This window comes from Bubalus bubalis, chromosome 6 (genome assembly GCF_019923935.1).
Source record: "Bubalus bubalis isolate 160015118507 breed Murrah chromosome 6, NDDB_SH_1, whole genome shotgun sequence".
Taxonomy (NCBI): Eukaryota; Metazoa; Chordata; class Mammalia; order Artiodactyla; family Bovidae; genus Bubalus; species Bubalus bubalis.
In genome coordinates, this window is record NC_059162.1 from 9,769,479 (window position 1) to 9,894,402 (window position 124,924).

General features: G+C 48.2%; 3 protein-coding genes and 1 long non-coding RNA gene across 14 annotated transcripts; 3 read left to right on the top strand and 1 right to left on the bottom strand.

The window, feature by feature from the left end:
* Positions 1 to 23,109: 23,109 nt before the first annotated feature.
* Positions 23,110 to 84,370, top strand: SLAMF9 (SLAM family member 9). Of its 11 annotated transcripts, XM_044944148.1 has the most exons (9): positions 23,110 to 23,710; positions 64,069 to 64,186; positions 65,288 to 65,365; positions 65,565 to 65,668; positions 65,929 to 66,055; positions 77,319 to 77,472; positions 80,187 to 80,528; positions 81,525 to 81,800; positions 82,175 to 82,546. In XM_044944148.1, exons 6-9 carry the CDS (start codon positions 77,460 to 77,462, stop codon positions 82,378 to 82,380), a joined length of 837 nt encoding a protein of 278 aa, XP_044800083.1. In that variant the 5' UTR covers positions 23,110 to 23,710; positions 64,069 to 64,186; positions 65,288 to 65,365; positions 65,565 to 65,668; positions 65,929 to 66,055; positions 77,319 to 77,459; the 3' UTR covers positions 82,381 to 82,546. The 11 variants fall into 11 exon arrangements, with proteins under 11 accessions (XP_044800083.1, XP_044800080.1, XP_044800082.1 ...); XM_044944145.1 differs by lacking the exon at positions 65,288 to 65,365; XM_044944144.1 differs by lacking the exons at positions 23,110 to 23,710; positions 65,288 to 65,365 and adding an exon at positions 52,635 to 53,553.
* A 4,515-nt stretch (positions 84,371 to 88,885) lies between these two features.
* On the top strand, positions 88,886 to 108,480 carry IGSF9 (immunoglobulin superfamily member 9). Its single transcript, XM_006061026.4, has 21 exons — positions 88,886 to 89,024; positions 90,940 to 91,189; positions 91,432 to 91,620; positions 97,564 to 97,716; positions 98,434 to 98,588; positions 98,803 to 98,920; positions 100,342 to 100,483; positions 100,616 to 100,761; positions 100,853 to 100,995; positions 102,901 to 103,041; positions 103,512 to 103,628; positions 103,823 to 103,973; positions 104,170 to 104,293; positions 104,546 to 104,721; positions 105,142 to 105,392; positions 105,609 to 105,693; positions 105,790 to 105,966; positions 106,180 to 106,222; positions 106,534 to 107,394; positions 107,668 to 107,795; positions 108,008 to 108,480. The coding sequence occupies exons 2-21, from the start codon at positions 91,132 to 91,134 to the stop codon at positions 108,187 to 108,189; spliced, it is 3,540 nt and encodes a 1,179-aa protein (XP_006061088.3). The 5' UTR covers positions 88,886 to 89,024; positions 90,940 to 91,131; the 3' UTR covers positions 108,190 to 108,480.
* LOC102412171 lies at positions 101,264 to 110,799 on the bottom strand. The gene is made up of 3 exons (XR_003109889.2): positions 110,670 to 110,799; positions 106,172 to 106,283; positions 101,264 to 101,786 (listed from the first exon to the last, which is right to left on the bottom strand). It is a non-coding gene; the product is annotated as an uncharacterized LOC102412171 (long non-coding RNA).
* TAGLN2 (transgelin 2) lies at positions 109,863 to 117,802 on the top strand. The gene is made up of 5 exons (XM_006061028.4): positions 109,863 to 110,017; positions 115,525 to 115,735; positions 116,129 to 116,303; positions 116,615 to 116,717; positions 117,010 to 117,802. Exons 2-5 carry the CDS (start codon positions 115,556 to 115,558, stop codon positions 117,149 to 117,151), a joined length of 600 nt encoding a protein of 199 aa, XP_006061090.1. The 5' UTR covers positions 109,863 to 110,017; positions 115,525 to 115,555; the 3' UTR covers positions 117,152 to 117,802.
* Positions 117,803 to 124,924: the final 7,122 nt, after the last annotated feature.

Consider the following 124,924-nt stretch of genomic DNA (forward strand, 5'->3'; position numbering starts at 1 on the left):
TAATATAAGCTTTATTTCTTCTCATTTTGATCTGGTTCTCTGAGAAGATAGTAGTTGTATGTGAGAATGTATGCGCAGGTTTTTTAGATTTCTGGTTCTGACCTGACAGTTTTGTGTGTGTGCATTCGTGTCATACCTTGGCTGACAGTACACATTGGAGATTTGGCTCTAGCCCCTAAGTTACACAGCACTTCTTTTCTCCATTGTGTTGAGGGGTCATTCAAGGGTTGGCGTTATGTTGATGGAAGCACGTGTCCTCTGTCTAGCTGAGAATCATCAGAATAATAGCGCAAGCATTTATTCAGTGCTGATCCAGGAGAACCATTCATTTAGTCAAAACAAGCATTCATATTCATTACCCTGAACAAAACCCAGACAAAATGGGAATATTTCTAGCTGCTCAGACACTTTGCTAATTGTTATGTCTGCTATATAAGATGAAATGACATAGTGACTATTTAAAGATAATTTGTAGTGTGAGTATTTGAAGCTCAGTGATTTCACAAAGGGAGTTTTTAACCTTTGCTCTCCATCCTTTTGGTGATTATTTATAGATCCAGGCCTATACCAAGTCTAATAATAGATGAGCAAGACAGGGTCCATACTCTTGAAGAGTTAACAGTAAAGACAGAAACATTAATATAATGAATTCTATATGAGACCTCATTAAGTTCCACAACAATTTGGTGATTTGTAAAATGAGGCAGTAGAAGGTATTCTACTATTTCCATTTTACAGATAAGAAAATAGAGGCTAAGAAGCATGTGGCTTTCCAAGACCGAATGGCTTGTTAGTGAAAAGAGTAGGTCTTCTGATCCTAATTCTGTATTTTGCAAGTCCTTCTTAATTCCGTATGATGACAGGTGATTACAGTGAGAAACTTCACTTATTTACCAAATGCTGTTCATATAACAAAAGGCCCCAAGTATCTTTTATGTGCCAGACATTGTTCTAAGCAATGTAGATGCATCTCTGAGTGAGTGAGGCAAAGACTGTCTTCACGGAGCTTACAATTTCATGGGAGGCAAAGAATAAGCAAATACACGACTGTGGCGACTGTCACAAAGAAAAATTAAGCAAGCTAAGAAAGTAAAGAGTGACGGCAGTAAGGAGAAGTAGGGGTGCTATTTTAGATAAAGTGGTTGCAGATGGCATCTTGAGGTGGCATTTGAGCAGAGACCTGAAGGAAGCGAAGATCCAGCACTCATGAAGCTCTCTGAGGAGTGTACCTTGCTGCGTGGAGGCCACTGAGATAGGAAAGAGCTTGGCAGGTTTAAAGAACACCAGGAAGGACAGTATAATGGATGGGAGTGTGCGAGGGTGAACCAGAATTGAATGCACAGTATCCAGCAGAAGATGAATGCTAGTTGAGAAATACAATTAACATTAGTATTTTTATTGGCCTGTAATAGAATAACTTGTAGATCTGTTTTTCCTGACTTTTGATCACATGTTAATTTGTAAGGAAGATAAAATATATATATAAAAAAACTAAGCAGTGTTACAAAGTACTTTCACATGTTATTTTGACACATGAGTATTTTCTTGAATCTCTTGTCACAGATGAGAACCCTAAGGCTCAGAATATATGCCCAAGGTCAGAGTTAGTACACAAGATAGAACCAGAACCCACATCTTCCAGAGCTGAAGTTACCGCTCCTCTCTCTGTGCTACTCTTATCATTTAGATGTGGACTCTAGAAGGTAGAAGTTTGGGGAAAAGTTGTCCAATAGAGCATTCACTCATTTAGTAAATTTTTCCTGAATTTGTTTTGTTCCATGCTTTGGTCATGTTCCATGCACTCAGCTAGGCTGGGGGTGTGAGGATGGTTATGACCACGTTCCCCGCTTCAGGGAGCTCACAGTGTCTCACAGAGGACACAGATGGAAAGGTGATTATAATTCAGTGTGACAATGGCAAGAGCAAACACATATAAAGTAATTGGGAGCGCTTCACTAAACCATCCATTGGACAAAGCCAGCACAGAACATGGTGCGTATTAGTGTTAAGTTAGTTAAACAAGGAGACCATTTACTAAGGTTAACTAAAACCTTAGCAGCCTGCATGAGCAAGCTAAAACCTAAGCCTGTAAAGGTTAAGAAGGCCTTAACCTCTCAAACCGAAACCTAAGGAAAGCTAGTTACGGACAGCTAAGTAGGTTTTTCCCAAATAACGCAACACCTGGAGCTATAGCCAGTCACATAACTTCCTTGCTCTGCTTCTGCTTCTTCCCTGTAAAAGTCTTTCCCCTAGTTCCTGTAGGTAGATTGCTCTTAACCACTTCCAGTTTGATCTGCCCAATTTAAATCAATTTTTGCTCATATAAGCTTAAAAAAATTAATTGCGCTGGTTTATCTTTTAGCACTAGGTACTGAGATGTTTATTACTTACCTGTTTTCCTTCAATACTGAGTAAATATTGGGGGCTGTCTTTGAAACTCCCTTGCTTAGGTCACCCAGTGATTAAATATACTTTAGATTCTCCTTAGCTTAGCTCACAAGACTTTTTATGATGTGGCCCTGGCCTATGACTCCAACTTCCTCTTGGACCTCAACCCACCCTGCAGTCATACCAAACCACACCACCTCTTCACGCCTCTTCATCTGCCATTTCTTTGGCCAAAACGTTCTTCTCATCCCCTTGTCTCTCTCACCAGCTCCTGTTCGGTTTAACAACGACCTTCATGAAACGTTCTCTGATTCAGTGCCCCTATTATATAGCGCAGATAGCATTGTGCAGTAACTTCCCACTTGTGTGTCTGAGCCACCTAGACTGAGTTCCCCAGGGACAGTGATTATTTCTTAGTTACTGATGTTATTTTCCTTGGGTGTTCCCAGGACCAAGAAAAGCCAAACAGAAGTAACACATGTCATCGAGCTGTTGTGTGTGCCACATACTCTCCTGGGTTTGTTGAATTGAGTTGTACATGAATCTGTCAAGTGGGAACCAGGGATAGTGAGCTTCTTTGCCCAGTGTCAATGGTGGCAGCTGAGAAAAGAAAGGAGCAGTTTCTGGGTGCCTGTCATTTCTAAATGCCGTCTATCCACTTAATTTTCTAAGCTAGAATCTTATAATCACCTCCTATTCCTTCTTCGCTTGCTGCCTGCCTTCCCATCTAATCAGTCACTGAATCCTGTCAGCTCTACCTTTTAATGTCCCTGGAGCCTGCTGGCATCTCGCCATTGTCACTGCCGATTCTACAGTTCAGGTCCTCATTATCTCTCATCTGGAAACGATGGCTCCTGACTGGTCCTCGCAGATCCCATCTCTCCCACCCTCCACTGCGCCTCTCATTTATCCTCCCGACTGCTGCCAGAGCACGCTTTCCAAAGCAGACTGATCCTGTCACCATCCTGATAAAAGCATCCTAGAGGACTCCGTGCGTGACCGGCAAGAGAAAGTCTAAATTGTGTAGCATCCTCCATCTTGGGCCAATTTCTTCTGCTCAGCCTCTCTCTACCTGCTGAATGATGCAGGGTTTTCTGAAATCACCACACTGTTAAGCCTTTGCCCTTGCTCTTTCTCTTTCTCTGCCACATGTGCTTCTCCTGTTCTTCAGATGAACTGTCACGCATTTTTTAAGACCCAATTCACAGGCCCCTTTGTCTACCAAGAGGCATGCAAGGTGAGTTTATACAGAGACATTAATTGGTAAGAAAAGAAAGAAAAATAGGACAAGAGTTGTAAGATTTGGTAAACATTATTATTGCACTTGGCCTAGTATAGTATTATACTATTATAATATATGTCCACATGCCCTTTCATGTACATGTAGAAACCTGCAGTATTATCTCCTTTCAGAGTGGGTTACCTCCTGGAGGACAGGAATTGTTCTGTGCTTGTATACTTATCATACAGCATACGTTCTCAATAAATATGTGTTAAATAAATGAAGCTGAAATGGGGAGGGAACAAATGCTTACTAAACACCTGTTGGGAGCTCAATAATAATGATAATATATGCTTTTCACACATTTCATTTCATTCTCAAAACAGTTTTTTGAGATAAGCATTTGCTGACCTGAAAACAGGCTCAGGGACTTCCCTGGTGGACCAATGGCTAAGGCTCTGTGCTCCCAATGCAGGGGGCCCTAGTTCAATCCCTAGTCAGAGAACGAGACCCCACATATCACCTCTAAAGACCCCGCATGCTGCAACTAAGACCCAGTGCAGACAAATAAGTAAGTAAATTTTTTAAAAAGAAAGAAAATAGGCTCAAGTAAATATTATTTTGTTTGTTTGTTTTTTAAGGATGTAAAGGATGGAGCTAGAATTGGAACCTAAATCTGAGTCTGCAACTTTCCTCTGTTGAGTGATTCTCAGCCAGGGGTGATTTTGCTCCCCACTCTGGGGACATTTTTAGTGCCCACAACTAGGACTTGTTACTGGCATCTAGAGGGTACAGATCAGGAAAGCAGCTTAACCTCCCACAATGCACAGGACAGCCCTGACAACAAAGACTTTCTGGCCCCAGATGTCAGCAGAGCAGAGGTTGAGAAACCCCACTCTAACGAGTAATCGTACAAAGTAAACGCATCTACCAGGAGGCTAACTGGGTGAAGAGACACCTTAGGGGCTTGAGGCCAATCAGGAGCCACTGGCTGTTATAAGAAAAAAAAAAGACTCATCTGATCAGCCTCTGATTTTTCCGTTCTTTCTCTAATGCATTCATCCAGTCTTTCCTCTTTCCACTTTCTCCTCTCCACTTTTTCTTGTCCTTAAAGTGAAAGTGAAGTCACTCAGTCGTGTCCGACTCTTTGCGACCCTGTGGACTCCCTGTGCCCACCAGACTCCTCTGTCCATGGGATTCTCTAGGCAAGAATACTGGAGTGGGTTGCCATTTCCTTCTCCAGGGGATCTTCCGGACCCAGGGATCGGACCCAGGTCTCCTGCATTGTGGGAAGATGTTTTAACCTCTGAGCCACCAGGGCAGACCCCTAGCAGACTCTAATTTAGATTGTAGAAGGCAACCCAGAAAACACCAGTGTTTTCTAAGCTCTAATTAGAAGGCAGAGTCAGTATATAGGAAGCTGCAGGTTCCAAACTGACAACCTCTCTAGAATCTGGGAACAGGGCCAAAAATGTCACCTTCTGAAACTGACAATGAAAAATGGATGAGATTAAATACTGCGATAATCTACCCAGGAAATAACCCATCTAAGAAACTCCTGATAAGTGTGCTACTGATAAAACTTGTCTGTTTCCTAATCTCAGTCAGAGTCCAAGAGTGCTTCCCCATGAAGGAAAGCATTTAAAATGTAATTTGTGTGAGATGAACTGTAATCTAGGAAATTTTTAAATGTTTGTCCTGGAGAAGTGTTCTAATGGGGGAAGCTTCTGATGACTCATAAATTTATCTGCCTATAATTGTTAAGGATGCTTTGGGTGGTTTTTTTTTTTTTTTTTCACCAGCAGAATAAACCCTAGAAGGGAGGAACCACATTTAATTTATCAGTATCTTTGACAGCAGAAGTGTGGATGAGTCATTGGTAGAGAAAGGGGGGAATTAGTGGTATGTATGTGTGTGTGTGTATGGGATTGTAGAAGGTCACAGAAGTACTGTTCCTAGTGAAGTGATTCTCAATCAAGAATCCAAGAGCTCTTTGTTGCATGCAAGATTGTGTGTGCTTGTGGGGAGTGTGCATTTATTTGTGAAAAAGTAGGTAGCCTTCATCAATAGTCCTTAAATTCCAAAAAGTGAAGCTCGCTGTCTTGGTGATGAAAATGTAACTACTGGGGAAAATGAAATAGAAAGAAGATTAACTCAGGAAAGGCAAGGGAAGTAAGTTCCTCCTAGGAGAGATTTCCTTCTTAGAGTTTGGATTTATTGCTGTGTTTGCATGAGGCCCTTTCATGTACATGTACAAACGTGCAGTGCAGAGAGGAGATGAGCTGTGAGCAAACATCAAAGCAGAACATAATTCATCCTCAAGGATGCTGGAGAAAGAGGACCTAGAGAGACTTCAGGAGTGTGTGTGTGTATATCAGTCAGAGGGGACAAAATGACTATTAAATTGCCCAAGTATGCCAACATCGGGCTTCCCTTATGGCTCAGCTGGTAAAGAATCCACCCGCAATTCGGGAGACCTGGGTTCGATCCCTGGGTTGGGAAGATCCCCTGGAGAAGGGAAAGGCTACCCACTCCAGTATTCTGGCCTGGAGAATTCCATGGACTGTTTAGTCCATGCAGTCACAAATAGTTGGACACAACTGAGCGACTTTCACTTATCACTTATGCCAACATCAATGCTGATTTTTGGTTCCAAGGATGACCTGGGTTAGCCAACCATCTATCCATCCATGCTCAGTTTCTCAGTTGTGTCCAATTCTTTGTGACCCCATGGACTGCAGTCCGCCAGATTCCTTTATCCATGGGATTTTCCAGGCAAGAATACTGGAAAGTTGCCATTTCCTACTCCAGGGGATCCTCCTGATCCAGGGATTGAACCCATATCTCTTATGTCTCCTGTATTGGCAGGCAGGCTCTTTACCACTAGCGCCAGAGTGGAAGCCCTGGGTTAGCCAGTAGTCATGTGTAAAAGAAGGATTCTGTGAAGCTGAGTTCTAGGACGCAGTCCAGGCAATTAAGATGGAGTCCTTCATTATTTTAGTCAAAGTTCATTTCAGTTGTACGTTACGGAAACAAAGGTTAGCCAAGGGACTTATTTGAAGAGTACCGAGTAGCTCATAAACTCCAAGGAGAGACCCGAACAAGAGAATGTGGGAACACAAGAAATGGGGTAGTCTGGGGACTTCCACAGGAGGGGACCAGCTCCATCGAGACCTCCAGGCTCTAGATCTCTGTGTCCAGGTTTTAAATTGCCAGGAGAGAAGCTAGCTGTTGGGACCCGTCCTACAGAAGGGGAAGCTGTGAGTCAAAGCATCTCCTCGGGGGTTGCTGGCTGCTGGGATCTCTACTGGTTTGCAGCAGGTGTCGTACCTTGAAAACAATGGGAGACAAGCACCCAGGTCTTCGGTTTTCCAGTGACACATTGTGACCGCAGTGCTTATTCTTTCTTTCTTTATCGAAGGGTAATTGCTTTACAGAATTTTGTTGCTTTCTGTCCGTGCGTATTCTTAATTTCTTACTGTTTTAAAAATGAATGAATGGGAATGGGGTGGGAATTGGGTGGGAGAACTTTGAGCCAGAGGAGACAACAAGTGCAACGGCCCTTGGGTAGGATGAACTTGGAGTCCCAGAAATAGAAAGAAGGCTCTTGTAGCTAAAGAAGAATTTGCAAGGAATGGGGAGTAGAGGAAAGGCATTCACCGAAGTTGTAGGCAGTGGTGGGAAGTTAGGGTTTTTTCTTCCTGGGTGAAATAGAAAGTCACTGGAGGGATTTAAGTGCGTATAAATTACATTTAAAAATTCAGTTTGGCGATGGAGAATGAATTCTAGAAAGTTCAACTTGGAGGTGATTGCGGTAATCTAGCTGAGAGGCAATGGTGGCTGTAATCAAGGGGGTAGTACTGGAGAGGGTGAGAAGGGGATATATTCAGCATGTATTTTTGTGTTTTGGAGAGGGAATTGACAGGACGTGCTGACGAAATTGATCCAAATGTTTCTTAAGCTTTTGGCTTGAGCAGCTAAGAGGCCAGTAATGCCCTTTGCGTGTGTGTGAGATAAGTTGATTCAGTCGTGTCCGACTCTTTGGGACCCTATGGGCTATAGCCCGTCACGCTTGTCTATCCATGGATTATCCAGGCAAGAATACTGGAGTGGGTTGCCATGCCCTCCTCCAGGGGATCTTCCCAACCCAGGGATCGAACCTGTGTCTCTTATGTCTCCTGCATTGGCAGGAAGGTTCTTTACTATTAGCTCCATCTGGGAAGCCCAGTAATACCCTTCACTGAGCTGCAAAGACTGAGAGAAGGAGCAGTTTTAGGGAGGAAGATGGAGTTGGGAATTGAATGATATCGTGTCAAGTTTGAGGGGTCAGATGTCTGAGTGGGGAAGCATGTGGGCAGCTGGATGTATGTCTGGGAGCTACCAGATCACAGACTTTACCTAAAACAAGAGGCGGGATGAGGTCACGTGGGAGGCACCTAAGACCGAGCCCTGGGCACTGTCAGAGTCGAAAGTCTAGCTGGGCAGCAATGGGCAACAGAGACAGGGAGTGGTTGGTGAGATCAGAGAAATGCCATTTTGGTTTTAAAGTGCAGGTCTTTAGTTTGCAGGTTAACATGTACCACTCAGTTTATTTTGGATACTCGCATTGTTTATGAATACACTCCAGATTCATCTAGTAAATGTCAGACCCTTCACAGCTCCACGCTTTTCCTTGCCTAAATCACTGGCAAAATCTTTCTAGCTTCTTTATGTGTGTTTGAAGGGTTGGCAGGAATTCACTGCTAGGCCTGGCAGGAAGGCCAAGTCTGCCAATAAACCTCTCTCTGGGCCTGTAAATATTTGTATAGCGCCCATTAAGTTACTGTGGCTAAACCAGGTACTTATAAGCAACTCTAATAAACCACGTGTAGAAAATCCATTTTGTGGAGTATTTGCAATAAAATTTTAATTTTTCAGGTTAAATTAAATCCTGCCTAAGCTCTCTTATTGCATTTCGCATATTTCTGGGGTGGCTCTCTTTACCAGCGTTTAGCAAATGACTTTATTTTAAAAGCAGTCAAAGCAAAACGTGAGTAGAAAGGTGAGCCTGATTATATCCAGTATACATGTTTATGCACACATGCAGAGCAAACCAGACTATCTGAACTCTATCTAGTTCCTTCTAATACTTATAGCTGAGTAACTGTAATAATCAATTAGTCCACCTGGTATCCCCAGCTTTCCTTATTTTTTATTTAAAAATAAAGTTTCCCTCCTTGTTATCAAAACAAAATGTTCATTATAGAAAAACAAAAACAAAATGTTAAAAAAGGAGATTTGGAACACAATAATCATATCTCCACAATCCAGAGATGACCACTGTAAGAACTTCTGTTGGTATCTTGGGATATATTCTTTCTGATCTTTGTATATACAACTGTGTAGTTTGGAGTCACACTAATTTAAAAATACACTTAATTTTATTTGTTTTAAATGTAATTAAAAATAAAATTTAAAAATCCTCAGCAATGTATTGTGAATGTCTTTCAATAATAATAAATATTTTTCAAGACTTCTTCAGACTTTCAACTGACTGCCAAGAATTTCCCACTATGAATGTACTCATTTAGGTATTTCTCAATTAGTGTTTGCATTGTTCTCTTTTTTTGTTTGTTTTTGGGTTCTGCTATTACATCAACCTGGGTAGAGGAGCCTGTCAGACTACAGTCCATGGGATCACAAAGAGTTGGACACAACTGAGCACACACATATTATATCAGTAATAACATTCTTGCAACTAAATCCTTGTATATATTCTTATTTCCTTAGGCTAAACTTCCAGCAATGGACTTGCTGAGTTAAAGCATTCTGACCTATACTGTCAAATTGTTCTATAAGCTGTATTCAAAGATCCTTCTACCAATGATAAATGTCTTTGTCAACACTGGACCTCAAAAACAATTAAAAAAAAAAACATCTTTGTCAGGGACTTCCCTGGTAATCCAGTGGCCAAGACTCTGCACTCCCAATGCAAGTGGCCCGGGGGCTCAATCCCTGGTCAGGGAACTATATCCCACATGCCGCAGCTAAGATCTGGTGCAGTCAAATACATTAAAAAATTAAAATATATATAAAAAAATCTTTTTCAAGTTGATAGGGGAAAATGGCATTGAGTCACTGGCGTTATTTGTATTTCTTTGATTAGTGACCTGGGATGTTACAATATATTCATTGGCTGTTGGCATTCTTTATTTTGCAAATTACTCTTCCACAGCCTATGCTTGATATTTTCTGAAGGTGCTTGTTATTGATTTGTACAATCCGTCTTTCTATGTAAGGGCTATTGATCTTTTTTGTTTTAAGTATTTTTCCTAGTCTGCCACAGCCTTTTATTTTTTGAGAACTGAAATGTTTAAAAACTGTATGGTCAGTTTTTTCCTTTTATAATATCTATATTGTTGTTATTTTTAGAAAGACTTCCCCACCCCAAGATTATATAAATATTCAGTTATATATTTTTCCAGTACTTGTCTAGCTTCATATTTTACATTTAAATCTTTACCCTCTAGCCTTTATTTGATGTGATGTAAGAAGAAATTTAGTTTTATTTCAAAAGGTGAGCTATTGAAAAATTAATCAATTTTTGTCCCATTTCACATTTCCCTTCATTCTATTTGCAGAGTAGTTATAATAGCAAAATACTGATCAAAAATTGCACACTGGAGCCTCCTGGTTATATCTAGCCTATGGATATGTTTTAGTTTATGTAATTTTTGAATTAGTTATCCACATATAAAATCAGAAAATTTTCATACAAAAACATAATTTTATGAAACTTCTTAAAAAATCCGAATATCTAGCAACTATGTGGTCACTTTTTCTCTTGATGAAAATGTATGGGTGCTGAGAAGCTGTTGCCTTCTATAGTCCCAGAAGATCCCCACCAGTCTGCATCATTCATTTTTGCTGTCTGCCTGAAGGCCTTTGAGGTTGTGATCATTGCTATTAAGTTTTGTTTATTTATTTTGCAATTAGACACAACACAAGAACTCTCTCATTTGTACTAATCATTTTTTAAGTTAATTTTCTTGATGTTTTCAAATAATTATATCATCATGCAAAACATTGTAATTGTCTTTTCTTTTCCAACATGTATGCTTCTTTATTCTTTTTACTTACTTGCCTAAAACTTCCTAATAATGTAACAGTCATGATAACAGGCATCTTTATATTATACTGAATTTTAATAAGAATGCCCCTAGTGTTTGACTTCAAAGATGTATACTTTTATAGTTCTCTGGCACTTCAATTTTTTATTAATATTTAATTTTAAATTAATTTTTGTTGAATTTAATTGAATGACTTTTTGGCATCTACTGATATTATCCTGAGACTTTTCTCTGAATTTAATATGAGATGTTCCAGTGTCAAACTGTGTGCATATTTTTATTATGAAGTCTAATAATACCTAACAGTACCTGATAAGCCTTAATAATATACCTCTTAGTCTAATATCCTATTTTTAAAAAGACCTATTGGGAATTTTGCCTCTGTTTTTCACAAATGAGATTCATCCATTGTAATCTTGCTCTCTTTCTCTTTTTGGTGAGTTTTTTTCTTAAAATATACTTTATATGATATTCCTATTTCTGCCCATGTTTAATTTTTAAAAATTGCATTAACTGGTACATTATTTAAATCTTAAAAAAGTTAATTTTTCCTTTATGCATTTCATTTTCTATTTGAGATGTCTCTGTCCTAATTTTTATTTGAAACATTATATAGATGTGCGTGTGTGCTCAGTCATGTCTGACTCTTTCCAATTCCATGTAGCCTACCAGGCTCTTCTGTCCATGGAATTTTCCAGGCAAAAGTACTGGAGTGGGTTGCCATTTCCTCCTCCAGGGGATCTTTCCCACCCAGGGATTGAACCTGTGTCTCTGTTGTCTCCTGCATCGTCAGACAGATTCTTTACTGCTGAGCCTCCTGGGAAGCCCACTGAATAGTGTATCACATGCATTTGCACAATTTAACGGATAATAAGAAAGCAAATGCCAGTGCAGCCACCACTGGCCTGAGAAACAGGACTTCACCAACACCTGGAAGTTTCCATTAGCATCTCTCTACTTCTTCGCCAAATGAACTCCTGAGTTTTGAGTTAGTGTAATCCCAACTTTTTGTTTATAGTTTAACCTCTTAGATGTGCATCCTTAATAATACAATGTTTAGACTGACTACTTTTAACCTTTACATATATGGAATCATACTGTTTTTCTGTGAAGTGGCACAGTAAAGAATCCACCTGCCCATGCAGGAGACACAAGAGACTAGGTGTCTATAGCTGAGTCTGGAAGATCCCCTGGAGAAGGAAATGGCAACCCACTCCAGTATTCTTGCCTGGGAAATCCCATGGACAGAGGAGCCTGGTGGGCTACAGTCCATGGTGTCTCACAGAGTTGGACATGACTGAGCACCCCACCACCAAAAACAGCACTGTATTTTTCTGACACCTTTTTGCCCTGTTTTATGAGTGCGATTCCTTGGTGCTGAGGGCATAGCTGAAGCACACTGTATTCTCTCTGTTGTATCATCTTCCATTATACAAATGAATTATCTGTTCTGCTACTGAATGACATTTTTGCATTTAAGCTTCCAAAGCAGAAATCTTCTACTTTTCAGTATAAATAGCCTGTTGGTTTTGCTTTCTACCTGGATGGCTACAGACCCCTTTTCTCTATCTTTGAGATTCAGTCTTTGCTGGAATGTATCCATATAAACCTTCTTTTGTTAAACTTGCCTGGCACTCCTCATACGGGCCCTTTTATTTCTACATCTGGTAATTTCCCCCTGTGTTCCCATCCTCACAGAGGAAGTTCGGTGCTTGTCCAGAAAAGGAGATGATAGATGTTCTGTTCGAGGTTATGTGTCCCTATTGAAGTCTTTCAGTCTCAGCAAAGGAAACAAATTTTTATTTCCTTGATCTTATCACCTTAGGAATTCCATGGTGGGTGACGGTAAGAAGTGGCCAAGGGCAGCCAGTCTCACCTCTGACTCAAGGGCTCCCTCTGCGGACACCGAGGCTGATGGGACAGCCAAAACTCCCTCCAAGTGACATGGGGGCCCCAGACATCATCAGCATCTCTGCTCCGTTTCTCATGCTTTCTGTGTCTCGAGCAAGCCTTGGGCGTACCTTCGGCTACCTGCCCCTCCTTGGGGACTCCAGTGCGCTGCCCTTTTCTGAGGCGGCGGTGGGGTTCAAATTTGGCACCACCCTCCACAAAATGCTAGTCTTACAAGCATTTGTTCCTCTTTGTTCAAAATGCTAGACTCACTCATCTCTGGTCCGTGTCACTCTGAGACGTAGAGGGTTTGTCGTCTTCTGCCCCGGCAGTCACTTCATCTGGGAATTATGAAGGGACAGTGTTAAGTGTATTGACTTGGACTGTCAATTTTGGACTGGAAACACAACTTATGTCACCTGCATTGACTCTCAGATTGAAAGGTGGGCCTGCTGTGCATCTGTGAGGTCTCTCAGAGCCCAGCTGGGAGGGCAGAGAGGGATAGGCAGCTTCTGTTTTCTGACCCACACTTTGTGAAAATCATAGCCCATTCAGCAGGTTACTGCCCTGAAGGCTGCCTGCAATTTACAGCCTCCCAGGAGATAAGCATTTGTCTCTAACATTGAATTAGATGGTCTTTTCCTCTTAGCTTCTGGACAACAAAACGGGGACTGGCCACCTGCCAAGGCTATTGTGGATGGGAGACATACAGTGGATGGAGGGTGAACAATGTCCTCAATACTCTTCATTTCCAGAAATTCTGTGCCTGGTGTTTTCTTTTGCTGTTAAGGGGAATCCATCTTGCTAATCCTGAAATCCTGAGATACGTGCCTCTTTATTCAATGTTACCTAATGCTTTTTAGTCAGTGTGTGAAGGATGAGGCTGTCTTGTCATTGCACAGATACTTTTTTATTGTCTTAAGGACCTCCCTTCCCTCTGGGGAGATCTCTGGTTAAATTCCCCTTTATTGGCCTGAAGTCCCCCTAATACTCATCATACAGTTAAGATTTTCCCCTTTCTCCTGAGAAACGAATGGGAGTAGTGAACGGTGACTTTGTTTATTATTCTTTAGGAAGTTGCATTAAAATTTATACGTACTTTTCCCAAAGAAGATAAATTATACATATTACAAGAAAGGATGAAAACACACAGCGATGCTGACATTCCCGTGAGAAGAGTCTCTTTGTTCTTTGCTTGCTGCATAATATATCTATCAGAGCAGACCTGTCTATTCAGCTGGTCTTCGGACATGACTGAAGTGACTCAGAAGCAGCAGCAGCAGCAGCAAGATGTCAGTGAGTTATGACTGGGAGTTTCCAGCTGATCATTCCTGCTCTTGGGAAGATAATTAAAAGGCGAGAACACTTTCCTTTAAGAGTTATCCTTTTGTGCCCACAGGACTTGCCTACAGTCTGGAGGTCTTTCTTGCAAGACCAGGGGTAGGGTAGAATGGGGAAGGCGGTCTTATAGAGGTCTAAGATACGTGAAAAGAGAACTTCATCTTCAACCGAAATCTGATAACTGCACATGTTATAGTCAAGTACTTCTTGGATTTTCTTGGCTAGAGGAAAAAGGGGAAAGTAAAAGAATTCTTTGATTTTTAAAAAATGCCTGTTGGAATCTTGAAACTCTCATCTTTTTGCCTTTAATATCAATCTGGGGGGCCTGTTTCTGATTTAAAGGAAGATTAGATTTGATCAATCTAATCTTATCAAATATAGATTTATACAGGGTGCTTAGAGACACAGACAGGCCAGAAGAACTTGACTTTCTCTTTTTAAATGTCCTTTTCCTTACTGAATACAATGCCAAACAATATTCGGGCACTGTCTGTGCCACTGCTGATCTGGGAAAGGAAAGAAGAGGGGGTTCTTCATCTGTCCACATAATACTGGAAGCCAGAGCAGCGTGCAGGAGAGGGTCTGCAACAAGGTCTTGAGAGTAGCCCATCAACTGGGGGGTGGAGGGAACTGGTCTGACTCCCTTTCATAACTTCCTCAAGGGCAGAAAGTCTGGATCAATGGTGTCAATGATAACTGCCTTGTTATTTAATGTCTCTGAGGCTCAGTTTCTCCCTCTGTAAAATGGTAAGAATAAAAATGTACTTTTTAGGGATGTTGGGATAATAAAAGGAGTTAATGCTCTTAGAACAACTCCTGGACCAATATACTTAATCAATACTAATAATTCACGATAGCAGCATTACTTTCTTTGGATCATTGAGGAATATACTGCTCCCTTTCCCATAACTGTTGTTGTTGTTTAGTTGCTAAATCGTGCCAGGCTGTTTTGCAACCCCATGGACTGTAGCCTGCTACTCTCCTTTGTCCATGGGATTTCCCAAGCGAGAATACTGGAATGGGTTGCATTTCCTTCTCTAGGGGATCTTCCTGACCCAGGGATCAACTCTGTGTCTCCTGCATTGGAAGGCCACCAGGGAAGCCATTGAGCTACCAGGGAAGTCCATTCCTTAATAGAAATGTTTAAAAAATCAAGCCACTTGATTACTAAATGAAGACGAATGGAAAATTGGAGGATATCTGTATGTCTTCCTTTGTTGCAGATATACAGCCTGTTGTCTGGGCTGGGACCCTCAGCGCCTTATGTACTTTGCTTATAGCAGATTATACCTGTAAAGTCTCGTATTCTGACGCACTTCCCATGAGAAGGAACACTGTTACATAAAGTGATGACAGAGGGTCTCAACTCCATCACAGTTTCTTCCCCAGAGACTCCCGAAACACTGGTTTTATAGCAAAGATGCCTTCCAGCAAGACTGACTATAAAAAGAATTCTCTCTCTCGTTGACTAGTGTTACAAAATCAGAAATATGATCACATGGAAAAAAATATCCCAATTGGTTTGACAAAAATGCTTAGTTAAGGAAGGAGCAGATGATGTGCTTGTTTTATTCCTCAATCGTATTGTAAGTTCTTCAGGAGAAGGGGGGGGTCTCCTATGTTGTACTCGGAAAGAATTATGCAAGACCTTAAATTATGGTGAAGAAGTGAAGTGAAGTGAAGTCACTCAGTCATGTCCGACTCTTTGCGACCCCATTGGACTGTAGCCCACCAGGCTCCTCCGTCCATGGGATTCTCCAGGCAAGAATACTGGAGTGGGTTGCCATTTCCTTCTCCAGGGGATCTTCCCGACCCAGGGATTGAACCTGGGTCTCCCGCATTGGAGGCAGACGCTTTAAGCTCTGAGCCACCAGGGAAGCCCAGTAAATTATGGTAGGCCCAGTAAATGCTGACATAGGTCGGCCAGGTCTTTATAGTAGAAAGAGAATTTTGAGAAACTTTTGAAAAGAGCTGTGAAATTCTTTTTGAGGATAGAATATTATTTCTAAAATTAGCATATGAAGAGGTAAAAAGAGAAGTGCCTGCATCATAGAGGAGGAGATAAGCCACACTCTCTAGGCTCTGCCTCTCTGGCACTGTCCTTCCGGTGTCCTTAGTGCTTTGAGGGCAAAATGGTAAAGCCCACATGATCCAAGGCGAGTTCTTGTCCAAGGCACCAAGGGACGTAACCAAGTCTATACAGCTATTGATGGCAAATCCAGGCCCGTAACTTGGGATTTTAACCACTGGGAAATTCTACTGTCTCCCCCTTGCTCTCTGTATAGCAGGAATTTCTCCTATTTCAATATATACCTGCAACAGGGTAAAATTTAGCCACTGGCTTCTTTTATGTCAAGAGGAAGTTGAATGCAATACCACTATGTGCCAGTAGATGGCACTATATTCCATATTATTGTGTATATGGGATTTCCCCCTTGAATCTTATGTCTCAAAGAGTCGGACCCGACTGAGCAACTGAACTGAACTGAATTTTATCAATACTTGGATTTCTTTGCTGTTGTTCAGTCGCTAAGTTGTGTCTTTGAGACCCCCATGGACTGCAGCACTCCAGGCTTGCCTATTCTTCACTACCTCCTGGAGTTTGCTCAAACTCTTGTTCATTGAGTCAGGGACGTTATCTAACCATCTCATCCTAGGCTGCCACCTTCTCCTCTAGCTCTCAATCTTTCCCAGCATCAGGGTCTTTTCGAATGAGTCAGCTCTTCACATCAGATGGCCCAAAGTATTGAAGCTTCAGCTTCAGCATCAGTCCTTCCAATGAATATTCAAGGTTGATTTCCTTTAGGAATGACTGGTTGGATCTCCTTGCTGTCAAAGGGGCTCTCAAGCTTCTTCTCCAGCACCACAATTCGAAAGCATTGATCGATTCTTAGTGCTCAGCCTTCTTCATGGTCCAACTCTCACTTGAAGGATAATTGCTTTACCATATTGTGTTGGTTTCTGCCGTACATCAGTATGAATCAGCCATAGGTATACATATGTCCCTTTCCTCTTGAACCTCTCTCCCACCTCCCACCCCATCCCACCCCTTAGGTTAATACTTGAATTTATTAATTGTGGATCTACAGACTCCTGGGAATCCCTGAGTCTATTGAAGAAGGCAGACTGAGACCAGATGACCAAAGAGAATTATGAGAATTTTAAAATGTTTTATCAAAAAAATTTAAATGATTTGACAAGATATAAAGGCTAAACTTTTAGCTGAAATTCTTTTTTTTTTTTTTTTAAAGGAAAAAACCAGATATTTCCTAAACTGAACTCCTAGGATGAGAAGTAGAGTTAGGGAGGCTCTGGGGAGCCCCACCCCCTTCCTTTCAATCAGCAGAATCCGCTTCTTTACTTCACAGAGAGGGCTTCAAATGATTAAAGCACATGAGGTCTGAAGCTGACAGAACTGGGTTTGAATTCTGGCTCTGTGGTTAGCTCTGTGATCTTGAGCATGTTGCTTAACCTCTTCTGGCCTCGGTATCTTCAGCTTCTATGTAAGGACACTGATCACACAGTGTTGTGAGGATGCAATGTGAAACCACAAAGATTATCTGTCTTATTAGCTATGATTATTTCACTTGATAAAAGTGTTTTCATAGCTAAAATCATTTGAAAACTACAGACTAGTCCGAGCTTTCATTTTAAAAAATGTGGGAACAAGGACTTAAGAGACTAAGTAGTCTTCTGATTAAGTTCCACAATTTCATAACACAATACAATTATTTATGTAAAACAAGACACGCTGGTCCTAATCTTTTACAGGTGTATCCCTCCCTACTTGGGGAAACTCGATATGTCACCATGTGAATTTATAAAGCTGATGAAATACAAAACAATTCTTCACCTAATAATTTAACATGCCAGGTAGTTCAGTTTATTTTAAAATTTAATTTTTATCTTATTTGTTCGGTTTACAAAAGTAATTCGAACAAGTTTGTAAAATTTAAACAAATGATGTGCTTAATTAATGATTCTGTTAATGCAGTTAAAATGCCATTTAATAAATAAATATAAGTGGTTTCATAACTTTTCAGCCACAGATTTAATGCCTTGATTTAATTGATTTGGCAATATTTTGGTTGGGAACTTTCACATTCACTAAAAGTTGTGTAGGCTGCCAAGTGGAGGTTTTAATGAAATGAGAATTCACAGATCTGTGACCTTATGATATTGGTTGCTCTGATAACTATTAGTTGAAAGAATAATTTAAAAAGTGTTCTGCATCTAACTTCACATGTAAAGTAAATTTCGTTATATCTTTCTATGTAAACCCACCTTACACTGACACTTAACTTCTGTTTCTCAGAATTCTTAAGTTTTCAAATAGTTATTTTTAAGGAAATGAGATTTTATAATGACAGAATCCCATTGCAACACCACATGCCCCATAGTCCAGATTCAGAGAAACCTCAACAGTTCAAGGACTGGTTTGATTAGAAGCATGATCTTCTGGCTACTTTGAAGGTTGCCGTGGTGTTCAGGGAGAAGCAAAGAGGCCACTAGAATCACTGTCTGCTAAGTCGCTTCAGTGGTGTCCGACTCTGTGCGACCCCATAGACGGCAGCCCACCAGGCTCCCCTGGCCTTGGGATTCTCCAGGCAAGAACACTGGAGTGGGTTGCCATTTCCTTCTCCAATGCATGAAAGTGAAAAGTGAAAGGGAAGTTGCTCAGTCGTGTCCGACTCTTAGCGACCCCATGGACTGCGGCCTACCAGGCTCCTCCATCCGTGGGATTTTCCAGGCAAGAGTACTGGAGTGGGGTGCCATTGCCTTCTCCGAGAATCACTGTCACTATCCCCTTAAAAGAAAACTCCTAGGCTTCCCTGAGGTCCGCTGGGGCTGCTGCAGTTGCCGATGCTGACCAAGGGCACAAGCGTGGGCACCTCGGGGGATAGGCCAGTTTGCGCACCTGTGCAGTGGGGGCTTCAGTTCTGCAGGGCATGATTTGCCCACGAGGCATGGGAATCACGTGGCTAGGGGCCACAATATAGAGTGGGTCGGGCTCATGAAGACTATTTAAATTTAATTTCTTTTGAAATCAAAATAAATGTAATTCTAATAATGAATAATTAATCCAATGTATATTACTTATATTTGTTTTTATACTGACAATCTTGAAATATAATTTTTTAAAAAATTATTTTTAATTGAGCAAGAGGCCGACAAAGGCCAAAATGCCTATGGCCCACGAAAGTCATAATGTATCCCTGAGTTATATTCCAAATTCCAAGAGTCCTAAATTTACTGTTGGGGGAGAGGGAGATGAGGGGAAAAGTTGGAAGAAGAAGATTCCTGTCCAGAAGGCAGACACTGGTCTGGGACCCAAGATGGACTTTGGGTGAAGTCTTGGTCCATCTGGGCTCCGGCGAACTATAAAGGAGGTGGCATGGGCATCTATGAATTATTTTAAATGACAAAACTGGCCTGGCCATACAAAGACCTTGACCTCATAGCCACTAGCTTCTAGCCTCTGACCTGCCTCCCAAATCTTCATAAATGGATCATTTTACTCCCCTTGCTGTGGTCTCCAAAACAGCTTGTGATCTGTGCAACATCACAGATCTGGACTGGTGGACTCAGGGTGGGGAGCTGGGTGTTTCCTCTCATACAGATTGGGGGTGGGGGCGTGGGGCATTTCAGGAAAACCAGTTGCTTGAATCAACTTTTCCCTCCTTGGGCAGTAACCTTTGAAGCAGTTCTTTGATTTCCAGGCAGGTGTCTTTACCTGGACCTCCAGGATACAGGAGATCACCCCCTGGGTGAATTGCAGGCCTTGGTGGTTAATGTAGAGAACATTTTGCTGTGGGCAAGAGAAGAAGGTTGTTTCCAGCTTTCTCTCCCCAGACAGTGACACTGTGGTCTGACACCCTACGCCCTATGGCTTGACCTTCTGGGGGTGACCCCAGTACCCTCTGGGCTGGCAATCCACAGCTGGGGTCTTCAAGGACTCCACCAGGAAGGGTGGGGAGTTGGGGGGCGGGGAGGAGGATGGAGGAGGGTTGCTGTGTTCCTCGGTGGGGAGTGCAGTGGAGATTCTGTTCACCAGGTGGCGCTAGGCCAGCTCCAGCAGCCCCTCCCATCTGAGGAAACACTGAGCCTGAAGGTGAAACAGCGTCCATCCATCATGTCAGGGTCCCAGGATTAAGTGGTGGTTATTCGACCACTGGGGTCACCAAGGCAGCGCTCACCCTCTGGCCTCTCCTTGATCCCTTCATTGGGCTGGCTCTGGTGGTACGTAAGCGGAGGTGTTACTACTGCATTCATTTCTATGTTCATTTATGGTTTCATCTTTCAGCCTTTATGGAGCCAGGCCTGGGTACACAGATGAGTAATATATGGTCCCTGCCTTTAAGAGGCTCAAAGGTAGGGGAAAAAGCAAATAGACCATTGGCACACAGTGGCAAATGCTGGGCCAGAAGTCTGCCCAGAGGGCTGGCGGGAGCTGTGAGGCACGTGCCAGACAGAGCAGGGCAGGCCTCGCTGGGAAGGTGAATCTCAAAGGGTGAGAGGGGCCAGCCAGCTGAGAAGGCAGGGAAGGACCTGTGAGGCCCTGTGCCATGGAACACGGAGTGCTGGGGCCGGCCAGCTCCAGGTAAGGCCAGGCTTAGGGTCCCAGGTGGGGACTGAGAATCCCCATCTCTCGTGGAGAGATGCAGGGCTTCAGGTTGGTGCCTGAGAGACAGGGTTCCCCTGCTAGCAGGCAGGAAATTATTGCAAGATTTCCTCAAGGGAGAGACACAGTCAGATTTCAATTATACAAAGATTGAGTCTGGGAGAGGTGAGGAGATGGGAGCTGGAGGCAGGGGAGCTGTTAGAAGGCGATTTCAAGTAGGAAATGATAAGTTAAGCCACCGCTCAATCACCTCAGAGCCCTCCTGCACAACTCACCCTTGTTTCGCTTTTCTGATGCCTATTATATTCAGTCTGGTTCACAAGCGCTGGGACCCTAAGTGTTAGTCGCTCAGTCGTGTCCGACTCTTTCCAATCCCATGGACTGTAGCCCACCAGGCTCCTCTGTCCGTGGAATTCCCCAGGCAAGAATACTGGAGTAGGTTGCCATTCCCTTCTCCAGGGGATCTTCCTGGCCCAGGGATCAAACCCAGGTCTCCTGCATGGCAGGCAGATTCTTTACCATTGGAAGCACCAGAGAGCCTCAAATTGTTTCCATTTCTCCCCCAGTTTTCACTGGGGGAGTTTACAAACAGCTGGCCTCCCAGGTGAGGCCGGGCGGGTGAGAGGGTCGGTGGGGCCGGTGGTCAGGGAACCATTAGCAGCGCAGCCCCCTGTGGAGTCCTGGTGCCCACGGTCCAGCCACTGAGGAAGGGAGGGGCAGGGGCCTGGGAGGTGCAGTGTCAGCCCGATTTGGGGACGAGCAGAAGAGAACAGCAGACCCCAAAGTGATCAGAATCAGGAGTACAAGCTCCCAGGAAGGGCAAGGACACCTTTGTCACGGAGGCCGCAGAGACTCAGAGGCTGGGGTGTGTGACCAAGGAGGGTCGAGCAGCCAGGCACCGCCTTGCCCTAGTCCTTTGTTCTGTGTGGCATGTGATCTGGTTAATTACCTGAATCGCCACCCAGTGCCTGCTTTTCCCTTTTCCCAACAAGGTCTGGCCCCCTGGTGTCTGTTTCACTGGCCCCCCCCAGCAAGGCCCCAGAGGATGGTAGTGAATCTCAGCCCTGGGTCCCAGTTCTCCCTACGCCAGACTCACAGGGAGGTAGGTGGTGGTGGTGGTGGGGTGTCTTGTACAAGCAGGCCTGAGAGCTCAGGGCCCAGAACAGTTGACTGAGGGGAGGAAGGGATTGAAAGGTTGTTGCTGAACCACGAAAGACACTGGGATTCTTGGTCTCTGGAGGAGAAGAATTCAATCCAGGGCCAGAGATGAGGCTTGATCACTCAGAGCTTTAGTGCAATAAAGTCTTATTAAGTATAAAAGAGATAGAGAAAGCTTCTGACATAGACATCAGAAGGGGGCAGAAAGAGTGCCCAGACATCAGAAGGGGGAAGAAAGAGTGCCCCCCTGCTAGTCTTCAGCTGGATGTTACATAGCTACTAGCAGTCTGCTAATTTGGAGAAGGCAATGGCACCCCACTGCAGTACTCTTGCCTGGAAAACCCCATGGGTGGAGGAGCCTGGTGGGCTGCAGTCCATGGGGTCGCTAAGAGTCGGACATGACTGAGCAACTTCACTTTCACTTTTCACTTTCATGCATTGGAGAAGGAAATGGCAACCCACTCCAGTGTTCTTGCCTGGAGAATCCCAGGAATGGGGGAGCCTGGTGGGCTGCTGTCTATGGGGTCACACAGAGTTGGACATGACTGAAGTGACTTAGCAGTCTGCTAATTAAAGAAAGGAAATGTCTCAAAACTCGGAGAATGGCACCAGGCCCCTCACCCACAAGATGCATTTTGAGATGACCTCGGCACCAGGTGAGCCATCCCGGGCCATAAAGCGATTGACGTGAATCTTGAAGAAAGGCAGATTTCTGTACAAATATATAGTTTCATTAACATAGTTTAGGAGAATAATATATAACATACTGGTTTGTCAAGTGGGTTCTGAGTCTTTAGGGAACCACTTGAAGACAAAGTCTGGGGTAAATACAGAGCACATTAACATAGCTTAAGACAAACATTTCCATAAGAAAAATGCATTGGTTAGCTCAGGGTTTGAGAAAAGTTAAGTTCAGGTGGAACCAGGTGTCATTATGGCAACACAGAATTTTCAGAGAAGACTCTTTTTAAATTTGTATAGAAAAGGGGAAAAAATATATCACTAGTTTGTTTCCTCCTGCCGCTTAAGAGTGAGAGAAAATGTCTAACACTTGAAGCCTATTTCCTCCGTTTGGAGACCCCTGGCCTTCCTGCCTGTTACCCTCTCAGGATCCAAGTTTCTTAGGGACTAGAACTCTGGACTCTGAAGGGCTGGGCCTCATCCTGCCTGTGTTCTCAGCAGAGTGGCCTTGGACAAGTCTATTCAGTTCGCTGCTGCTGCTAAGTCACTTCAGTCGTGTCCGACACTGTGCGACCCCCACAGACGGCAGCCCACCAGGCTCCGCCGTCCCTGGGATTCTCCAGGCAAGAACACTGGAGTGGGTTGCCATTTCCTTCTCCAATGCATGAAAGTGAAAAGTGAAAGTAAAGTCATTCAGTTGTGTCCGACCCTCAGCGACCCCATGGACTGCAGCCTTCCAGGCTCCTCTGTCCATGGGATTTTTCCAGGCACGAGTACTGGAGTGGGGTGCCATTGCCTTCTCCGATTCAGTTCGCTAAGGAATTGCTTTTCTCCTCTTCACAGTGAAGGAGTTGGACAAGAAATGGAACCCTTAAGGCCCCTTCAAACACCTCCTCTGTGAAAGAGGTGCAGTTTTCTGCAGCAGGGGCAGCTCATCATCCCTGCGGGCCCTGCTTTGGCTCCTGGGGCTTCTGGGCCGGCAGCTCGTTTCCGGGAGGGGCGTGTCCCGCAGGGCTCCTGCTCCTCCTCCTTTCTGCTCCCGGCTCAGAGGACGCTTTCAGTCTCCGCCCCCCGCCCCGCCCCCATCCTGGCACTGCTGGGGACTCTGGGGGCCAGAGTCACTGCTGGTTTGCATTTCACCTCCAGAGGCTGTTAAGAAGATTAAAGACTCCTACTTTGTCCACAGCTCTAAAAGCCCAGGAGTCGATTCCTAGTCCCCGCTCAACCCCAGGACAAATATCCCCCGTTCCATCACTGCAGCTTTTCTTCAGAGACCTTTTTCCTGTTTTCCAGTACAGGGTAAGATTCCGGTCCTGTGTGGTCCGTGTAAGCCCCACCTCTGTGCCGAGTTCCGTGTCTTCCGAGGAATATTGCTGCTGGCCTTCATCCAGGCTTGGGCGTGAAGATGGAAGTCAGAGTGCAGCAAGGCGGAGCTGGAGCAGAGGTCCTGGGCAGCAGGGAATGTGGGTGTGGCTCAGTCTTGGAGAGAGGCCCTTTGGGGCAGACAGGAAAGGAGAGACTGGGGGTCACCCCACATGGTCCTGTGTTTTCCCCAAGAGTGAACCTCAGGCCATTTCTCCTGCAGAATTGGCAATGTGGGGTTCTTCTGTCTGGGCGGGCAGCCTTGGGTGGGGCTCTCTCCTGGGAGACTCTCTCTAGACTCTCTGTTCTAGTCCTGGCTCTGCTACTTCCCAGCTGTGTGGCCTTGGGGAAGGAATCTGACCTTTCCGGGTTTCCTCCTGTGAAATGGGGATATGACCTCTGTATGGTTGAGAGATCAAAGTGAGACCTTGCTTCCAAACCACACCCTCAACTCCTAGATGGCCAGTTATAAATGTAACTGAGATAATCAACAGAAAGAACCCAATAAGGGAGCTGGGATATGGCAACTGCTCAACAAATGTTAATTCCTTCCCATGTGGCTCAAATTTCAAACACAGCTTGTTCCCAACTCCCCTCAAGTCGCTCCTCCACCTCCACCCACGACCTCACACTTGCACCATCTGCACTTCCTTTATCAGGGTGTGGTACCAAGGGCTGCCCAGCCCAGAGATTGGAGTCATCTTCTCTTTTTGCCTTATGTCCCCCTGGGTTCCCAAGTCCCATCTACTCTGTCTCCAGCTCGTATCAGTCTTTCTCAGCAGTAGCGCTAACACCATCTCAACCATGGTGGAGGCAAAGACTTAAAGACTTCTAACTGAGCTCCATGACTCCATTCCCTTTCTGGCTGCAATCTGTCTTCCATGCACCTGATTAAAGTACAAAGCTAGGGAATTTCCTGGTGGCCCACTGGCTAAGACCCTGTGCTCCCAATGCAGGGGGCCGGGGGGTTCGATCCCTGGTCAGGGAACTAGATTCCACTGCAACTAAGAGTTTGCATGTCTCTATTAAAGAACTCATGTGCCACACCATCTTTTCCTACTAGACTGAAAGCTACCTAAATGCAGGGTCTGTTCTTATTCATTAGATATTAAATACATATTTACCAAAGCCTACCTGGTACGCCAGAAACAGAGTTAGGCCCTTGAGATGCCAGGGTGAGGGGCAAACGAGCCCCAGCAGCGCAGTCATGGATCTTAGTGTTGAAAGTTTTAGTTGCTCAGTCATGTCCGACTCTAAACGACCCCATGGACTGTAGCCTGCAAGACTCCTCTATCCATGGGATTCTCCAGGCAAGAAGACTAGAATGGGTTGCCATGCCCTCCTCCAGGGGATCTTTCCTGGCCCGGGGCTTGAACCTGGGCCTCCCACATTGCAGGCAGACTCTTTACCATCTGAGCCTCCAGAGAGTTTGTGTTAATTGAAGAATCGCACCATGATGGAGAGGAGCACTGCTCTACGAGAGCTCCTAGGGGGTATCTGTATTAGTTGGGGTTCTCCAAAGAAGCAGAACCAGTAGGGTGGCTAGACAGATGGATGATAGATAGATAATAGAGATGAGTGATATGGTTTTTTTATTTTCTTTTTTTAACTGAAGTATAGTTGACTTATAATATTGTGTTAGTTTCTAGTATACAGCAAAGTGATCCAGTCATATATGCACATTATATAATACATATATTACAGATTATTTTTATCATAGGTTATTACAAGATATTGAACATAATTCCCTGTGCTACATAGTAGGACCTTGTTGTTATCTATTTTATATATAGCAATGTGTATCTGTTAATCCCAAGCTCCTAATTTATCCCCCTGCCCCTTGATATCATGATTTATAATAAGGAATAGATATTTGGTCTCCATTCCTGGCACAGAGCTCCTAAAATCCTTGGAATTTCCTGTGGTAAGAGACATAAAAGTGTTTTTTGTTAATGAAACAAAGCCCCTAGGTAACCTAAGGATGGGGCTTGATTACCTTCTAGTCCCATTCACTGACCTTCAGGGAGGCAAGAAAGGAGGAAGACTGAGTTTAAAATCAGTGGCCAGTGATTTAATCAATCATGCCTGTGTAATGAATCCTCCATAATTCTCTGAAAGTATTGGGTCTGAGAACTTGTAACTTGGTGAACACGTGGAGATTTGGGGAGAGGGGTGCTGCAGAGGGCATGGATACTCCGTGCCCCTTTTCCTGTACTTTGCCCTACACATCTCATCCATTGGCTGTTCCTGCATTAGATGCTTTGCAATAAACTGTAATTGAGTGAGGAAACTGAGTTCTGCAAACCACACTAACAAATTAATTGAACCTGAAGAAGGTTCAACTGTGGGAACCTAGAATCTGTAGCTGGTTGGTCAGAAGCACAGGTGACAATCTGGACTTGCAATTGGTGTCTGAAGTCTGCTTGTTGAGGGGGGTGAGCAGTCTTATGGGACTGAGGACTTGACCTGTGGGACCTGTCTCTGAGTAGATAATGTCAGAATTAATTGATTGGAGGTATGGAGAAAACCACATATGTTGGAATTATTAGAATTAAAGTATAAATATGGACGTTTAAAGATACATGTAGAAAGAGATTTATTATAAGGAATTGGCTCTTGAGATTATGGAGACTGGCAAGTCCAAAACTCCAGGAGGTAGTGAAGAACAGGGCATCCTAGTGTGTTGCAGTCCATGGGGTGGCAAAGAGTCAGACGCGACTGAGCGACTGAACAACAAATAGAGCCATATTGGAACCTGGAAACCAAAGGAAAAATGGATAATATTGATCATGTCTTCAAATTTTGATATTTTGTTCACAAAGAATTATGGCGGGGCACTGGTTTAAGATTTTAAAAATATTGCATCAAAATATTATTGATCTTGATTGCTGAGTTTTGGGGCAGTTCCTAAATTTGTACGTAAGGTGAGGTCTCACTCACCATACCTAGTCCCAGAGAGTCCCAGAGCCAGAGATATCTACAGCCAGCATGCCTGATAGGGAGCCATGGCACTCTTCCTATTAAATCGAGGTTCCCCAGAAAGACTGGAGGGCCGTTGGGAAGGCGAGGGTGTCTGTAATAGCACTGTTTCTTTACAGAAAGGGAATGAATTCACATTCAAAGCCAGGAGAGAGATAATACACTATACGCCCCACCCTATCTCTGTCTCACAGACTCAGAGACCCAGACTGTAATAGGAGCACACCTGAAGTAGAGTTACTCCATCAAAAGCTGGAATAAACAGAGTAATAGTACTATCATTTTAAACTGCTGCACTCCATTTTTTCTTTTTAGCAGATCGATCCTTTTTTCCCAGGAGATCTTTTTTCCTAACCTCTTGCATTATATTTTTCTTTAGTTATTAATTAAATCATTTTGGGTTTCTTGAACACAGGTATAATTTCACAAATTTCTGCTGGGATGATAGGGACAAATCTGCTTAGAATGAAAAGAAAAAAACAAAACTATTCATGATCCATAAAGGGAATAATCCACATTTTCAATTGCAATTAACTGAGATTTGGTTGGAAACATCTTAATCACGTAACTTCTCTGAATCTAGGAACCTGGGGTAAATCTCTCTCAGGCCGGGTGCTACCAACATCGGGCACCCAGTCCACCTGGTCCTGTGGCTACTGGCTCTGCCTGCAATGAAGATGAGAAGGTTTTGCATTATCATCATCTATGAATTGAATACTTTCCATGCAGAATGTATTAAATATAAAAACAGCATCTGACCCTGAGTTATTCACAGTCTTTTCTGCAGAGACGGGCAAGGCAGATGGTGATATTGGTGTGTCAGATTCTTGCAGCCTTGGGTTAGTATTTCAAATAGGTGTGTACCATTCTAATCACATTCTAGCTGGACCCTAAAGCTGGGGAGCTTCTGCTTAGACTGTTCCAGTATCCACACAGCTCTCTCATCAGCGACACACCTTTCAGACTTGTTGAACTTTCTCTTCTCTGATGGGAGTTGGTAATCTTCAGTTGCCCATCCATCTTGATCCCTGGGGCCCCAGCCCTTCTCATCCAGCCAGCCAGGGCTGCCAAGGCTGTGCAGTTGTACCCTCTTGCTCTCTTCTTTAAAGGAATATCATATTGTTTGGGACTAAATGGCACCCAATCTGAAGCCCAAGTGCTCATTCCTCCAACTCAATGATATCCACATCCCCTCTCCTCTTTAAGGGTGAGAGCACCCCAATGAGAACCTCCTGCATCTATGGACCTTGGTGTAATCTCTCCTACTAATTAACTACACTTTTTGTCTTACACGCATTCTCTTTTAAATTCACAACCAATGGAGGAGTTAATTATATCTGCGCAGTTTTAGGACACACTTTGAGGTTCCAGGTTGATATGAATTTGGAGGATACTATTCAACTTATGGAGCTTGGCCAGGTGGAGTTAGTGGTAAAGAACTCACCTGCAAATGCAGGAGACTTAAGAGATATGGGTTCGATCCCTGTGTTGGGAAGATCCCCAGGAGGAGGGCATGGCAACCCACTCCAGTATTCTTGCCTGAAGAATCCTAGGGACACAGGAGCTTGGAGGGCTCCAGTCCATATGGTTGCAAAAAGTCAGACACAGCTGAAGCGATTTAGTACTTCCGCACTCACCTTACTGTGCCCTCCCCCAGATATGATATTATTACATATTTGATTCAGCCTAACAGTCGATTGTTCCTTATGTACTTTACATAGACAAATGGCTGACACAAATATATTTATAAACCTAAAGATCAAGACTGATAGATTTTACCAAATTTTATCTCTGATTAAAACTCATGGGCCATCTGGCTAAATGCCTGCAAGTCTGATTGAACACTGCTGTGAGGCAACCCGTGGTATAAATCCAGGAAATACTTGGTGTAAATCCAGCCCAGTCTTCATCCACATTTTGAACCTAAGGATCAATGTTATAAATCAGTTCATGGTTGCTTTTTATTTCATCTTTTCCTGTTCACGTCTTTGGGATACATATTTTAACTGTAACAATGGAAAGTGAAGTTGCTTAGTCGTGTCCGACTCTGCGACCCCATGGACTGTAGCCTACCAGGTTCCTCTGTCCATGGGATTTTCCAGGCAATAGTACTGGAGTGGATTGCCATTTCCTTCTTCAGCGGATCTTCCCGACCCAAGGATGGAACCCAGGTCTCCCGCATTGTAGACAGACACTTTACCATCTGAGCTACCAGGGAAGTCCATCTATAAACCCATTTTCCCCTTAAATGTACTGGTGAGCATTGAGGTTAAAGGAAGCTAAGATAATGTGGAAGGTATTTACATTTGAAAAGTAAAATTTTGTAACAAAAGAGTATTTTTGTTGCTACAGATGATTACTTAAAAACACAAGGTTCATAAATATAAAATGATTTTATACACACATTGCAGAAGACTTAGAAAAATACATCAGCATGAAACTACTGAAGCCCATGTGCCTAGAGCTCATGCTCAGCAGCAAAAGAAGCCACCACAATGAGAAGCTTGCTCACTGCAACTGGAGAGCAGCACCCACGCTCGCCACAGCTAGAGAAAGCCCGTGAACAGCAATGACGACACGGCAGCCAAAACTTAAAAATAAAAAGCAGATGCTCTTGTAGTTCCAACAATCAGAATGAACTCTTGTTAACGTTTTGGAGTATACTTTTTCAGTCTTTCTTTCTAACCATGCTGCTGCTGCTGCTAAGTCACTTCAGTCGTGTCCGACTCTGTGCGACCCCATAGACAGCAGCCCACCAGGCTCCTCCGTCCCTGGGATTTTCCCGGCAAGAGTACTGGAGTGGGGTGCCATTGCCTTCTCCGCTTTCTAACCATATGCATATGTAAATAGGATGTGTCTAGGAAAGGAGACATGCATTTATATATATACATTCACAGGACTGCAGCTGCTTCTGCCTTTAGAAGGATGATAGAATTCATCTCAAGTAAGATTTTTTTTTTCCCAAACTTAAAAGTTTTAATTTTGTATTAGGGTATAGCCGATTATCAACGATGTGGTAGCTTCAGGTGAGCAGTGTAGGGACTCAGCCATATATATACATGTATCCATTCTCCCCCAAACCCTTCTCCCATCCCGGCTGGCACATAATATTGAGTAGAGTTCCCTGTGCTATACAATAGGTCCTTGTTGGTTATCTATTTTGAATATAGTCATGTGTACGTGACCCTTCCAGACTCCCTAACTATCCCTTTCCTGTGGCAACCATAAATTCATTTTCTAAGTCTGTGAGTCTCTTTCTATTTTGCAAGTAAGTTCATTTGCATCATTTCTTTTTAGATTCCACGTATAAGGGATATCATACAATATTTCTCCTTCTCTGCTTGACTTATTTCATTCAGTATGACACTTTCTAGGTCCATCCATGATGCTGCAAATGGTATTATTTCATTCAAGGAAGATTTATTTTAACTTAGAAGCATTTCTAATGGTCTGTATAAAGTGTGAATGGTGGACACCTCTAAACCCTACTCCTTTCCAGGGCAAGACAAATAAATTACTCCCAACAGGAGGAAAGCTTAAGCTAGCAGCTCAAGAGACTGGGGGTGAGCATGCAGAATGTGAGGAGGGCAACTGGGGAGGAACAGTGGAAGCATAGAAAGGGTAGATTCTGTGAAGGAACACTAGTGAGGAATTCCCTGTGGCAGATAGTGTCTGATATTAAATGTGAAGCGATTTCCTGCTTGCCTTGTGCTCTAATTGTACTCCATGACTCAACCCTCCAGTAACAGTATGCTATTAACAACACCCTGGGGTTTGGTTGCTTTGGTTGAAATGAAGCATGGAGGAAAGTGGGGTGGCGAGGGAGCAAAGGAGCTGGGGGTGGAGGCTGGAAGCAGACATTAGGGAGAACCAGGATATACTGAGCTTGAAGAATTTTGCAGTCAGCTTTTTTCGTTGAGCAAAAAACTTCAACAGCATGCTCACATATCATTACTCTTTCACATCACCAGGTATTCAACCTCATATTTATAGCACCCTTTAGAATTAGCTGCACGGTTGAAAGAAAGACAAGACTCAAGACAACATTTAATAAATCCACAATAATTATGGTACAATTGGGAATGCAGTGAAATAGCGCGTACAGTTTATTCCCCCAGGGTCTAGGTAGACACCCTGCTCCTAAGTTATATACATAACCTGTAATAAACATCCTTGTACCCACAGCATTACCCACATCTCTAATTATTTCCCTTTATATCCCAGAAGTGGATTTTACAAGGGCCAGAGAAGTATTTCAGAACATTTGACTGGGATTACTACTTCCCCCAAAGAGGTAGTGATGTTACTTTATTCTTTTTCTTAATATATATTTTTTCTTGATGTATAGTTGACTTACAGTGTTTCAAGTGCACAGCAAGGTGATTCAGTTGTAAATATACACATATTATTTTTGATATTATTTTTCATTATAGATTATTATAAAATATTGACTATAGTTCCCTGTGCTATACAGTAAATCTTTGTTGCTTGTTGCATATCTATTTTTTAATTAGAAAATCTAGCTTTCTATTCATGCTAAGTCAAACAACTGGAATCAAAATGTCATAAATTTTTTAGTTAAGCAAATTCTTATTTTCTGAAATATATATATTATACATTTATATATGTGTGTATACAGAGGCTTTATACTACACTTGATAAAGGCTTGAGAAATAACATAAAAAAAGAAGAGGTGGAGAAATTGGAAAATATAAACTAAATGAAATGGGAGCACTGAATATAGTAGTAGAAAAAGTGAGACAAACTAGATAAAAGTAAAAGATCCTCATATAATCCAGTTGTTTTTAAATGGGACTTCTCATTAGAAACATATCTGGAGCTCTGGAGGAAAAAAAAAAAGCAATACCTGGTCATTTGTATTTTTCAAAAAATTTCAAGATAATTTTGATATACATATGGATTTTAAAGTGATTGCAGTTTTTTCTGTTAAATGACAGTTTTGGTGATACAGATTTCTATTATTTTTCTGTTGACCAATCATGATACAATTGTTCTGAGTAATAGTTACATAATCACAATAGTAAAAGATGTTTATCAGTTTTCACAATCAATAGTCAGACACAAAATAAAAGATAATTATAATTGCAAACCATAATGGGAAAATGATTAAGTTAACAATATAAAATAATTACATACAGTTTGGGGGGTCAAGCAGAGTGATGTGGTCGTGCACACACGCACACATTTTCATCCTCCCAACCTGTCTATGCCTTTTGATTCTTGCATTTAATCCATTTACATTTAAGGTAATGATTGATATGTATGATCCTATTACAGTTTTCTTAATTGTTTTGGGTCTATTTTCTGTAGGTCTTTTGCTTCTCTAGTGTTTTCTGCCTAGAGAAGTTCCTTTAGCATTTGTGGTGCTGAATTCTCTTAACTTTTGTTTGTCTTGAAAGCTTTTGATTTCTCCATCAAATCCAAATGAGAGTCTTGCTGGGTAGAGTATTCTTGGTTGTAGGTTCTTCCCTTTCTTCACTTTACATATATCATGCCATTCCCTTCTGGTTTGTAGAGTTTCTGTTGAGACATCAGCAGACAACACCTGATGGGAGTTCCCTTGTATGTTATTTGTTGTTTTTCCCCTGTTGCTTTTAATATTTTATCTTTACCTTTATTTTTTGTCAGTTTGATTGCCGTCTGTCTCAGTGTGTTCCTCCTTGGGTTTATCCTGTCTGGGACTCTCTGTGCTTCCTGGACTTCTTTGACTATTTCCTTTCCCATGCTGGGAAGTTTTCAGCTATTATCTCTTCAAATATTTTCTCAGGTCCTTTCTCTCTCTCTTCTCCTACTGAGGCCCCTATAATGTGACTGTTGGTGTGTTTAATGTTGTCCCAGAGGTCTCTTAGGCTGTCTTCATTTTTTTTCATTCTTTTTTTCTATATTCTGTTCTGCAGCAGTGATTTCCACCATTCTGTCCTCCAGCTTATTTATCTGTTCTTCTGCCTCAGTTATTCTGTTACTGATTCCTTCCACTGTGTTGTTCATCTCTGTTTGTTTGCTCTTCAGTTCCTAGAGGTCTTCGGTAAACATTTCTTGTATCTTCTCCATTGTTTTCCTGAGACCCTGGATCATCTTTACTATCATTTTTCTGAATTCTTTTTCTGGAAGGTTGCCTATCTCCACTTCATTCAGTTATTTTTCTGGGGTTTTATCTGGTCCGTTCATCTGGGACACAGCTTTCTGCTTTTTCATCATGATTACCTTTCTGTAATACGGTTTTTATTTTAGCCACGGTGAGGTTGTGCTGCTTCTTGCTTCTTCTGTCTGCCCTCTGATGGATGAGGCTAAGAGGCTTGTGTACGCTTCCTGGTGGGAGGCACTGGAGACGGGACAAACTGGGTCTTGCTCTGGTGGGCAGGCCTTGCTCAGTAAAGCTCTAACCCGATCATCTGCTGATTGGTGGGGTGGCACTCCTTCCCTGGTAGTTGTCTGGTCTGAAGTGACCCAGCTCTGGGGTCTGTGAGCTCTATGGCAGGGCTAAAGTCAAACTCCAAGAGGGTTTATACCAAGGGGGACCGTCCCAGCCTGCTGCCGCCAGCGCTCCCATCCCTGCCATGAGCCTCTTCCTGTCCAACACCAGCAGGTAGTTTGGGTTCAGTCTCCTGTGGAGTCACTGTGCCTTTCCTCTGGGTCTTGGTACATGCAAGATTTTGTTTGTGACTTCCAAGTTTGGAGTCTCTGTTTCTCCCAGTCCTCTGACCTTTCAGGGCAGGTTCCCTGGGGATTCCCAGTCCCTTTGTCAGATCCCCAGGCTGAGGAAGCCTGACACGGGGTTCAAAACCTTCACAACAGTGGGAGAACTTCTTTGGAATTATTGTTTTCCAGTTTGTGGGTCACCCACCCAGTGGGTATTGGATTTGATTTTATCGTGATTGTGTCCCTCCTACTCTCTTGCTGCAACCTCTTCTTTGTCTTTGAATGTGGGGTACCTTTTTTTGGTGGGTCCAGTGTCCTCCTGTCGATGGTTGTTCAACAGCTAGTTGCAGTTTTGGTGCTCTCGCAGGAGGAGATGAGTGGACGTCCGATAGCGATGTTACTTTAAAAAACCAACTATCTTTCCTCAATCTGAGTATCAACATTATTTCCTATTTTTTCACAGTTTATAGTTTACAAAAAGAGCACACAACCATTATTATTTTCACTTTTGATCACTACTGGTGAGGTTCTACACTTTTCTGCCCATCTGCTTTTTTCCTTTATGAATTGTCTGTTTCTATCCTTTGCCTATTAAAGGGTTCATCTTTTTCTTATTGATTTTTGTGATCCCATAAAATAAGAATATTAACTCTTTGTTGGTTAATATATTGCAGGCATTTTGTCCTAATTAGTCACTTGCTTTTACTTTTGGCTAAAACACTTTTAGTGTTTTGGCACCAAGAGATATTTTAAATTTTCATGCAGTCAAATCTGTCTACTCCTTTACGGATTCTACATTTGATGTTATAGTTCTTTTAAACTTTTTCAAAACCCATGATTATAGGTTTTTGTCTAGTCTTTTTGTGATTTCATTTTTTAAAATGTTCAATTCTTTATTCCTTTTGGAATTTAAGGAATGAGGTGAAACTTTAGCTTAACCTTTCTCCTAAAGGCTATCCAAAGATGTCAGCACCCTTTATCAAATAATCCATCTTTTTCTACTGATGTAAATGCCACCTCTACATTATGCTGTGCGGTGCCAGGCTTAGTCCTCAGTCGTGTCTGACTCTTTGTGACCCCCTGGACTGTAGCCCGCCAGGCTCCTCTGTCCATGGGGATTCTTCAGGAGTGGGTTGCCATACCCTCCTCCAGGGATTATGTTAAATATTCATGTGTACGTCGATCTGGGTTTCACTACAAGAGACATCCCAATATCCCTTCTCCCCTTCATCTTTTGTAATAAAACTTTCTAATTTAGCTGGATACCTGATTCTCCTAAATCAAAACTGTGTTTCCCAGCCTCCTTTGCTGATGGGTGTGGTCATGTGGCTTATTCTGCTCACTGATATAGAAGGAGAATGTTATTTGTAAATTTCAAGACATATCCTGAATGAGAAGGGCCATGCTCTTCTTAGGTCTTTTCCTCATTTCTGACAACTGTAATGTAACTGTGATGACAAGCACTGGGGCAGCTATTTTGGACCATAAGTAGACGCTACATGTTGAGCATTATTGCAAAATAGAAAAAGTCTTGGTGTCTGAGGAGATCTTGATGACTTTCTAACAGCTGAGGATTGCTTACCTTTACTGCTGCTGCTGCTAAGTCACTTCAGTCGTGTCTGACTCTGTGTGACCCCATAGACGGCAGCCCACCAGGCTTCCCTGTCCCTGGGATTCTCCAGGCAAGAACACCCTAAGAAAGGAGAGAAAAATAAATTTCTATTGTGTATACATCATTGTTATATTGTTTTTATTGGTCATTGCAGGTGAACCTAATTCTAACTGATGAGTCTTTCCATCAGGCTCCACTGGTGTCTGCGTATTCATGTAACAAGGCTATGAAATTAGATTTTAACATTGTGACATAGTTTAATATGTGACAAGGCAGATACTTCTCTTAAAATATTTTGCTAATTATTCTTGTCTGTTATTCTTCTTGCTACATTTTATGATAAGGAAATCAGTTTGAAATGAAAAATGTCCTTTGGAATTTTGATTAAAATTGCATTAAATTTATAAGTTAGTATAAAATTACTGTTATTTTTTATGATTTTACCACCCAGGAATACAGTACATCTCTCTCAAAGTTTTTATTATATTCCTCAATATAATTTTTCCTTGTATCAGTTCATACACTTTTTAAAATTAATTAATTTGGTTTTGGCTCTGATGGGTCTTTGCTGATGTGCACAGGCTTTCTCTAGTTGCAGTGAGGGGGCTTCTCAATGCAGTGACTTCTCTTGTTGTGCGTTACACTCTCTAGAGCTTGGGCTCAGTAGTTGTGGCTCATGAGCTGAGTTGCCATGTACTTCTTATATTTATTACTGATTTTTATTTTTACTGTTTATATTGCAAATGGAATTTACCCCATGAATTATTATTCTAAAATGTAGTTGATTTTTGCAAATTTATATTGTGTAGAGAGTAGGAAAAAAACAGACTAAAAAAATTCAACTCAGCTACTTCTGCTTCCTAGGGGAATATCATAACTCATCTTTGGGGTTCATGGTTGTCTGTCTTAAGAAAATCCCTCCATGGGCATTTCTGGTTGAAAAAGTCAATTGTAGCAAACAAAAAAATTTGGGTTTTGTTGTTCAGTCACTGAGTCATGTCTGACTCTTTGTGACCCCATGGGCTACAGCACGTCAGGCTTCCCTCTCCTTCACTATCTCCTGGAGTTTGCTCAAACTTATGTCTATTGAGTCAGTGATGCCATCCAATCATTTGGGTTGGCTAGACTCGAAGAGGCCTGAATGCATTCTTATAAAGTGGGAAGAATTTCAAGTGTCTGCAGGGAGGCTGGAAGAAGGGTTGTGGGGCGAAGAACAGAAAGGTAAGAGGACTGTGAGGAATGCCTAGAGACAGATGGGAGTAGGACTGGAGAGAAAGCAGTGGAGATACGAGCATACTTGGTGCCTAAGGAAGAATAGGGCTAGCAGGAACATCTCCACGCTGAGGACTGGAAATGCATTTTTAGGACAATGGAGACTTGCCTTTGATATTTTCACTTATACTGTTCTGCAATAAAAAATCTATTTTCTCAGTTGCTTTGATGAAAAATCTGTTGTATATAACAGGCTTGGATTACAGTGTTTTGATGAATGAAGGAATAGGGGCAAAATCCAGTGTGGAACTAAGAGATGATGAGAAAATGAAATTGTTATGAGAGACAAGTTAAGAGCAAAGACTAAGAACCTGGTTTAGTCTAGGAATTATAGCAAGACATAACCAGGAGAAATACAATATTGTTTAATTGGAAGGATGCTGGATTTTCCACATGGGATGGAGAATCAAACTGTTTTGTTTGAATTGTAGAGAAACATAACCAAGAAGCCTGATGACTTCAAGAGACTCTAGTTGCAGAAATCTAGATTACATCTATACTTCGTTACCTGATTTTGTGGTTAGTTTTCATTTATTTTTTTGGTTGATATTAAGAAACAGGGCTTCCCAGGTGGTAAAGCATCCACATGCTAATGCAGAAGATGCAGGAGATGTGAGTTTGACCCTTGAGTTGGGAAGACCCCATGGAGGAAGAAATGGCCACCCACTCCAGTATTCTTGCCTGGGAAATCCCACGGACAGAGGAGCCTGGCGGGCTACCATAGAGTTGCAAAGAGTCGGACGTGCCTGAGCAACTGAGCACATTAAGAGACTAAATATACAAATGGAAATGGTCAGACCATATATGATCACATCACTACGACCCAAAATCTTTGTAGCAAGCAACCTGGGAAGTCAAACCAGACTCTCTGCAACAATCAGACCAGAACAGTCAGGACTTGATCAGTGGTGATCAGTTCCTCCAATTTTTGCTCCTGATTCTGAACTGAGCAGGACCCTGTGGGGCTCCTGGATGCAAAAGCCTTTCTGTGTTCCTGTTTCTTGTTTGTGGGAAATAGGCTTCATTCAGCCTCCATGACCTTCCGTGAGTTCCAAAGGGCACGTTCATACAGTTGCTACTCAGGGAAGGAGGGGATGCAGAGACATGGGAGAAGCAGCCAAGAAACAATAGTACGGGATTTCCCTGGTGGTTCAGTGGTTAAGAATCCACCTTCCAATGCTGGGGATGACGGTTTGGTCCTTGGGCTTCCCAGGTGGCTCAGTGGTAAAGTAGGAGACCCAGGTTCTAAGCCCTGGGTCGGAAAGATTCCCTGGAGGAGGAAATGGCAACCCACTCCAGCATTCCTGCCTGGGAAATCCCATGAACAGAGGAGCCTGGCAAGCTACAATCCATGGGATTGCAAAGAGTCGAACTCGACTTAGTGACTAAACTACCACCTGCCATCATGGGAAACTAACACCCACATTCGTTGGGGCAAATAAGTCCACACTCAGCAACTAGAAAAGTTCCCACGCACCTGCAATGAAGACCCTGCACAGCCCCACCCCACCCCCCAAAAAAAGGAAAGAAAAGAAAAGAAACAATAGTGCAACTATGAGCCAGGGTCCTGGTTCCCCCTCAAGAGATACTCACAGCAGTGTCTTTGAGCTGTTTTGCAGATACTGAACTTAAATGTATGTGACCCACAAGCACACAGACCCTGGACTGGTTGGAACAAGAAGGTTGAAGATGCTGACTCACACTTACCTCATCACCAACCAATCAGAAGAATGTTCATGAGATGAGCATGCCCTCCTCTTGGAACCATTACTACCTCCTCTAGGCCAGGACATACATACAGTTTTGAGGGCATAGTCCACTGTGTCCCCCTTTGCCTGGAAAAGCAATAAAGCTATTCTTTTCTACTTCATTCAAAACTCTGTCTCTGAAATTTAATTTGGTACCAGTGTACAGAGGCCAAATTTCTGCTACAATTCCAGCTCAAGACCAACCAGAGATAGACCAACCAACAAATATGCTCCCCCAAACAATCACATAGGATGTAGCTAGTTAGCCAACATCCCTGTGCCAACAATCTCCTATCAAGGCATATCTGAAACCTTCCCAAAGCTTTTTGACTATAAACCTTTTCTGCTTGCATTTGAGTTTCACCAAATCGAGTGACTGTGATTGATTTCCCTCCTACAGCAAGTTCTGAGTAAATAGCCTCCTAATCGTTTTCACTTGGGTAGCCTTTGTTTGTTTCCACAAGGGTAGCCTTTGTTCGTTTCCACAATATTCTTGGGTTTTACAGGCAGACAACTATGTGAACTGCAATGAATATTTCTCTTTTTTCAATACTTATACATTTATGCACTTTTTTCTGTCTTGTTGCATAGAGTTGAAACTACCACAACAATGTCTTGTAACAATGGCAATAACAACTATCATTATCTTACTCCTTACTTTATTGGGAAAGTCTAAAGTTTTGCCTTTAAATACAATATTGGCTAATGGTTTGAAACGGATATTCCTTTTTCTATTAAATAAGTCTATTTTCATCTCAGGTTTATTTAGGTTTTTCTCTACTAATATCAGAAAATGATGTTTTTAGTGTCTATTGAGTTGATCTTTTTATTTTTCTCCCTATGGGTAACAACATATTAATAGATTTTCTAATTTTAGTCCTTGTAGTCTTATAAAAATAAACCTACTTGATCACAGTGCATTATTCTTTTAACACACTGCTGCGTTTAATTGGCTAATATTTTATTCAGAATTTTTGCATCTATATTCATAAGTCAAGCTAGTCTGTAATTTTCTCTTTTGGGTGCTATTTTAGTCAGATTTTTGACTTGAAATCTATTTCATCTACTGTTAATATTGTAGATTTTTTTGGTTAGCATTAACAACTGGCTGTTGGTTTGAAATATATGGTTTTTGTCATGCTGGGGATTACAACTAGACCTACTATATTTGGAGGACGGATTCTTTGGCAATGATTCCCAATTTATTCCCTGTTTGTTAGTCTTTTCAGACCTTCTACATTCTCTTAAGTCAGTTTTGATACTTTTTATTTTCCAATAAATTTACCATTTTGTTTAGATTTGCAAATAAGTTGACATGAGGTTTTACATAGATTAAAAAAATTAAGCTCTATGTGTTAATCGTGGATTTTTAGTTTTAATCTGTGGCTTTAAAATCCCATTTTCAATTTGGTGTAATTTTTTTCCCTTCATGAAAGGAGAGGTATGAGAGGAGGCATGGGTCAGTGGTGGCCTGCTGCAGGGTTGGGGGCAGTGAGTGAGGCATGCATGCATGGGACATTTTGAAGTTCAGTTCAGTTCAGTTCAGTTGCTCAGTTGTGTCCGACTCTTTGCGACCCCATGAATTGCAGCACGCCAGGCCTTCCTGTCCATCACCAACTCCCGGAGTTCATGCAGACTCATGTCCATCGAGTCAGTGATGCCATCCAGCCATCTCATCCTCTGTCGTCCCCTTCTCCTCCTGCCCCCAGTCCCTCCCAGCATCAGAGTCTTTTCCAATGAGTCAACTCTTCGCATGAGGTGGCCAAAGTATTAGAGTTTCAGCTTCAGCATCAGTCCTTCCAAAGGACTTCTAAAGGACTGATTTTCTTTAGAACGGACCGGTTGGATCTTCTTGCAGTCCAAGACTCTCAAGAGTCTTCTCCAACAGCACAGTTCAAAAGCATCAATTCTTCTGTGCTTAGCTTTCTTCACAGTCCAACTCTCACATCCATACATGACCACTGGGAAAACCATAGCCTTGACTAGATGGACCTTTGTTGGCAAAGTAATGTCTCTGCTTTTTAACATGCTATCTAGGTTGGTCATAACTTTCCTTCCAAAGAGTAAGCGTCTTTTAATTTCATGCCTGCAATCACCATCTGCAGTGATTTTGGAGCCCCAAGAAAATAAAGCCTCACTGTTTCCATTGTTTCCCCTTCTATCTGCCATGAAGTGATGGGACTGGATGCCATGATCTTAGTTTTCTGAATGTTGAGCTTTAAGCCAACTTTTTCACTCTCCTCTTTCACTTTCATCAAGAGGCTCTTTAGTCTTCATAGAACCATTCAACTTCAGCTTCTTCAGCCTTACTGGTTGGGGCATAGACTTGGATTACTGTGATATTGAATGGTTTGCCTTGGAAACGAACAGAGATCATTCTGTCGTTTTTGAGATTGCATCCAAGTACTGCATTTCAGACTCTTTTGTTGACCATGATGGCTACTCCATTTCTTCTAAGGGATTCCTGCCCGCAGTAGTAGATATAATGGTCATCTGAGTTAAATTCACCCATTCCAGTTCATTTTAGTTTGCTGATTCCTAGAATGTCGACGTTCACTCTTGCCATCTCCTGTTTGACCACTTCCAATTTGCCTTGATTCATGGACCCAACATTCCAGGTTCCTATGCAATATTGCTCTTTACAGCATCAGACCTTGCTTCTATCACCAGTCACATCCACAACCGGGTATTATTTTTGCTTTGGCTCCATCCCTTCATTCTTTCTGGAGTTATTTCTCCACTGATCTCCAGTAGCATATTGGGTACCTACCGACCTGGGGAGTTCCTCTTTCAGTATCCTATCAGTTTGCCTTTTCATACTGTTCATGGGGTTCTCAAGGCAAGAATACTGAAGTGGTTTGCCATTCCCTTCTCCAGTGGACCACATTCTGTCAGTCCTCTCCACCGTGACCCGCCCATCTTGGGTGGCCCCACGGGCATGGCTTAGTTTCATTGAGTTGGACAAGGCTGTGGTCCATGTGATCAGATTGGCTAATTTTCTGTGAGTATGGTTTCAGTGTGTCTGCCCTCTTATGCCCTCTCGCAACACCTACCGTCTTACTTGGGTTTCTCTTACCTTGGATGTGGGGTATCTCTTCACGGCTGCACCAGTAAAGTGCAGCCGCTGTTCCTTATCTTGGATGAGGTCGCCCCTCCTGACCCTTAACGTGGAGCAGCTCCTCTCCGCCCTCCTGCACCTGTGGAGCTGGTGCTTCTTGGACGTGGGGTAGCTCCTTTCAGCCGCCGCCCCGACCTCGGATGTGGGATAGCTCCTCTCCGCTGCTCCTGCGCTGTCACAGCCTGGCGCTCTCAGTCGCTGCCCCTGACCTTGGGTGTGTGGTAGCTCCTCTAGGCCCCGTGGTCCATTGCAGCCACCGTGCTTCTGGGGACGTTTTGAAAGAAGTTGCCATTATGTTCATCACCTCCACCATAGTTTGGCCTCAGATCAAACAACAAGGAGGGAACACAGCCCCACCCATCAACAGAAAATTGGATTAAAGATTTATTGAGCATGGCCTCGCCCATCAGAACAAGACTCAGTTTCCCCCTCAGTCAGTCTGTCCCATCAGAAAGCTTCCATAAGCCTCTTATCCTTATCCATCAGAGGGCAGACAGAATGAAGACCACAATCACAGAAAACTAATCAAACTGATCACATGGACCACAGCCTTGTTTAACTCAATGAAACTATGAGCCATGCCATGTAGGGCCACTTAAGACAGACGGGTCATGGTGAAAAGTTCTGACAAAATGTGGTCCACTGGAGAAGGGAATGGCAAACCACTCACCTAGAGCCAGACATCCTGGAATTTGAAGTCAAGCGAGCCTTAGGAAGCATCACTACAAGCAAAGCTAGTGGAGGTGATGGAATTCCAGTTGAGCTATTGCAAATCCTAAAAGATGATGCTGTGAAAGTGCTGTACTCAGTATGCCAGCAAACTTGGAAAACTCAGCAGTGGCCAGAGGACTGGAAAATGTCAGTTTTCATTCCAATCCCAAACAAAGGCAATGCCAAAGAATGTTCAAATTTCTGCACAATTGCACTCATCTCACATGCTAGCAAAGTAATGCTCAAAATTCTGCAAGCCAGGCTTCAACAGTATGTGAACCGTGAACTTCCAGGTGTTCAAGCTGGATTTAGAAAAGGCAGAGGTACAAGAGATCAAATTGCCAAATCTGTTGGATCATCGAAAAAGCAAGAGAATTCCTGAAAAACATCTACTTCTGCTTTATTGATTATGCCAAAGCCTTTGACTGTGTGGATCAGAAGAAACTGTGGAAAATTCTTCAAGAGATGGAAATACCAGACCACCTTACCTGCCTCCTGAGAAATCTGTATGCTGGTCAAGAAGCAACAGTTAGAACTGGACATGGAACAACAGACTGGTTCCAAATTGGGAAAGGAGTACGTCAAGGCTGTATATTGTCTCCCTGCTTATTTAACTTTTATGCAGAGTACATCATGCAAAATGTCAGGCTGGAAGAAGCACAAGCTGGAATCAAGATTGCCAGGAGAAATATCAATAACTTCAGATATGCAGATGGCACCACCCTCACGGCAGAAAGCGAAGAAGAACTAAAGAGCCTCTTGATGAAAGTGAAAGAGGAGAGTGAAATAGTTGGCTTAAAGCTCAACATTCCGAAAACTAAGATCATGGCATCCAGTCCCATCACTTCATGGCAGATAGAAGGGGAAACAATGGAAACAGTGAGACTTTATTTTCTTGGGGCTCCAAAATCACTGCAGATGGTGATTGCAGGCATGAAATTAAATGATGCTTGCTCCTTGGAAGAAAAGCTATGACCAACCTAGACAGCATATTAAGAAGCAGAGACATTACTTTGCCAACAAAGGTCCGTCTAGCCAAAGCTATGGTTTTTCCAGTAGTCATGTATGGATGTGAGAGTTGGACTATAAAGAAAGCTGAGCACCAAGGAATTGATGCTTTTGAACTGTGGTGTTGGAGAAGACTCTTGAGAGTCCCTTGGACTGCAAGGAGATCAAACCAGTCGGTCCTAAAGGAAATCAGTCCTGAATATTCATTGGAAGGACTGATGCTGAAGCTGAAACTCCAATACTCTGGCCACCTCATGTGAACTGACCCATTGGAAAAGACCCTGATGTTGGGAAAGATTGAAGGCAGGAGGAGAAGGGGACGACAGAGGATGAGATGCTTGGATGGCATCACTGACTCGATGGAGATGAGTTTGAGCAGGCTCCGGGAGTTGGTGATGGAGAGGCAAAACTGGCATGCTGCTGAAGGACAGGGCTATGTTCCCTCGCTGTTGTTTGACCTAAGGCCAAACTATTATGGAGGTAATGAAGATAATGGCCACCTCCTTCAAAAGGTTCCATGTAAACACTGCCTCACTCAGTGCCCCCAACCCTGCGGCAGGCCATCGCCAACCCATGCCTCTGCCTGATACTCCTGGACCCTCACGGGCATGTCTGGGTCAGTCTCTTTTGGGGTCACTGCTCTTTTCTCCTGGGTCCTGGTGCACACAAGGTTCTGTTTGTGCCCTCTAAGAATCTGTTTCCCCAGTCCTGTGTAAGTTCTGGCGGCTCTATGGTGGGTTAATGGTGACCTCCTCCAAGAGGGCTTATGCCATACCCATATCTACTGCACCCAGAGCCCCTGCAGTCCACTGCTGACCCATACCTCCTTAGGAGACACCCAAACACGGTTCTGTCTCAGTGTCTGTGGGATCTCTGGGTCCTGGTGCGCACAAGGTTTGTTTGAGCCCTCTGAGTATCTCTGGCGGGTATGTGGTTTGATTCTACTATCTTGCTGGGGCTTTTCCTTTGCCCTTTGAAGTGGGGTTATCTTTTTTTTTGGTGAGATCCAACATTCTCCTGTCGACGGTTGTTCAGCAGCGAGTTGTAATTTTGGAGTTCTCACAGGAGAAGATGAGCTCATGATACAGAGATATAGCTATGTAATTTATTTATTTTTTATAAAATGTTTTAATTTTTTAAAAATTTCAGTATTTATTATGGTTGTGCTGGGTTTTAGTTACGGCATGTGGGCTTCTCTAGCTGTGGCACATGGGCTTAATTGTCACATGTGGGATCTAGTTCCCTGACCAGGGGTCAAACCCAATCTCTTTGCATTGGGAATGTGGAGTCTTATCCACTGGACCACCAGGAAAACCTCAAGATCAGTTCAGTTCAGTTAGGTTGCTCAGTTGTGTCCAACTCTTTGCGACCCCATGGACTGCAGCACGCCTGGCCTCCCTGTCCATCACCAACTCCTGGAGTTAACCCAAACCCATGTCCATTGAGTCAGTGATGCCATCCAACCATCTCATCCTCTGTCATCCCCTTCTCCTCCGCCTTCAATCTTTCCCAGCATCAGGATCTTTTCAAACGAGTCAATTCTTTGCATCAAAGTATTGGAGTTTCAGCTTTAGCATCAGTCCTTCCAGTGAATATTCAGGACTGATTTCCTTTAGGATGGGCTGTTTGGATCTCCAAGATATGCAATTAAATAAAGAAATATTAGGGTAAGATTACTGGATTAGTTCTAGATACAAAACGTTTTAAACTGTAATCTTGGGGTCATCTGTTCCATTATACAGTCAATTATTCACATAATTTTTAGTGGACCAAAAGCTACAAGTTAACTTCATAAGTACTGTAAAATAACCTCATCAATAGAAAGCACGCTCAGCACTGCACTAAAAGAGCACACGAAAAATCTCTTTTGCCTAGTTCCCAGATACAGATTGTTTTTGTAACAGAGGTGCTGTTTTTCACTTTTTACTGGCATTATTTCTGGACTCAGTAGAGGTAGAGGACATTCTCAGTCCTTTTGTGGCCACCTTACACAGAGGACCCAAAGAAATATCTCCTGTTCTACTGCAGCTGCATCTTGAGAGGTTTTTACTTCTCTTAATAATGGGTTATTGGCAGACTCAATAGACTCTTGGCTAAATGAGGGATCTTAAATTATAAAGGAAGCTTCTCCAAAATTTGACACAAATGTCTTATTAAGTTAAAAATGCAAACACAGAAGCTCAAGTAAAGGAAAATTACATTATATACTTGTTGAACTTAAGTTCAACAATAAACTGAGCCAGAAAACACTTTACATAGTAAGGCAATTTCCACCTGCTCTTTTACTTAATGAATATGTAGCACTGAATGAGGCTGAGAGGGAGACACAAACTGGCTTTATTTTCATAAGTCTCAGTTTCCTTGTGCGAGTATCTTAGTATGCTGAGTGTGATTCTCATGTTTAAAAGCATATGTATTTTGGAAGCACATGGTCCCTAAATGAAAGCCACCTACTTCAACTGGTACCATAAGTTCCAGCGCAGAAGAAAATATCTAGCTATCAGTGTCAGCTCTCTTAAAAGATTTTCAAGGGTAATTTTAACACTATGCTTAATTTGTCTCATACAAAGTCTGTAGACATGGTATTAGTTTTCTGTGGGTTTATAAAGGATTTCCATACTCTGAACAGCTTAAGAAAACATATACATTTATTAGCTCATGGTTTCTGTGGGTCAGGAGTCCAAGTGTGGCTTAGCAGAGTTCTCTGCTCAGGGTTTCCTGAGATTGCAATCAAGCTTTCAGTTGGGCTGCATTTTCATCTGAAGTTTCAACCACGGATAGCTACTTTCTGACCTCATTCCACTTGTTGGCGGATTTCATTGCCTTGTGGTTTTAAGACTGAGGGCCCGATTCTGAATGGTCCTTTGCCACGTGGGCCTCCTCAAGATAGCTCTGACTTCATCAAGCCAGTGCTTCCCTAGTAGCTCAGCTGGTAAAGAATCCACCTGCAGGGCAGGAGACCCTGGTTCAATTCCTGGGTCAGGAAGATCTTCTGGAGAAGGGATAGGCTACCACTCCAGTATTCTTGGGCTTCCCAGTTGGCTCAGCTGGTAAAGAATCTGCTGTAATGCAGGAGACCTGGGTTCAATCCCTGGGTTGGGAAGATCCCCTGGAGAAAGGAACAGCTACCCACTCCAATATTCTGGCTTGGAGAATTCCATGGACTATATAGTCCATGGGGTTGCAAAGAGTTGGACACGACTGAGAGACTTTCACTTTCATCATGTCGACCAGGAGAGTCTCTCTGACCTCAGAGAAAGCTTAGTCCTCTCTTAGGTCCTTTCACCTCATTAGGTTAGGCCCATCTCAGATGATCACTCTTTTTATTTACTCAAGTCGACTGTTTGGGGACCTTAATCACCTCTGAAAAATTCCTTCAGTTTGCCATATTCTATGGATTGGAAACAAGCCCTAGGTCCCACCTACATTCAAAAGGAGGAGATTATACAGGACCTGGACACCAGGGGGCAGGGGTCATGAGGGTCACCCTAAAGGTCTATCTTCACAGATCCTAACCCCCAAAACAATCAGGACCCAGTCAGGAAAACAGTAAACACACTAAGTATTCTAACAGAAAATATTTAATATAGGAAATTGATCAAATAGTTATTAGACAACTGCTGCTGCTGCTGCTAAGTCACTTCAGTCGTGTCCGACTCTGTGTGACCCCATAGATGGCAGCCCACCAGACTCCCCTGTCCCTGGGATTCTCCAGGCAAGAATACTGGAGTGGGTTGCCATTTCCTTCTCCAATGTATGAAAGTGAAAAGTGAAAGGGAAGTCGCTCAGTCGTATCCGACTCGTAGCGACCCCATGGACTGCAGCCTACCAGGCTCCTCCGTCTATGGGATTTTCCAGGCAGGAGTACTGGAGTGGGGTGCCATTGCCTTCTCTGATTAGACAACTAAAAACGTTTTTTAAAAAAAATAGCAAGGGCTTCCCTGGTGGCTCAGTGGTAAAGAATTCTTCTGCCAATGCAGGAGACACAGGTTCGATCTCCGATCTGGGAAGATCTCACATGCTGTGAAGCACCTAAGCCCGCGAAGCACCTAAGCCTGTGTACCACAACTATTGAGCCTGTGCTCTAGAGCTCAGGAGTTGCAGATCCTGAAGCCTGTGCACCCTAGAGCTCCCGCTCCACAACAAGAGAAGCCACCACAACGAGAAGCCCAAGCACTGCAACTAGGGAGTAGTCCCTGATCGTTACAACTAGAGAAAGTCTGTGTGCAGCAATGGAGACCCAGCACAGCCAAAAATAAATAAATAAAATTAAAAAAAAAGAAAGAAATAGTGAGGTAAGAAAGAAAACACATGCAAGAAGCAGCTACCTCTAGTGCTGGGGGATACGCGATGAGGTCAGGGTCATCAGGACCTGTGAGCCTGGAGGAGAAGCCCACACAGCTAAGCCTTAACCTTGGAGTAAAGCCCCTCCCGTGACTGCCCCTATTTTTCAAGGAGGCAGCAGAGCTAGTTCAGACCTCTGAGGAGAGGCACCGTCTGGCTGGGGCTGGCACCTCTGCGGTGCGGTAAGAAGCTGTAAACCAGGTTGACCTGCTGCCAGGATGAAGGGTATTTGCTGGGCCCACCTGCCAGGAGGAATGAGCAGATCAGAAGAGCATTTTCCTCACCGCTGCCTTCCAGTCTCTCTCTAGCATCCTTCCTGGCAGAACCTAACAGCTGCAAGCCAGCAAAGGGGAACGTAATTTCCAAAGTCCTGTATCCACCATCACAACACAGTATGAAAGGGTAGATTTGGAGCCTAGAGACAATAGCTTGATAACCGGCATACACCTTCCTTAGCTAAGACTGCTGAAATCCAGGTCCAGTAGAAAACCCTGCCCTTGGCCTCCTGTCTAATCCCAGCAGTGCTGGGATTTTAGGTGGTCAGTGAGTAACATTTCTCTCTTTCCTGTTTGAGTTCTGAACCAACCAAGTCAGAGTGTCAGCGGCTAGAAGAAGAAGATTTAAAAAAATCAGCTTTGGATCTATCTATGTCTATATCTATAGATATCTCTATCTCCATCTCCATATCTAATCTCGATCTAGATCTACGCAGGCTTCCCTGGTGGCTCAGTGGTAAAGAATCTACCTGCAATGCAGGAGACGTGGGTGTGATCCCTGGGTCAGGAAGATCCCAGAGAAGGAAATGGCAAGTCACTCCAGTATGCTTGCCTGGGAAATTGCATGGACAGAGGAGCCTGGCAGGCTACAGTCCATGGGGACACAACTTAGTAACTAGACAACAGCAACTATGCGTACTTTGGCTTCGCCCTGTGGCATGTGGGATCTTAGTTCCCTCACTAGGGATTGAACCCATGCTCCTGGAATTGGGGACACAAAGTCGTAACCACTGGACCACCAAGGAAGACCCCAAAATACCAGCTTTATTACTAACAAAGTTTCTGTTGTCAACTATGCAGCCAAATGTGTTTGCAAACATCCCCAGACCCAGACTTCCTGCCCCAAGCTTCAGACTTCCCCTGTGGATTCATGAAAATCTGTGTTTTCAAGCAGCCCACAAGTTCCATTGAGAGACAGAGAAAACATCTGAGTGAAGCCCACCCTTAGGCTCAGTGCCTGTGAGTGCTGAGAGGGGCCTGGGGGCCCCCTGGTGGAGGTTTCTTCACCAGGGCAGGTGAGGAAATTTGGGGGCATGTTTGATCACAACCCGGCTCTGGTTAGAGATGTTGTAGAAGCACAGCTATTTTTTATCTTAGTTGGAGGTATTATTTTTAGATTGTAGCAAGATATCTATAACTTAAAATTTATGAATTTAATCGTTTTTAAAGTGTAGAGTTCAGTGACATTAAGTACATTCACATTGTTGTACAGGCATATCCATCTCCATCATCCAGAACTTTTTAATCTTCCCACATTAAAGCTCTGCACCCATTAAACAAGAGGTTCCCGTTACCCCTTCCCCTGCCCCAATCCCAAAGAAAGGCAATGCCAAAGAATGCTCAAACTACTGCACAATTGCGCTCATCTCACACGCTAGTAAAGTAATACTTCAAAATTCTCCAAGCCAGTTTTCAGCAATACGTGAACTGTGAACTTCCAGATGTTCAAGCTGGTTTTAGAAAAGGCAGAGGAACCAGAGATCAAATTGCCAACATCCGCTGGATCATGGAAAAAGCAAGAGAGTTCCAGAAAAACATCTATTTCTGCTTTATTGACTATGCCAAAGCCTTTGAGTGTGTGGATCACAATAAACTGTGGAAAATTCTGAAAGAGATGGGAATACCAGACCACCTGACCTGCTTCTTGAGAAACCTGTATGCAGGTCAGGAAGCAACAGTTAGAACTGGACATGGAACAACAGATTGGTTCCAAATAGGAAAAGGAGTATGTCAAGGCTGTATATCGTCACCCTGCTTATTTAACTTCTATGCAGAGTACATCATCTTCAGGCTGGGCTGGAAGAAGCACAAGCTGGAATCAAGATTGCCAGGAGAAATATCAATAACCTAAAATATGCAGATGACACCACCCTATGGCAGAAAGTGAAGAGGAACCCAAAAGCCTCTTGATGAAAGTGAAAGAGGAGAGTGAAAAAGTTGGCTTAAAGCTCAACATTCAGAAAACGAAGATCATGGCATCTGGTCCCATCACTTCATGGGAAATAGATGAGGAAACAGTGGAAACAGCGTCAGACTTTATTTTGGGGGGCTCCAAAATCACTGCAGATGGTGACTGCAGCCATGAAATTAAAAGACGCTTACTCCTTGGAAGGAAAGTTATGACCAACCTAGAGAGCATAGTCAAAAGCAGAGACATTACTTTGCCAACAAAGGTCTGTCTAGTCAAGGCTATGGTTTTTCCAGTGGTCATGTATGGATGTGAGAGTTGGACTGTGAAGAGAGCTGAGCCCAGAAGAATTGATGCTTTTGAACTGTGGTGTTGGAGAAGACTCTTGAGAGTCCCTTGGACTGCAAGGAGATCCAATCAGTCCATCCTAAAGGAGATCAGTCCTGGGTGTTCATTGGAAGGACTGATGCTAAAGCTGAAGCTCCAGTATTTTGGCCACCTCATGCAAAGAGCTGACTCATTGGAAAAGACTCTGATGCTGGGAGGGATTGGGGGCAGGAGGAGAAGGGGACAACAGAGGATGAGATGGCTGGATGACATCACCGACTCGATTGACATGAGTCTGAGTGAACTCCGGGAGTTGGTGATGGACAGGGAGGCCTGGCATGCGGCAATTCATGGGGTCGCAAAGAGTTGGACACGACTGAGCGACTGAACTGAACTGAACTGAACTGTACCCTGGAAACCGGTAATCTACTTTCTGTCTTGGAAGCTGACTACTTTAGCCATATAAGTGGAATCACAGTCTCTGTCATCTTATAATCAGCTTTTTTCATTTAGCATGATGTCCTCAAGTTTCATTCATGTTGCGGAAAGTATCAGAATATGCTTCCTTTTTAAAGACTGAGTAATAATATTCCATCATGTGTACAGACCACATTTTGCTTAGCTATTCATCATTGGTGGACATTTGAGTTTCTTTTACCTTTTGGCTATTGTGAACAATGCCACAATTTCTCTGAACGTGGGTGAACAAAGATGCATTTGAGTCCCTGCTTTCAATTCTTTGAGATGTATACCCAAAAGGAGAATTGCTAGATATGTGGTCATTCTGTTTGAGAAGGATTGTGAGGAGCATCCCGAGGTATGGGCAGAGAACACGTGAGGCGTGCATCACCCATTCTGGAGACCTCTTAGGGGCAAATTGTCCTCTTAGCCCTGTGTATCTGCCCTTGCAGCCTCTGCAGGCCCACAAAGTGGGCTCGGGGCTTCTTGAGGAAAGGAGCCTGTGTACTCCTTAGGTGTGGGGTGGTGGTGAGCTCCGTGCTCAGGAATAAGGGCAGGGCCTGGAGTCTACTCGAGTCCCCATCATCCAGGGCCTGGCTGTGGGACCTGAGTAAAATTCTGGAGCCCTTGCAGCTTGCTAAGTTTTGCTATTTTTGCCATTCTTTCCCCAATGGCTCAGTGGGCAAAGAATCTGCCTGCAATGCAGGAGGCACAGAAGCTGCAGGTTTGATCCCTGGGTCGGGAAGATCACCTGGAGGAGGAAAATGGCAACCCACTCCAGTATTCTTGCCTGAAAAATCCCATGGACAGAGAAGCTGGGCAGGCTACAAGTCGAAAGAGTTGCAAAGAGTCGGACACGACTGAGCAACTAAGCTCAGTTGCTTAATTGCAACTGATAAGGTCATCAGCATCACTGTAATGACGTGATGTGGAGCCTTTAAGGTGGGAGCCAGCTGTGTGCGTGTTTTGGGGGACAGTTGAAGAAGGGAGCTAGAAGGTCTTTTTCTGGTCTAGGGCCACTCTTGGGGAGAGGGTGAGGAAAGGAAAGGAAAGCAAGCTGAATTCCTGATGGTTGCTGAGGTGTAATAGCTGTAAGACCCATGCACCATTTCTAGACAGAGTTGAACTTTCTATCCAAAAGAGGCACCTAAATGATGACCCCTTGAAACTTTGTGGAACAGATGGCAGGGATTAAAAAATAGCGTATAGTATGCGGGGAGCAGACTCCTGCTAAGCCACTTGGGAAGATAGTGCTCTGAGCCCACTGGATGCCTCAAAGAGAAAGTGATGGCTACATTTTTCTGCCCTGGGGCAGGGACCTGAGCCATCTGAGGCCCACTGAACTTACTCTGTTGGCTTAGCTGGACCTGGCAGTCAAAAATTAAAGATGATCCCAGGAATGTCTCTTGGGGAGCATCCTAAAGGTACAAAAGAGAAGGAACAGATGAATGCCAGGGGCATTCATAAAGAAGTCAGCGTGTTTGACTGGCTTCCCTGAGTGCTCCGGGCTTGCTTTTGTGTGTTCCATTCAGCAAGGTTCAGAGAATCAGAGAGCTCTGTTTGGTAGAAACATAATGCAAGCCACACACAGAAATTTAGTTTCAAAGAGCCACTTTGATAAAGGGAATATAAAGGGAAAGGGAAATGGGTGAATTTAATTTTAATAAAACATTATATTTACCCACTATATCCATAGTATTATCATTTTAACTCTGTAATCAATATCAAAATTATTTAATTATTTTACATTCTCTTTTTTTTGGTACTATGTCTTTGAAATTTGGGTATGTTTTACACTTGTGTCATAACTCAATTCAGACCAGCCACACTCCAAGTTCTTAATTGTCACATGTGGTTTTTGGCTTCCCTGGAGGCTCAGATGGTAAAGAAACTGCTTGCCATGCAGGAGACACGGGTTCAATCCCTGGATCAGTAAGAACCCCTGGAGAAGGGGTTCCAGTATTTCAACTACCCATTCCAGTATTCTTGCCTGGAGAATTCCATGGACAGAGGAGCTTGGCGGGTTACAGTCCATGGGGTCACAAAGAGTCGGACATGACTGAACAACTTTCATTTTTACATCTTCTGTCTCCGATCAGCTTCTCTCATCACACCATCAGATGGACTTCTTCTGATGCTGACTTCTCCCGAGGCCCTTCAAGGACCCTAGTGATTATTTCAGGTCCATCCAGTCATCTAGGATAACTCCCCATCTCAGTTCAGTTCAGTTCAGTTCAGTTCAGTTCAGTTCAGTTGCTCAGTCGTGTCTGACTCTTTGCGACCCCATGAATCGCAGCACACCAGGCCTCCCTGTCTATCACTAACTCCCGGAGTTCACTCAGACTCACATCCATTGAGTCAGTGATGTCATCCAGCCATCTCATTCTCTGTCGTCCCTTTCTCCTCCTGCCCCCAATCCCTCCCAGCATCAGAGTCTTTTCCAATGAGTCAACTCTTTGCATTCTTAATTTAATCATGTCTGTAAAGTCTCTTTTGCCATATAAGGTAACACAGGTTCCAGGATTAGGGTTTGGGCATCTTGGGGAACACCCTTCAGCCCACACAGAGGGAAGTTTGTTTTCATAGTCACGTAGGGAAAACACTGCACCAAGACGATACATCTTCTACTTCCTCTTTGCATCATCTGTGTTGTTGGCCCACTCTGCTCCTAGAGGAGACCAACTCCTTCGCTCCATCAAGCCTGAAGCACTGGCTGCTGCTGGGACAAGGGTAGACGTCCTTCTCCAGCTCCCAGGCAGCTTGCTGCTGTGAATGACCCTGCTGGGACTTCCATGCATCTCTTCCTCTGAGGGAGCTGGTGATCTGCGAGCCCTTCTTACTGCAAAGCTTCTCATTTAGGGGAGTGAAGGGAGGAGACAGACCAAAATCACTGACCAAAGGAGGCACCTCTGTCCTTTTCCAAGGGCTCTGAAGGCTCTTCAAGCTTTGCTACCCGACCTCCGCCCACCCACCACCCTGCTCCACTAGCCAACACTGACTTTCCACCCAAACTCAACCTCTCAAGCCAGTCATTTCCTTCCCAACAATGCTTTTCAAGTGAATTCATGAAATTCCTTTGTTTGCAAGTCATAGAAACTGACTTGAATGAACTTAAGGGAATAAAGAAAAAGTGGCCAGAAAAATTTTTTCTTGAGATGATCTTGTTTTTCTTGGCACCCTGAGGGTTCCTTCTCCAGGAAAGGGAACGTTCCCCTGTCCACCTCTGACTCCCAGCACATATGCAATGATTGCGATATTCAGCCCATGGCTCCTCCAACACCCACATGCACCTCACTCCGCCAGAGATGAAGAATCACAGACCTGTGATAGCACTGGGATGAAGACCCTTGGTGGGAGGGTAAGTCAATAAGAGAGGAGCCTGGCCAAGGTGCAGATGACTGACGAAGACATTTGCTTTCGTGTGTTATATTTAATATTGTGATTATGTACACATATAGATTTACTTAGCATCACATAAAGTTTGGGCACCTACTATGTGTTAGGTATTGTGCTGGTACTGAGGATACAGAATGACTTTATTCTACCTTAAACTTTTTCCTAAGAGACAAGGAATTGCAGGACAGTTTGATAAACGCCATAAGAGATGTTGGTATTGGGTATAAAAGCAGTGCAAAGAGAGGCATGATTTCTTTTGCTTGGGTGTGTCCAGGATATTTGAAGTGGGTCTTGATAGGAATTCAAAAATCACTATGTAGCGTGTGTTTGTATGCCAAGGGTGGTGGTGCTGGTATGCTGGGAATGCAGGAGAATGTTCCAGGAGGAAGAAATTATATGACCAAAAGTCTTGATGTTAAATGAACTGGAGTTCAGAAAAGTGCAGAGAGTTACTATGGCTGTCAGGAGGGAGACTTGGAGTAGGGAGTCTGAGAATGGACAGTCAAGTGAAGGCTGAATCTAGAGAGGCTTAAATCTTTTCATTTCGTCTTGTAAGTGACCAAGCATCCAGGAAAAGATGAAAGCAGAGAATGGGGCAAGATTTGAATTTGAAGCAAAGGAGGAGTCTAGAAGTGTGGAGGATGGATGGAGGGAAGGGAAACCAGGGGCAAGGAGATTGGTTAACAGAAGCAGAGACCACGACAAAAGTTCCCGTACAGGAGAGTCACTGGGGGGAAATGCCACGTCTGTGATGGATAAAGAGGAGGGAGCAGGAGCAGAGGAGAGCCTTTGTAATGTAGTTGTGACCCCTGTGAAAGGAGGTGAGGGGAGGCAGGGCTGATGGGGCGCCCAACAGCAACGCTCCACATCAGGCACAACCGGCCTGTCTCTGGCACTCTGCAGAGCTCCTCACTGGCTGGGAGCCGCGTGGGGGGTGTGGCCTCTGTACGAAGACCTGACACGCCCAGAGGGGGCGTGTCACCCCGTCACGCAGGCTCCTCGCAGCACACCTGAGGGTACCTCTCCCAGCACAGAGATGACTCTAACAGCCCAGTTTGAACCACGGCCGTCGCAGGGAAACAGAAGAAAGACGTGAAAGAGGAGCTGACCTCATTAGCACCTCTGGTCTGGGTGGGCTGTTTTCTGCCGGCCTCCTGGAAGGGCGTAGGCTGTTCTCTCCTGGGTGTGTGCTTGCGGCGCCCTCCCTCTGTCCAGCGGGTGCGTGAAGTCTTCCTCTTCTTGAGCACACCACAGCCTTGGGAGGTGTATGAGTCAACTTGAGCTGCCATAACAAATATCATAGACTGGGGGCCCAAAGAACAGAAACGTGTTTTCTTAAGTTCTGAAGGGTAAGAGTCCAAGATCGAGGTGTCAGCAGAGGGGCTTCTTCAGAGGCCTCCCTTCTTGGCTTGCAGCTGGCTGCCTTCTCACTGCGTCCTCACATGGTCTTTCTTCCAGATATGTCTGTGCTCTAACCTCCTCTTATAAGAACGCCAGTCTCATTGGACTAGGGTCCACCCTAGTGACCTCATTTTAACTTAATCACCTCCTTTCAAGACCGTATCTCCAAATATAGCTACATTCCGGAGTGCTGAGGGTTAGGATGTCTACATATGAATGTGCACGGGACATAATTCAGCCATCAACAGTGGAAAATATCACTTTTATTTTGCTGAGACTGAGGTCATTTGTCAGGAGGTTTTCCAGTTTTCTTTCCTATTCCTCAGGACTTTTTTACATGCCCAGTTTCTGTTTTTCTTTTTCTTTCTTGTGCTGCTTGATCAGTTTAACGTTTAATTCCATTCTTTTCCCTTTAATTAAGGGTTCTGTCCTATCAATTACTGAGCATCTCTCATCCTTCCCCACCCCCATTCACCAATGTGCTCAGGGAGACTCCATCATTTAAAGAGTTTCTTTCAAGCTTGTTACCTCCCCTCAACATTCTCCTTCCTTTACAGCCTGATTGAGATGTTCATGCCCTCTTCTCTATTTCCTTATCACCTGGTTTATTCTCTGTGCACTTACATTATTTTACATACACATACAAAGGCCTTCCCTGATGGCTCAGATTGATAAAGAATCTGCCTGCAATACGGGAGACCTGGGTTCAACCCCTGGGTTGGGAAGATCCTCTGAAGGAGGGCATGGCAACCCATTCCAGTATTCTTGCCTGGAGAATCCCCATGGACAGAGGAGCCTGGTGGGCCATAGGGTCACAGAGTCAGACATGACTGAACAGCTAAGCACAGCACACAAACAGCATACAAAACACACAGGTTTGTTTTTAAGCATAAATGTGCTTATGCTGACCAGATTGTTTTCCAACTTGTTTGCTCACTTAAAATTGTCTTTCAGATCCTTTTATATCAGTGTACACAGACTATTATGCTTTATTTTGTTTGTGCTTATGGGTTGGAGGTAGGTAGGTACATCAGTATTCCTCTCTGGAAAAGCATTAAACATTGGGCCTCAGGGGCAGCTTGGTCAGTGAGCAGGGCCATCACCCCAGAATGGCTGCTTGTTTGGGGGAAAGTCAAGGGAGGAAAGCTGACTGGCTGGGAGGAAGCCTGCTGGAAGTGCCTTGGTTTTAGATAAAGACCTACTTGCTATTAACTATAGCCACCATGCTGTGCACTTGATCCTCTAAACTTATAACTGAAAGATATGTTTACTTTTTAAAAAATTAGCTAATAACTGTATTGTATACTTGAGATTTGCTAACATGAAAGTGGTAGTAGCTCAATCGTGTTTGACTCTTTGCCACCCCATGGACTGCAGCCCATCCATGGAATTCTCCCGGCAAGAATACTTGAGTGGGTTGCCATTTTCTCCTCCAGGGGATCTTCCCAACCCAGGGATCTAACTCGGGTCTCCAACACTGGGGGCAGATTCTTTACTATCTGAGTCACCAAATTTGCTAAAAGTATATCTTAAACATTCTTACAGAAAAAATGGTAACATTGTGAGGTGATTGATGTATTAATTTGATTGTGGGAATCATTTCATCATGTGAAACATTATCTACATATACTCAATCATCACATTGTACCCTTAGATATAGTACAATTTTATCTGTCAGTTATATCTCAATAAAGCAGAAAAAAATTAAAAAAATTAAAAACCTGTTTGTTATTGGCTGAACTGTCCACACCCTCCCAACTCTCGTACATATGTTGAAGTCTTAACTCCCTGCACCTCAGAATGTGACCGTATTAGGGTATAGAATCTTTTAAGAGGCAATTACATTAAAATGAGGTCATTAGGGTGGGTCCTAATCCAACATGACTGATACCTTTATAAGAAAGGGAAATTTGGACAGACATGTACAAAGGGAAGACATGGGGAGAAGACTGCCATTTACAAGCCGAGTGAGGCATGTATCCTTCCCTCAGGGCCTTAGAAGGAACCAACTCTGCCGACACCTTGATCTTGGACTTCCAGCCTCTAAAGGTGTAAGACAGGACATTTTGATTATATAAACCACTCAGTTTGTGGCACTTGTCATGGTGGTGCTAGCAAACCAAAACACTATCACAGCGGGTACGTTCTTTTAGGTTGCAAGGAAGAGAGAGGCTCAGGCTTAAAGAGCTTGAATGGCAGTCAGTTCAGTCGCTCAATCATGTCCAACTCTTTGTGATCCAATGGACCACAGCATGCCAGGCTTCCCTGTCCAACACCAACTCCCGGAGCCTGCTCAAACTCATGTCCATCGAGTCGGTGATGCCATCCAACCATGTCATCCTCTGTTGTCCCCTTCTTCTCCTGCCTTCAATCTTTTCCAGCATCGGGGTCTTTTCCAATGAGTCAGTTCTTCACATCAGGTGGCCCAAGTGTTGGAGTTTCAGCTTCAGCATCTGTCCTTCCAATGAATATTCAGGACTGATTTCCTTTGGGACTGACTGGTTGGATTTCCTTGCAGTCCAAGAAATTCTCAAGAGTCTTCTCCAACACCATAGTTCAAAAGCATCAATTCTTTGGCACTCAACTTTCTTTACAGTCCAACTCTTGAAAGGTTGTTGTTGAATCACGCGAATACACCGGGATTCTTGGCCCCCGGAGGAGAAGAATTAAATCCGGGGCCAGAGACGAGGCTTGATCGCTCAGAGCTTTTGTGTAATAAAGTTTTATTAAAGTATAAAGGAGATAGAGAAAGCTTCTGACATAGGCATCACAAGGGGGCAGAAAGAGTACCCGCTTGCTAGTGTTAACAATGAGGTTATATAATCCAAAGAATGTCTAGAGGTTGTAAAGACCTCATCAGACCTACTCCCATAATTTACATTTTAAGATAACACTGTCCTCAGGCAAGATACATCCTTGTAAAGACCAGGTCTACTCCCATAATTTACATTTTAAGATAACAGAAGGTTTAATCCAAAGACTGTCCTTAGGCAGGATACATTATTGTTATATAATCCTAAGGAATGTGGAAAGAAAAAAAAGTTTGTCCTTTCTTCCTCCTTGAGAATTCCAGACCCGTCTCTCCTTGGGGACCCCTAGACTCCCTATCAACCTGCCTAGGGACTGACTCTCTCACTCTCACATCTGTACATGCTTTGACTAGATGGACCTTTGTTGGCAAAGTAATATCTCTGCTTTTTAACATGCTATCTATGTTGGTCATAGCTTTTCTTCCAAGGAGCAAGTGTCCTTTAATTTCATGGCTGCAGTCACCCTCTGCGGTGATTTTGGAGCCCAAAAAAATAAAGTCTGTCACTGTTTCCCCATCTATTTGCATGAAGTGATGGGACCAGAGATGCCATAATCTTAGTTTTATGAATGTTGAGCTTTAAGCCAATTATTTCACTCTCCTCTTTCACTTTCATCAAGAGGCTCTTTAGTTCTTCTTTGCTTTCTGCCATGAGGGTGGTGTCATCTGCATATCTGAGGTTATTGATATTTTTCCTGGCAATCTTGATTCCAGCTTGTGCTTCTTCCAACCTGGCATTTCGCATGGTGTACTCTGCATATAAGTTAAATAAGCTGAATGACAGGGATTCACTTAAAGGATGCAAGGACAAGTAAGGAAACTATCTCAAGTCTCATAGTCAGGCCTCACAGGATAGTGGGAATTACTCAGCAGCAGCTCTCTCAGAAGCCAGCTTCTGCTCTAGACATAGCTGTTCTCCTTACTCAGTCTCTTTCTTCTGTCTTTTCTTGTCCCATTCCTATTTCTATCACCTCTGCCTTCCCTGCTCTTTTACTGTTTCCTGTTTACAACCTAGAGGGGTGGGGTGGGGTGGGAGTTTGGAGGGAGGTTGAAGAGGGAGGGGACATATGTATATCTATGGCTGATCCATGTTGATGTATGGCAGAAACCAACACAATATTGTAATTATCTTCAATTAAAAGAAAAAAAAAAAACCTCCTAGAGTATCTAACTGGGAAACCTAGTAACTCTATGATAGAAGCCCTCCCATAAACACACGGGTCTAAAGAGACCTTGATCCTTGGTCCAGTCAGTTGTGCCCAGGGTATCAGGACAGCAAGTCTCAGGGTGTGGCAAATTTTGCTGGTGTTCCAGGAAAGAAAGAACTAACTTCTTTCTTTCTTTTTGGCTGTGGTGGGTCTCCACTGCAGGGCAAGGGCTTCTCTTTTTCTGGTGAAGGGCTTTAGAGCTTTAGGGCTCAGTAGCTGTGGTGCATGGACTTGGCTGCTCTGCAGCATGTGGGGTCTCAGTTCCCTGACCAGGGGTCAGGCCTGTGTCCTCTGCACTGGAAAGCGAATTCTTAAGCACTGGACCAGCAGGAAAGTCCTCAGAACTGATTTCATCTGAAGAATGTTATGGATTTTTGTAGGCACTGATAACATAAAAAATCTTTCCAGTCATCCACTCCAACACGGTCTTGGGAGGGTCTATTGGTTTGGTAGGGCTTCCATAACAAAATGCCACAGACTAGGTGGCTTAAACAACAGATATTTATTTTCTCACAATTCTGGAGGCTGGAAGTCTAAAATCAAGGTTCTGGCACATTTAGTTTCCTCTGACCTTCTGTCTGTGGCTTGCAGATGGCCAAACTTTTGTTGCTTCTTTATAGGGTCATCCCCTCATGCACAAGCAGCCTTGGGGTGCTAACCTTTTTGTCTTATAAGGACACTAGTCATATTGGATTAGAGCCCACCCTAAGAGCCTCATTTTGCCTTAATTACCTCTTCAAAAATCCTACCTCAAAATACAGTCACATTCAGAGATATTGCTAAGTCACTTCAGTCATGTCCGACTCTGTGCGACCCCAGAGATGGCAGCCCACCAGGCTCCCCCATCCCTGGGATTCTCCAGGCAAGAACACTGGAGTGGGTTGCCGTTTCCCTCCCCAGTGGATGAAAGTGAAAAGTGAAAGTGAAGTCGCTCAGTCGTGTCCGACTCTTAGCGACCCCAAGGACTGCAGCCTACCAGGCTCCTCCATCCATGGGATTTTCCAGGCAAGAGTACTGGAGTGGGATGCCATTGCCTTCTCTGGAGATATTAGGGGTTAAGAATTCAATTATGAATGGAGTAGTGGGGAGGGTGGGCACAATTCTGCACATAACAGAGGGTATCTCATCCTTGCAACTCTCTCACACATTAAGAGGCCCTAGTCCTTTGGTGTATGTGTTGCTGCTCCTTCCTGTGATTCCTACTTCTGCCATCTGACAAGGAAAAGGAGAATCAGATGGGTCCAGGAGACATGGACACAGACAGTGATGGAGACAGACATGAGTTGGAGAGTGAGAAGTATACATATTAAATAGGGCTGAGATCTCCAATTAGCACTTAATCCTCAGGAGACTCTGTTGGCTATCAAAGGAGGGCCTGGCACATGGGCAATGGGATTGGGTACCTTCTATCACTAGTCACTATAAAGGGAGGACAAAGGTAGTCACGGCTGAAAGGACAAGAGGCTGAGCGGTATCTAGGCTTGTGGAAAGGTTTGGGATATGGTAAATGGGAAGAGGCTGGGAAGAGTGGCCAAAGGACAAACACTGAGGTATGTGAGGTGAGTCTTTCTAAGGGTAGAACCAAAGACTCAGCTCATTGTGGAGAGATGCCCCAGAAGCCCGTCCTGGAAGTGTGCTAGGAATTATTGTTCCAGTGGGTGGTTAGGGACGAGCTCTCGGAAGCAGACATGGGAAAGAACAGAAGACTTACTGCAAATTGGCCCTAAACTTCCTTTGCCTTGGTCTTGCTCAGAGGTTTCTAATCTTCTCTCCCATTTTCATTTTCCACTAACTTCCCACTGTTATTCTATGTTCCATCCAGACCTGACCATCTGATATGGCCTAAAATATTCCTGTTATTTCCTATCTCTGTGTCTTCCTTAATGACAACTCTTTCACATACAATCTATCTTCCTGATAACTGCCTCTAAATCCCTTCTTGATACCAGCTGAATCCTGCAACTGGGCAGGCTCTCTCCCCTCACTGAGCTCTCCCAGTTCTCTGATGCTTTGTTTTGTGTCTCCATTTGTATTTTGTCTTGCGTGGTAGACTGCCTGGGAAAGAGGACTGTTATCTGCAATCCTGTGTCCCAAGTTACACCCACCATAGTGTCCTACATATAGTAGAATGAAGTAGATGTTTGCTGAGTTAAACTGAAGTAGAAAATATATTGCCTTATGTTATTTTCTCTAGGTCATTCATGATAAAGAGTCCCATGAGAGTCTCTTCTAGTTAATAAAATATTTTTTGGCTACCATACTTTGATGCTTAACTCCTGGCCTTGGAAGTTTAGATTGATGTAAATCTCTTTGCTTTAAATGCCTAAGCTTGCACATTTACCAAAATGAGCTCATAGCTTCATCTAAGCCTGCTTACCCAAGGAGATTTACATTTTTTTCCCCCTGAACATTTACAAACATATTAGAACAGTTTTTACACAGAGCTATGTTGAGGTTTCCTCTTATCTTCCTAGCAGTATTTGCATATTAAAGAAGAACTTGGAGGAAAGTGGTGGCAATCAAAAAAGGAATCAGTGGACTTTCATGTTGGGGGTGGGGTCTGAGAGACAGGCTTCTCTAAAACAACTCAAACTTGACCACCTAGGTAGCCTTCTACTTCTCCTGATTTGTAACCAATATGACAGCTTCCTCCTACCACATTGATTTTGCAAGGATTTCTACCTAACAGTCACACCAAGTAACAGCCAAAAACTTGGAAAACCAAACAAGACCAAACAGAAGTTAATAAAAGGAAACAATACTGACAGCATTGATGAGATGTATTTAATGACCTTCAAGGCTCAGGTAGTGGCCTCGTGATAAATAAGCATAAGTCAATCCTTTATTCCTTAAAACCAAAAGTAATCTGTATTTTCACATAGTCAAATGAAGTCTTCTCTGGGGTCAGCTTGGAAAAAAGATGGATTGGAGTAAGAGAAACTCCCTTTCCTACAAGAGGAGAGAGCCAGTCACTGCTTATCTACACCTTCATCATCGCTGAAGTTGGGTCTGCTAAAAGAATCTTATGGTGCAGAGGTCGGGGCGGGGGGCAGGCGGGGGAGCAACTGGGCCACAGCCTCTGCTTTTGAGGTTCACCTTCTCTTGGGGCCTCTCTTTGGCTACGACTCCTGGTGTCCACCACAATGAGTTTTGGAGAGCTCTGCTTCCTCTTCAACACATGGCTGAGCTGGGCTGAAACCTTTAGACAAGAATTTACTAGAAACTAGGGTAAGTAAATGGCAACCCACTCCAGTGTTCTTGCCTGGAGAATCCCAGGGACGAGGGAGCCTGGTGGGCTACCGTCTGTGGGGTTGCACAGAGTCGGACACGACTGAAGCGACTTAGCAGCAGCAGCAGCAGGGTAAGTAAAGGGCTTCCCTGATAGCTTAGACAGTAGAGAATCCACCTGCAATGCAGGAGACCTGGGTTCGATCCCTGGATTGGGAAGATCCCCTGGAAAAGGTGAAATACCCATTCCAGTATTCTTGCCTGCAAAATCCCATAGACAGAGGAACCTGGCGGGCTACAGTCCATGGGGTGGCAAAGAGTCAGACACAACTGGCAACTAGCACTTCCACTTTCTTTTCAGGGTAAGTAAAAGGGAAACTTAAAAAGTACCAGGAATCTGTCTTGTAAGATATAATTCAGGCATTTTTAGCTGCCTCCCTTCTTAGTTCCTGGCCTGTGTGGATGCCATCCTAGCATCTGTCACCTAGGTGACTGCGAACATCCATTAATCTCCTTCAAGTTGGAACCAGGCTCATAAGAGATGAGAAGTCCTTTCTGCCTGCTGAGACACCTCATCAGATCTGATGTCCTGTATGAAGATCTGCATTTACTCTCATAACGGACCTCCAAATCACTTCTCCTTTCTAAAGTCTCCACCGCTACCTCAAGTCTTATCCTGCTTGCCACTTCTGAGAGGACTGGTTGTCAAGTCCCGTCTGACTTCCTTGCCTCATTCTTTCTGAAGCAGGGAAGACGGGGAGTGGGGAGAGGTTCACCACACCCTTGTTCCGTGGAGACCCTAAAGCCAGGACAACCAGGTGCTGTATGGAAATGTTCCTACGAAGCATCTCAGGAAACAGTTGCACGCATGCTCAGATGCTTAGTTGTGTCTGACTCTTTGTGACCCTATGGACTGTAGTCCGCCACCTGGGAAGCCATAACCAGTTAGAGATGGTGCAGTAGTGGGAGCTGGCACTTTCCAAATCTGTGTAGGAAGGGGGAGTAAGGAGGCTCACTCATCCTTCAGGACTCACCCATGTTCAGTCTCTTTTGTCAGGAAGTCCTTATTGTCAGGTCTAACGCCCATCACTTTTCTCCACAGCAGAGCCCTGTGATGGAAAGTTTGGTGCATCCTTAGCTTCATGTCCCTGTTGTTTTTGTATGTATGGCGGTGTTTGCACCCCCTTCTGATAACCCTGGGTGGAAGTATCTGAGGGGAAAGCCGTCTGACTGAGGTCGCTATGGCCACCGACTCTAGATCAGTCGGTAAGTCTGGCTCTACAGTGCTGAGCTGGTGCTTGTGTGCCATATGTCAAGGCAGGGAGGTCTCAGGGTCTCTTCCCTCCTGCGAATGGCCTTGAACCCCCGCCTCCTCTGAGCCCAGTGACACACATCTGTGCCTAGGCACATTCAGGTTTTCCCTCTCAGCCACTCTATCCCATTCACCCCAGGCCTCTCCAACTGAAGTCCCAGTCCTGCCAGCTGTGAGCAGTTCTGCTGGGAGCTCAGCAGACAGGACACAATGGATGTTTCCCATAACTGAAGAGAGAAAGATGCCAGAACCAAATTCTGGCAATAAACCCTTGCTTGTGTCTCTGAGTGAAGACTGCGTCTGCTGACCTTGTATGTCTCCCAGCTTCACCTGGGACCTCAGCCTGTAACTCCAGGGACACAGGCCCACCTCTGCTTTGTGTCTCTCCTGTCTTCTGCCACCAGCAAGAACGCAAGCTTATTTTCAGCTGTCAGTCTGCTCATCTACTCATCCTGCTCTGCCTAAGCTGGGGTTGCCCAGATTCTTGATTTCTCAGTCTGTTCCTTGTCTCTTTCCTAGCATCCTTCCTGTTCACCTAGTGACTCAGCTCCCAGATCTTCAGCTGCAGGAAGTGGATCTCTGCTCAGGCAATTCAGGTGGCAGGGATTTATGGGAGGATGGAAAAGCGGAAATAAAGGTTAGAATCTTTTGTTTTACTTAGCCTTTTGTTAAAACAGGTTGGGACTTCCTAGGCAGTCCAATGGTTAAGACTCTGCCCTTCCAGTGCAGGGGGTTCTGGTTCAATCCCTGGTTTGGGAACTAACGTCCCGTATGCCTCGCAGCTATAAATAAATAAAATGAATCTTTAAAAAATGTGAACGTGATAAAAGCATTAGCAAATGTTTATAAAGAACAAAGAAGCACATTGTGAAAACTGTTTTTTCCCAACCCTAGTCCACGAGTTACCCAGTCTACCCCCTGTATTCTAAAGATCTTATATGCCTGCACAAACTTATAGATGTGTGAATACGTACATGCATATCTTTTTATATCTATATCTATACAAGTAGAGGTACATTGTACACAAGGATCCACATTGTTTTAAATTTTCTTTCACTAAGACTTTATACTGGGGCTCATTCCATTTGGTATTTATGGACCTACCCCTTCCTCATGGCTACATTGTATTTCACTACACGGCTGGGCCATAATTGTTTAACTGGGGTCCCCATTAATAAACCATTTAGTTGTTTTTCACTCTTTTGCTGTGTTATATACACACACATATGTGTGTGTGTGTCTATATATATTTAGCTTTCTAGATTCTACCTCCTTAACATAACTCTGCCTCCTAGCAGCCGAGGAGGGAGACTCCAGGCTTTGCTGGTATGAGATGGCCCTTGAGGGTGGCAGGGTCCATAAATAGAGCCCTCAGCTGGAGATCAGGGTGTGGCATAACTGGGGGAGGGGAGACAGTACTTAGAAGCCTGGGCAGTGGGAAGTGGGGCCCCTGGGAGTGTTGGGGTTGGGGAGTCCCTAAGGGAGGAGCCTGGCTGGCCCAGCTGTCCTTCCCAACTGTGTGCTCCCCAGCTCCTGTGTCCCGTCCCCTGCTCACCCTGAGAACCACCAGCCTAGTTGTGGGGGATGAGGCAGAGCTCCTCTGTGAGCTCTCTGTGAGGTCCAGAGGGGCTCCCCTCTGATCCTGTACTCATTTCACCTCAGTGGGGACACCCCGTGGAACCATGCGGCTCCCCATGGTGTAGCCACCTCCTTCCTCTTCTTGGTGATGTCATAGCAGGATGCTGGGAACTACTCCTGCAAGGCTGGGAACAGTGTCTCCAGAGAGACGAGTGAGCCCGAGACACTTGTGTGGATGGTAGGTCTTGTCCCCCAGCTGGGCTCTGAGCCCCAGCAAGCTGACTAAGGTCAGACTTCACTCCTCTATGTTCCTCTCACCATGGCCCATGCTGGGCCCAGAGCATGGGGAGCTTGGATGAAGGAGATGTGTAGAAGGAGAAGAACCTCAGGTCACATGAAAATAAGCAGTAAGATGGGCCCTCTTTTTACATTTGCAGATGTTATGGACCCTCTGGAGAACCATTTTCCTGGGATCTCACTAAATCTGAGCCATGTGGATTTTGGCGTGAGACACAGACAACTTGCCTCCTGTGGATAGAGGGTGTGAGTTATAGACTGAATGTTTGTGTAACCCTCAAATTCATAGGTTGAAGGCTTAACCCCCAATATGGTGATATTTGGAGATGTGGCTTTTGGAAGGTAATTAGGGTTGGATGAGATCATGGGGGTGGGGCCCTCATGATGTGATTAGTGCCTTTGTAAGAAGAGACACCAGAAAGCCTCTTCCCTCTCCCTCTCTCCCATCCTCCTTCTCTTCCCCTCCCTCACCTTCTCCCTCCCTTCCTCCCTCTTTCTCCCTAGACTTGCAGAAAGAAAATGTCATGTGAAGATACACCGAGATGGCAGCCACCCACAAGTCAAGAGAAGAGGCCTCAGCATGAAACTACCTTGCTGGCATCCTGATCTTGGACTTCTTGCCCGTAGAACTGTGAGAAATTACATTTCTGATCTTTAAGCCTCCCAGTCTGTGGCATTTTGTTATGGGAGCCCGAGCTGACTAAGACAGCATGTGTTAGAGAGAGAGAAGAGGGTGGAGAGTTCAACTGAAGTGCACACAGGGATGTGACAAGAGAGGCAGGAGCTGGAGTCCCAGGTGCAGATGGGCTCTAGAGACCCACGGGAGGCCCCCCAACTGCAGCTTGGCCCCATGTCTCCCCACGCCTGCTGATGCCCTCTCCCCAGGACTGGCTGCGCTGCCTTCTCCCCTTTGCTGCTGGGGTGGACTGTCACACCGTCTGCATGTCTCCCTGCAAAGGGGGCCTTGTGGCCATATGGCCTGGATGTACTTCAGGAAACACAGGTCTCCTCTTCCTGGGACTCCCCAGAGTAGCAGGGGAGGAATGGCCGCTGCTTTGCCCAGGTGCTGCCTGAAGGCTTGTGAGAGTGGCTTTGAGACCCTGGACTCTCAATGCCAACTGTGACCTTGATTCGGTATCCTTCCCAAACAGCTCTGCAAAGCTGCCAGAACCCCTACCTTTTACTGCATATGTGCTTATCTTAGCCTGCTCTGCCTGGAGAAGATGGCACCAGTCTGAACCCACCTCCATCTCATCAGCATTCCCTTGCCTTCTCTGGCCTCAGAGGGCATTGTCTCTCCTCCCCTCACTCAGGGTAGAGCAGCAACCCTGGCTCCCTCTTCCAGTCCTGGGTACCACGAGGAGCATGACCAGCCCTGGGAAGGGCTCAGGCTGTGGGCTCCAGTCCCTGCTGGAGACCCTCACCTTGATTTGTTCCTGTGGCGTTATTGTCAGTCAGGGACTGTACTCAGGAGTCTGGTCATATTTGGACCGATTCAATTTGATTGGTTGATTCATTCCTTCTTACCTTGCTGGAAAAAATGAATTTAACACACTATGTCATGAAGAATTAACTTTCCCAAAGAGATGTCTGGCCTTTGCTATTGGCTACTGGGAAACAATCTTTGGACCTTTAGAATATCAGGTCTGATAAGCATGTCTTTGTTTGCATGGGGACCTTGGCCACCAGACTGTCTAACAGTGTGATCTATGATGAGGGCTTTGGGCCATGCAGTATCATTTCTCTCCCCTAACTTTTGTAAGGACTAGAAACTAAAGGTCAGCCATGAGGGCTGTATGTCATCAAGACACCAGAGAAATGGCACCAAGGTTTGGGTGAGCTTCTCTGTGAGTAATGTCACATACTGATGCCAAGAGCACAACACTGTCCTAGGATTCCACAGGGAGGGGACATGTTTGGTACTTTTCCTGGGCCTCTGCACGTCCTTGCTAGGCTGATTTTAACCTATGAGTGGCACCCCACTCCAGTACTCTTGCCTGGAAAATCCCATGGATGGAGGAGCTTGGTAGGCTGCAGTCCATGGGGTCACGAAGAGTCAGACACGACTGAGCGACTTCACTTTCACTTTTCACTTTCATGCATTGGAGAAGGAAATGGCAACCCACTCCAGTGTTCTTGCCTGGAGAATCCCAGGGACGGGGGAGCCTGGTGAGCTGCATCTGTGGGCTCACACAGAGTCGGACACGACTGAAGTGACTTAGCAACAGCATAAAAGCTCTCAGTGTGTGAAACTGAAAGTGGTTTGGGGGAACCTCTGAAATTTGCAATTGGTGTGAGAAGGGAGGATGGTCTTGGTCTTGTGTTCTCTCTAACTGTATGCTTGACTAAACTCTCACACATGTTTTACAAAATGCATTCAACGTGGCAAGATGAGACATTAATCAATTAGGAGAATGAGATTAGAAGAAAGCAGGGTAGGAAGATAAGCTGGTGCCAGGAACAAAGACGGTATCCAAATTGCATGCTTTATATTCTATCCTGGCCATGAGAGGCCACCCAAGTGGCTCTCTACTCTCATAGCAGCAACTCCAAGCGGACAGTGAGGTCAGCTCTACGGTTACAAGACCAGGGAAACAAGATCAGGGAAACAGCCCTGGGCCCTACCATTCCCGACACTGGGAGACATTTTTCTCAAGATGACACTGTGTGCTAATAGTGAGCAGTGTCTTTAGCAAGAGGTAGCCCCATGTGCCAGGGCTTCCCCAGTGGCTCAGCAGTAAAGAATCTGTCTGCAATGCAGACTTGGGTTTGATCCCTGGGTGGGGAAGATCCCCTGGAGAAGGAAAGGGCAATCTACTCCAGTATTCTTGGCCTGGGAAATCTTGTGGACAAAGGAGCCTGGATGGCTACAGTCCATAGGGTTGCAAAAGAGTCAGATACAACTGAGCAACTAATCAACAAGCCCCATTTGCCATACCCCCATTGAATATTCCTACTTTATAACAAATGTCCACACAGGCTACTGGCCTGCAGTGGGTTCATATATAATGTGGCTTGGGGTTCAGTTTTCTGATCATCCCACTTAACTGGGGTTAGTAATTCTCAGTGGGGACAAAATCCCTCTAGCCCAACTTTGAGGACCTTTGTCAAAGCAAATCATGCCTATTTATAGGAGCATATGGTATCCTTTTGTGTTTTCAAGGCTCCAAGTTGGGTGATAAACACTATTTTAAAGGATTTTGAGTAGCAGACACTTTTTTTAAAAAGGAAAGTCTTTTGTCCAATAGGTAAGTAAGCAGGTGAAATTCCAACCATTCTATTTGAACTGTGTTAGAAGTTCTGAGGGCTTCCCTGGTGGCTCAGATGGTAAAGAATCTGCCTGTAATGCAGGAGACCGGGATTCAATCCCTGAGTCAGGAAGACACCCTGGAGAAGGGAATGGCTATTCCACCTGCTCACTCTGTCCCATTTCTTTGCCCGTCTGCCGCCCCTGAGCAGAGGAACTCCATAGAACCCTCAGGGCTCCAAGGAGTGGCCTTGGGGTTTAAACTGAGAGAGGCTCCATCCTCCAACTTCCACCAGAGCAGTGCATCCTTACCTGTTTCATGTATTGGGTTTCTCGGAATATTTCCTCTGAGGAAGGGGTTGTGTGGATATTTCTAAAGTTCACAAACCACTGTTCTAAAGGAAGGGCTGGATTGCATAGCTGTTAGGGAACACCTCATCAGATGAGCTTTAGAAAAGCAAAGAGTTAGGGGCAGTGCTCCTTGTCACTGCACTGGGAGCCACCAGTCTGGCTATCCCGGTGTCGGAACCATCCGTCCAGGCCAATTCTCCTCTCCACTGCTTCCTCCCCCACCCGCAGAGCGGCTGCTAGCAGTGCCTACCCCTAATTCTCTGGTTCCCCTTCTCTGTCACTATTTCCTCTTCTCGCGCATTGAGGGGATCCCCGAGGCCTTCCCCAACTCCTTAGCCATTTCCATAGGTTGGGAGAAAATGTCTCCATTCTTGGTGTTCCGTCACCAGGCTGCTTTCCCCTCAGAGGAAGGAAAGCTCTCAGATCCCAGAGATCCTGTGGCACAATCCCGTGGCTGAGATTCAAGCCACCTTCAGCGCTGTGAGGTCAAGACTTTAGACAGCCCCTCTCTCCTCTGGGAAGAAAGATTGAACCCTGACAGCGGATTTGACTGTGGGGTGTCAAGAAACAGTTATAAGAGAGAAACTCCCTGAGGGAATTTGATAGGGAAAGGGAGGTTTTCCTGTTGAAAGTATTTTATATCTGATAAAGGAAGACCTGCAGCCTTCATCAAGAAAAACATCTTGGGCTTTCCTGGTGTTCTAGTGGTTAAGAATCTGCCTGTCAATGCGGGGGACACGGGTTTGGTCCCAGGTCAGGGAAGATTCCACATGCCAATGGGCAACGAAGCCTGTGCGCCACAACTATGGGAGCGCAAGTGCCCGAGAGCCCGTGCTGTGCAACAAGAGGAACCACCACAATGAGCGGCCCTTGCACCCCCGCTCGCCACAACGAGAGAAAGCCCGAGCCACAGCAGAGAAAGACCCTGCACCGCCAAATATAAATAAATAAAAATTTAAAAAGGAAAAGCATCTAATGTGTATGTGGCGGGAGGTGGTGTTGGTAGCCACGGAAACGGAGAAAACGAGACTGCTTTCTGAGTTTCAAAAGCGTTGTCACTAAGTCACTACTTAGTGGATCAGAGATGAGATGTGCCAATGCAAAGAAACAAACGATCAAATGAAAGTATTTACCTTCTTAGAAAAATGAGATGCTTTTTTCTAAGAAAAATGTGGTGTGGAGGACTCTCCTTGTGACTCATTGCAAGGAGAATCACGAAAGTAAACCCTGACAGGACCACCTGAGTTTTGCTTAGAAAATGTCAGCTGGACAGCAGTGGGGGAGGAGCTCACTACAGAGATGGATGCAACAGGCTGTCACCAAACATTTTATTTTTAGGTTTTAAAAAACTTTTTATTTTTGAGGTATCCTTTTAGACTTACAGATTTACAGAGTGCTTGTATAGCCTTCATCCAGCTTCCCCTAACTAACCTTAGTCCTTCATATGAGTGATGGACATTTGTCACCAAATTCTTGCATCATGGCTCATCTCCTATATTCTTTTCTTTTTGTTGTGTTCTTTAAAAAAAAACAATTGATTAATTAATTTGGCTGTTCTGGATCTTAGTTGTGGCACACAGGATCTTTCACTGGGGCATGTGAGATCTAGTTCCCTGACTCAGGGATCAAACCTGGGCCCCCTGCATTAGGAGCACGGGGTCTTAACCACTGAACCACCAGGGACCACCATCTCTTGTCTTCTAACACCTTGCTTACCGGGGCTGCCTCCTGCTCACAGCTCCTCAGAGTGACCTTGTACAGGGAAGAAATGTCAGGGCAGTGCAACTGAAACTGATCTATTTGATCAGAACCCCTTCAATGAGGTATATTTCTTGCCTTCCCCCACCCGCCCTGGGGGGCTCCTTCTGTGTCGCTTCATCCTGTTTTGCTTTCCCTTGCGGTACTTTATCACTTGACATTGTTGTGTATCTGTGTGTTGTGCACTGCCTATCTCCCTGCAGCCCACCCGGAACTGGGATGTGAACTCCATGTTTCCTGCTCACTGCTGTGGTGTGCATCTGGTGCCTGGTACTTTGTTGGAAATTCCTAAATATTTGTAGGATGAGTGGCTGATTTTATATATCAGTTGATGACTGTCCTGATAAGATGAGGCAGTCTCCCAGATTCTGATCATCCCTGGCACATCGATGAACTGGCGGTCTGCAGAGCCGGCCCCCGATCAGTGCTGAATTTGCTGAGAAGAGTATCACTCATTCTGTGCAGAGCTGCCTGGGCGTCCAGCTGGCATTGCTCAGGGCATCCCCCTCTGTTCCCCTCGGGCTCTCTTTGAGCGCCTCCAGTCTCAAATACAAGCTAACAATAACAAATGAATACAAATACAAATTAATAATGACACCAGCAATACTAACATTCACTGAGGGTTTTCTGTGTTGGGACATCGCAGACAGAGTTCTGTTACATCCAAAATTAGTTTCGTCAGGTAAAGTCCTGCCCCCAAGGCTCCAAGAGACCTGGGTTTCAGCCTCAATCATGTGGCCTTGCAGAAGTTCCTCCACCACTCATTCTGTTTGTTTTTTAAATTAGAGGTTGGACAAGATTAGTAGATTGTGAACTTTTTTCTTTCCTGTTTTCAAGCAAGTTCTGCATCAGCACGCCCACATGTCAAGGAGTAAATGTGGGTGGACGTCTTGGGTTGAAGCTCCGGCCTGGGCCTGCTTTCCTTTTCAGTCCTGGACACAGCGCTTCCCAATTCCCAGGGAGACTTCCGGGAGGACAGGTCCCAAGCCCCCAGAGTTGTCTCATGTTCTAGGCAGCCCAGCCCCAGAGAGCAGCATTTCATGGCTCTACTCAGGGGGAAAGAAACCTTTTGTAATTGCAGACAAAGGCAGCTCTGGCTGGGGAACTTCCTGTTTCAGTGAAACAGAAGAGCAGGCAGCGTGGGGCATTCTTAGACTGTAGCGCACAGCGGAATCCCCTGAGGACCTGGAAGGGCAGGTGGGTTTGCAGCCATCACTCCCTCCCGACCCCACCCTGAGTCCCTGGATCTGGAGTGGGGGCCCGAGGCATCCGCATTGTAAACAGCCCTCTGCATGATTCTGATGCAGAAGATGCAAAACCTACACGTTGAGAATGATAAGCATGAGGGGAAGCAGAACATATGGCAGGGAGTCGATTTTAAGAAAGGCAGACGCCTGGTGCTGAAAAGGCAAGTTGAGGGAAGGGTGTGTGTACGTAGGAACCACTCAGGGATTTGGAGTTCAAGGGACTCAGCCCAGCATGCTGCGTCTCTCTGTACATGATGCGCAGGCAGGGTCATGGAAAACACCGAGCTGGGCTGAACCTGCCGGCAGCAACGCCCTCTGTGTCCTCAGACCAGGGGCTGATTTACGCTGCTGGGGAAAAGTCTATTCACATGTCTTATGCTAGAAACTTCCTCTGTAGCATTCTCTTCAACAGACACAGACCCTGGCCCAGTACGAAGAGGCTGCAGTTCTTCACGATTCCCAAGTCCACCTTCTCAACATTTAACCTTTAGTCACAACCGCAACGCACATTCTTTGAGCTCTCGCTGTGCACCCGTCTGTGCTAAGGGCTTTCCAGGCTGCATCTCACCTCATTTTCACAACTGCCCCACAAAGAGATGTTGTGTGGATCCCATTCTGCAGATGAAGTTTCCAGCACAAGCAGCTTGGTTCCAGATGTGTTCTCATTTCGCCCTGCCCACCCCACTACCTTCCCCCAGATCTTTAGGGAAACGTGGTGACCAGAAAAGCTAAGGGTGGCCTTGAGCTCTTAAAGGTTAGCTATTTGACTATGATTCTTTTTTTAAGGTTTTGCTCCTGTTTTAGAGTAATCACATAATTTACCCTACAAACCAGGATACTTTCTAAGAGTGAAAAGGGACACGATTAATAATTAGCCCAGGACAGCAGACTTAAACTCGGGCTGTCCCAAGAAGCCTGGACACAGAGTCACTGCATCTGTTTCAAACTTTGTCCTGCCCTTGACACAGACACTTCAGCCTTCAGTTTCCGCAGAGAACTTGGCCTCTGTCAACCACAAACTGGTGCTGGCCAAGGGCATTTACCTCTGCGGAGACTGACCCTTGTGCTGCTACAGCTGCTGAACTTCAACACTCCCCGAAGGGAGTTCACAGTGGGGAACGAGGCACTCTGTGCTCCAGGGAAACTGGTGGACCAGGCCTTTAGACAGATGTTTACAGGAATTGATTTCATGCATCTCCTTATAGGTAGAAAAGCACTAAACCCCTTCATGATGACATCAGCTCCTAGTGACTAGCAGAAAACCTTTTGTAAAATGAGTGCTTGATTGCATTGAACTCCCCCTTCACCAAAATCTTTTATATTGACCTTCCCCCAGTACCTCTTTGGAGGGTTTCCCAGAGCAATCTGAAGTGCTGTTTCCCGGGCTACAGCCCTCATGGGTGCGTGCTAAGTTGCTTCAGTTGTGCGACTCTTTTGGACCCTATGGACTGTAAACTGCCAGGCTCCTCTGTCCATGGGATTCTCCAGGCAAGAATACTGGAGTGGGTTGCTGTGCCCTCCTCCAGGGTATCTTTCCGACGCAGGAATTGAACCTGCTTCTCATGTCTCCTGCATTGGCAGGCAGGCTCTTTACGACTGGTGCCACCTGGGAAGCCCTCAGCCCTCATTTTGCCCCAAGTAAAACTTAACTCTCAACTCTCACGTGGTGCATCTTTTTTAGTTGACACCTTCACTTTACAGAGAAAATTGAAACCGCCAGACAGGACTCCCCTTCACTCCTTGCCACAGACAAAACTGCCTACGTCTCTGATCATCTTTTCTTAGTGTAAAGAAGGATCATTTTGCAGTCTATGGCTGGTTCTTTTTTCTGGGCTCTGAATCCCAGTTCGCTGTCATATTCTGGGGGCGATGGGGGCAGCCTAGCTCCACTGACCATCTCCTTTCTTTTCTGCACCTTCACTCCCCACTTTCTTCTCTTCTCAGCATTTAAATATGTTCATATCTCTCCCATTAAAAAAAAAAAAAGTCAATAGCATAAACACCAAGGTCCTACTATACAGCATAGGAAACATTCAATATCCTTGGTAAACCATAATGGAAAAGAATATGAAAAAGAATGCATGTATAGGTATAACTGAATCACTTTGCTGTACAGCAGAAAATAACACAACACTGCAAGTCAACGATAGCAATAAAGTTTCCCTCTACCCTCTTTTCCCTTCACCTCTAGCCTTTATTTCTCCTGCCTGTCAAAGTAAGCTTTTTAAGAGACTATGATTTCTAAGCTCTTGAGCAGGTCTCTGAAGCTCGAAGGTGAGCTGTCTCCAGGGTGCCTCTGGAGCCCCCTCTCTGCTCTTCGCCACCTCCCCCTTGGCCCCACCTGGTCAGGACGCTCCGTGTACTCTGCTCTCTCCCACCCCAGGGATCCTGCCCAGGCTGGTCCCTCACAAGGGACACTCCTTTCTCCTCTGTGTCACAATGGCTCCTCTGGCTGCCCTTCAACAATTTTCAGACTGTTGTGGTTCTTTCCAGCAACCTTCAAATGAATAATCACTCTTTTAACCCTGACATTTAAAACCATCACTGACTCAATGGATGTGAGTCTGAGCAAACTCTGGGAGACAGTGAAGGACAGGGAAACCTGGCGTGCTGCAGTTCATGGGGTCGCAAAGAGTCAGACATGACTTAGTGGCTGAACAGCAACAACAACAAATTTTAAAAGGTAAATATTGTATCAAGCATACAGGCAGCTCCCTTGATGGAATGGAAGACACATGTAGGTCTCAATGTGCTTTGCTGTGAGAGGAAATTTACCCATACAGCTAATTACCCACACAGTCATTACCCACACAGCTAATGGCTCTGCTGTGGGGGTCCTAGTCTTTCTAGATCTGATGAGAAGCTAAGAGAAAGCCTGATCAAAGGTTTGACCCTTTATTATCCCCCCATCCTTTCATCAGAGCAGGACCAGCTTTTCACCAGCCCATGGTTTCCCAAGGCTGTTACATCAAGAGAATTGGAATGGGAGGCTTATTTCTCATTAAATTATTTCCTCTAAAGACCCAGGCAGAGGAGACAGGGATCTAAGTTTGACTGGCTCAACTACTTTATCATATATAATAGTACAACAACCTAGGTTCAACCAAAACAGGACCTTTGGCAAGAACTTGGGTGGAAGTATTCTTTCTGGGAGACCATCCAGGAAGCCAATATGAAAGAATGAGGAGCATGAGATGGAGAAGGGAGAAAAGCCCATAAAAGTTGTGTTCATGGTTGGTTATTGCTGTGGGCTGAAAAACCCTGAAGAACAAGCCTCAGGATTATCCCTGGGCAGGGAATAAAGAAAGGGCAGGGAGGAAGGGCAGGGAGGCTGGGGCATTTATCCATCAACTCAGTGTTCCACTGACTCCAGGGGTTACCTCTGGGGTCTGTGCACTCCCCTGCACTTCTTGGCTGCATTGCGCCTGGGCTGATGCAATTCCACTGCTGCAGAGAAAACCCTGAAACAGAAAAGCAAAGGTGCAAACTTCAGGGTGGAGGTCACAGTCCCGGAACTGTCCACCGCTGTGCTGCAGAAATCAGCTGGGTCAAAGACTGCGGTAAGGGGATCCTCTGTGTTAGCCAGAATTCTCCCTGCCACAGTTCACTGAGGTGTCCCTGGGTCAGGAATGGAGAGATGAAAGGCAACACGGGGGGACCTCCCTCTGTGAAATTTACAATCAGAATGAAGGAGAACCTGGGTCACCGCTCTCGGAGACTCCCTCATCCATGGAGAGAGGGAGCTCAGAAAGAAGTTTCCTTTTTTTCTATTTTATTATTATTATTGGCTGCACCACATGGCTTGTGGGATCTTAGATCCCCAACCAGGGATGGAACCTCTGCCCTCTGCATTGAAAGTGCAGAGTCCTAATTACTGGACCGCCAGGGAGTGCCAGAAGGAGATTTCTTTAGAAATAAGTTTTCACTGTCATTCCCCATCTCATGGGCTTCTCAGATGGCTCAGTAGTAAAGAATCCGCCTGCCAGTTTAGGAGCTGCAGGAGATGTGGGTTTGATCCCTGAGTGGGAAAGATGCTCTGATGGAGGAAATGGCAATTCACTCCAGTGTTCTTGCTGGGATAATCCCATGGACAGAGGAACCTGATGGCTTACTGTCCATGGGTTGCAAAGAGTCAGACATGACTCAGTGACTGAGCATGCACATACCCCACCTTATCCCCCAAAGGATAGACAATGTTATGTCTGGCCAGCAGCCAAAGGAGGGGTCTTCAGGGAAAGGACACCTCGAGCTTTGACATGCATGCCTGCAGGTGAGAGTCCAAGGGGACCGGAGCTTCAGTCAGGCTTTGGAGAATTAAAACCAACTGTGGAGTAAGATGGGACTCCCATGAGGCAGCCAGGAAGGTGGTGCTGTGCTGTAGATCTCAGAATCTTTCAGGGCTAGGAATGTTTTGGTGGGCAACTGAGGACCACCTGTGAGACACAGCCTGCTGCTTGGTTGGCCTGAGTGCCATGGACAGTTGAAGGGGTGACGGGTGGAGATGAGATGCACAACCAGATGTCCAGGGGCTGCGGAAAGACTTTCAAAGGATGACTCAGAATAGAGACGCATCCTTCCTGGGTCAAGAATAGAGAGAAGGAACCAGCAGAAACGTGTAAAAACCCACAAAACTGCTCCTCAATGGAGTCCTTCTTAACTATCTGCCAGACTCACAGAGCGCAAAGACACTCAGCGGAGAGAACGATTCCACTCCCTGCCCACCCTCCTGGAGATGGGGAACATGAAGTGTGAGGTGGGGGGGGGGGGGGGAGGAGTTGAAGAGAGCAGAGGGAGGGGGAAGCTGAGCAGAGAGCAGGGCTTCTCCCACTCTCCTGTGTAAGCTTTTAGCCTGAAACAGACATAAGCCAGGGCAAGGGGAGACTGCTCAATTCTATGTAAGTTTAGAATTTTGTATATTACATGGGAAAGAAGTTCTCATTTCTGAACTGAGAGCAGAAAACCAAAGCCGAGTTTCTCATCTGTCACAGGGGAAGATCACCCCACTGAGTAAGATTGAAGAGGCAGTGAGAGATGGAAATGGAGCTGCATTTGGGTCGCAATCCATGAGCCAGAATGAAAAATCAGACTTCCGGGGCACTTGAAAATCATATTTGGAGAAGGGCTTTCTCCACACTGAACTTGGAGGGCTTAGTGAGGGTGGGCTGGGCGCGGGAGGAAGTGATGGAAATTATTTCTCTCTGCTCAATAAGTATAATGTACCATTTATGGAGACAGGTGTTTAATCAATCTGCCCATAGTCACCTTTTGTCTGATCAGCATATTCACTGCAGTGGCCCTGAAGGTGCCCCTGAATCCCTTTTGAAGAGAGAACTCATCTTCAGCTTCAAGGGGTGCAGTCAGCCGGCAGCCTCCAGCTGCAGCACGTGCAGGACCCACGAGAGACCCATGCACTTCCTGGGCAGCCCCAGCCAATGGCTGTGCACGGTGAGGATGCGGGAGCTCCACTCCAGGGCTCGCTGCTGAGTTAGTGAGACTGTCTGCTCAGCATCACGGTCCCAGGCTCTCCTTGCTCATTTCTGCTCCCTTACACTTTTATCTTTTATGTTCCCCTCACCCTCCCTCGCCCACACAGATTAAACCTCTTTTACTCCTAACTCCATCATCTGCTTCTCAGAGAACCTAACTCATATGCTCATCTTTTCAACTGAATTTTTTTCTTCTTTGCTTTAATACTATTTTTATTTTTTTATTTTATTTTTTCCCCTTTTTATTTATTATTATTATTACTTTTTACTTTACAACATTGTATTGGTTTTGCCATACATCAACATGCATCTGCCACGGGTGTACACGTGTTCCCCATCCTGAACCTCCCTCCCACCTCCCTCCCCATACCATCCCTCTGGGTCATCCCAGTGCACCAGCCCCAAGCTTCCTGTATCCTGCATTGAACCTATTTTTAAATAAGATTATGTTAAAAAAGTTTTCATACTCAAACTGAGACCTGATCTACCTTTTCAAAAAACTCCAACCCCAAGATTTGATAATTATATAAATTCAACTTTAAAAACTGTCTACTCCATTCTTGTCTTCCCTTAGCACATCTTACTCATCCTTGAGGTCTTAGCTTAAATATCATTTCTCCTCGAAAGCTTTCCCCCAACCTTCCTGACTTCAGCTTTGGTAAATCCTTTTATCACAGGTCCCCCAGTTTCCCTTTGGTAAGACTCATCAAACTTGCAGTTACTTGGCTGTGGTCAGTTGTTGGCCTCTGTTATCCATAAAGCCATGATCTAAACTTCTTGGTCACTGCTAATCACCCAGCACTTAGGACAGTGCCTGGGCCATAGAAGCTACCCAATAAATACCTAACTGAGTGTCACATCTGATCATCTAAGGTATGGGATATTGGCACATATCTGCCTCTAATTGTGCCCTTCATCTTGAGGGCATCACTCTTGCTCCTGATTACAGCAAGACTCATAGAATTGAGTACTAGAAGAAACTTAAAGATTATCCCATCTGAGCACCCATGGATGTCAGACATGCTGTAGAACATTCAACAATCCAAGATTGTCCAATCTTAGTTTGAATACGAAGGACAGAAATTACTTTCAAAGGCTACCCATTGTGTCCTGGACAGCTCTGATTGTCAGATTTCCTAGAGCTTAGTTCATTTCATATTCTCACAGAATGATTTAATATTTTTTGATAATATTGACAACATAGATAGGCTTTCCGGTCTAAACTGAGTGTTAGTCACTCAGTCGTGTTTGACCCTTTGCAACCCCATGGAACTTGGGGTTGGGGGAAGGAGTCAAAATTTCTCTTCCTATGAATAGTCTCTCAAATGGGAACCTAGCTAACTTGAAATAGAAAGACTTCATTCATTCATACATGCCAAAAATATCAGTTGGGTGCTAAATGTGTCTAGCATGGGAACCAGCATCAGTAGGACTTAGAGAGATGTCCCAAAATATGGAGTCTTCCCCAGGGAGATAAAGATGTTTATAAGATCAAATGATCACAGCAACATAGGAACTGCCAAGGGAGAGCTGAGGCAGAGTATCCTGAGAGCCAAATGACAGGGTTGGATAGAAAGTGTTTTAAGAGCTTTGCGAAGGTGGTACGTCTGGGAAGCCTGGGAATACAGGGGGCAGGGATCTAGGAAGGGTTCATTTAGGAAGTGGGATTTCAGTTGAGCACTATGGACAGGAAACATGAGGCAGTGGGTAAACCACCTTGCCAATCAGGCTGGAGACATGTCTTCCCAAGATGGACAGGGAGGGGCTTGGTGAGATGGGGAAGTTAGAGGGCAGCTAGCTGGGGGAACCACTTCCCTCTCCCCAGGACTGTCAGTCTGCCTCCAGCAGCATCTTGTCAGCTTGTCTTCCTTACAGCCTCCAGGGCTGACCAGGTCACACTCCCAGGACACAGGCTACTGGCATGGGAGCACTTCTGTGGCTGCTCCTCCTCGTGCTGTCCCAGGAAGGTGAGACAGACTGCCAGCTTCAGAACAGGAGTATCTCATTTCCTCTTTGTGCTCCTGTTCTGCTGGGCCTTGGGCTAGCAAGTCACTGCCTTTGGGACTGAGTCCTTCAGCTCTTCTGGAGTAAAAAGGACTAGGGTGTGACTTTAGTGCAGTAAAAAGAGATGAGGATACCTGTGGATACGGAAGGGGAGCAACCCCAAGGACAGCAAATGGAGAAGAGAGAATTTGGAGGGTGAGGTACAGATGGAAACCAAACCTTGGTAGGTGCTCGAGTCAGGTGCAGCGAAGAGCTAAAGCCAGAAGAGGCAGTTGGAGGATGAGATTGAGTGTGGGTCACAGAAACTACTCAACTGAGACTGAGACCACGCCCCACCGCCAGTCTCAGCAGCCCAGAGACACCACTTGCGTTGTTTCCATCTTTCTGAAGTTTTATTTATTTATTTACTTACTTGGCTGTATGGGGTCCTAGTTGCAGCACATGGGATCTTCATTTCGAGTCATGCAGATCTTTTGTCAAGGTGCACGAATTATTTCTCGTTGTGGCGTATGGGCTCAATAGTTGTGGTGCTCAGGCTTAGTTGTTCCCCAGCATGTGGGATCTCAGTTCCCTGAACAGGGATTGAACCTACATCCCCCGCATTGCAAGGCAGATCCTTAACTGCTGGACCACCAAGGAAGTCCTCATCTTTTCTTTCTTTATCTGCAGCTGAAGGGTACTCTGGAGATGGTGTGGATCCTGAGGAAGTGGTTGGGATTCTTCACGAGTCCATCAGCCTCCCCCTGGAAATGCCATTTGATGAGGAGGTTGAGAACATCATCTGGTCCTCCCACAAAAGGCTTGCCACTGTGGTCCCAGAGAAAGAGGGACATCCGGCTACCATCATGGTGACCGACCCTCGCTATGATGGCCGAGTAAACTTCCTGGAGCCCACCTACTCCCTCCACATCCAAAATCTGAGCTGGGAGGACTCAGGATCTTACCAAGCTCAAGTCCACCTGAGGACGTCCCAGGACTCCACCATGCAGCAGTACAATCTACGCGTCTATCGTGAGTTTACTGGGAACCATAGTGCTGCCTTTTCTGACTCTCCTGAGATTCCTACACAAAGGCCCAAGGGTCTTAGGACTCGGGGTTACGGCTTGAGGGCCTGGGACTGGAAAGCATTCTGTCTCCAGTGTGTCTGACCTCACTTGCAGGTAAAGTGACCTGGAGTAGCAAGGCCCTGGGCTCTGAGCAGTGTCTGTGGATGTGTTGTGAAAGGAGTCAGGGGCTTTGCCTACAGACATCTTAGGAAGCCTTTCTGTTCCTATGAGATTTTGCGTCCTGGGCATGAATGCCACCTCCATATATATATATATATTTTTTTTTTTTGGCTGCACTGGGTCTTCATGGCGGTGAGCAGGGGCTTCTCTTGTTGCAGAACAGGGGCTCTAAAACACGGGCTCAGGAGCTGTGGTGCCCTGGCTTAGTTGCCACGTGTCATGTGGGATCTTACTTCCCCAATCAGGGATCAAACTGAAGTCCCCGGCATTGGAAGGTGGATTCTTAACCACTGGACCACCAGGGAAGTCCTGCCACCTCCATTCCTAAGCCTTTTATCCTCCTCTTTGATTTGAGGGCTACTAATCAGGGTCTCTTGTCTACTTGAACCCAAATGCCCTCTTAATGCTTGTGACATCGGCTGATATTCTATCTTGAATCGTGCATACACTGATTCAACTATAAGTGCCTCTGGCGGGTGATAATATTTTCTAGGATCAAAGAGGCAGGACAGAGTTTGAAGGAAGGTGGGGTGCAAAGGTAAGAGAGAGAAGGCAAGGCGTAAAGCGGAGGTAGAAGATCCCAACAGCAGCTCCGTCATCTGGGCAGCTGCCCTGGGAACCACAGGTTGGATGGTGGCTGGGTGCTGTTAGTTTGGCTCCTTCCTCGTTTAGGTGAAGCAGGTCTCAGTGGGCAGCATCAGTACCCCAGTGTCGAAGAATTTAGGAAAACAGACCCAGTCCCTGATTACTTAGAGGGCCTTTGTGTTTCTCCTTCATCTAGAACGCCTGTCACAGCCTCACATGACAGTGAAGTTTGGGATCCCTGGGGAAGAAGGTGCCTGTAATATATCCCTGATATGCTCTGTAGAGAATGCGGGCCTGGATGTGACCTACACCTGGATATCCTGGGAAGATGGCGCTGACACAGCCCATGAAGGCGCCATCCTCAGAGCATTCTGGAGGCCTGGGGACAAGGCTGTCTCTTACACCTGCAGGGCCAGCAACCCTGTCAGCAACATCACTTCCCGTCCCATCCAAGCTGGGTCCTTCTGTGCAGGTACCAGGGTCCCAGAGACAGCCCCCAAGTCACTGCAGGGTCTCAGGGTGACCACACCCTTCTCCTCAGGAGAGAACGTGGAGTCTAGAACCTAACCCCTCCCGTAGAGACTTGACCCCTGAATTGGGGAGGGGCTTCCCTTTTCCTTGTGCTCACAGCTTGGAAGCTGGGAAGGTCCCTTCTAGGTTGAGATTACTCCCCAGATCACAACCTCTGAGATTCTGTGAAAAGAATATACATCCCTGAGCTACTTGCCAAGGAATCAGCTGACAGTGAACCTGAGACCTCCTCAGTGGAATTTGGGGTGGGTGTCTTCCCCTAAATCCAGACCTTCCCTCTGGTAAGCCCCTCTCTCCTTGCCTTCTCTGCCTCAGATCCTGGCTACCCTTTGGAGAAGGCCTCCACTTCCTTCTGTATTCTGGCCAAGGGACTGCTCATCCTCTTGCTTTTTGGAACCCTGGCCGTGGGCTTCTGGTTCATCCGAATCCAGACAAGAGGCAAAGTGCTGAGAATGAAGAAACTCAAGAGAGACAGAATGAGACTGAGAAGGAAGGGGCAGCCTGGCCCCAGCCTGAGCTGATGGCCCCTGGGGGTCCCTGTCCTGAGCATTGCTTCTTCTCAGCCCCAGGGGAAACTTCCTCCTCCCCAGGCTCATCTATTCCCAGGGGATCAAGGGGCGGGCATCTCAAGGGTCATGCTCCCGGAGGGAAGATTGTCTGGCAATAAAGTCAAACCGGGTGACCCAACTCTGGAGGAGCTGTGTAGTCTTTCATTGGGTAACTCTGGCAAAACCTGCTTTCTTGCCTTTCCTTCCCTTCTAGGTGACCCCCTCCACGCCGCCTGCTTTCCACAACTGCCTTTGGAGAAGAAAGTGAGTCTAAAAGACCTCCTCACAATGCGGTGTTGGTACGTTATTATTCACGCCTAACCCATTCCCCACCAACACACATAACATTTACACTTCAATAAGAAGAGTGAGAGATTCCTTTTAATCTAAATGAAGCTGTGACTCCTGAATGGGAAATTTCAGGCACCAAGAACTCTGCATGAATGTGGTATTATTCCTATTATTCCTGCCAATTCTTCTGCTTTCATACCCTCCTTACACCCTGGCCAAAGAGTTCACTAAGCGACTCACCCACCCGATGTTAATCTACCGACTGTCCTGCACAGGGAGCTATGAAGCACCCCAGTGCAATCCTACTCTGGGTCTCAGTTGAGCTGGTGACCTTTCCATCATCTCCCTGATGCCAGTTGCTCTGGGCCTCTGGTGCTTGCCCCATAGAGATGGCAACTCAGTTGGATTAATAGCATAGGTCTGAATACTTCCCTGGTGATCCAGTGGCTAAGACTGCAGGCTCCCAGTGCAGGGGCCCAGGTTGGATCCCTGGTCAGGGAACTTATATCCCACGTGCTGCAACTAAGAGTTTGCAAGCTGCAACTAGAGAAGTGGCATCCTTCAATGAAGATCAAAGATCTCGTGTGTGGCAGCTAAGACCTGGTGCAACCAAATAATTCAATAAAATAAAAACAAATATTTTAAAAAACAGCAGAGGTCGAGACTCTTGACTCCTGTTTGTATTTGGTATTAGAGTCCTGTCTATTCCTTACCCATAGATTTCCATGTCTCACACCTTCTCTCTGGACTGTTGTCCTGGGTTGCCTGCCCCCTACACATATATTACCCTCCCCTCCCCCTGCTCTCCTGGCAAAGACCTTTAATTTTATATTCTTGCTCTTTCCCAAGCCCAGTAATCAGTATGAATTCCTCACCCTCTGCTTAAGTCTTGGTCGTCCTCCCCAAATCAGATCTTGTGAATGCTACTTAATGTAGCTGCCATGGCAGGGTGCGGAGTGGGGGGTGAAATGGGGAGGGGACTGAAAGCCACTCATGCCACAGGACGTGCTGAGGGAGTGAGTGACCTGGAGGAGGGTGGTGTGGGATACTGTAGTGTCACGGTCTTCGTAGACCAGGACCTGGGGACTGGAGTCAATGAGAAGAAGGACACAGGGTCCCAAGTCTTGAGTGAAACAAGGGTCCTTTATTTGAAGAAATGCATGCTTATATATCTTCAGTAAAATGATTACTCAACCATTAAAAATAATGAAATTCCACCAGTTGCAACAAAATGGATAGTCCTAAAAGGTCACTGAAGAGAGTCACTGAAGAGAATCCAAGCAGGTGCTCTTTCCCATGATCTCAGTCCTGAGAACTGCGTGCAGCTCTGTTCATTTCTGTTTCCCAGGAACTGAAAAGCAATAGAGAGTCCTTGAGAAAGGGCACACAAAGGAAGAAAACAACATATTGGATCCCTTCAAGTTGAGCGTCCCCTGACACTGTAGGGAGAGCCCCGGGTGGGATCCCAGGAGATCTGGGCTGTGCTCTGCCACTGGCCTCTGGCTTGGGACACGTGGTCCAGCAGATGTCCACGGAGGCACCGTCCCTTTTGACTAGAAACATGCCCTTTGAAGAGAGCAGGCACAGGTACAGCTGACTGGTGCTCCAAGGCTAAGGGAACGCCTTGGCTCTGACAGGGACGGGATGGGCTGGTAACCCCAGGGAATTTTAGAGGAGGGACTGAGGGGTAAAGACAGGGCTGTGTGGCAGAAGCCATGCCTGACACCTCTCTGTATTTCGCTTTCCCGTCTTAGTGAGGAGAAGGATACTGACCTCCAAAGTGTCTCCCAAGAAAAAGAACACTGAGACTGTGGAGGGGCAGATGGACTCACTTGGGACTGTAGGGACCAAGGATGGCTTCAGGGAAACAGGACACAGGGGACTTCCCTGGTGGTTCGGTGGCTAAGACTCCATGCTCCCAAGGCAGGGGGCCTGGGCTCCATCCCTGGTCGGGGAAGTAGATCCTACATGCCTCAACAGCGCACATGGACCAGGCACTGGGACACCCCAAGAGGAAGCCTCCAGCAAGGGGCATGGAGGAAACCAAGAGCCAGGGCCTCCAGGGATGGAAGTAAGCAGAGCCAGGAGGCAAGTGGGGGCTTCCTGTCTTGAGTATTGGGCAGGAGATGGACCCCTGTATGTAGGGCTTGGGGAGGAAGTGGTGAGGTTGGGAAAAGAAAAAGAAAAAAGGGAAGTTTAGTTTCTAAGTCCACTCCCCAAAGAGTTCCTAAGACTAGCAATGGATCCACTCTATTCCCTGAGGGCCTGAGTCATTGTCCCGCTGGAAGGCAGTCCCTAGCCCGAGGCTGGTTCTCTGTGCCTCGCTTTGGGCTGAGTAGTTCCACCTCCAAAAAGGCATGAAGATCTAGGACCAAACCTGCAGCCCCCAACTACTCTAATTTCTTTAATACCTTTCTGGAAACTGAGTGCAAAAGGCCACAGGCCATCTTGCATACGTGGGGGGAGGTCTTTTCTTGTGAATTTCAGAGTCTGGCACAGGAGATCAATAAGGGAAGGAATGGTCCCTGTACAGTCAGCTGATGGCCCTCCCTAAAATACAGGGGAGCACCTCTCACACCCAGTCTGAACGGAGAAAGACTGAGGTCCTCAACCAGCCCATAGCACCTGGATGCGGAACATTCAGACTTTGAAGAAGGTGGAATACAAGCTCAGAAAGACTCGGGTCTCTTCCTCTACAGAAAACCGAGATAATAATCAGCTGGTAACACTTGGCTTTTTGCAAAGTTTGCTCTGTTGAACGGAGAAGGCAATGGCACCCCACTCCACTACTCTTGCCTGGAAAATCCCATGGACGGAGGAGCCTGGTGGGCTGTAGTCCATGGGGTCGTGAAGAGTCAGACACGACTGAGTGACTTCACTTTCACTTTTCACTTTCATGCCTTGGAGAAGGAAATGGCAACCCACTCCAGTGTTCTTGCCTGGAGAATCCCAGGGACGGGGGAGCCTGATGGGCTGCCGTCTATGGAGTCACACAGAGTTGGACACAACTGATGCCACTTAGCAGCAGCAGCAGCTCTGTTGAAATAGGTGAAAAGCAAACTGAGGGGAGGAGGATAACACTTAGGCGCCGGAGTGACAGGCACTGGGCTTGCACTGAGAGGCGGAAAAGATACTATCTGCCCTTGGAACTCTTTGTGGGGTGTGTTAGATGTAATTACAATAAGGTGTGACAAGGGCTTCGGGTGAAGGTGAGGATGTGGTGAGAGTTCAGTGATGATGTCCTGGAGGGAAGAGGTAACAGAACTTTGACCTGTGACTACCAGCGAGTTCCCAGGGAAGGGAGAAAAAGGACTTTGTAGCCAGACAGAAGATAAGAAGAAAGCCATTGATAAGTGAACAAGCACCATGAATTCAAGGGACTATGAGGCCATGCGCTGCGCCCTGTGATGAATGGGTAGTCTAGAGAGGCAGGCCGGTCTTCTCTGATAAGCTAAGGGCTGAGGTGGGGGTGGCGGGGATTTAAGGATGAAACAAGACCAGCTCTACACCCTCATGGAGCTTCGGTCTCACTGGGTTAGAAAACAGGCACCCAACCATCAATGATGAATGGTAACTCTTTTCTGATTGGGTGACAGGACCAGTGCTCATAGCATAGAATCAGCAAAGTCGCTGGAATTGACAACATTGTCTAGTCTTCCTGTCAACAAGTTGAAAATATGTGGGCTGGTTTAAGCTTTGGTAGGATGACGCTAGGTAGAATCCTAGCAGATTGAACAAATTTTTCCAGAAAATAATATTTATGGATAGGATTTTTTTTTTTAACCAACTTTCACTTCCAGTATGGTGAGGGAGCAAGTTAGGGTCAGGTTCCTTTTCTCACCAGAAAGCTGTCAAGATGCACCTGAATCAGAGCAAAATGATGATAATAATAAAATACAAAATTAGCATTTCCCCCCTCCCAAAAGAGAAAAGACTGTATCTTAAAAAAATTGAAAACCATTTCAAATCCCAATTTTACAAAAAGTTATTTTAATGTCCAAACGAAATTAACTTGTCCTCAAGAAAATACTGGAGACAGTGGAATTGAAACCTTTGAACCAGAGATGGAGTGCATTCTCACACAGGGGAAGGAGATCTTTTGTATTAGTTGGTGAGGGCCCAAGGTATAACAAACGTCACACTCTTCCGCCATCTTCCCCAGCCATTCTGCTTGGCCTGGCTTTCCTCTTGTGTTCACTAACATGTTTTCATTCCAGTCTCAGCAGGCTTAGGTCACTTTGTCACATTGTAACATTTGAAGGGCCACTTTGAGAGACTTTGCTGGAGGGATAGTGAGAGACATCATTCCATTGCTCTTGGCTGCTCCCCTCCTTCACTCCCTTCCCACTTTTCATCTCAGGTGGTGAAAAGCACCCAGATCTTTACACCTTTAGAACTTTCCAGCAGTCAAGTCCCTGAAGATGGAATGAATTACTACAAGGGGTGGTAAGCTTCTTGGCCCAGAATTTAGTCAGAAAGGGCTGGAGGACCACCCGGAAGGGAGGATGTGGACGGGATACTGGTGTGAGCTGTGGTCAGACCCATCCTGTTGGGTCCTCTGGGTGCCAAGGGTACGACTGGGAATCAAATGCCTGGTGCACTCTATGAGTGGCAGGAGTTCAGACTGGGGTGAGATTAGCATGCTGCTTTTAGGGAAGGCTTCCAGGGGAGCACCAGGACAGGTTTTTTTTGTTGTTTAGTTGCTCAGTGGTGTCCGACTCTTTGCAACCCCATGGACTGCAGCACACCAGGCTTCCCTGTCCTTCACCATCTCCCAGAGATTGCTCAAACTCACGTCCATTGAGACAGTGACTCCATCCAACCATCTCGTCCTCTGTTACCCCCTTCTCCTCTTGCCTTCAATCTTTCCCAGCATCAGGGTCTTTTCCAGTGAATCAGCTCTTTATATCAGGTGGCCAAAAGACTGGAGCTTCAGCTTCAGCATCAGTCCTTCCAGTGAATATTCAGGACTGATTTCCTTTACGATCGACAGGTTTGATCTCTTTGCAGTCTAAGGGACTCTCAAGAGTCTTCTCCAATACAGCAATCTTCTTTATGGTCCAACTCTCACATCCATAGATGACTACTGGAAAAACCATAACTTTGACTATCCATACCTTTGTTGGCAAAGTGATGTCTCAGCTTTTACGCTATCTAGGTTGGTCATAGCTTTTCTTCCAAGGAGCAAGCATCTTCAAATTTCAGATTTCTGGTAGGGAAGGAGTCATGACCCTGCATCCCTAAGACAGCACCAAGTTGAGGAAGCAGAGAAGGTTGCAGGGCTGACATGCAAGATGTGCTTCTGCCTGAGTCTGAAGTCCCCAAGGTGGGTGGGTTTGATGGAGTCTAGGCTGGGTTTCACTCCAGCTCTGCCCTGTGCTCTTGGGCAGGTTACTTCACCCTGTAGAACCTCAGTTTTCTTATTTGTCACACGGAGCTTTACCTACTTCACAGAGTTTCAGTACAGGTCACATAGGAGTCCTGAAGCATGTAGTCCAGGATCTGGCTCCCTGCAGGGGCTCAATAAGTTATCATTTATTTCATTCCTCCTCTCCCAATCTCCCGTGCCAGGATGTCTCTCTCTAGTTTCTTCCCTCTGGACTCGTTTCTCTGGGTGGCTGGTGCTGGGAGCTGACTTGGCAACCTCAGGCTGGGAGCACTGCCTTCCCCTCCGCACACAGTGGGAGGCGCCTGGGCAAGATTTGGGAGCTCGCCAGTGCAGACAGGTATTTCCAGTCCGGCCAGAGAAGAATATGTGGAGGTGGAGGTGGCGATGGGGATGGGGGAGGAGATCAGAGGGGCGGGGTGGATCCCCTGGGAGGAGGGCGGGGAGTCCTGCTCCCTGCCTGGTGCTTCTGCCCTCCAGGCTCGGGTTTCAACCCTAGCTGCCGCATCTGCGGTTAAGCCCGTTAGGCGAAGGGAGGACGTCTAAGGTGGCTTACCCAGGAAGGAGGGAGTGCAAGGAACCAGCTACGGGTCAGCTCCTGCGACCCCGGGAGCCCGGGCCTTGACCCGCTTAGCCTCGCAAGCTTGCAGCGGGAAGCGGCCGACCGAGCCGTCTTTCCACGCTTCGTCGTATCGAGCTCCACCAGGGGGCGACCCGGGCCCACGTGCCACGGAGCCCTGCTTTCCCGAAACTACAACTCCCAGGCCGCTCGGGGGTCGCGCCCGCCTTGCCTCGCCTTCTGCTAGCTCCAATTGGCCGCCGCGGGAGGGGGATTGGCGGTCTCCAGGGCGACGGGAGGCGCTCGGGGCATCCGAGGCGTGGAGGCGGGTCCGCCCCCTATTGTGTAGCTGGAAGAGTGAGGCCGAGCGGTGCGGAGCAGGTGAGGGCGGGGGTGTTCTGGGGGCAATGGAATGGGGGTGCCAGCGAGGGGGTGAACAGTGCGGGAGTTATGGGGGACAGGAGAAAGCGGGGGAATTGTGGAATCCTTTGGGGGAGCAGAACTAGGGGAGTTCTGGGGAGTGAAGTGGAATTCTTGGTGGGTGGATGGGGACTCCGGAGAACTGGGGGAGTTCGGAAGTAGTGTGTGTGTGTGTGTGTGTGTGTGTGTGTAGGTGGGGTGGGGGGTGGGGGTTCGTTCTTGGTGGGTTCCAGACACAAGGAGGAGTTCCAGGGGTCCGGAGAAGGCAAGGGAGAAGAGAATTGAGGGCGGGGCATCAGAAGTGTATTGTGGGCTGAGGCAGGAGCATTCCAGGGTGGAGAGGATGGGAGAAGTAGGTGGGTGGCGATTCTGGGGGAGACCGGGAGTTCCTTGAAGCACCGAGGATCTGGTGCAATTGGAGATCAGGTGCGAAGAATGGGAATTGTGGGGGGTGGGGAAGGTTGTGAGAAGTGGGGATAACTGGGATGGGAGAATGAGCGAGCGCTGGGTGGGGAGATCAGGTGAAGACATAGTGGCGGCAGAAAAGTTGGAAAGCTCTTAGGAAAAACAGAGGAATTCTGGGCAAACCTGGGTTTACTAGGGTTTTCAGAACAGAGCCAGGAGGGAACTGGGAGTTCTTATGCATTTAGAAAAAGATATGTCTGTGACATATGGGAGAACTGGGGGCAGTGGAAAGCCAGGGGGGTGCTTGCTGGTGAGTTATCAGGAGTTAAATGTACAGGGCCACTCAGTGGAGGCAGGGATCAGGCTGGGGGACATGGGGGAGGTTTTATAGCCGGTCTTGACCTGTGAGGCCAGGAGCGGGGTGGAGGCCCATAGAGCAGAGTCCACTTGGGTCTGCCAGGTCCAAGGCAGCACCACCCCACTGTGACTTCCCTAGATGCTTAGGCCCTGGGGCTATCAGGACCTCCTCCTCTCCAGGCCCCAGGGCTCACTTTGTACACCCTAGGGACTCTTGGGCTTTTTAAGCTTCATATGGGCCATGCCTCTGGGGCTGGGGAAGCGGTGGCAAACCTTGGGCCCTGAGGATGCTGGAGGGAGAGAAAAATGGGAGGAACTTGGGTCATGGTGTCTGGCAAGGCGGAGGGCTGCCTTGGCAGCATCAGGAAGAGAAAGTGGCACCAGCCGCCAGCCCACAAGCCCCGGGACCTGCCCAGACCTGGAGAATGCTGCCTGGGCCCCTCCATACCAGCAGATGGAGAGGGAGCTCCTCTCCCAAGTGTCTGACGCATTCATGGCTAAAGCAGTATTGGGAGGTTGAGTGGAGAAAGGGGTTCACAGAGGCTGCAGAAATGAGGCAAGGATCTGTGTGGGCACTTTCTGGGGGTTTTCATCCCAACTTTGCCTTTGACTGACTGTGTACACCTGAGCAAGTTTCTCTGAGAGCCTCACTGTCCTTTATGTCACTGTGGGGTGGAGGTGATAATACTGGTTCCACCTCGCTCTCTGCTACCTTGTTATTAGCATCAGCACTAAGGACAGGACAGAGAGCAGGCTGGACCATGGGGGCTCTGTATCTCCCATACTTAACTGACCAGTCCTTTTCCAAGTATAGAGGAACCCCAGTTCCCTCGTGGCGCAAATTTCTAAGAGCTTGAGTAAAGAGGGTATCCCCAGAATTCCTCAGCTTTTCCTAAGATCTTTCCAGCCCTCTGCTTCCCACATGTCCTTACCTGTCTGGTCTCCCCACCCCAGCACTCCCTCACCCTTCCGCCACTCATCTCCGCTCCTCTTCCCTTTCTCTACCTTTGCTCACCTCCGGCTTTTCTCTAACTCCAACTCCAGGAGGGGGGAGGGGTTCCTCTGGTTTCCAACATTGGCCCACTTTGCATGTTGCCTTGCATTTTGCATCTAGATCTGGTGGTGCTCCAGAGAACGGCTTTCTCAGGTGTGACGTGAGCCAAGCCCTAACTGTCCAGAAGAGTGAGCGCTGATCCCTGTGACCTGATCAGAAGGATTGAGGGGCTTGCTGGGCTCTGCATGTCCCCGGGCCCCTCCATCTGGGCCCCTGTGGAGAGGAGGGGCCGGGCAGGCAGGCAGCTGGGCTATGGTTTGGTGCCTCAGTCTGGCCATCCTCAGCCTGATCATCAGCCAGGGGGCTGACGGTGAGCTGGACTCCCTGGGCTCCAGAACAACCTGTTGGCTCTGGGGTAGGGGTGGACCCCCCGGGGTTCTCTGTGAGCAGGTCAGAGGAGGGGAGGAGCAGCTCTGGTTCTGCCAACATCAAAGATTCCTTCAACCCCATCACCAAGGCCTGGGGAACCCACCGAGATAGGGTATCTCCCCTCCCAGTCCTGGCTCTGGGTCCCTGCTGGGTCCTCATGCCACCGGCCTGCCCGCCCTGCAGGTCGAGGGAAGCCTGAGGTGGTGTCGGTGGTGGGCCGGGCCGGGGAGAGTGCGGTGCTGGGCTGCGACCTGCTGCCCCCGGCTGGCCGGCCCCCTCTGCATGTCATCGAGTGGCTGCGCTTTGGATTCCTGCTTCCCATCTTCATCCAGTTTGGCCTCTACTCTCCCCGCATCGACCCTGATTACGTGGGTAAGACTTGTCCTCAGCTGAGAGGTTGGGAGATGTCTCCAACAAAGGTGGGCTGGGTAGAGTGGGAACAAGGCCTCTTCTTAACAGCTCTGTCCCTGCCCCAACCTCATCTCCAGCTCCACTGCCTGAACTCTGCGTAACAAGCATGGCTCTGCTCCCAAGCAGTGTTCATTCACTGAAGGATTCATTCATTTACACACACACACACACGCACGCACGCACGGTCTGTTTGGAACTCCACTTGGCCTGTTCCAAAGGAGATCCTGCAGCCCTGTTCCAAGTGTCCATCCTTATTCTCTAATCCCTCTTTCTAGAGCTCATCACGAACCTCCCAGACTCCTCCTGATCCTCCCTGGTCTCCCCCTACTTGGCCCTCTCCTGTCCCCTGGCTCTGCTATCTTCTCACTCCCTTGCCCTCCTCCCCTCCTATTTTCTTAAATGCTGATTTGGGGGGTTCTAGGCTTCTAGGGAGTAGACTGATGGGGTAGCAGGGTTGGGGGGTTTCTGATTTGTCTGATTCTGAGTATAGCAGAGCTCATGCACGGCAGGGCTGGAGGGAACCAGGCTCCCCGAAAGATCAGCAAACAGATGGGGCTGGGCTGGGTTCCTGCTTCAGCTAGCTCCAACATGGACTTAAAATAGTGTATAGGCCTCCCTGGGGGCCTTCTCCTGTGCCCCAGCTGCTCCCTGAAAAGGCTCAGCTTCCTCCTAATCTCCGGGGAGCCTTAATCTGAGTGGTTTAGTGCAGGTCTCTGAGGGCAGAGGGTGGGAGAACCCAGGGCTGGGGCTGGGGCGGCTGTTGAGAGTCTGGCTGCCTCCTCATAGGGAAGCCCAGGAAAGGCCACCTGGGAGGCCGTCGATGGGGGCAGGGGGACCCCCTCCCTTTTCCCTCTTTAGTTTGAATCCTGGGAGAAGCCACAGGATTGGCTGAGCTGTCACCGCGGGGCAGGCTGAGCAGAGAGAGGGGAGGAGGCTCAGGCAGGTGGTGCAGAGGGAAGGGTTTATTTTCAAACTGGGGGCAGTTGTTGGCAAACAGCCTAGTGGGAGCGTATGTGTCTGCACAAGCCTGGGGAGAACCGCTTGGGAGAACTGATGAAAGCGGGGGCCCCACTTAGGACAAATGGAGAGACAATGGCGGGGCCCAGCCCCCGCTCCCGGCCTCTGCCGGCTGGGGAGCAGCTGGGCTGAGGCTGGTGGATGTAGAACGTTGCCCCACTGAGGGCAGGGTAGAGGGAGGCTTTTCCTGGGCCGCTTCTGGGCAGGGGTGGGAGTCGGGGAGTTGGGGCTGGTGATGTGCAACTCTCCTTCCTGCCCTCCCTCCACCCCCTTGTCTGGAAGGTAGCAACTTTGCTACCTGTGGGTTTTCTTTTTGTCTCTGTGGTGTTCCTTTGAGTTGCACAGGCTGTGAGCAGTAACCTTGGGGGCTTTCTTCCTACCCCTGCCCTTCATGCCCACCCCTCCCCTGGGTCTGAAGCGTCTGGTCAGGCAGAGCTAGTTTGGGGAGTTAGGGCCCTGGGGAGAGGCCCCTGTACCCATTAACCCTTTTACTGCCTCCCAGTGTGGAATGGGCCTCTCAGCCTTTGTGCAGGGGACTCTGAACTGCGGTTGCTAGGCAACGGGAGGTGGAGGTTGCTAAGGACAATGCTGTCCTGTCATAAACCCTCTGGGCAAACGAAGGGGAGATGGCCTGGGACTGTGTGTGAGGCCCATGGCCTAGAATGTGAGAGGAACCACGAGAGAGACTGTTTGGAGCCTTCAGGGATTACACCGAAGGGAAGGCTACCTATCTTTGATGACTTTAGAATCCATCTAGCAGAGGAGACTGGATTTGTGGACTAGTGCAAAAGTAGTAAAAGCAGTGTAAAACAAACCAGGACTAAATCCTAGAATGAAAGCAGCTGCTGTGTGTAAAGAACCCCGAACAGCGCCTGCATGGTGTGAAATCCTAGGTGTGAAGAGAAAAGAGAGTCCACTTGCTCTATACCAGCTTCCCTGGGGTGGATCTTAGATTAGCTCTTCCAATTCATGGGACCAGCTTTTGGTCTTTGACTTTCATGCTATATTTCTTGAGAGTTTCAAGATACCCCCTGTGGCAGAAGGGACATGAGTTTTCTCTCTGTCCTGAGTTGTCTGATAAAAATCAGTTATCTCAAGGACTTCCCTAGTGGTCCAGAGGTTGAGACTCCATGCTTCCAATGCAGGGAGCACAGGTTAGATCTCTGGTCAGGGAACTAAGATCTCACATGATGAACAGCCAAAAAAGAAATCAGTTTTCTCGTCCTCCATTTAGAAGAGCCCCGCTTCCTTGAGTCATCTCCCCTCACCACCTTTTATTCTTGCATCCCCTGGGCTTCCCTGGTGGCTCAGACGGTAAAGAATCCGCCTGCAATGCAGGAGACTTGGGTTTGATCCCTGGGTCCGGAAGATCCCCTGGAGAAGGGCATGGCTACCCATTCTTACCTGGAGAATCTCATGGACAGAGGAGCCTGGCGGGCTGTGGTCCACAGGGTTGCGAAGAGTTGGACAGGACTGAACGATTAATACTGTAACTCTCACTCTCTGCAGCGTCACCTCTTGCTGGAAACCTCCTGTATGCCTCTCCCTTCTTAGTTTCTTGGAGTATCTGGGCACAGTTAGGCCTATTTCTTGGACTTCTGTGTGTACATGAACTTGCACTTGTACATGAGTGTGGTTTCCCTGCCTTTGGAGAGCTTTGCAAGAGTGGGGACTGTGTCTCTTCCTTCCTCTACACACCCCTGCATGTGGAGAGGTCTGAAGACACTCGCTTTGGCTCTGTACATAGAGGGTGGGCCTCCAGAAGGGGGACCCAGGACTCGGGAGAGCACAGGACCACCTGTTCCTGGCCAGCTTCCTGTTCTTCTGTAACACTTCCAGTCTAGCCATCCATACCTCACAGAGAAGTTAGGACATACGGTGTGCTTTATTGGATATTCTGATCAACAGACATTTGGAGCTGTTACCCACTGGCTACCAACACACCCCGAGTGAGAATATACTGGCTAAACTCAGGGATGAGTGCCTTGAGCATCACTGGGTCCTCACACCAGTGAGCAGTGGAGAGTGAACTGCATCATGAGAAAGCAGGCCTGCCTGTATTGCTGAATAGACACGTGATTTTGGAAAGAAGCTTAACATCAGTTCCTTTCATGGAATTCTTGAGAGGATTAAGTATGGTGACATTGCCTGATATTACGTGCCTGATATTACCATATCCCAAACTCGATTTCCCTTCCGTCTTCTTCCTTCTTTGTAGCACTTGAAGATCACCGTAATGAAAAGTTGCCATCACATGGGACTTAGAAGAGGGCGCAGTGGGGTCTGCGGGGTTCCATGGCCTGGCAGGTTAGGGTTACCGAGGAATCCCACTGGTGGGAGAAAGGGTGGGGTCATGTTCAATGTTTACCTGAGAGACCCAGGCTTATCTAGGTGGGGATTTAAGCACCCAGCCCTTTAAGCAGCTCCACCCTTTCTGGAAAATCCCCACCCCCGCACCTTGTTCTTAGAAGAAAAAGGATCCTTGCCTAAGATCCCAGAGCCAGCCTCAGCCTGATACTTCACTTGTTCCCTGGTGGCATCAGGGCCCCCACAGGTTGATTCTATTTTAGAAAGATGACCGTAGAGGTAGAAAGGAAGCAGATTGGCGGGGGTGAGTGCGCCAACAGCTTCAGATTGTCTGGTACTAGGAAGGGCTAAGTAAAGGCATAGTCTGGTTTCATCTGTTTTGCATAGCCCAGAATATTTAGAAAATGTCATTTGTCCTTATCAAAAGTCAGGGTGGGGTGGGCAGCTGATGAACATGGAGGCAGTGGGACCTCTTTGTGGGTCGTTGGCATAACCCAGGTGAGAGACGCAATCAGTTCAGTTCAGTTCATTCGCTCAGTCGTGTCCGACTCTTTGTGACCCCATGAACTGCAGCATGCCAGGTCTCCCTGTCCATCACCAACTCCTGGAGTTTACCCAAACTCATGTCCATTGAGTCGGTGATGCCATCCAACTATCTCATTCTCTGCGTCCCATTCTCCTCCTGCCTTCAGTCTTTCCCAACATCAGGGTCTTTTCAAATGAGTCAGCTCTTTGCATCAGGTGGCCAAAATATTGGAGTTTTAGCTTCAGCATCAGTCCCTCCAATGAACACCCAGGACTGATCTCCTTTAGGATGGACTGGTTGGATCTCCTTGCAGTCCAAGGGACTCTCAAGAGTCTTCTCCAACACCACAGTTCAAAAGCATCAATTCTTCTGTGCTCAGCTTTCTTTATAGTCCAACTCTCACATCCATACATGACTACTGGAAAAATCATAGCTTTGACTAGATGGATCTTTGTTGGCGAAGTGATGTCTCTGCTTTTTAATATGCTGTCTAGGTTGGTTGTAACTTTCCTTCCAATGAGTAAGGTCTTAATTTCATGGCTGCAATCACCATTTGCAGTGATTTTGGAGCCCCCAAAAATAAAGTCAGCCACTGTTTCCACTGTTTTCCCATCTATTTGCCATGAAGTGATGGGATTGGATGCCATGATCTTAGTTTTCTGAATGTTGAGCTTTAAGCCAACTTTTTCACTCTCCTCTTTAACTTTCATCAGGAGGCTCTTTAGTTCCTCTTCACTTTCCGCCATAAGGGTGGTGTCGTCTGCATATCTGAGGTTATTGATATTTCTCCCAGCAATCTTGATTCCAGCTTGTGCTTCATCCAGCCCAGCGTTTCTCATGATGTACTCTGCATATGCGACTAAACTAAAGTGAAGGTGATAGAGAGGGAAACAGGATTTAGAATCTGAAAGGTTTACTGAACAAACTAATGTGAGAGTAAAAGAGAGATCACCAAAGGTTTACTGAACAGCTGATGTGAGAGTAAAGGAGATGACACCAGCTTTCTGGATACGCGTGATGGCGCTATTGACTGACACAGGGGAGAAGGGGTAGATGGCGTGTGGTCAGGTGAAGGATGGAGCCGAGGTTGAGTGCAGTCTGCCGATTTCAAATCTTAAGCTCATTCATTTGTTCAACCATTTTATTTAAGCATTGTGTTGCCTGCCTTCCCTCTACCCCACTTGGATTTTTTCTCTCTCTCTCATTTTATAGATGAAGAAGCAGATGTTGAGAGAGAGGTTTAAGTGGTGTAGCCAAGAGGGTATATAGCAGAGCTGGACTCTAGGTCTTTCTGGCTGCAGTGTGTGCCTTGCTCAGTGGGTCGCATTGCCAGGGACCCACGAAGCTGTCTGTGGTGCAGGATTCTGCCAGGAGAGGATGCTGAGGGTGGGAGGCGCTGTCTGCCTGCCCTGGGGGTGGGTGCATTGTGGAGCTCTATGAAGTCTGTCAGCCACAGCCTGGATGCCCTGGAGCGTGAGGGGATGGGGTGAGGAGGCTGCTGACCTTGCTGCCTGGCTGGGCTGGACTCTGGCCACCCTAAGGCGCTTAGGCCACTGATAATAACCCTGGCGGATTAGGGGCTTTGGTAGGCGAGGTCTGGATCCCTGCTCGGGCCCCAAACACTGCTGTGGTTTCTGGGGACAGAGTCCTCTGGCAGGAGTACTCCCCGAAACTCCCTTACAAAAAGAGCTCAAGGATGGGTAGGTTCTGTACGAATCCAGAGGAGACACAGAGCTGGTTCCCTACCCTTTCCCTACAGTCCCAGAAGCTGGCCGTCATTCAGCACCGTGCCTAGTCCTTCTGCCGCCACTCTGGTTTCTCTTTGTCTAAGCTGGGTCCCAGCTGCTGAAAGGCAGGAATGACCTGAGGGGCTGAAGGGAGAGATCTGCCCTCAGTGACCCCAACCCTATCTGTGCCTCTCTGGACCCCACTCTAGCAGGGTGACTGGGAGAGACTGAGCCTGTTTTTCACGTCTGAGAATGACCAGTGTGATCAGGGGCTTGGGGCTCCCATGCGGTCCCTTCAGCACCCTTGATCCAGGGCTGTTTCCCCAGGGCGTGTCCGGCTTCAGAAGGGGGCATCTCTCCAGATCGAAGGGCTCCGGGTTGAAGACCAGGGCTGGTACGAGTGCCGCGTGCTCTTCCTAGACCAGCACAGCCCTGAGGAAGACTCTGCTAACGGCTCCTGGGTGCATCTCACCGTCAACTGTAGGAAGCTGGGGGCCGTGGTGAAGAAGCGGGGCGCGTGGAAGGGGGGCGGGCGGGGGGACAGTCCCAAAGCCCCACTCTGCTCACACCCCTTGTTTACATCTCACCCCGCCCACCTCTCCTCCTGCCCTTTCCATTCTTCACACCTAAAACCAATCAGCCTTCTTGGCTCTGTGTTGGGAACTTCCTCTCTCTTCCCTGCTCCTGCTTCCCTGACCAGGATAGCATAATGGATAGCGGATAAGGGGTTATTGAACCCCTAGTGAAACATTGCTCACATATATGCAATACTTTGTTTTTATCAAAACCCCTTTTAACCCAGTACTTCATGAATTCTATCTCAATCCTAAGAAGGAAGGAGGTCACAAGTATTCCCATGTCATAGATGAGGAAACTGGGTTGTGCCACTGATTAGTGGCAAAGTCTAGAACCCAGGCCTCCAGACTCTAGAGGGCACCTAGGTCTCTTCCCAGCTCTGAACGCCCATCCTGTGCTCCGCTCCCTTGCCAGCTTTGCAGGCTGATGCGGGGATGGGCCGGTGCATCCTCACTGGGCCCTGGGTGCCGCAGACAGGGTGGCCCAGGGCTGGGGATTCCCCTGAAGGTGGTCAGGCTGATGAGCTGAGGGCTGAGGCCCTGATCTGCCTCTGTGGTCCTGGGATGCAACTCTTTGGGCTGGTGGCCCCTCTGGTACCCCCTGATGCCTCTCTCCTCACAGCGCCCCCTCAGTTCCTGGAGACGCCTCCCCAAGTGCTCGAAGTGTGGGAACGGGAGCCGGTCACCCTGCGGTGTGTGGCCCAAGGCAACCCCCAACCTCGGGTGACTTGGAAGCTCCGAGGACAGGACCTCGGCCAGGGCCAGAGTCAAGTGCAGGTGAGTCCTGCGGCTGGACAGTGTGGGAACAGGCTGTAGGACGGAGGGGGTGAGGCCAGGCTGGGAGACCCGCCAGAGGAGGGGCTTGGCCCCGGCTTCTCCGAGCCTGGCCTGCTGCCTCCCTCTGCTGGCTGGCCTCGGAAGTGCAGGGGGGTCTGAGGCCCGCTGTGGGCGAGGAGATGCCTGGGTCCCCGCTTGCTGACTCCTACTGTAGGTGCTGAACGGAACGCTGCGGATCCGGAGGGTGGAGCGAAGCAGCGCCGGGGTCTACACCTGCCAAGCCTCCAGCACTGAGGGCAGCGCCACCCACGCCACCCAGCTGCTGGTGCTAGGTGCTGTCTCGGGGGAGGGCCGGGAAGCTGGACATAACGCATGAGAGGACTGACCTGTGGCTGGGGGTGCACACAGCTTGGGGGCCAGACTTGGGCCTGAGGCAGGTGCCCCTGGAGAGGGAGGGAGCTCCCAATGCCTCTAAAACCAGCATCTTGCCTGTAAAAGGATCAGTGAATGGAGATATTTAGTGCCTAGCAGTGTGGTACAGTGGGAAGGGCATGGGGTGGTGGTGTCAGACTATGAGCCATGGAACCCCCTTGACCCCTAGCTTCCTCATCTATACAAAGAAGTTCCTGTCTGCCTCTCATGATTGTTAAAAGACTTAGGTTCAGCCGAGCACAGTAATTTGTGGTCAAGCCCTTCCCTTCAGAAGGAAAGCTGAAAAGTAGACTCTGCCTTCATAGAGCCCCCTATTGACCTGGAGAATAAGATGCAGAGGTGAAGCCCTGCTCTCCTGGGTGCTGTAGGGAGGCAGCGCTGAGCAGTGGTGCAGGGTGAAGTCTGTCGTCGGGAAGGCTTGATGTGAATTTGCCTTCCCACTGATCTGGGGCAAGTCGCCTTGCAATCTGTCTGCCTTTGAGCCTTCATGTCTTCATCTATGAAGTGGAGACAATAATTTCTAGTACAAAAGGCTCTCTTAAGAGGACTAAGTGAGATGGTGCAGGTCAGGTCAGTCACACCTGGTGTGCCTGGAGGTGTTCTGCACTCCAGCTTGTATCGCCACCTCTTATTACTGACCACTCATGCAGCTGGAGCCTGGAGAAGGGAGACAGCAGTGGGGTTAAGAGATGGTTTGGCAGGGTCTCTGCGGCCTAGTCAGGTTCTTGGGGAAGAGCATTCAAGACTGCCTGGCAAGGGCCCAGTGAGCTCCCATACTGACCTGAAAGAGTATGGAAGGCTTGATGTATGAAAAGATGGTTGGCCAGGTGGGGTCACAGGGGCCCACAGGGCTGGGTCAAGAAGTTTGACCTTAATGTGCTGGGAGCCAGGAGCTGCTGTGGATTCTTGAGCAGAAGTGTTCTGTGGCCAAAGTGGATGGGTGGAGACATTTTTGCATGAATGGAGTCAAGGATTGTTGCAGCCTTCTGGGTTAAGGTATTGGGTACCTGGATTAGGATAGGAGACACAGAGGTGACGTAGATGGTGTAGATAGATGAGGGATAGAAAAGGTGATGGTGTAGGGTGAGCAGAGGATTAAACTGGGTGAATGTGGCTGTCCCTGGTAGGAAAGCGAGCTAGCTGGAGCAGAGGAGGAACTTGTGTTCAATAAAAGGGTTAGGGCCTGTTTCCATTCCTGAGGCCCTGTAGCAACCAGCCCTGTATTCTAGAGGGCAGACTGGGGAGAAAGGCAGAAGTGACCTCAGAGTTCCTGGGAAACTGGGCTGAGGCCCCGCCTTCCCCTGTGCTTCCCCCTTCCCAGGACCCCCAGTCATCGTGGTGCCCCCCAAGAACAGCACGGTCAATGCCTCCCAGGATGTTTCTCTGGCCTGCCGGGCTGAGGCATACCCTGCTAACCTCACCTACAGCTGGTTCCAGGACAGCACCAATGTCTTCCACATTAGGTGGGGCTCCGGGTGCGGTGAGGTGGGGTGTGGTGAGGTGGCGTGTTGTGGGGGTGGGGAACTGGTGGGCAGTCTGAGGAGCCCCTTGGCTGAGCAAGGCCTGGAACCCTCCGCCCCCGTGCCCTACCGCAGCCGCCTGCAGCCCCGAGTGCGGATCCTGGTGGACGGCAGCTTGCGGCTGCAGGCCGCCCAGCCTGATGATGCCGGCCGCTACACCTGTGTGCCCAGCAATGGCCTCCCGCGCCCGCCCTCGGCCTCTGCCTACCTCACTGTGCTCTGTAAGCCCCACCCCAGCTCCCTCGACAGACGGCTTCACTTCCTTGGGCCAGGCCCAGCTCCTCCCCTACAACTTGCCACTGCTTCCCCCAGACCCAGCGCAGGTGACCGCCATGCCTCCTGAGACGCCCTTGCCTGTGGGCATGCGGGGGGTGATCCGATGCCCCGTTCGTGCCAACCCCCCACTGCTCTTTGTCAGCTGGACCAAGGATGGGCAGGCCCTGCAGCTGGACAAGGTACAGCCCTGGGGGCAGGGGAGAGAGTGCTTAGCTTGGTGTTATTCTAGTCAGGACGGCTGGGGTGGCCTTTGATCAATTCAGTGACGGGAGAACATACACCTTTTTTTAAAATTGGAGTATTATCACATTGTAATGTGTTAGTTTCTGCCATACAACAAATTGAATTAGCTCTATGTATACATATATCCCCTCCCACTGGAGCTTCCCTTGCACCCCATTCTCCCCCCACCATCCTTCCCTTCTAGGTCATCATAGAGCAGCGAGCTGAGTTCCCTGTGCTTTATTGCAGGTTCCTACTAGCCATCTGTTTGAGAGAAAAACAAATATTGTATATTCATACATATATATGGAATCTAGAGAAATGGGACAGATGAACCTGTTTGCAGGGCAAGAATAGAGTCATGGACTTGAGACATGGGGGAAGAAGGGGAGGGTGGGACAAATGGGAAGGCAGTAATGACATCCGTTGTTATCGGGTGCTGTGCAGGGTGTCTGGTAGGGAACAGGAGCAAAGAGACATCTGTGCCTCGAGGGGGTAGCACAGCCTCAGACCCTGTGCTGGAAGGCTTGCGAGGCAGGAGGCAGCGAGCACCTTCCTCTTAGGGCTGGTTGAGGACAGATCAGCAACGGCTTCTGGGATGCTAATGACGGCCTTGAAGGGCAGAGAGACATTCCATGCAGAAACCAGGGCCCAAAGGCAGGAAACAGTATGTGCGTTTATGGCATAATGAGTCATCCAGCTGGGTGGGAGCTACAATTCCTGTGGGGACATGACTGATGCAGAGAATCTGGGAAGACAGGTTGGGACCAAAGGGAAGAATATGGATGCCAAGTTAATATTACCTCATTCCAAGGTGATTGAGATTTTTTTGTTTGTCTGCAAAGACAGTAAATTCCTTGTGGGTTAGTATTGCATCTTTTAATCCTAGTCACCTCAGGGCTTCTGCAACCGTAGTAGTACTCAATAAATTTTTTCAAAGGTTGAAAAGAAAAGTCAAAAGGCATTTGGAGCCAGTGAAATTGCTTGAGCAATGGTGTGATAGCATCAGTGTGTCCATGCGAGCGTGCTCAGTTGCTTCAATCATGTCCATCTCTGTGGACTGAAGCCCGCCAGGCTCCTCTGTCCATGGAATTCTCCAGGCAAGAATTCTGGAGTGGGTTGCCATGCCCTCCTCCAGGGGATCTTCCCCACCCAGGGATCAAACCCGCATCTCCTGCACTGAGGCAGATTTTTTACCGCTGAGCCACCAGGGAAGCTTATATGATCGCGTCAGGGCTGTGAGCAATTGAGTTTGTCAGAGAAATGAAGGGGAAGAGAGTGGACATTTGTGGTGCAGAGGCTGCTGAAATGAGAGTGTGGGTGAGAGGTTATGAGGCCTGAGTTAGAGAGGAAGATGTGAAGATGGATGGAACAAAAGGCCTTCCCAGGAGGACAGATGTGGGGCGTGAGATAAGAGTAAGGAGTCAGATGTTAGCCTTTAGTTCGTACAGAACTAGGAAAGCCAGGAAGAAGAGCTGAAGTGGGGTGTAAGATAGGGAATGTAATCGTGGAGGGCTAGGAAGGCAGCAGGCAGAGAACCTCACACGGCTCAACCCCACGTGGTGCCAGTCACCAGATTCCCTGTGAGTGGCTCCCTTGGAGTTTGTCAGACTCCATTCCTCTGACAAACTCCACTGCTCACAGCCCCAGTGCTATCACATAGGCTGCCTTCACACCTACTGGTAGTGGCCCCTCTGTAGGAAAGAGAGTGGAAGGCCGGACTTCAGAGAGAGGCCAGCCTAGGGGTAGGTTTTGGCGGCCTCTGTGTAGACGTGGGTCTCTCCCGTGCACTGCTTCTCTCCGTCTCTGGTCTGGCCTCTGCTGAGTGTCTCTTTCTGGCTGTCATCTCCTCTTGCTTCCAGTTCCCCGGCTGGTCCCAGGGTCCAGAAGGCTCCCTGATTATTGCCCTGGGGAACGAGGATGCTCTGGGAGAATACTCCTGCACCCCCTACAACAGTCTTGGCACCGCAGGGCCCTCCCCAGTCACCCGTGTTCTGCTCAAGGTGCGGCTTGGGGTGGGGTTTGGGGGCGGGGTAGTGGCAGCAGCTCAGGCGGCTGAAGATGCAAGGCTGGTACTGACACCAGGCTGGCGGAGGCGGGTGGGACAGACACGTCGGGAGCGGGGCTTCCACATCTGTTTGCCATGGTGGCGGCAGCCATCAGATGCCACAGCGGAGGAAGGTCCCCTGCCCGCCCCAACCCTTTAACAGGCTGCCTCCCTCTCTGGAGTGAAGAGAGTAGGAAGCAAAGGGGAGGGTGAAGGGTATTCTCTAGGGGTTTGCACATCTTCAGAGAGGCCTCTGCCCATCAGCCCTGGTCTCTCCCACAATGTCCCTCCAGCCCCCTTGCTGGGGACAGATGAGCTAGAGAGACCCTGAGAGATGGAGACAGACGGGGGCCCCAGAGAAGGGGAGGAATGGCCCTTAGACGGCAGAGTGAGAGAGCCCCACCCAATGCCAGATCTGGGTTGCAGGCTCCCCCAGCTTTTCTAGAACGTCCCAAAGAAGAATATTTCCAAGAAGTAGGGCGAGAACTCCTAATCCCCTGCTCTGCCCGGGGAGACCCTTCACCTACCATCTCTTGGGCCAAGGTAAGCCTCTTGCCCCCACTCCACCTGCATTCACACCTGTTTTCACACTCGCCCCACCCCTGCCTCTCTGTGCCCCTGGATGTTTGGGGGGAGAGGGGAGGTGGAGAGGAAACTGGAGCTGCCTCGAGAGCTGAGTGGCGCCCTTGGTGAGGGGTGGCTGCGTGTGTCCTCAGGGCTGACCAGTGGTTCTGTAGGTGGGCCGGGGGCTGCAGGGCCAGGCCCAGGTGGACAGCAACAGTAGCCTCATCCTGCGACCATTGACCAAGGAGGCCCACGGACGCTGGGAGTGCACGGCCAGCAATGCTGTGGCCCGAGTGGCCGCCTCCACGAATGTCTACGTGCTGGGTTAGTGGCTGCAGAGCAGGCTTGAGGGAGCCATGTGGGGAGGACACAGGGGAAAGAATCGTTTGGGGGGCCCCAGATGGGGATCTTAGGTGGGGAGCCCCTGGGATGATGGGTGGTGAGTGGAAGGCTTGGATCCCCTAAACTCTTCGCCCTCCCTCAGGACCCTGATCATCATCCCTCCATTGCCCCCACCCAGGCACCAGCCCCCACGTTGTCACCAATGTGTCCGTGGTACCTTTGCCCAAGGGTGCCAATGTCTCCTGGGAGCCTGGCTTTGATGGTGGCTATCTGCAGAGATTCAGTGTCTGGTACACCCCCTTGTGAGTGACCTGCCCCTGCCATCCCTCTTCCCCTTCTCCCTGAGTCCCTCTGGCTCTCTGCCCTCTCTCCTACCTCTCTGTGCCAGCCCTGCCCTGACTCTGCTATCTGATTTTCAGAGAATCTCGGGGGTTCAAGGCCCAGGTCCGGAGACCTGGGGTGGTTGAGGGGACAGGAGAGGTCAGCTCTCTGGACTCTAACGTTCCTCCTCTTCCTAGTTCATGAAATGCCCCCCATTTCCTGCTGTCCTCCAGGGCAAAGCGTCCTGACCGAGCCCACCATGACTGGGTGTCCCTGGCAGTGCCTGTGGGCGCTGCTTTCCTCCTAGTGCCAGGCCTGCAGCCCCACACCCAGTACCAGTTCAGTGTCCTCGCTCAGAACAAGCTGGGGAGCGGGCCCTTCAGCGAGATTGTCTTGTCTGCCCCTGAAGGTGAGTGATCTCTTACCCAGAGCAGCAGACAAGGATGGGGAAGGGCTGCAGGGAAAGTCCAGATATGATCAGTCTGGGTGGGAGTGGCCAGAAGGGTTTGTGGAAGATGATCGAGGCTTGACTTTAGGGGCTCTGGGAGAATAGCTGGGCACCAGGGGTTATGGAAGGACTTCCCTGGTGGCTCAGATGGTCAAGAATCTGCCTGCAGTGTGGAAGACCGGGGTTCGATCCCTGGGTTAGGAGGATACCCTGGAGAAGGCAATGGCAACCCGCTCCAGTATTCTTGCCTAGAGAATTCCATGGACAGAGGAGCCTGGTGAGCGGCAGTCCATGGGGAACACTTCCATTTCCAGGGGATGTGGAGGAGCAGGCGAGGGGCACTGGGAACACAATGTTTACATGCCTCTGTGTCCCCTTCAGGGCTTCCTACCACACCAGCTGCCCCCAGTCCTCCCCCAACAGAGATGTCGCCTCCCCTGTCCCCTCCACGAGGTCTGGTGGCAGTGAGGACGCCCCGGGGGGTACTCCTGCACTGGGATCCCCCGGAACTGGTCCCTAAGAGGCTGGATGGCTACATCCTGGAGGGCCGGCAGGGCTCCCAGGGCTGGGAGGTGTTGGATCGGGCCGTGGCAGGCACTGAAATGCAGCTGTTGGTGCCAGGACTTATCAAGGTAGGTGTGGCGGGTGGGCACGGCGGGGGCGGGTCCTGCCAATGGCCCTCCAGCCCCCTGCTGCACTCCCCAAACCTGGGCTCACCCTGATTTGACCATCCTCACCTCCGCTTGGCTTTCTACTTCACCCGTACCTTCCAACTGCAAAGTCTTTCCAAATGGGCTTGGGGTGGGCAGTGCTGAGCTTTGACCCCCTTCTTGGACCCCGATCCCCAGGACGTTCTCTACGAATTCCGCCTCGTGGCCTTCTCTGGTAGCTATGTCAGTGATCCCAGCAACACAGCCAACGTCTCCACTTCTGGTAAGTACCCGCCAGGAGAGCAGAGCCCTGGGGATTGGGGGTCTCGGAGCCTCCTGTGTCATAGACACCGACCCTCCCTCGTGTCCCCTTGCCCAGGCCTGGAGGTTTACCCCTCGCGCACACAGCTGCCAGGCCTCCTGCCCCAGCCAGTGCTGGCCGGCGTGGTGGGCGGGGTCTGCTTCCTGGGCGTGGCTGTGCTCGTGAGCATCTTGGCCGCCTGCCTCATGAACCGGCGCCGAGCTGCCCGTCGCCGCCGCAAACGCCTCCGTCAAGGTAGGTCACTTGGGGCCCTGCTCTCTCTAAGCACCTCCTACTTGGAGAAACTCCAACCCCCTGCAAGGGCCAGGTGTGTTCCCCCTGCTTCCCACTTGTTCCACTTTCCCCAGGCAGATGGGGCTGGCGTCTGACGCGGAGTGAGGTCTGCGTCCTGGACCCTGGTGGGGCTTGGTTTTTCCTATGGCACCTCTTGTCCTCTTACCCTTACAGATCCACCTCTTATCTTCTCTCCCGCCGGCAAGTCGGCTCCCCAGTAAGTGCCCCCGCTTCCTTGGCTTCCTTCTGCCGTCTGTGAGCACCTTCCTTTTCTGCACCTTGGGGAGGGTTAGGAGGGGTGGAACAGAAGTGAGAGGGAGGTGAGGATGGAAGTGCAGAGGCCCCAGCCTGGGGGCCGGCCCCGTGTCGCCTGTGCCTTCCCTCCACCCCTCCACCATGTGGGTCCTTCTCTCCCTTGCTCTCCCTAGCTCTGCTCTGTTCTGCATCAAACCTCTCAAGGCCTGACGCTGGCTCCTGGGAGGGGGACTGGCCCCCTACCACAGACCCTGATCTCCTGTCCTTCCCCAGCTCCGCTCCGGGCTCGGGCAGTCCTGACAGCGTGGCGAAGCTGAAGCTCCAGGGTTCCCCAGTCCCCAGCCTGCGCCAGAGTCTGCTCTGGGGGGAACCTGCTGGACCCCCCAGCCCCCCTCCGGATCCTCCCCATAGCCGGGGGCCCTTACCCCTGGAGCCCATTTGCCGGGGACCAGATGGGCGCTTTGTGATGGGACCCCAGGTGGGGACTTCCCGAGAAAAGTCAGGCCCTGAGCAGTCCGAGCCTCGGACCCCAGCTCGACGTCAGGCCAGGTCCTATGATTGCAGCAGCAGCAGCCCCAGTGGGATGCCCCAGCCCCTCTGCATTGCAGACATCAGCCCTGTGGGGCCCCCTCGACCGGCCCCACCCAGTCCTCTGCCAGGTCCAGGACCCCTGCTCCAGTACCTGAGCCTGCCCTTCTTCAGGGAGATGAATGTAGATGGGGACTGGCTCCCTGTGGAGGAACCCAGGCCTGCTCCACCCCCAGATTACATGGATACCCGGCCCTGCCCCACCTCATCTAACCTCCAGCCCCTGGACTGCAGCTCTGAGTCCCCCAGGGCAGCACTTCCTGGGGTCATGGTCGGGGTTGGGGCCGCACCAGAGCCCCCGTACACAGCACTGGTTGACTGGACACTGAGGGAACGGCTGCTGCCGAGCCTTCTCCCTGCTGCCCCTCGCGGCAGCCTCACAAGCCAGAGCAGTGGGCGGGGCAGCGCTTCCTTCCTCCGGCCCCCCTCCACAGCCCCCTCTGCAGGAGGCAGCTACCTCAGCCCCGCTCCAGGAGACACCAGCAGCTGGGCCAGTGGCCCTGAGAGGTGGCCCCGGAGGGAGCATGTGGTGACAGTCAGCAAGAGGTGAGGGCAGTCCCTGCCCAGCCCTGCCCTGCCCAGCCCAGCCCTGCCCTGCCCTGTACAGATTCTCCCCACCCCTCTCCTGTACCCTCTGCCTTCCCTGCTCCATCCCCACCTTGGGACCAGGAGAGCTTGTCTCCTTTTGGAAGCTTTTGCTGAGATCCAGGGATCTTCAGAGGAAAGCCATGGCCACCCTCAGCTTGGGGTCACCAGTTCAGGCTTTTCTGGCTACCCTCTATTCCTCCACCCACACCACCCATCTGTCTCATTTCACAGGAGGAACACATCTGTGGATGAGAACTATGAGTGGGACTCAGAATTCCCAGGGGACATGGAGTTGCTGGAGACTCTGCACTTGGGCTTGGCTGGCCCTCGATCCCGACTTGAAGCCGAGCCAGAGCTAGGTGTGAGAGCCTTCCAGAAAGACAGGCACCCCTGGCCTCACTGTCCTACACCCCCAGCCTTAGGACTCAGCCTGTTGCCAGCCAGGCCCGCTCCTCTGACTGCCTTGGCTCCTCTGCACTGGCAGGCCCTGGAGAGCTTCGTGGTACTGCTGAACCCCAAGAGTTCACCCAGGGAATCTTAAGACATCTTCCTTTTGTCCTTCCTTTTGCAGGTGTGAAGACTCCAGAGGAGGGCTGCCTCCTGAGTGCTGCCCATGCTCCTGGCCCTGAGGCCCGCTGCGCTGCCCTTCGGGAGGAATTCCTGGCCTTCCGCCGGCGCCGAGATGCCGCTAGGTCCCGGCTACCAGCCTATCGACAGCCCGTCTTCCACCCTGAGCAGGCCACTCTGCTGTGAATGCCCTAACGTGAGACAGGGTGAAGACGCACGGACCATGCAGGGGAAGCCCCCAGCAGGATCTTTCTCCAGCCGGGGATGCTGCCCCTGCCCCTTTGGTGCTCAGTCAGAGACCCTGACAGTGGGCTTGCTGAGGGGTGTATGGACTGAGGCCCTCGAGTCTGAGGACTGCAACGGTGATCTTAGGTCTGCCTGTGTATGTGTGTGTGTGTGTGTGTGTGTGTGTGTGTGTGTGTGTGTGTGGTGTGGGTGAGGCTTTTTTTTTACAGGTAAATAAAGTGAAAAATCTTTCTGTGTGTCATCTGCTTTGCATCTGAGAGGGAAGTAGGAAAAAAATCCCTAAACCCTAAACAGTGAGGGGACTCTGTGAAAGAATGGAGATACATTCAAAATCCATTCCAAAAGTGCCTACTGAGGTCAGCTGCTGAAGACCAGCCATTGAGCTAGGTGCTGAAAACGTACAAAGTTCACAAGACATCTTTGCTCTTGGGGGAATTCTTTCTAGTCAGTGAAGCAGGAAAGTAAAGAAATAGTTACAGTGTGCTGTGATAAGTTCTGTGATAAAGCTGTCTGTTGGTTGGTTATTAAGGTAGCATGAAGGAAGGAGTCTGCAAACAGTGAATGCTTACAGCTTGTGCTGGGACAGGCATGTCACAGGAAGTGAGAACAATAGCCAGGCACTGCTCTAAATTTTGTACATGTACCATTGAATTCTCTACCACTCTGCGGTAGGTAGTACTATTAGCTCTATTTTATAGACTAGGTGACTGAGGTGTTCAGTGCGTTAGTAATCTGCCCCAAAGCCACCGAGTTGGTAATGGGTAGAGCAATGAGAAGTCAGTCATGGGAGGGAGAGCATCCCAGGCAGAGGAACAGCCTGTGTGAAGGTAGGGAGGAGTAAAAACACTTGGCATCCCAGGGAATCACTGGAATATAGAGGTAGGGAGGGCCGGGCAAGAGAGAATGGAAACGTGAGAAGGTACAGGTTGTTGATGTGCTTGAAAACAAGTTTCACTGGGGGCTTCTGTCATATATGAAGAACTCCACTGGTGGGTATAAGCAGCGACTCCACCCCAGAGGGACTGCTCTACTGAAGCCTGAAAACAGGTGGGGGCATTTTTCAACCCCCAACGGATGCTCTCCTCCATCCTCAGAGACAGAAGAACTGCTAGTCTCCTCCACTGAAGGCTCTTCTGATCCTTCCAGGATAAAGCAGAGGTGCCAGGTCATAGGGGAGGGAATGAAGGAGAAAGAAGTCAAGTCTGAACCCTGGGTCCCAAAGCTGATCACGCCCTTTGGGCCCTGGGCGAGGAATGACCTCACTGTTAGTTTCTGCCCAGGCTTGAAGAAGGTGGGGAGCAAGACCACATGTGGGAGCTGTCCTGGCCTGCTAGTTCCAGTCCTGCCACACCCTAGTCACTTGTGTCTAGGGGAATGTTTTCTTGTGCCTCCGTTTACCTAACCACCCTATTTGAGCCAAAAGCATTCTTTCCACATAAAAACGCCCACAGTCTTACGCTAACCTAGGCAGATAGTTTCCCACTGGGGCACACGTTTAAGGACTCTGGGGTAGGGGTAGAGGTTCTCAAGGGTTGAGGCCATTGCCTCCAGGTATTTTAACTCAGGGTCTGGTCACCGCCCCTCTCTTTCTTAAGCACTGCCCTCCGCAGCTGCACTGCGGCGCCTTTAAACCCTCTCGGCCCTTGCCCCGCCCCTGGTCCGCCCCGTCCGAGGCGGGAGCAGGCTGAAAACCCCCGGCCCCGCCCGGGCGATCCACTCGCGCTGCGGCCCCCGCCTCGAGTGCGCAACTCTCCGACCCACGTGAACCGTAAGCTGGAGGGAAGGGTCCTTGAGGGCGTGGGATGTGCGCGGTCTCTAGAAAGCAAGAATCCCGAGCCTGCGGCTCGTTCCAGTAGGCTTGCGGATCGAGGGCTGGCAGGCAAGGGTCCGTTGACTGCTCTGCCCCGCCCTGGGCTGTCAGGTTCGTCCCCAGGCTCTGACCCCCGCATTGTTGAGCGATGAGGTCAGGCGGTGTTGCTAGTGCATAGACGGGGCGTTCGTTGGGATCGGAGACTCTGGGACTGCGCTCCGCCCGCCGGCTCTAGTCCCGGGTCTCGCTGGGGCGAGAAAATGAGGGGGTCACGGATTGATTATACGGCTGGCCCAGAGTGATGCAGGGTACAGGGTTCCGGCGCCCACCCTTGGCCAGCTCCGCGCCGCCGGGTCTTCCCAGGCGACCCTTCACTTCCTGGTTCCAGGAGCACGTGTGGGTGTTGCCTGCCCTCTTCGTTTCTGAAGCTCGTTTTTCTGAGGACTGGCTGTCGCGAGTTAGGGCGAGGGGCCGCCGTGCTCGGGTCCCGCAGTGGCCTCGCCTTCTCGGGTTTGGGCGGGGACTTGAAGTTCCAGTCCTCTCCAGGAGGGTCCCTCGACCTCAAGCATCTGGGAGGTTGCAGCCCAGACAGCGCCTCGGGGTGCCCTACCTGTAGGAGGCGGTATTGGCGGAGGATGGCTTCTTTCCAGGCCTCCAGCCTCTACGGGAGCCGACGCCCCCACCCCTTGCCCCCTGCTGCTGGGAAAGTCGGTGGTGGCCGCGGGCGGGCAGGCGGGCTGCCCAGACCGCTGCGTCACTCCAGCGGCGGGCGGGGGGTGATTCATCCCAGTAACGGCCTAGGGTGTGGCGAGTGGGGGCGACTGTGCGGGGGGCGGACCAGCAGGACCGGAAATCGACTGCCGCAGACCTCCCCCACCCCCCTGCCCCGCGCGCTCTGCTGGAGCCCCTACAGGTGATGTTCTGGGGAAGCTTGGTATCCGCGAGCAGAAAGAAGCAGGGTAGAAGTGAGAATGGACTAGTATGGGGATCCGGGGTAGGAGGAGACCCGTGGTTTTCCTAGTTTTCTGACTCCAGAGCACCAGAGGGACAGCTCCAGGTCTGTAATCCCACTTCCAATTTCTCCTTCCTAGTCCACAGGGAAGACTTCAAACTGCAGAGGAGGCCAAGGTAGGGTGAGGCCAGTGGGCCCCTACCCTTCCAGAATCAACAAATAAGTCTGTCCAAGTGCAATTCTTCCCCCACGCCCCACCCCAGCCCCCCTGGGGATTGGCCTCTAATCCTCCCCCCCTCCACCCTACCCCATCCCTTCTCCCCCCAGGATTTTCAGCTAAGGGGCTCTCTAGCTCCGAATGGACCTTCTGTTGCCAGGATATTTCTTCTGAACTATTTCCTTGAATCGACATGTCTACCCCGACACTTGTAACTTCCTTCTCCACATGCTTCTATTCCCTCCACAGCTGCTTCCTTGAGGAATCCCCTGCACCTGTCTGTACCTGTGAAGCGACCCCTTTCCAAGGATCCCACTTCTGCTCCCCCTGCCGTGCCTCTGATCCCACTTAGCGCCTCCTGACCACTTCTGCGCAGAGTGGCAGTTTCTGCCTGGTGCCCCCACCCTGCCCCATTCCCGTGTTTGGTACACAGAAGCCATGGCAACGGCCCCCCCCCATACCCCTCCTCCCATGCAAGCCTTGTGGCTTCCTGTTTGTGCAGCTTCAGCTTTCTCTGCTGCTCCCTGACTGGATAGCAAGGGGGCTGCCCCACGGTGGCCCCTCAGTCGTAGGTCTCCCACCGCCCCTGCTCCCTGTGGCACTTTACTTTGGAGGCAAGGGTTCCCACTTCGCTTTTTCAGGATAGTCTAAATGCCACCTCTGGGTTGGGAAGTTCCCCTATGTCCTCTCTGCACAATGAATGGAGAGTCCCTTTGTCTTCACAATTCAACACCCCTGCCCGGAGCCCTGGAATCCTCCCACCCCACCCCCACGTCCGCCTTTTCTTTGGCATCAGCTCCTCGGCTCGGTGGGGTGAGGTAAGCGTCCCTGGTCCAGCCAGGGTCTGGGTGCGGCTGAGGGCTGGAGTGCCTTTTGCAGCCCCTCCCCTCTCCCAGCTGTTGTAACCTCGTGAGTCGGGGTGAGGGCTGTTCCCACTGCTGTCTGGAGTACCTCTGGACTTCACCTTACTCACTGCCAGCCCACCCCCCAAGCTGTGCAGCTGGCTTCCCTTTGGACCCCCAGCTCTGGGCATTTCCCACTTCTACCCACTCCAGTAGGCAGCTGGCTACCTTCCCTCCTTTAGGGGCGAGCCCCTGGTTCGCCACTGCAGTCCCAGCAACCACGGCTCCACAGAGGTTGTCTGCTCGTGGGGGTGGGGAGAGCAGCTGTGGGCAGGCTGCCTCATGGCTCTCCCTCCTGCCAGAGCTCTGCCTCATGGCTCTGGCACCGCAAGGTCTAAGGCAGTGGCCCCGAGTGGAGCTGAGACACTGCAGCTGGAGCCTGTGACCTTGCCAGCTGTGTCCAGGCTCCAGAGTTTAGGAGGGCTCTCAACATCCATCCCAGAGGTGGACCTGGGGGGGCTGAGTCTGTCCTACTCCTCCATAGGCAACACTGGAGGGGTCAGGCTTCGGCCCTGCTCTCCCTTCGTAACCCTGGTCTCCGGGTTAATCATTCTCCTGTCCTTTCCTGGCCTTAGTGATCCCTGGGCCTCAGGCCAGTTGGCTCCATGGAGACACAGCCCTGAGGCCCAGGTGACCGCAGTGAAGCTGCTCCCAGAAGTGAGGTCTAGACAAGGAGCTGGGACAAGGGGACTTCCTGGTGGCAGCAGCCTCTGGCCCCCTCTCCTTCCTCCCAAGCCTCCCAAGCCTATGCGGCAGGGTCACAGGCTCACAGAGACTGAGTGGTGGCTGAGCTGTTGGGGCTGGGCTGGGGGCAGGGAATCTTGTCTGCTCTCTCCGCAGACCTCAGCCGCTCAACTGGCCTGCCCAACCGGCCTGCCTGCCCCCAGCTAAGTGTGTGTGGGGCTGGTGTGTGGGTCAAGGCCCAGACTGACATTTATCTGGCTGGGCTTTCAGGCTGGGTGAAGTGGGGATGGGTTGCTCTTAATGAGGTTTAAAAATAGCTGATTTATGGGGAGGATCTCTGCAGGAAATGTGCAGCCCTGTAAGTTGGAGTCAGAAAGAGCAGCCCTGTTGGAGTGTGGGGAGGGGCCGCCTGAACCGAGCACCGGCAGAGACTAGGCCTGAGGGGGGTTGAGGCAGCTGCTGTCCCTGTGACCTGCCCTGAGGGTCAGGGAGGAGGCGGTAGGACAGCTCCTCCTGTTGTGTGCCTGACTCCATCCCTCAAGCCTGACCTGGCCTGGGGCCAGATTGGGGAGGGGGAGTGTCTCCCTTCCCTCCCCTCCAACTTAGGTGCCTGGTCTGGGGGGCATCCTCTTTTCTGTGCAATCAGCCAGCTCTATTTCAGAGCAGAAAGAAGAGCCCATGGGGAGGAGACGGGGGCAGGAATGGAGTCCCATCCCATCTCTGGTCCTGGCTCCCCCTTGACGTGTGTGGCGTTCCAGGACAGGGCTCTGAGTGTGGGGACTTAGGCAGCGAGGCGGCGGGTGGGGACAGACTGCCCCTGCGAGGTGTGGTCCTGTCAACTCAGGCCAGCGGTCAGGAAGCCACCCCCATCCCCGTTCTTCCTGACTGAGGTCCTCAAACTAATATCACCCAAGGCTCCTGAATTAGGCCTTATTCCTGCTATAACAAATTATCACAAATTTTGTGACTTAAAGCAAAATACATTTAATATGTTGCCGTGCTAGGTCTCTCTGGCTAAAATCAAGGTGTCGGCAGGGCTGCATTCTTTCTGGGGGTGCCTAGGGGAGATTCCACACCTTGCCTTTCCTAGCTTCTTGCTGCTAAGTTGCTTCAGTTGTGTCCGACTCTGTGCGACCCTGTGGACTGCAGCCTACCATGCTCCTCTGCCCATGGGATTTTCCAGGCAAGAGTACTGGAGTGGGTTGCCATTGCCTTCTCCATCCTAGCTTCTTGAGGCCACTTGCATTGCTTGGTCTACGGCCCTGTGAAACTCCATCATTGACTTCCCTCTCATTCTCCCACTTTGACTCAACTGCCTTCCTCTTTCACTTATAATGACCCTTGTTATGAGTACATTGGGCCCTGCTGGATGACCCAGGGTACTTTCCCTATCTCAAGATTCTTAATTCAGTCACACTCGCAAAATCCCTTTTGCAATATAAGGTAACATTTGCAGGTTCTGGGAATTAGGACATAGGCACCTTTGCAGGAGCCATTCTGCCTCCCACTCCTTTTAGAAAGGAAAGTGGAATTAAGTAATACCTGATTTCTCATGGAAAGTCCCATTGCCTAGTGAAATCTGTTAAGGGCCTTCCTAGACCCTCCCTCTCCAGGAAGCCCTCCAGGCGGCTTCTGTGCATACTCCTCCCTTAATTCCTGCGGCAAATGGGCTTCCCTGCTGGCTCAGCAGTAAAGAAGCCGCCTGCAAGGCAGGAGGTGTGGGTTTGATCCCTAGGTCAGGAAGATCCGCTGGAGGAGGACATGACAACTCACTCTGATATTCTTCCCTGGGGAATCCCATGGACAGAGGAACCTGGTGGGTACAGTCCATGTTGTTGGAAAAGAGTTGAGTTGACTTAGCAACTAAATAACAATAACATGATCTGCGTAGTTTAATATTCATCCTGTACAACTCTTGTACTTTCGTATGTGCTGTCTTTGTCTCTCTGATGGCATTATGTGCAACTTTAGAATCAAGGATTTCTGTCTCTTCTGCAAGCCCCAGCGCAAATAGTGGGTGCTCAATGAAAGTGTTCGTTGCTCAGTCGTGTCTGACTTTTTGCGACCCCCTGGGCTGTAGCCTGCCAGGCTCCTCTGTCCGTAAGATTTTCCAGGCAAGAATACTGGAGTGGGTTGCCATTTCCTACTCCAGGGGATCTTCCCAACCCAGGGATCGAACCCACATCTCTTGCATCTCCTGCATTGGCAGGTGTATTCTTTACCATTAGTGCCACCTGGGAAGCTCAATGAAAACCCAGTGGCTAATTGATCTGTCCAGTCCTCTAACTCCTGGCATGGGTTCCCAAGCCACTGCGTATTCTTTCTAAATCATTCTCCTTCCCAGACTGGAAAAGGCACAGCTGGGGTTAGAATGACCAGTTTGCCTTTGCTAAAGCTGACCACCCCTAATGAGGGGCTGAACCACCAATCCTGACCTCATTTACCCTATGTTCTATTCCAGTGGGTTTTATACTTCATTGTAGGAGTGGCACCATTCAAATGAAATCTAATGGGAAGCCTCAATATAGTAGACAGGCTCCTGTCATAAGGGTGGGAGAACCCACAGGGGCCAAGGGGAGATGCTCTCGTTTGGCAGCTGTTCTCCCCTCTGGGGCCCACCCGAGGGATTCGGTGTGTGTCCCTGTGGGCAGTGCCTCACTCCGCAGGCTGCAGAGTGCTGACCGCGGGCCTGGCTGTGTCCTCTCCCCAGTCCCGCACAGCCACTGCCGCCAGCCTCCGGAATGGCCAACAGGGGACCTTCCTACGGCCTGAGCCGGGAGGTACAGCAGAAGATTGAGAAACAGTACGATGCGGACCTGGAGCAAATCCTGATCCAGTGGATCACCAGCCAGTGCCGCAAGGATGTGGGCCGGCCCCAGCCTGGGCGCGAGAACTTCCAGAACTGGCTCAAGGATGGCACGGTGAGCGCACCGGGGGAGCGAGCATGGTCTCAGCCGAAGAGAGGAGTGCAACCCTGTCCCCAGCTTTCCTGAGCCCAGGGATCTCCATCGAGCAGAGGCCCTCCTGTTTTTCCTCCCTCCCACCAAGGGAAGTGGAAGCCTTAGGTAACAGGAAGGAGGAGGAGCGCCAGGGGAAGAGCTGGGGGAGGTGTGCTCTAGTCAGTGATCCTTGAATAGCACGGCTCACTTTCTGGGCTCAGAGGCAGGGTCTGGGCAGGAAGGAGCCCGCGGCTTTCTCCAGGTGGAGTCAGAACTGTCCTCAGGTAGGAGAGGTACCTGTGTCGTTCTCTGGAGCTGAGTGTGGTGCCCTGTGATCTGTGTGGGCACGGCCTCACCACTGCTGTCCTCCCCCAGGTGCTGTGTGAGCTCATTAATGGGCTGTACCCCGAGGGGCAGGCCCCAGTGAAGAAGATCCAGGCCTCCACCATGGCCTTCAAGCAGATGGAGCAGATCTCCCAGTTCCTGCAAGCAGCCGAGCGCTATGGCATCAACACCACTGACATCTTCCAGACTGTGGACCTCTGGGAAGGTGGGCCAAGGCCAGGGTCAGGGCACTGTTGTCCAGAAGACCAGAGGTTGGCCTGAGCCATCTCCTCCAGGGAGAAGGGGCAGGTTTCTAGCACCCTGAGGACAGAGTGGAGTGTGTATGTGTGTGCGTGTTCATTTGTTTGTGTTTTGATAGAGCAGTTGACCATGTTGGAGGTTGGAATGGAGAAGAATAGGGAGATCAAGAGTAAAAGAATTTGGGGGCTGGGCCTGCTGACTTAGTGATAGAGGTGGAAGCCTGGCATTCAGGACCCTAGCCCCGCGGAGGCTACTACAACCCCTCCTTCTTCCCAGGAAAGAACATGGCCTGTGTGCAGCGGACGCTGATGAATCTGGGCGGGCTGGCGGTAGCCCGGGATGATGGGCTCTTCTCTGGGGATCCTAACTGGTTTCCCAAGTGAGTACGTTGGGCAGCCCAGGCTCTGGGCCAGCGTGGTGATCATGCTTACTCCTGTCCCTGGGAAACGCCTTCTACAAAGCACTTCCGCATCCCTTATCTCTATCCTCACGCCTTTCCTGGGATGGCAAGGGACAGTCCCTTTTGCGAGACGAGGGGTGGTGAGCTCAGCGCTTTCTGGGGCAGAGCGGGCACCAGCACTTACGCCAGAGAAGCCTGTACTCTGCCCTGGGAGGACATTTACAGGGGCAGCCTCCACCCTCCTCCTAACCAGCATTCACTTCCCACCCAGGAAATCCAAGGAGAACCCTCGGTACTTCTCGGACAACCAACTGCAGGAGGGCAAGAATGTGATTGGCTTACAGATGGGGACCAACCGCGGGGCTTCTCAGGCAGGCATGACCGGCTACGGGATGCCGCGCCAGATCCTCTGATCTGCTGTGCAGCCCTGCCCCTGCCCTCCGTGAATGGTTAATATATATGTGTTTTTTTTTTTTTTTTTTTTTAGCATTGACATTCCCTGAGAGCCCCCAGGAGCTCTCGCACTCCCTTCTGCCAGGGTTGGGGCCTGGCCTCTCTCTTCCGGGGGTGCCCGACGGTGGCCTCCCCTTTGTGCTTACTAATACATTCCCTTCTCCAAACCCACAAAACTGGACCAACTGGCCTCTTTTTCCCTGGGACCAAGACCGGGGGGTACCTCACCCCCTCTCTGCACCATACCTCTTCTTTTTCCTCTGGCCTCTTCCCTCTGAGCCCTGTGCCCTAATCCATTCCTTAGCTGGGCATCAAGGATGCTGCCTGACGGCCCTCTCCCCCCACAAGTATGCCTTGCCCACAGCTGTGGCTGCAGGGACTTAATTTATAGGGAGGGGCCTGTGGCCGCTGCTGCCCCAGCCCCAGCTGGACTGCACTCACCACACTTCGGAGGCAGCCTGCCCTGGCAGAGGCCCCCAGGCTTCTCATTTTCCATCCTTTCTGTGGCTAAGGGGTGGGGGTGAGGGGCCTGGGAGGGTAGGCTGCTCACCATGGGCTGGGGCTTGAAGAATCTGAGTTTGCTGATTTAAATAAAGAATCTCTGTCTTTTTTTTTTTGGATGGATTCTGGCTGTGTCTGGGGGGAACCCACTGTGGGGAAGGGAGGGATGTGGGGGAAGTATGGGCACTGGCTCCAGGGAAGAGGGTTTTGAGACGGAAGGTCGCAAGTGTCCCCCCATCTTTGGCTTCCTTCCCATTCTTTTTCTCACTTGTTTAGGTGAGGGGTTGAGAAGGGACAGGCCTTCCCTGCTGCCTTCAGGTTAGGAGTCATGATGACAGGATATGTGGGTAGCATCCAGAAGGAGGGGGGCCCTCACCTAGCTGGGCTCTTCCCACAACCAGAACGGCTGTCAGTCACTGCAGGAAGGTGGGGCTGGCCGTCCCCCCAGTCCTGAGTCCTGACAAGTGTCTGGGTTGGAGGCCTCTCCCACAGGCTTGATGCCAGGTGGCTTCTGTTGGAGCTGGCCAGATCAGCTTGAGGGGGTGGGGTTGCAGTGGTGGGGGTCTGGTGAACAGGGGCATGAGTGAGCTGGAAGGAGTTAGTGATGACTGGAGGGAGGAAGCCTTGTTGATCAGACACTTGTGAGCTGCATGTTCTCGAGAGCCTAGCAGCATCTTCTGGATGGGTGGCCTTGGACCACAATTGTTAAATTTTGGGGTTGGGTTGTCCTGACTCCTACCCCTGACCTGGGCAAGAATGTTCCACCTGTAGTTTCCAACCCCACGGCCTTCCCATCAGATCTGGCATCTCCCCCGAGGCCCTGAGCCAGCCCTCCCCACTTCAGCTCCCGCCCCCACCAGCCAACCTGGCCTCCATTGTCCCTCTCCCCACTTTTACTACCATTTATCTTTGTTTCCTGAGGCGGGAGAAAGCCGCAGCATTGTGCCTGGGGGTGACAGAATGTGCAGTGGGTAGATAACCAGAGACCTTCCATTCTCCTTCCTCCCACCCCACTGCGGCTCCCTCTGCCAAGAAGCACCTACTGTGTGCCAGGCCCCAGGCCACTGCTGTGCATTAGCCATTAGCTCAGGGACTCTCCGCCTTATCCAAACCCCAGCCATGGGTGAGACAGTATTTGCTTGCCTGCTGCACTCCCTTGGGTTGTAGTACAGATAAGATAGGCTGCCGCCTCTGTGCGAATTCCCAGGGAGTTAGCTCTCACTCCAGCCATTATCTCCCAGTTATCTCCCATTCAGGAAGGCTTTGTGGAATGCCAGTAAGGAAGAGTGATGTCATTGCAGAGACAACATTGAATTCACTGATGTTTAAACTGAAAAACCGTTTGCACTCTTCTCTGATTTAACTATTAATAGCTACAAATTTGGAGAAGGAAATGGCAACCCACTCCAGTGTTCTTGCCTGGAGAATCCCAGGCAAGGGGAAGCCTGGTGGGCTGCCGTCTATGGGGTCGCACAGAGTCGGACACGACTGAAGCAACTTAGCAGCAGCAGCAGCAGCTACAAATTATTGGCCACCAGCCTCACGACTTTCTGGGACCAGCACACCACAGAGCCAAGACTGAGAACCACTGTGTTCTCCCAGCAGATTCCCATGATAGTCCATAAAGTGGATATTACTGTATTATTCCTTCATTTTGTTCCCAGATGAACATACTGGATCTCAGGACAGGAAACTTGCCCAAGACCACATAAGGAGTTAGTGGAGGGACTGGGGTTTTGAGGGCTTCCCTGGTGGTTCAGTAGTAAAGAATCCATCTGCCAAAGCAGGAGATTCAAGAGACACAGGTTCAATCCCTAAGTTCTGGAGAAGGGAATGCAACCCACCCCAGTATTTATGCCTGGAAAATGCCACAGACAGAGGAGCTGGCAGGCTATAGTTCATGGGGTTGCAAAATAGTCGGACACAACTTAGGGACTGAACAACAAGTAGAATTTTGAATCCAGATCATCCTGGCTGAGAGCTCACTGAGCCTTGCTGCTCCAGCTGGGACTGAATTTTGAGAGGTGCCCAGCCTCCCTCCTGGCTGCAACCGCTGCCCACCGACAAGCTGGGTGAGGCCCCTCCATGTCTCCCCTTAATCCATCTCACTCCAGGTTCAGCTCCTTCCTTCTGGAACTGACCTCCACTGACAACTCAACATTTTGTTTGGTTTTCTGATGGCTTCATTCCAGCATTTTGTTCTATTTGAGGTCACAGTTTCATCCCTAATCTGGCCCCTCATATTTCCTGCTTCGTCATCAGGCCCTGGAGGCCAGAATGGGTCCCAGCCCTGGGATTGGAAGGAAGAACTCTGAATGGCAACCCCCTTCCCTGCCATCTCCTAGCAGTTCATTTCCCATGGCTCTGCACACTGGTGTTCCCCAACACCCTGTGCCTGTGGGTCTGTTCTGCCCCGAACAATCTCCCCTCCCAGGAGTTACCGCGGTTCCTTCTCTCCTTCAAGTCTTTGTTCAAATGTCACCTTCCAAGTACTGCCTCCCCTGGCCACCCTATTTAAAACTATACACACTCCACCCGCAACCTGCACCCCATCATCCTTCCCTGCTTTCTCCTATCACCACCTGATATCCAATAAATTTTACTTATTTATTTTCTGGCTCCACCCACAGAATGCATAATCTTTAAGAGCAGGTTTGTGTTGGTTTTGTTGATACAGAGTAGTGCCTGGCATGTTGTAGGTGCTGGATAAATATTTGTTGAATGAATAAATGAATGAATGAGTGAATATCACAAGGCCCTTACACTCCCGAATCCCACGGCATGGTGCCCAGCCATCCCAGCGTCCCAGCAACCAACCCAGCCTGTGAGTGGATCTGAAATGGAACCAGCCTGTCAGTCAGTTTCTGATGCTTCCTCATTGTTCATTTCCAAAAGGTAAAAACCTGAGGAGTCAGTCCTCCCTACAGCCAGAGGAGTGGTGGTTGGGAAGGGGATGGAGAGTGGTTTGTGTGCTCTGGGCAAATGGAAGGTGCACTGAGGCCTTGCAGGAGAAAAGTGGGAGGAGGGCAGGGGGAAGAGGTAAGAGTCAACTTTGGTTCATTTACTCCTTGTGTTCAGCCTTGAAGTGGAAAATCACTGTGTAGGTAAGGGGAAAGTAGGCTTGGCCTGTGGCAGCTGATGGGAAGGAGAGCTGGAGCAGGGAGTCAGGGAGCAGGGGAAGGAGGAGCAGGAGATGGAGAAGCAGGAGGAAGAGAGATTCACAGTGAGGCTGACCTGTGTGGAAATAACTTAGTTCTCATGGTCTGTTCCTGTGTGCTGAATGTGCATCCAGGTGTGAGAATTCACAGCACAAGGGCTCACGGAGTGGCCATGTGTGGAGGCTGCCTGTGAGCATGTGTTTACCAAGGACTGGGGACTGGAGGTGCGGAGAGGTGTGTGTAGGCAGAGTGTAAGCATCTGAGCCCTTGCGCATGGCTCCGCGGGCAACGGTAGGTCCATTCTTGCCTGTGCAGCCCAGGGAGGTCTCTGAGAGCCTGGCAAAAGGCCCAAGGATCGGTGAAACAGGGAAAGGGCTGGACAGTAGGGCCCCAGGGAGGGAGCAGTAAAGGGCCTGGGATTAAATTTGTTGAAGAGAAGGCTAAAGGTAAATTCGTAATCGGCTCCTTGCAAAGAAATGAGTTTTAGTCCCAGTGGCTGGGGAGGTAGATTAAAAGCAAATGCACTGAAGTTCCACATAGAGAAATTAGGAAAAATGATCCTCTTGACTCAGGTGTTTTAGCGTCTGGATTCTCTTAAGGCTCAGGAGGAATGCCTTCAATAATAATACAAATCTCATCTTCTTCTTCTTTTTTTTTTAGTTCTACCAGTTTGTTGCTACCAACCCATCTCCCTTCTGTACGCATGCTCTGTACGCATGCTCAGTCATGTAACATGGACTGCAGCCCACCAGGCTCCTCTGTCCATGGACTTTTCAAGGCAAGAATACTGGAGTGGGTTGCCATTTCCTTCTCCACAAATCTCATCTGTTTAACGTGGAAAATGGGCAATTCTGTCTGGAAACACTCATATATAACCCATTTTTTCATTCATGTATTCATTCCTTCAACAGTGATTGGGGTTCTACCCTATGCCAGGCATAGGAGATATGAAGATTATTAACACATGATCTCTTTGCTCACAAAGTGCATAATCCTGTAGGTGAGATAAAACACGGAGACGAGCCAAGGTAATTCAGAAAGCCAGCGATAAGTGCCTTTGGAGAAATGCCAGTAGGGCTCTCTGGGAGGATCACTGGCCAGCCTCCCACAGTCCTGGATCATTTCTGGAGTGGAGGCTGGTGGTGATACCGTGGTGAGCTGAGGCTGTGTGTCTCAGGGATCCTCTCCCTGATCTGTCCGGAGGAGTGGGGTTGCTGGTTGGGGTTGTGGGTGGGAGTTGCTCCTCCAGAAAAAGGAGTAGTCACTAGCTCCGTGGTGAGAAGTCTAGTCTCAGTGGAGGGTGAAGGTGCTGTTCTTTTCCTGCCTGGAATGGGGGTGGGCAAAGAGGTCCGAGTCAGGGTGAGAACCAGGGATTGCACCGGCACAGATCAAAGTTGCTGGTGGAGGGTGGGTGTGGAGGGGCTCACACACATTTTGCCGCAGGCCCTGGGGCTGCCACACCATTTCACCCCACTGTTGGCAGGGCTGAGTTGGGAGCTCTGTTTCCATGAGGGCTCGGTGTGGGGCTGAAACCATCACAGTCGTGATGATGACCGATTCACCACCGTTTTTCTGCTACTCACTGTGCTAAGGATTTAACCCGTATATTATATTTGTCCTTTCACTATTTCAAAAAATATTTATTGAGCACCTGTTCAGGGCAAGGCATCTATTGAGTGGTGGAGGATACAGCACTCAACAAGGCAGGTGTAGTCTGTGCCCTCCTGGGAGGAGCGAGAAGAGCAGAGAGCTGGTTGTAATATAATGGGATTTGTGGTGGAAAGTTATGACCAACCTAGATAGCATATTCAAAAGCAGAGACATTACTTTGCCAACAAAGGTCTGTCTAGTCAAGGCTATGGTTTTTCCAGTGGTCATGTATGGATATGAGAGTTGGACTGTGAAGAAGGCTGAGTGCCGAAGAATTGATGCTTTTGAACTGTGGTGTTGGAGGAGACTCTTGAGAGTCCCTTGGACTGCAAGGAGATCCAACCAGTCCATTCTGAAGGAGATCAGCCCTGGGATTTCTTTGGAAGGAATGATGCTAAAGCTGAAACTCCAGTACTTTGGCCACCTCATGCAAAGAGTTGACTCATTGGAAAAGACTCTGATGCTGGGAGGGACTGGGGGCAGGAGGAGAAGAGGACGACAGAGGATGAGATGGCTGGATGGCATCACTGACTCAATGGACGTGAGTCTGAGTGAACTCCGGGAGTTGGTGATGGACAGGGAGGCCTGGCGTGCTGCGATTCATGGGGTCGCAAAGAGTCAGACACGACTGAGCGACTGAACTGAACTGAAGGGGAGTCTAGGTGAGAAGCCAGAGGAGGAGACTTAGCACAGCCTCACGGGGAGAGACATCAGTGAAGATTTCTGGAAGGTGAGGTGTGAACTGAGGATTTAAGGATAATTAGAAGCATAAGGGAGAGGCCAGTAGTGATGGGGAGGGTGGTGTTCTCAGTCAGGCTGCAGCATGGGCATGAGCTGGAGATGGGAATGTACAGGGCCAGACAGTAGAATGGGCGTGTTTAGAGGTGGGAGGGGTGGGTGCTGAGAAATGCACAATATCAGAGGGGCTTCATTGTCAATGAATAATTTTGGACCTTTCATTAAGGGCAAAGGGGGAGACACTGAAGGATTTTAAGCAGGAGGATGAAGAGATGAGAGTTGGGTTTTAATTTAGCCAAATTCCTTAGGCTGCAGGGTAGAGAATGACCTAGGAAGGGTAGAGAATTATCTGGAATTATCTAGTGAGTGAGGCAGGTCGACTCCAGGAAGTTACTCCAGCAGTCCAGACGGAAGTGAGAGCAGCTGGGGAGGGAAGGCCAGTGAAGATGGAAAGAAGAGACTGGATTTCAAAATTGTTTAGTATTCTGTGCAGAGTGAAGTGGGGAGAGGGAGCCAGAAAGACAGGCTTCTGGCTTCAGCCACTAAGCTAATGGTGTCTGGGTCTGGGTCATGAAATATTATGGGCTTCCCTGGTGGCTCAGATGGTAAAGAATCTGCCTGCAATGCAGGAGACCTGGATTCGATCCCTGTGTTGGGAAGATCGCCTGGTAAAGGGAAGGGCTACCCACTCCAGTTTTCTTGCTTGGAGAATTCCATCAACAGAAGAGCCTGGGGGGCTAAAGTCCATGGGGTCATTAAGAGTCGGACACAACTGAGCGACGAACACACATAGAATATTATTCTCCCCCATTTTACAGATGGGGAACCTGAGGATAAAAGTAACTTGCAGAACCCAGCAGGTGGCTGAACTGGGACTTAAACTTGTGGCAGAAGAAGTCCAAGTTAACTGCTCACCCCGTGATCGTGCTCCCTGGCTTGGTGGCTGACACTGGGGAGGGATTCCACTTGCAGCCAGCACAAACTGTGGTTTTTCTGTGGGTGGAGGCTGGGGCCACAGTGAGGAAGGGAGAGGTCAGGCTTAGGAAGAGCGCAGAAAGTTCAACTCTCCAGCAGCCACCTCTCAAAGGCAAATGAAGAACTGGCAGAACTGGCAGCTATAAAAAGGAACTAATGGAGAGGCCTCAAGGCCCAGCCCCTGATCCTGTAACTTGGGGTTTCTGACCCCAAGGCTCCTTGATTTTTTTGGAGCCCACTGACAGCCTAGCATTTCCCTCCAGCAAGAAAAGCTACCACAACCCCCAGGACAATATCTGAGAGTTGTACTTTCAAGGCACTTCCATATCTATGAATTCCAGAGACAGGAAGCCTTGTCACCACTTGGGAAGGCTTGAATATTTTTATACCCTTTGGGGAGAAGAGAGAAACTGAAACCTAGAGACTGTAAGTGATGGTCCAGGGTCCCAGGGATTTTGAGAATAGAAAGCACATCTCAAGTGTCTTTAGATGGCTCCTGGTTCTCAAAACAGTAGTACCAGACCCAGAAGGAGCTCATCCCAAGTTCATGGTTTTGAATTTGTTCTGCATATACTAGAATTCAGGTCTTTGGACTCCTGGTCACTCACCAGGTGTTGAAAATACCCATGTCAAGCATCCCTGGGGATGGGACTGACTGGAGAGTACAGCAGACACACAGGATGGTTGGAATGCCTCAGGCCCCATCCACGA

Bases quoted from the DNA above. Each gene is read 5' to 3' on its own strand.
- SLAMF9 (XM_044944143.1), top strand. From the start codon at position 79,435: ATGGGAGCACTTCTGTGGCTGCTCCTCCTCGTGCTGTCCCAGGAAG. The intron at 79,481-80,186 runs GTGAGACAGACT...CTTTATCTGCAG, and splicing joins CCTCGTGCTGTCCCAGGAAG to CTGAAGGGTACTCTGGAGAT. The intron at 81,801-82,174 runs GTACCAGGGTCC...TCTCTGCCTCAG, and splicing joins AGCTGGGTCCTTCTGTGCAG to ATCCTGGCTACCCTTTGGAG.
- IGSF9 (XM_006061026.4), top strand. From the start codon at position 91,132: ATGGTTTGGTGCCTCAGTCTGGCCATCCTCAGCCTGATCATCAGCCAG. The intron at 103,629-103,822 runs GTAAGCCTCTTG...GTGGTTCTGTAG, and splicing joins CTACCATCTCTTGGGCCAAG to GTGGGCCGGGGGCTGCAGGG. The intron at 105,694-105,789 runs GTAAGTACCCGC...CCCCTTGCCCAG, and splicing joins AGCCAACGTCTCCACTTCTG to GCCTGGAGGTTTACCCCTCG.
- TAGLN2 (XM_006061028.4), top strand. From the start codon at position 115,556: ATGGCCAACAGGGGACCTTCCTACGGCCTGAGCCGGGAGGTACAGCAG. The intron at 115,736-116,128 runs GTGAGCGCACCG...GTCCTCCCCCAG, and splicing joins ACTGGCTCAAGGATGGCACG to GTGCTGTGTGAGCTCATTAA. The intron at 116,718-117,009 runs GTGAGTACGTTG...CTTCCCACCCAG, and splicing joins GATCCTAACTGGTTTCCCAA to GAAATCCAAGGAGAACCCTC.